Below are 144,179 nucleotides of genomic sequence, written 5' to 3' on the forward strand. Positions count from 1 at the left end.
CCTCCGAAGGGAAGGAGCGCCATTTGGATTTTAGAGGTTGGATTTGGCTAGAATGGATGATGAACGCCATGTCGCATTTACAGAGCCCTTGTGCTGCCAAAACACTGTAAACCCCCCACAAGTGACCCCATTCTGGAAACTACACCCCTCAAGGAATCTAACAAGGGGTGCAGTGAGGATATGGACCCCTGGATGACGGGCACATTTGTGCCATGAAAGTGAAAAAATGAAAATTTTCACTTTCACGTCACATTTTTCCACATTTGTGCCCGTCACCAGTGGGGTCCATATGCTCACTGCACCCCTTGTTAGATTCCTTGAGGGGTGTAGTTTCCAGAATGGGGTCACTTGTGGGGGGTTTCCAGTGTCTTGGCAGCACGAGGGCTCTGTAAATGCGACATGGCCCTTGAAATCCATTCCAGTGAAATCCAGCTTCCAAAAGCCAATTGGCGCTCCTTCCCTTTGGAGGCTCGTCCTGCGCCCGCTTGGCACTTTATGTCCACATGTGGGGTATTTCCGTACTCGGGAGAAACTGTGCTACATGTTTTGTGTTTTTTTTTTCCTTTTATCCCTTTGTGAAAATGAAAAATTGAAGGCTAGAACAACATTTTAGTGTAAAAAATACTTTAGTCTTTTTTCAAGCCATATTGTTTGGAAAATCTGTGAAGCACCTGTGGGGTCCAGATGCTCACCGCACCCCTTGTTACATTCCTTGAGGGGTGTAGTTTTCTAAATGGTGTCCCTTTAGGGGTGTTTTTTAGGTTTTGGCACCCCAGAGCCTCTGCCAACCTGAAGTGGTACAGTCAAAAATGACCAAAAATAACGGAGCCATTGAAATTCACTAGGCGCTCCCTTATATCTGAGGCTTGTGGTTGCGTCAAATAGCGCAATAGGGCCACATATGGGGTATTTCTATAAACTGCAGAAATGGGGCAATCAATATTGGGGTGCATTTCTCTGGTAATAGGTTTATAATTATGAAAAATATTGGATTACAATAAAATCTCTGCACAGAAAATTAAAATTTTCAAATTTCTTACACACTTAGCTTTTATTTCTGTGACTCCCCTAAAGGGTTAAAAAACTTTCTGGATGTGCTTTTGCAGAGTTTAGGGGGTGCAGTTTCTGAAATGGGGTGCTTCGTGAGGCTTTCTAACACACAGTCCCCTCAAATACACTTTAAACCTGAACAGTTCCCTAAAAATATCTGATTTTGAAATTTTACTGAAAATTTGGAAATTTGCTGCTAATGTTTTAAGCTTCCTATTGTCTAAAAAAAATGAAATATAGTTTAATAAATGCCGCCAACATAAAGTAGACATGTTGCTAATGCTATTTAATATATAATTTATGTGGTATAACCATTTTCTGTATAAGCAGAAAAGTTTTAAAGTTGGAAAAATGCATTTTTTCACAATTTTTCACGCTATTTTGGGTTTTTTCATAAAGATTCGTTATAAGTATCGACTCCAATTTACAAGAAATGTGAAGTACAATATGTCACGAGAAAACAATCTCAGAATCAGCCGGATAGGTAAAAGCATCCCGAAGTTATTAATGAATAAAGTGACACTGGTCAAATTCATAAAATTTGCTCCGGTCCTTAAGGCCATTTCAGGCTCTGTCCTTAAGGGGTTAAGGAGTGCTTGCCTGCATGTCTGGAAGTCTTCCTTGGAGTGGGTTTTTAGCAGCTCTGGACACTCACTTTAAGCCCCTATTACACGGGGGGACGAAAAGGAGCAGCCTAGTGCCAACCTGTCAGGTCAGCGCACATTTGCACCTCGTTCCCCGCTAGCTGCCGGCGCTATTACACGCGTCGGCACAAGCGGATAGGAGGCGGGAAGCTGCGGGGGGCTGCCCGGGTGTTCGCTAGATTGTCTGGGCTGCCCATAGAAGATAGCGGCATTCAGCTGTCGCCGCTTCTATTACGGCTATATTACACCTTTATTACGCTATATCGTGCATGTCGGCTGATTGTTGTCTTCTATTACACTAGACGATTATTGGCCATAACGGCCAATATCGGCTGAATACGGACGATAATCGATTCGTGTAATAGGGCCTTTAGTTGTTTGGTTAGGTTGGTGTGCCAGGGCTGTCTGTTGACGCGTTGTGGTCTGTTCTGCATTTGGGGGGTGAGTCAACAGCTCAGGGAATTGTGGAGTTGAAAAATGTTGTGGCTGTGTTAGTGCCATTGAGAGAAGATATGGTGAACAGTGGCAGGAGGAAGTCAGAGAGTGTTTTCATGTTAAGGTGTATATGAGGGTAGGCAAGGTTCTGGACTCAGGGGGCAGTTGAGGAAAAGAGAATGTTAGAAGGTTGTGGTCAGAGAAGTGGAGAGGTGTGCTACTGAAGTCAGATATGGGACAGAGGCGGGTAAAAAAGTCCAGTGTGTGACCCATTTTGTGAGGACCACTGTGTGAGGCCAAAAATGAGGTTAGTCATAGGAATTTGGAGGCAGCTGTTTGGGATGGGGATGTTGAAGTCACCCATGATCATGGTAAGAATATCTGTAGAGAGGAAGTGCAATAGCCAAGAGGTGAATTGGTGAAGGAAAATAGTTGCAGATCTCGGTGGTCGGTAAAGGACCGTTACTTGGAGGTTTGAGGGGGGGGGGGGGGGTGAGGATAGGGAGAGGAGGAATTGGGGTACAGGAGCAGTTGTCCATTAGCAGCAGACCAACACCGCCACTTTGTTTTTTGCCAGGGTAAGGGGTGTCCACCGTAGGACAGTGCAGCAGGGGAAACCATGTCAGTAGGGGTCAGCCAGTTAGGCCTAAGAAGAATAGGTTGTGGTAAAGAAAGAGTTGGTGGTTGAATGAAAGTTTACTGCAGACAGAGCGTGCGTTCCAGAGAATTATTAGATCCATCCAATTTATTCCTATGGGCTCTATAGAAAACGTAAACTTGCTCCTACTTGAATTCTTGTGCTGCCATGAGTAAGCATCATATATCATCACTGCATAGAAACTTTTGGGTTTTGCTCTCTTCCTCAGTAAAGGAGGAAGTATAACTTGCCTTGTGAGACTAATCATGTCACATGGCTCACCCTGTAACATCCTAAGCTTCACATATGTTTTCCACTGGTTTCTGTGCTAGGTTAACGGAGGTCAGAGGTACATGTCATATTCCTGTTTTTTTTTCATTTTTTTAAATAAAACGAAACCATTGTATAATAAAAGTTGTGCAGTGTTAAACTAGAATATCCATTACAGATCACACTTTTTTTTTTTTATTAATAAGGGGTCGGCTCTCCTTTTCAACATAAAAGATGAGTCTAAATCATGAACAACAGTAACATAATTTTTGCTAATTGCTAAATGCTAATTCCTTCACAGAAGCAAATCTACTCCCAACCTTGTGATGAAGAATGTCGCACACAGGCTCAATAATAGGTGACTGGGCTGGCAGAGTACATGCTTATCCTCATGGTCCTCAAAACAAGATTCAATGCCCCTAGCTGTGTGGATAAGAGCACTGTCATCCTAGAAGGTTGCATCACCATTTGGAAACAAAGTCTTGACCATTGGATGGCGTTGGATACTTAGAATATTTAGATACTTCCGGGCTGTTACTTTACTGTCAAGGATCACTATTGGACAGAAAAAGTGCAATGAAATCATATCCCAGAGGGTTTATAGCCGCCAACAATGTAGTCTTCATCTGGTGATCTCCAGAAAAGCATGTATCAGGAAGCGGGAAAAGCTGAAACTGCGCTCATCAGACCGTATCACATGTCTCCATGCTTCCAGTACCATGTTTGTGGTATTTGTACAATTGTTTGATCTTTAGTGGTGTCAGCGAAAGTTTGGCTATTGAAGTTCTCCCATGGATCTGCATGTCTGACGGTTTTTACTGATATGGGTGCCCAGTCTCCTATGGGACCCAGTCAGGTGCACACATCACACCCCTACAACAGATAAACTGAATATTAGTATAGCACAAGTAATAAAGTTTATAAAGTCCAATAAAATCTACGTAACTGAGAGAAAAGGCTTAATGGTGATGGCAGGTGACTTTCACAGAATCCGTATACTGCTTCCTTTGCCTTAGAACTTATCAGAAAAATAAGAGGACACAGTGCTCAGCTGAGTGCTACCGCCCCTTTGTTTCAGTGATCGGTGAGAGTCCCAGCACAAAGACCCCAACTGAATATAACTTCTTACATGCCATTATGATAAGCCAGAAATTTCATCCCAGGTGTATTCCAATCTCAACTACTTTAGTTAATCTCATAGGACTCGTCAAGTTATATATTTTTGCAAATACATTCATTTAGCAAACTTGCCTATTACTGATATGCCTGCTCCATTTCTAACATTGTTGAATGCTCGTTGTCTAGGTTACTGACCACCACTCTACTCTAAAAGCAGTGGTCTGTCTGCGGAATATATAGCTATAGTATATATTTATATATTATACAGTATAAAGTATGTAAGCCCTCTCAGAGATGCATTGAAGACACTGATTTCTGGTCTTCAAAAGCACAGGAGAATCAAGGGGGTCAGAAGAGATGTGACATCAGCCACAGTGGTATCTGTACTGTGTTGGAGCCACTGGGTGCTCATCGCTACATGCAGTAGCGATGCACAGCGATGCGTAGCCAACGGCTGGCAATTGTATAAAAAAATAATATTTAAAGTTTATACATATCTGACCTTACTCCTCAGTGCTTCTGCCCGCTCCCCGATACCTTCCTGGCACTTGGCCGCTGTCCACCAGTGGAACTGCAGAGCCGGCCTCTGAAGTGAAAGGCCGCTCAGCCAGTCACTGGCCGTGTCCATGACCATGACTAAGGGCCTGAAACGTGTAGGTCCTTGGGACCATGGAGTGTGTCTTTTTTTCTCCAATAAGGACTATATTGATTGGAAATTCATCAGGTTGCTAGATACTCCTTTCTATCACAGCATGGGGATGGTATTCAGTAGGTGATGAGTAGTTCTTGGCTTTCACCATATATGATGGTTAGAACTTTGGCCAAAAAGTTGAAAGTTGGTTTTAGGGATGGTCCGAACCCGCCGAGGTTCGAGTTCGGCAGAACTCGAACGCTCGGCATCGGAATCCCGCTGTCTGCCCGCTCCGTGCAGCGGGCGGATACAGCGGGAGGAACGCCTGGAAAACTGGGATACAGCCTATGGCTATGGCTGTATCCCAGTTTTCCAGGCGTTCCTCCCGCTGGATCCGCCCGCTGCACGGAGCGGGCAGCCAGCGGTAATCATTGTGGAGGGTTCGGGTTCGTACGAACCCCGTCCGAACCAGGTTCGGCTCATCACTAGTTGGTTTCATCAGACCATAGAATCTTGTTTTTCACAGTTTAAGGCGCGGACTCAAGGTCCGCTTAATTCATCATTTTTTTTGCTAAAAAATTATCAAGAAACCTACTCCAGCTCTGAGCTGACGTAGGTTTCCTGGCGCACACACTGGTGCGCACAGGATTTATGTAGAGGCAGTGCCCCTCTACATAAATCTCCATAGTGTCGTAGCTGCGGGGAAATTTTTAAGTCAGGCACAGAAAACGCCAGACTTAACAAGTGTCCCCCTATGTGTATACACTCCAGCCGGGATCCCATTCATTTTCAATGCAATGTATTTTTTGTATAAATGACAGCTGTTTTTGCAATGTGCAAAAACAGCCGTGATTAATACAAAAAATATGTGGTATGAACATAGCCTAAGAGTCCTTCGGGTTTTCTAGGCAGGGATTTGTTACTGATGTGAGGCATCTTTCTGGCTACTCTGTCATAAAGCTCTAATTGGTGAAGTGCTGCAGTGATAGTTGACTTTTAGGAAGTTAAAGCGGCAGTGCTGCATTTAACTTTTATTCACTAAATAACACACATTACAAAGTTATACAACTTTGTAATGTGTGCTATTTAAGTGAATGGCCCCCTTCCCCGTGTTCCGCCCACTGTGAAAGTGTTGGTGCATTATACTTACGTGTTTGCTGTAGACCCCGACAGCGAACAGGTAAGTATAATGCACCAACACTCCCGAGGTGGGGGGAACAAGGGGAAGGGGGCCATTCACCTAAATAGCACACATTACAAAATTGTATAAATTTGTAATGTGTGTTATTTAGTGAATAAAAGTTAAACGCTGCACTACCCCTTTAAATCTGTCTGCACAGAATCTTGGGAGCTCAGCCAGCATGACCATTGGGCTCTTGGTCACCCCTTTACTAAGGACCTTCCCTCTAAAGCTCTAGAAATCCAGATTTTTTTCTATTTAAGAATTATGGAGACAAATGTGCTCTTGGGAGCTTTCAGTGCAATATTATTGAACCTTTCTGCAGATCTGTCCCTCCACACACTCCGGCCTCCAAGCCCTACAGGTGGTACTTTCCTCCTCATGACGGATAGGCATGTCCTTCCAAATTATGTCCAGTCAACTGAATTTATCAGAGTTGACTCCATTCAAGGCAAAACATCTCAAAGATTATCACAAAAAATGGGAGACCCCAGAGATAAATTTCAAGTGCCATAGCAAAGGATCCAAAACTAATTTCAGACTTTTATCATTATGGGGTATTAAGTACAGACTGGTGGGGGAAATTTCAGTTTGTTTTATTTTAGCACAAGGCCTCAACATGACAAAATGTGAAAAAACAGGGGGACAAGTACGTTGAAATCGGAAAACCCATTTAATGAAAACTATTAAAAGGGTTATATAGTCAGTGGACTATGGCATTGCAGAATTAAAGAATTACAAAACTACAATGCTAGGCACATCTAATGAGAAAGGTTTCTTAAAAAAGGAAAAAGCTGACCTTTTTTGATCTCCCACCAATACTTCAATATTTTCAGTCACTGATGTGAAGCAGTTAATTAGGGGTGCTAAACAATAGTTCAAATGGCTTCAAGGAGTCAGGACTTTAAGAGAGGGAGATGTTACTATTCTTGGTTCTACGGAAGGCCTGAGAAAGATCATAGAGCATGGGGACATAAATGCTGTTCTATTTTTTTTATCCCGCTGAATGTTACTGCTATACACATTGGTTATGTGGTACACACAGAGGATGATGAATGGTGCCTTGAGGTCTAGCTAGGAGTAGTAGTGTTGTGCCACATTTCAGTGTGCTGTAAGTAAGCCAGTGGACCCCTGGGAGCCCAGGAAGTTTTTTCAATGTAGTTGCTTCAGTAATGCAAAGTGCAGAAATGAGACTTCTGTAAAACAACTTTGAAGGGATTATGCAGGATTAGTACAAAAAAAAATGTCTGCTTTGTTCCAGAAACAACATTACTCTTGTCTCCAGTTCAGGTGTGGTTGGCAATTAAAGGGGTTGTCCAGTAAAAGTCCTTTTCTTTCAAATCAACTGGTTTCAGAAAGTAATATAGATTTGTAATTTACTTCTATTTAAAAATCATGTCTTCCCATACTTATCAGCTGATGTATGCCCTGCAGGAAATGGGGTTTTCTATGGGGATTTGTTACTGCTCTGGACAGTTCCTGTCTCGGACAGAGATGTCAGCAGAGAGCACTGTGTCCGACTGAAAAGATAACATTTTCTGCAGGACATACAGCAGCTGATAAGTATGGGAATACTTGAAACTTTTAAATAGAAGTAGATTACAAATCTATATAACTTTCTGAAACCAGTTGATTGGAAAGAAAAAGATTTTCCCTGGATAACCCCTTTAAGCTCCATTCACTTCAATAGATCTACCATACCCTGATGAGAATTTCCCTTTTCTGAACCCAACACAGGTTATTGATATAGATAAATAAGGCGTTTTTCTTTAAGATGCCATTTTTAGCTCCTCTGATAAACTGGAGATGTGTTCTTCCACAATCAGCGATAATGAACTCAGGAGGAGCAGTGCTAATGTGTGCCCCCACCCCTCCTCCGCATTACAGCCATGCATGGGCAGAGCTGGCACAGTGGGCACATTTTTTTCTCCTGCTGATGAGATTGTAAAATTAATCTCTGTTGCAAACACATTATTAAAGATTTTGCCTTTTACGCTTCTTTATGGTTGTAACGTAGGGTAATGGAGTTCTTCAGTGCTGGAAAAAAATCTCATTACAGACTGCAGCCATTATCAGAGCTCCCACATCTGACTACATTCACCTTCCTCGGCGGCGGAAAATACTGAAGTTATTGTATTCAGATCAACTGTGAGCTGCTTCTCTTTCAACTAATGTTCTACAAGAATATCTGGGCTGCTCTATTGTATAATATATATGGCCAAGTAAGCCTGGGATCTGTACTTTGTATGGGGAAGGAAAATGGGGTCAACCTGAGCTGGGCCCCATATCACAGGCCAGAGTTTTAACCTTACAGAATTGTCCTTTTCCACCTATGTGGCCCTCCCATTATTACAATGTATGAAATGAGATTTGTACTGTTACCTAGGCCGTGCAGATCTGCGGCTGCTGAAACCTGGTATAAATGCACCAATTGCATGCACCTGCAATAACACTGGCTTCACGCCAAAGAGACTACATAAAACGAAAAGCAACGTGCTAAGGATAGATAATGCTCCATAACAAGTCGCATAAAACACATAGGTAATAGAAAATAGTGACCTTACCACCTGTAATGGAAATTGGTGGGGGAATGTCTCTTCTAGTCGGGTCTTGTATTGTAGAGGTAGACTGTTGCAGTAAGCATATGTGGAGCAGCGGTCCTGTTATTCCCTGGAGTAAGTGCACTAATCTATCCCTGCTCGCTCAGGGAACCAGCAAGATGTATGCCCTAAGAAGGGGCAGCCCCTGCCCCCTACCACCCCCACCACCAGTTTCCATTACAGGTGGTAAGATTGCAATGTTTCCATTATCTACGGTATGTGTTTATTTTTTTTATGGAGGATTATCTATCCTTGGACAGTTGTTTTATGTAGTCTCTTTAGCGTAATGCCAGTGTTGTTGGAGGTGCGTGCAATTGGTACAGTTCACGTCTCTATTTTTAATGCATATGTGCAGCATGGTGGCTCAGTGGTTAGCACTATTGCCTTGCAGTGCTGGAGTTCAAATCCTGGGTTCAAATCCCACCAAGTGCAACATCTGCAAAGGGTTTGTATGTTCTCTCCATGTTTGCATAGGTTTACTCCCACACCTGGAATCTGTGTCCACTATACAATTAAAAACATTATTTATTATGTGCAAATACTATACAATGTCTAACTATCAGCGCCAAACAGAGGGTGGTTCAAAAATGTAAGTGCCATGTTAGTTTAGTGGTAAGATATAGTGGTGGTGTTAGTATACTGATGGTAAGGGGAAGATTTTAGATTTTAGACCTGGTAAAGGGATGGATTGAGCCCCCCTGGTGAAATCCCCTCCGGACCATAATGCTGTTTGGTCATGTTTTATAATGGATGGTAATGATCTAGATCGGGTATATTTAGCAAATGGAGATTGCATGGGGTAGGATGTGGATAATTGAGGTTTTAACATGATTTTGTACTATGGAAAATTTATAAAGAAATTAAATAAATAAATAAAAAAAAATCTAGGTAAAAAAGGAAAAAAAAATGTAAGTACCATATGTTGTCAAAACAAACCATGCATTCAATTGTCTAAAAAGAACAAAAGTATACAGTGCTGACACCACACAGTGGCTATGTTCACACACCTCTCGAAAAAAAAACACCATTAGAAATTATCACAATCATTATTAACGGACATCATTATAAAATAACAGCTGTTATTTTAAAAGCAAAAGTTATTTTGCCTAGAAAGACATTGTGGAACCATAGCCTAGCACTGCAGGGATGGCTGATACACCCAGTGCAACTACACATGCCACAGATCCATAAGGTCAGTCCTGGATAGAGCTAACTAACTACAATATGGGCACTTCCTTATAATAGTATATAATAATCCCATACATGTCAGGATAAATACTGGTTGTCAGGTTAAAGGCCCAGCTACAGCTTTTCCATTGGGGCACTAACACTTCAATCTCCACCTTGCTCCAGTTATCCAGCAAACATCTTTTTCTTTCAAATTAACTGGTTTCAGAAAGTTATATAGATTTGTAATTTACTTCTATTTAAAAATCTCAAGTCTTCCAGTACTTATTAGCTGCTGTATGTTCTGCAGAAAGTGGTGTATTTAATCCAGTCTAAGATGCGCACGCATTTCCGCCCGTGTCATAGACTCCATTCTATTGGATTCCGTTGTCCGTCTAAAGAATGAACGGATTCCGCAAAGGATTTTCCGTCTATTTTCCGAAGTGTGCACGTACCCTTACATAGTGCTCTCTGCTGCCATCTCTGTCCGAGACAGGAACTGTCCAAAGAAACAAAAGTTTTCTATGAGGATTTGCTGCTGATCTGGACAGTTCCTGTCTCGGACAGAGATGTCAGTAGAGAGCACTGTGTCCGAATGAAAAGAAGAAAACATTTCTGAGTGACATACAGCAGCTGATAAGTATGGGAAGACTTAAGATTTCTAAAAATCAATTAATCACAAATCTATATAACCAGTGGATTTGAAAGAAGACGATTTTCACTGGATAACCCCTTTAATGACTGATAAACTTTTTCTTCTTGGAAATAAGAGGTCTGTGACTTATTATAGCTGAGCTCAGTAACATTGACATTGACCTAATTTGGATCTGCTGTATTACATACTATTCTTTAAACATTATAGCTGCCTCACTTTACACTAGAAATATGACAAAGTGAAACAAAGCAGATAATATATTCAAGTTTAAAAAAAAAAAAATTTGATTCCTGTACAGGTAATTACATCGTTAACAGTCTAAATTTTAAATAAATTTCCCCAGAGTGCCTGGGGAAACCCACTCAAACAAAGGGAGAACATACAGACTCCATGCAGATGTTGAGTTTGATTGGATTCAAAGCACTACAATGGAACAATGCTAACCATCTAGTCACCGTGCTGCTGTGAGTGGTTTATGCTAATACCAACACATAAATAGTATTTCACTCTATAGTTTTTTAGGCCCCCAATTCTTTTACCTTTCTCCCAAATACTAAGGCCCTCCTTCCTAATTATTACCTGGGATATTTACCTGAAATTATCAAGTAATATTAGACCACTCATGATTATTAGCTGGGATATGATTTAGGCCCTTCCTCCAAACTATCATGTGTGATATCATTTAGGCTCCTCCTCCTGACTATTATCAGAGATATTATTTAGGCCCCTCTTCCTGACCATTACTACAGATATGATTTGTGTTCTTCCTCTTGATTACTATGTGGGATATGATTTTGGCTCCTCCTTCTGATTATAACCAGAGACATAATTTACGACCCTTCTCCTGAGTTCTTCTTAACTTGCACATCATTTAGGCCCCTCTTCCTGACTATTAAAAGTGATGTGATATGATATAGGTTTCTTCTCCTAATTATTATCAGGAATATGATTTAGGCCCCTCCTCCTGACAATTACAAGGGATGTGATTTAGGCCCCTCCTCTTGACTATTATCAGCAACATGATTTAGGCCCCTCCTACTGACTATTACCAGGAATATGATATAGGCCTCTCCTCCTTACAATTACAAGGGATGTGATTTAGGCCCCTCCTCCTATTACCAAAAACATGTTTTAGGCCCCTCCCCCTGACTATTATCAGAGACATGATTTTGGCCCCTCCTCCTGAAAATTATAAGGGATGTTATTTTGGCCCCTCCTCCTGACTGCTACCATTGTCATGATTAAACCTCCACTTCCTGTCTTTGTTCAATGATAGAACTGCAGTTCCCAGGCACACTTGTCACACTGAACAATTTGCCCCAAATATTTTATTTGATAATACTTTTAGAATTTATTTTCCCTTTTTTGTAATATTTGTGGCGATTGTATGGTTGTGTTCTCCTATCCTAGAGATGATTAAGGTGACCTTAGCCATAACAGCATCAGCTAGAGCTAAAGGTTAGCGCTCCTGTGGAATATCTAGTAAGTTTCCATTCTTCTAATCATCACTACAGGAGCTACCTTCACTTCTTGTGTTTAAACTGAAAGGGAAAAACATATTCAGGAAAACTCAGCCGAGCATTAAAGATTTATACTGGAGCACGTCTCATTAAATAATGTATTTTTTAGTGCTGCAATGTATTTTCTTTCATTGATGTAAACTCTCAGAATTGAGCCTCTCTGTGTCTTCTTCCCAGGACAAAGGGAAAAGTTTTGTGCTTGGATTTTCTTTTCAACTTAGAATATATTGTGCTTTGTGAAGAGTACTGCTTATTTAAAAGGCTTTTCTAGTTTTCTTTATCACGTAAAGAGTCTTTTTTGACTAAGGCACAAATATGGGATCCCTACCCCCTTTTTATTATTTTTATTATTTTGCTATCTGATTCTTCTTGCGGACGCTGCAGACGAAGCGAAACATGTTGAAGGGGATATAGGCAGATTTTACATAGCAACATTACACTGTTCCACCATATTTAGTGACATAGACCTGGTTTGGTCCTACTGCATATGGTTTATACAGTAGAAGTTCGACTGTTGTGTTTTTGACACCTTCTTTCTACCACTTGATACACAGATTTTATTCATATATAAGATTAAAAGTTATAGTTTAGTTGGGTCCCATTAAAGGGGGCGTTTGTCCCCAGACATTCAGCCCCAGAGATTGGGAGTATGTTGTATTTGTAACCCCTGGTCGCAACTGGAGGGTCGAGTATATTTTCTGCTGGTTTATTTGAGTTCAGTTAAGAAATTCTAAGTAGTTTTGCAGCAGAATTACAATGTTTTTACAAGCTATTCAGTCATTTATAGGGATGGACCGAAACTGCTGAGGTTCGGGTTCGTATATACCCGAGCGCTCGGCATCAGATTCCCGCTGTCTGCCCGCTCCGTGCAGCGGGTGGATACAGCGGGAGGACCACCTGGAAAACTGGCATACAGCCTATGGCTATGGCTGTATCCCAGTTTTCCAGGTAGTCCTCCCACTGTATCCACCCTCTCCACGGAGAGGGCAGACAGCGGGAATCATTGCCGAGCGTTCGGGTTTGTACGAACCCAAACCGAACTCGGTTCGGACCATCCCTAGTCATTTAGCATCTTGTTATCTGTCGACTTTAAGTTAAGAATAAAATTGTGACACACTACTTCCAGACCATCACAGGCAAACCAAGCTTTACCAAAGCCAAAACTGGACCAGAAAAGGAATGAAAAATGCCTGGAAAATATCTTGAACGCAGAGTGCTTTCTCCTAAAAATGTGCTGATAAAGCATTAAATAATAGAATTCTGGCTGACAGCATCCACCACTAGGGGGAGCTTAAAGTGTCACTGTCGTAACTTTTAAAGTCTAAAGCAACAGTAGATGTGATATAAAGCAAGTTTGCAATTAACATTCATTTTTTTTTAGTTATCATGGAAAACACAGCACTTCCTGTTTTCAGACTTTTTTTTTTTTTTTTTTGCAAAAAACTGGAAACAGTCAGAAAACAGGAAGTGCTATGTATCCCAGGCCATCTGAGTGCTTACAAAGCGAGAAGGCAGTCATGTGAATGATGGATACATTTCATCTGTTTTTTTCAACCAGCACAAGTCAGAAAATTGGCCTTCAGGAGACTGGACCTGGATTCCTGGTAAGTACAGCTTTGTTTTACAGCATGATAACAACAACAAAAATAATGAATGTATATTGCAAACTTGCTTTATTTTACATCTACTGTTGATTTTGATTTTGAAAGCTATGTCGACAGTGACACTTTAATGTATACTGCCTTGTTATTGAGCCAAGTGTAGAACAGTATACAGAAGAATTGTTCATATTGCATCAATATAATTCAAAGAAGGCACAGTATAGATTACAATCTGATATCTAAACATCAGGGACATTCACAATCTCCACTTCATCTCATGGATTAAAGCAGTGACATCCACAAATAAGAGTGAGTGTGCCCCAATAGCATATATTAAATTGGGCCTAAACCATACCCAGACATAATGGTCTGAGGCTTTTGACCCCTTTCTATGATCCTTATCCCCTCTTTTCCCTGACAATACCAAGGTTCTAGCCACCCTGCAGCAAACAGATTGGTATGCACCTATGAGTTTACGTGTACAGGTGGTATCTATAGAATAGTGTTGGATATGCATTTTTCCATTTCTCAGCCCATAAAGACAAGTTCTGAGGCCATGGCTTCTATAAAATAGTTTATGCATAATAACTTTTTCCTCCTTTCATTTTGCTATCTGATGAGATGACGGCTTAGAGCTGTCACATGAGAGACGTCTTCTCATGCCGAGAGGTAGACCAGTCGTGTGACACCATCTCCCATTCCTCTCCCTTGTCAGGGTCTATTTATATCCCTGCCTTAGCTCTGGGAAGCTTCCATATCAGGAGTAAGAAAGAAAAAGGCAGATCCAACAGGCCCCAAAAGAAGAGATTTACCTATGGTGGCAGCCCAGGTACATGCAGAATAATGTTCTCTTGTTTGGTTGGGTTTGCAGGCCAGATTACATGGGTGGGGAGAGGGCAATTTATGTAGCAGAGCTGGGTTACAAGTCATGATGGATCACAGTGTGTTATCTGTCCACAGTGTTATGAGTGACTGCGAAACTATTGGCACAAAAACATTTGCACATGTAATTTAAGGTGAACCTCCCATAAGCAAATATTGTTCTAATACTGTGTAATATCACACTGCGAGCTTCACAAAGTGCTATAATCTTGTCATGTAGGGGATTTAACACTGCATAACCCAATGATACACTCAACCCCAGCGACCTATGTTATAAACTCTGTTACATCTGGGTATATAAATAGGTTTTATGTTTTAGGTTGCATTACTTATCATTAGTTTCAGAATTAAATAGTATAGCAGGAGCAGATAAAAGCTTTTCAACTGTAGAGCGGTAGGAGACGGGCAGCACAGACAACTTACATAAGGAGACATATCTGCAGGAGAGTCCTACATGGCAGGCCTCAGAAGGGACAGATTAAGGAAAGGATCAATAAAAGGATGGATCTGGAAAGTTTCTTAGGTGTTCCTGAGCAGATCAGGGGTAGGGCTTAAAGTGAATGTATTGCCTAGATTTTTTTTTCAAATATTTTTTCTAATTTGTTCATATTTTCTAATTGTAATTTTTTATTTATTTATTTCGGTTTGTACATTAATTTGGGGGCTGCCATTTAGAAATATGCTTTACAGCAAGCCCCACGGACATAGGCAACCATAGATGGGAGCTGTCCCATTAACATGCATGTGAAAAGTTTTGGTTATGCTCTGTGACCTTTGAAGCGGTCATTCCACAGATAGGAGGAGGCTGAGCTGCGAGCTTCACTTACTGTCTTATCTAGCTACTGTTGTCACCATTAACTATAATGCTCAAAAAATATTTTTTTTTTATTTAGTTTTGTCTTACATTATGTTAAAATGAAGGGTGTCTTTAAAAAGCATTATTAAAAACAAGCCTTCATATGGCTCTGTATATAAAAGGTGAAGAGTTACAAACATGCCAAAAATCATTGTCAGGGAAGGGGTTAGACAACTCTGCCTGCTGGTAGGAACCTTCAGTGTTTACTTTTAAGAGACAAAAGTCTGACCTGTACTGTTGGGGCTCTATCACATGGTCCAATGCTTGCTGTAAACCAGTGACGATTTCATAGATTGGCGATGGATTAAAGAGACTATTACTAGGCTGGTCCACCTGATGGGGATTGCCACAGAAATGATGGCTGGATCGTGCATGTGGCCCTTTTCTGCCATTATTCGTTGGCTGAACATCGCCTATCACACAAGATGATGTGCAGTCAGCAAGGGATTTTTGAGTTTTTTGTTGAGAAGCCAAAAGTAAGTGATCAGCAGAAAAATGAGCTGATCGCTGGCCTTACAGTAAGTGTACCAAGTGCATCCATCACAAGACAAGGAGTTATATCCCCTGGAAGTACACACGGAGGTGCCTAGAAGAATTGAGGGGGTTAGAACATTGTAACTTTTCCCGATACATATAATGGCTTTATTTACCGAAATAGCGATGGAAGGAAAATGTTCTTCCCTACGTTATGGATAAAAAATTAAGCAACTATTTGAAATCATCTTATTGTTAACTGGGGGGTGTAGATAAATAGACTCCAATATTATTCTCCTCTGTGACCACTGGACACCTCAGGAGGCTCATCTCAGGAGCTTCATCTCTATAACAATGCAGTGTCCGCAGGTGACCGAGTATAACCACTCTGGCAGATTACTGCTGACCACTGGACACCTCAGGAGCTCCATCTCTATAACAGTGCAGTGTCCGCAGGTCACCGAGTATAACCACTCTGGCAGATTACTGCTGACCACTGGACACCTCAGGAGCTCCATCTCTATAACAGTGCAGTGTCCGCAGGTCACCGAGTATAACCACTCTGGCAGATTACTGCTGACCACTGGACACCTCAGGAGCTCCATCTCGATAACAGTGCAATGTCCGCAGGTGACCGAGTATAACCACTCTGGCAGATTACTGCTGACCACTGGACACCTCAGGAGCTCCATCTCTATAACAATGCAGTGTCCGCAGGTGACCGAGTATATCCACTCTGGCAGATTACTGCTGACCACTGGACACCTCAGGAGCTCCATCTCTATAACAGTGCAATGTCCGCAGGTGACCGAGTATAACCACTCTGGCAGATTACTGCTGACCACTGGACACCTCAGGAGCTCCATCTCTATAACAATGCAGTGTCCGCAGGTGACCGAGTATAACCACTCTGGTAGATTACTGCTGACCACTGGACACCTCAGGAGCTCCATCTCTATAACAGTGCAGTGTCCGCAGGTCACCGAGTATAACCACTCTGGCAGATTACTGCTGACCACTGGACACCTCAGGAGCTCCATCTCTATAACAGTGCAATGTCCGCAGGTGACCGAGTATAACCACTCTGGCAGATTACTGCTGACCACTGGACACCTCAGGAGCTCCATCTCTATAACAGTGCAATGTCCGCAGGTGACCGAGTATAACCACTCTGGCAGATTACTGCTGACCACTGGACACCTCAGGAGCTCCATCTCTATAACAGTGCAATGTCCGCAGGTCACCGAGTATAACCACTCTGGCAGATTACTGCTGACCACTGGACACCTCAGGAGCTCCATCTCTATAACAATGCAGTGTCCGCAGGTGACCGAGTATAACCACTCTGGCAGATTACTGCTGACCACTGGACACCTCAGGAGCTCCATCTCTGTAACAGTGCAGTGTCCGCAGGTCACCGAGTATAACCACTCTGGCAGATTACTGCTGACCACTGGACACCTCAGGAGCTCCATCTCTATAACAGTGCAGTGTCCGCAGGTCACCGAGTATAACCACTCTGGCAGATTACTGCTGACCACTGGACACCTCAGGAGCTCCATCTCTATAACAGTGCAGTGTCCGCAGGTCACCGAGTATAACCACTCTGGCAGATTACTGCTGACCACTGGACACCTCAGGAGCTCCATCTCTATAACAATGCAGTGTCCGCAGGTGACCGAGTATAACCACTCTGGTAGATTACTGCTGACCACTGGACACCTCAGGAGCTCCATCTCTATAACAGTGCAGTGTCCGCAGGTCACCGAGTATAACCACTCTGGCAGATTACTGCTGACCACTGGACACCTCAGGAGCTCCATCTCTATAACAGTGCAATGTCCGCAGGTGACCGAGTATAACCACTCTGGCAGATTACTGCTGACCACTGGACACCTCAGGAGCTCCATCTCTATAACAGTGCAATGTCCGCAGGTGACCGAGTATAACCACTCTGGCAGATTACTGCTGACCACTGGACACCTCAGGAGCTCCATCTCTATAACAGTGCAATGTCCGCAGGTGACCGAGTATAACCACTCTGGCAGATTACTGCTGACCACTGGACACCTCAGGAGCTCCATCTCTATAACAGTGCAATGTCCGCAGGTCACCGAGTATAACCACTCTGGCAGATTACTGCTGACCACTGGACACCTCAGGAGCTCCATCTCTATAACAGTGCAATGTCCGCAGGTGACCGAGTATAACCACTCTGGCAGATTACTGCTGACCACTGTGTCTCTTCGTGTTGTTCTTCCTCTGCTTGGGAAAAATTTATGTCTGCAGGATCTCTGTAAATTAAGTTTATTACTTGTGTAGATTGAATACATGCAATATGAAGCCAAGAAGTGACAGCTGCAAGGCTTCTGATGCCTCCATCAACGGGTGGGAACTGACTGTTTTCTCTTTTAGGCAGTAATAGAACAATGGTTCATTGTAAGTAAAGAGCATTTCCCCCTATGATCCCAGAATCTCAAGAAATCAGCCATGTACACAATGTTATATATAACAAGTAACACTTGTGATATTGGTTGTCTGAGTAGCTAGGATGCCTTGGGTCCCAGTGCCCTCCAACTGAACCCAAATGCAGTAGCCTAGAACCTGCTCCCCTATATGAAATCTGATATTAAGATCTTGTCTACCATGTTTCTTCTGAATAACTGGTGACTTTTTATGTGGCACAGGGGCTTACGGGACCCCTAAGGCTCCAGGCCTAGGTACAACTGCTACCTCTGCATTCCCTATAGAAAGAAAATTGTTTATAGTACTTACTACAATGGCAAAGGTGTGTACATGCATCTTGAAGTCAACCAGTAAACAGGGTTGGCCCCTTTTGTTTTCTTACCTGTAAGTTGATGGACAGATAGAAGCTATTTTTAGGGTGACCCAAACATAAGGAATATCCAGCCATAGTTGTTGTGTGGACCCTAACATACCTGGCATCTGGCACCAAGACATTAGCAGCAGATATTTTCACACAAGGTTTGGCTATCCTGCTGAAACAGCCACCTGATTATTATTTTTTTCCCAAACAGATCTATTAATGTATCCATTGTTTTGCAGTGGGGCATCCATCATGGTTAAAAGAATTTGACATGTTTTTATCAGATCTAATTTTTTCTCTGATCCTGTTCTGTAAAAAAAAAAAAACATGATCATTTTTTTTGTACACACAAGTGAACATCCCACTTCATCATGTTGAACCATATTGATCCCCGAATATTGATGCACCCAGACGGAAATGTGATTCATCATACTGTTCATCTTCCATTGTTCCATGGTGCAGTTCTGATGCTCATTGTAGGTAGAGATAAGCGGATCTACAGTATGAACAAAGTGAAGCACCTTGTTCCTATCGGCATTCTGCTCATCAGGCTGCGGGCTTTGAAGTCTGTTTCACTCCATGCCGCTCCTCCCAGGGTGCTGAAAAAAGGTGGATCTGGTCCTGGAAAACTGGGAGAAGTTTCCCAGGACTAAATCCATCTTTTCCCAGCACCCGGGGAGGAGCGGCAGGGAGCCGGGCAGACTTCAAAGTCCCGCAGCCTGCTGAGCAGAATCTTGACAGGAATGAAGTGCTTTACTTTTGTTCTACTGTAGATTTGCTTATCGCTAATGGTAGATGCATCACATAGGGAGGTGCAATACAATATGTCAAAACACTGACTATTCAGTAAGATGCAGGGGTGCCACCACAAATACCGGGGGGAGGAATAGGGACAGCAGAATGGAGCAAGCATAGAGCGGCACACTGGGCAGCTACAATAGAATCAGCAAACTATTGGTCAACTAAGCAAGGAACTTACCATGCACTGCTCAATGAAGAGACAGGCCCAACTATTCATGTGGATAGAAACACATTACAGTTCACAGTGTGAACTATGGCATGCATACCTGTTGAAATCAATGGCCTATTTGGATATGTAATACGTATGTATTAAATGCTAAAAGATGCACCAAGAATGCCTTGGGTTTATGGGAATTGGTCTGTATAAGTTTTTGGCATCAAAACATACACAAGAATGCTTCCATTCACTGACAGTAAGCAGAGATATCGAAAATGACAAGGAATCAATACATAAAGTATACACCAGTATGTTAGGAAGTAATGTAACTTTTTATTATTAGGCTTTTCCCAAGATACAACTGCTGATTATCTCTTTATAAGGCTGCGTACTTACATGATAGCCTTGACACAGTATCATTTGTCATCAACATAATAGAGATCAGTTCATCTAAAATGATTCGGTTATGCCCCAGGCAAGACTCTAATTAAGATCTGCAGATGAGGTTAGGCCTATTAAATATCATTTTCACCAAGGTATCAGACAGCGAGCTCTACAATGATATGTCTGTGAAGGACATTATGATGAAAATGTCATCCATTAAAGTCAGTGGGGCCTGTTGGGGCGCCATCGGTACCTGGCACTGCTGTTATTATAGCTGTTCTTTAATGAAGCAGAACAATAGATCTGTACCTGCACTAATATATTATAACAAACTTGCTCCATCCGCTGCCCTCAATGTGCAATTTTCTGGTCCCGGATGTGTTCCCATTCTGTCAACTTCCACCACTGACAGCAGCGCGGGGGGGGGGGGGGGGTCTTTAGTGACCATGCTAATATTCATTTTTGCTCTTTATATTTTACTCCTCATCTTTTAATTTTCCATATACAAAGCCTTATGATGTTGCAGGACCCCTTGAATCTCATTAGAATCAAAGTTTTCATTTACTTCTAAAACATAAGTGCAACGTTATAGTAATTATGACATATAAAAAACAAACAAATACAAAGCAAAAGGAAAATCTCATGTACGATCCGCCCGGGTGCATTGTCGAAAGTGAAAAAATAATCATCTCTCATGAGATTTAGTTAAGTGGTGAAAACTGTGATGGGTTTATTAACCAGTTGCCATATGTTATTGCCGATTTCATAGCAATAAAAAAGATAATTGTTAGGTCGGCCAGAGATATATAGATGATTCCAGAAAAAAACCTAAAAGGCAGATTGTTGCTTTTATTAAACCTGCAGTGTACAAAGATAGATCATAGACTTTACATTTTACATGTTTGTATTATTTATATTTCCAGTTTATGGCTCCAGATCATCACATCATCTGAACTTATTACGTGATTAACCAGGTTGTCCACCATTCCTCATCATGGAAACAGACTCTATTAGATGTAGACAACAACACAGTAATACATTATTGGAACATATTAACAGGATGCGTGCATCGTCAGAGCTCATTGATATAGTCCTGGTTGCCGAGGGACAGAAGTTTCCATGTCATCGGGTAGTGCTAGCCTCATACAGTCAATATTTCAGGGCCATGTTCACATGTGGGTTGGTAGAATGTAACCAAATGGAAGTGACTCTCCATGATATCACTGCCGGAAGTGTCTCAATAATTTTGGAATACATGTACACATCACAACTCTACATCAACAACCTAACTGTCCAAGGAGTGGCCACTGCTGCTTACTTCATGCAGATGGATGATGTCTTCAAGATGTGTCAAACTTACATGATGGACCATATGGATGCATCAAACTGCATAGGGATCTTCTACTTTGCCAAGCAAATAAATGCAGATGACTTGGAAGAAACATCCAAGAAATACTTATATCAACACTTTAGTGAGGTTGGCCTACATGAGGAGATACTAGAAGTTGAGTTTCAACAGTTGATGGCGATGATTATGTCCGATGACCTCAATGTTTCTCGAGAAGAGAGCATCCTAGACCTAGTTCTACGATGGGTAAACTATGACAAGAATCAGAGGTCCCAATACCTTATTGATCTTTTGAAACAAGTCAGATTACTACTTGTCAGCCCATCATTTCTTCGAGAAGCAAGGAAGAGGAACACAATTCTCTTGTGTAATGCCCAGTGCTATGACATGGTTGAAGAGGCCCTAGAAACCATCGAGAAATCTACCCAAGTCTCTTTAAGTCTCCGCTACGGAATGGAGATGACAAGTCTTCTTCTCTGTCTTGGCAATAATGCCACGGGCATCAGGTCGAAATATGGAAATTATGGAGATGCTAGCTTTTGTTTTGCGCCTATCACAGGAAAAATATGTTACATGCCATCTCCAAAACAAGGAGAGGTGTTGGGCTCGGTGCTGACAGGCGTGGTGACTGAAAACAATGATATAATATTGGCTGGTGAAGCAACGGCTGTGAGGTTGTCCAGGCAAAAGAACAGCCGTATTGAGATCTGCAGGTCAGTAACGGTGGCACATTAAGTACCACACGCCCTGGGCTGTTTACAATAACCATGGTCACACTATAGTGGCACTTACAGTATGGGATAACTTAAGTTATATTTAAAGGGTACCAGTAAAGGGTTATGAAGAATGACTATCATGCAGTTTTATGCACATTGGTAATTTTTTAAAATTATTTCCATTTTCAATTAATTTCAATTAGGTGCCACTCCATACTTATCACCCTGCCCTATCACAAACTGGTCACACCTTTCCTTACCCTACCTCAGACTCCTCACCCTCCCCTCCTGTCAACCCAAACTGGTCATCCTGCCAGCCCCCCCCCCCCCCCCCCCACACTGATGGGTCTCCCTGTCCCCTTCCCTACATACCTACAACTCCTTATCTCCTCCATAGTACTCTGAAGACTCTGTAGAACTGTATGATTCCATAGCCACATGTCTACAGTCCTGAAGCATCTGCAATACTGAATGGCCTCCCTGCTGCAGTTCGGCCCTGATTTGTGCAAAATTGTGGTAAAACTCTGCAGTTTTAATTTTGTATGAATCACGGTAGACCTGTAGCAGGGAGGCCATTCAGCACAGAAAGTCGATTTGCATTTTGGGCTGCTATGGGTCCACAAGAGTCCAAGGCCCCGGGTGGCAACAAAAATTAGGCATATTATGATTTACCACCAGTCAGTAGAATCAAACTGATTATGCAATGTGATGGTCAATATTAACATTCTACCTAGATGAGAGTTATTTTCAAATGGCCCATGGAGTCTTTATTGGATCTCTATGGAATGGAACACCCCAGCTTTGGTTGGCCCTATACCCCTTTATAATAGGTCCTTTTCTTCAAATGCTCCAGAAACAAGAGAGGCTAGCAATAGAAATCAAGGGTCACTTGGCTATTCTTTATTACAACAAATTCAAAGGGAGCTGGTCAAGATGTGAGCATGCAAACTCCATGTAGATGATCCTTTGGCTGGATTCCAGTGGGAACATCTTTTCTGCTATCCTGTTATTTAAGGTTCATTATCATTAGATATATGTATATTAAGGGAGAAAATAACTAATTTAAGAATGTCTGAGAACTGAAAGGGAACTATCCTAACAGGTCACATGGGAGCACTAAGGAAGCAAAACAGCAAGATTAGGCGAACAATTTAAAAGAACACTCTCACAACAAAAAATTAAGAGCATCATAAATAATATTCAGTTATGGCAGCAAACCCTAAAGGAATAGGCTGTATTCTTATTAGTTTTTTTTCTTCACTCAAAATAAGCTGAAAGCAATCATTTCTCCCATGTTTTCTTTTGAGACTGATGGCTCTCTAGACTACAGAACCAGGCTTTACCTATTACCTATAGTAGTCATGTTTACAAGGCCCTGTCAATGGCTCCCAGTACTCAAATACCCCAAGGACTTATGATAGGACAGAATAGTGGAATCAATCAGCAACAAGATAATATACAAGCTTGTATCAATTGTCGGAGACAAAAGCAAAAAGCCACTCACCATCAGATGTCAGTGGCCAATGGGATTAGTAGTCTTGCAAGATTGCTCAGATAAAGTGTGACACATAACGGAACAACACAGACCGATGGACATATCTGACAACTGACAACTAGAGGGCCAGAAAAGTCACTTTAAGATACACATACACAGACTAGAAGACTAAAACAAGTAGGTTCAGCAAATCAGTGCTAGAACAGAGCAGGCGATTGGGAGCCTAGAGCCCTGCAATTTCTGAAACAAATGTAGATGGCAGCAGAGGGGGCTGTGTCACCCCTTACTGCTGGCACTATAGGAAGCACTATACATTTTTTTTAAGATAACGTAATATACAAAGCAATGTAACTAAGTCTCTGGAGTACACCTTTAATATAAATAAGGGTGATCATTTGTTAGTTATCTCTAACAGCCAATATGGGTGGCAGCCTATATGATCCTCATTGTTGCTTCCTATATGGTTACACCATTTGTTCCAATAAAGTCAGCATGACTGCTTCCAATAAGGTCACCATCATTGCTTTCACTATGATTGCTTCCGAGATAGTCAACATAATCTCTGCTACTACAGTCACAGTCATTGCTTCCAATATGATCCTCATAATTGCTTCCATTATGATTGGCGTCACTACTTCCATTATAACCACCATCTTTGCTTGCAATATTGTAGGCAATGCTGCTCTCAGTCCTGTCAGTATCACTGGTCCCATAATTATCATCATCATTCCCTCCACTACTCCAATATAGTCATCATCACTGTTTCCAGTAGGGCACTCTTTCAATATGGTCTTACTCTTTCAAAATGGTCACCATCATTGCTTGCTATTTAGTAACCATTATTGCTTCTAAAATGGCCACTTACATGGCACCCATAAGAGGTGTCATCAAGCTTTCCCAGACTGAGTAGTAGATCATCATTTAAAAAAAACACACATTTATCCAGAATCCTGTGAAAGCTGGCTGAAAAAACTATTATTGTCATTAGGTATTTGATGAATGCTCTTGTCTGAACATTATGAAATTACTTACAAGCTTTTTTTTGACCAGGTACCACAACCGAGGTAACTGCTGTTGGGAAAAGCTCTGCACAGCTGAGTACCGGGAGCTGTATGCTTTGGGCACTGTTACCAATGACCTCTATCTGATTGGAGGTCAAATGAAGCTGAAAAACCAATATATCATTACCAACTGTGTGGACAAATACTTGGCAGATAAGGACACCTGGAGGAGTGTGGCGCCACTGCCCATTCCTTTGGCCTCCCACGCTGTGGTCACACTCAACAATAAATTATATGTAATGGGTGGCTGGACTCTGCAGGTTAGTGATGACTAACGAAACTACAGTATATATAAGATATTCGAATGTCATGCCACTTCTTCTTATAGGTGCGCTGCATGAATTACCATTTTGGCTTTGTGATCATGACTAGTGGAATGAAAGACTTGGGGCTGTTGTCTGGGGTGGTCGTCTGTTACTGTTACTCTCATCTCACATTTACATAGAAATTGACATTCCCCTGGTGTTATGGTGCTAATCTGAGACAATGTACAGAGACGTTAAGAATATGCAAGTCTTGGGCACAATATTTTTTAAGATGTCAGAACCCATAAATCATATCATGTGAGCTTCTAGTCCAGACCTACATGTAAACAGAAACTTCCAGCATAGCACAAAATGTATAAAAATCCTCACGGTAAAAGAGAACAGATCTGAAGGAAACTCCATTCTTCATGCCTGACAGCTGAGACTTAGCAGTAAAAAACAGATCGTGCTTAATTTAATATCAACTAGTGTAAGAAAGTTATATGGATTTGTAAGTTACTTCTATTTAAAAATCTCATGTCTTCCAGTACTTATGCCTTCTTGTATGCCCTGGATGAAGTTTTATTTTCTGCCCACACTGCCGGAATATATGCTACGAATCCCTGTAGCAGGGCACAGGGTGGTAAGGTTTGTGGTGTATATATCATGTACCACTGGCTCTGGCCAGAGGCCCACAAGGTGTCCAGTAGATGCAGGAGGACAATTGTTTCTTTACTTTCTTTACTTCTTTGGGAAACCATATGGGAAGGTCATGTGACCTACCTCTCATATACGAACACAGTGGCAGCACAGAAAATTATACCATTGTACAATCACATTGTACAATCAACCACAATGTGTATGCACATAGAGTATTACAAACTAAATAACAATGCAATAGATTTTAGACTTGTTCGGACTCACGCTATCCATACTGGATTATACAGACTGACGTAAATCTACTAACACACTACAACCTATTTAACCCAGTAGTGAATAGATCGGATACTGATATATTGCACATAAATTTTAGTTACTGATGGCCTCCATTAAAGCACCTACTGGCACTTTTCTAGAGTACTTGTCCTATGTGAATCTAATATTGAGAGGGGGTGTATTACTACATAATATGGCAGATATGACACTGGCAGAGAGTTGGGTGACAACTTCTGTAAAAAGACTTGTGGAGCCTAGTAGTTTGTGTGACACTTCAAGTTCCTAGAACTCTGATGAAATCTTTTCCACACAGTTTACAAACACATTGTGGGAGGTAGAAGACAGAATCACTTGTAGGAGTCTCTGACATATTCCCCTGAATGTCTCACACATACTACATCATAAGTGTTCTGGTAGATGCACTGACAGGGTTAATGTATTATGATAAAGTGACAGCTTGTCAAGAACATGGAGTTATTTATACATAGAAAATATACAAGAAGGCAGCAAACTCTGCCCACTCTTTACATGCCAGAGGCAACTCAGATCAGGGCAGTATGAGGAGAAGCCTGCGGGCTGTGGACCATCTGCACCCTCCAGGGAACATGCAGCTAAGCCTACAGCCATACAGACAGCTCAGAATAATGAGCCGGGCACTGTCATTGTATTTTATACTGTTAACGCTTTCATATTATCAGCTGATAACAGGGACATGGTTATATGGTGTACAATAAAGAATATAGGGATAGCCTGAGTGTCCCAAAGGCCCCTTTTTTTTACAAAACAACAGTATTATAATTTTGCATTGGGATCCAGGTTTTAAGTTACACCACTGGCTGTCAATCACTATTGAGACCCAAAGTAAAACAGCCAGAAGCATTATTTTAGGCTGCTTGGCATAATGCAAAATCCATATGAGGGCCTCCACCCTCAGGGCCTCCACCCATCATGTGCTATTTAAAATACTAGAGTCTTCCTATGCAGTGACAGGGCCTTCGGACCCCTCCGGCCTTAGTGCAACTACTCTCTCTCATTCTTTATAACTAAACAGCAATGAGCAACAGAGAACACATCTGCCTTTCACCATTGCTCAGTTACTCCATGCCCAAACCGTAAGAGGCAGAGAGGCCAGAACACAAAGGGTTTCCATCACATACATTGCAAGTGGGCGTTTATTTATGAACCAAGACTGGCATTAATATTAGACATTCTGCTTTTGTCAGTCGGTACTCAAAACAGATGGCAGGAAGGAAGGCATAGCTTACCAGCTCTATTGAGCGGCTCCATCCGCATGGTGCTCGGTGCCTGTTACTCTTCAAATTAGTAGAACATGTTTTGCTTAAAATACGATAATGATTTGCATTGTTTAGAAATGATTATTCTCTGCCTTTACTTCTGAAATGTAAATGACAAAGCTAAAGTAAGAGAATAATGGCAGACGTGTGGGCTGAGAGGGGGATCCGTATAGTTATTTTAGGATACTATACACGACCATAAAAAAGTTAGACCGTGTAGGTTCATCTTCAAGCAGTTTACATATCGAATGGATATATCTAAACAGAAGAGTCACTTTGCAAATATATCTGATACTGATCTTAATCTACTCCAGAGCTGCACTCACTAAGGGGGGGGGGGGTGTTAATCAACACCGGCATACTCGTACACTGGTCTTAAATTAGGCCCCGCCCCTTTCCCCGCCTGAATTCACAAAGAGGCTTCTAGCAGGTATAGATTTAGATCATGATTTACGCATGCAAGTGGGTGTAAATCCTGATCAATGAGGCGTGTGAGGAGGCCACACCTCCTCCCCTGCTTGCCGCGTCCCCCCCCCCATCAGGCAAGTAGGGGATAGAGCAGGCGTACACCAGGGAGAAGGAACGAATCTATGCCTTTTCCCTGGCGTACATCGCTGCCGTAACAATTATAAATGCCCCCTACTATTCTGGTGGTGGTCACAATGTACATACAGTACATTACTTATCTTGTACTGATCATGAGTTAGTTTCTGTAATATATTCCATAGCTGTACTCATTATTTTGCTAACTGAGTCACACTACAATAGTTATCTTGTCTTGGTCCTGATGTATAGCCTGTTTTGTTTTTCGGAGCTGTATTCATAATTCTGCAGCTTTTATAACTGAAATTTCCACCATACACTGCATGTTCTGTGTCTGCGCAGCAATCAGATGTAGAAAGACCAAACTGCCCCCTCCCCTGCTGTATAGGAGCCTAGCTAAGTTGTTAGGGTTATGTCTATCCATAAGCTTGTTGACTGTTTCCAAGAACAAATAGAAGAATTGTAAATGCATCTTTGAAGTATAATATGGGCTGTAATTCAGGGTAATTACAGGATTACTTATGTATTGTATTTACATAACCTGACCTAGATGCTAAGTACAAGTCTTAAGGTTCTCACTGCGGTGATAAATTTCAGTAATGCTATGACATTACCAGTGTCATTGCTGCACAATAGCATTTGCGTCTGCCAACTGCTAGACGGCCACGTACCAGAAATACTGGTTGGGGAACAATGATGACAGATTGAAGGAATTTTGAATTCTAGACTTCAAATGCTTGCAGTATTGTATTGCTTTATATAATTACTGTTTATAATCATATATACTATTTATGTATATACAGATGGATCACCCTGATGATGAACCTGATCGTCTGAGTAATCGCATGTTGCAGTATGACCCCAACACTGATAAATGGAAAACAATGGCTCCGATGAAGTATTCCAAGTACCGATTCAGTGTTGCTGTGGTTAATAGTGAAATATACGTCTTGGGTAAGTGCATGGGGAGCAAGAGCAGAAGAATCATTTAGACATTGCCCGAGGGCCATGACCAGTGGGAGTCCACAGCCAGGGTCTAAATGCTCAGTTTTCAGCAAAGTGAAAAACAGAACAAGACATGAAATACAACGCAAAATGGATTTGTTAGTAACAGTTCCGGAGGCCCAGGCAACCCTCAGTCCACCACAGGTTCTCTAGGGGCATGGCCGCTCTTCACACTGCTTCAATGCTGTGACTAATGAAGAGGAGGCCCATATGGAAGCCCCCCCTACTATTGCCTCCATGTGACCTAGTTGGGCATATAGAATAGTTTATGCCTAACCCAATTTTCTTATTCTGTACCAATATTTGGAAATATTGAAAAATAGTTATTTTAAGGCCCCACTAGGTTTGGTCACTAGTGCAATACATTGCAATGCATATCTGTATTGCAGTGTGTTGCACTGTGACCATGATCTTCTGTGATGGGTGGGGGCACATGAGTAGAAATACATGGCTGCTTCCTTCTAAAAACAGGTTGTGTGAGGTATGGCAGTTCAGCCTCCTTCACTGTTAGGCCATCTTCACACAACGTATGTTTAGCATAAATCATGGCCATTGTTGCAATTTGTAACAACGGCCTTGATTTATGCTAAACATACGTTGTATTTGAATGAATGGAATCCTGGCCGGAGCATATACACATAGTATACACTCCGGCCAGGATTTCATTCGTCCACATGAAAAACTGACACGTCAGTTTTCTGTGTCCGCTATTCATTGAATAGCGGCCACACAGACATGTCAGTTCACACAATCGGGTGCGTCTGCATCTGAATTCACCAGAAATGAATTAAGTAACACCGGCCATTCTGTGACCCCGCCGGGTCACAGAATGGCCGGTGTTATACTATGTGTGAACATGGCCTAATGGAGCTGAGCTGAAATACCAGACACAAACTAAGGACAGGCGTGGCACAGTTTTCTGATCAAAATCGTTTTGTTTTATAATCCTGTACAAGCCCTTTAAGTTCACATGAAGGTGCTGTATTCTTCTCACCCCTCCCATCCTGAGATGCCTTGGGCAGAAGATTTATGTCTGTAAGAAAAGTTCCACTTCTTCATGGCAGCCAATAACATGTAAATTATTTACAAAAAAATGTTTCCTTTAAGCGATGGCTCCGCTAATTATGCACCCGCGTCCGATACATCCTTCCTCGCTGTTGTATCATAATCTGTGTATAAATAGCTGCTAAGTCACATTTACTGCTCTGAAACCATTAACACTATATAGACACAGCGCTGTTTGTGTCATGCATCAGTGAGCCTCCGAGTCAAGTGCAGAGTGAAGGACGTTCTGCCAGGCGAGCCCTAATGGAGCTGAATTTAACATGAGGTTCTACTAGTAAGAGGGATACATATGGGAGATTTGTTTTATCAGCCTGCTGGGGGGAAGGATGAAGAATTCACAAGATAAAGTAAGGGTCCTATTACACTAATTTGTTCAAATTAAAGCAATAATCTTTTCGTGTGTATGCAGGCAACAATCAAACGAAAACAAAAATTTATTCGTATGTTGTTGATCGCATCTTTTGAGCTGACTATAAAATCATTGTTTTTTTTTGTTTTTTTTTTCCTGGATACCGCCGCTATTTTTCCACATCTTAAACCAAATATCTTCTTAGGCATTTCACCCCCTAACAATTCAAAAAAGGTTAACATAACATTTCTCATTCCGGAGGCGCGTGTCCATGGACGCCATCAATTCATTACCTCTCTATTAACTACCTTACACCTTCGTATCCCAGCCGGTCTCCTCCATCGTGCAGGGGACCGCAGGAGAGAGAACCCGCCCCCACACACTCGGGTAACCCCCTCGCCCCCCAGGCTCCTGCCTCTGCCGGAGCGAGAGGGAGAACCATCACCAGCATCATAACTGTGCTCGGCCAATCGCGGCTCAGCGGCTGATGACGCGGCCGCGTCATCAGCCGCTGAGCCGCGATTGGCCGAGCACAGTTATGCTCAGTCGCTCAATTATGCTCAGTTATGCTCAATCGCGGCTGAGCAGCTGATGGCGCGGCCGGCACTCGGGAAGATCGAAGGTGTTCGGGCCGGCCGGCCGAAGATGACGTTTGGCACAAGATGGCGGACGCGTGTCGGCACGGATCAGGTATGTATAATGCACTACACTTCCGGGTACACGGGTGGGGGTGGTGGGACACGGGGAAGGGGGCCATTCACAGACATAACATACATTACAAAGTTGTATAACTTTGTAATGTGTGTTATTCTGTGAATAATTTTTTACCGCCGCACTACCCCTTTAATTGTTCGCTAATCGCAAGATGTGTACACATCGGTTGTTCAGGATTGCGAATGCTCCTAGACTAAAGTATATAAATTATCGTAATTGTGATCGCAATTAACGACTATAAGAAAATAAATATGTATGCAGTAAGCTTTTAGGCTCCACCTAAGGGGGGCTACAAGATGGCAGAATGTAGTTTTTTAAAGGAGCCCCGTGTAAGTAAAAAAAAAAGGCAGAATGGAAGGGGGGTGCAGGAACATAATAAACAATGTATACTTCCCATGCCTCCGTAGTTCCACTCCTGCTTTCCCTGATGGCCACCGGCTGTCATTTTGGGCTGGAAACTGGGTAAGTCACATACTCGGCTCTTCCAGCTGCAATGTTCCAGTCACTGATTGGATGAGCAGGCAATCTTTCAGTCAGATATGTGATGTTACAGCTGGAAGAGCCACAGGCAGGTGGCAGCTGTCAATGGGACTCAGGAGCAGCTCTACAGGGCATGAGGATAGGTAAGTATACTTTGTTTATTATGTTCAAGCACTCCTGTCAATTCTGCTTTTTTTTTTTACTTTCATGCGACTTCACCTTTAAATCTATTCCTGTGCAGTGAATGTAGAGTTCTGTTTTAGAAAAACTGAGTAATAACTGCCATAAATATATATTAAGGAATTATTCAGCAGACATTTAAAATTGTTTAGGTTAATACAAAATGGTGATCAATGGTGGACACTGATCTGAAAGATCTACAGGCATGGGCAGATAGCAGATAAGGAGAAAATAAAATAAATTTTACCTGTCTGTTAGCTGATGGCTTCCAAGTTATAAAGTGAAGTCAGGAATCGTAGAGGCATAGATAAGCTGCAGCATGCCTCCTTCCTCTATCTCTCCCTGAACTGCACGATTGATGTACAGGGCTCAGCACTGAAAACCAGAACCTGCACATGAATAATATTCAGAACAAGAAGGGGTAGGGAAGGTGTGCATGCTGCAACTCAGCATTGCCTCTTTGACTTTTGAACTTAGAACAGGGATGTCAAACTCAGGTCCTCCAGCTGTTGCAAAACTACATGTCCCATCATGCCTGGACAGCCAAAGCTTTAGCTTTGGCTGTCCAGGCATTATGGGAGTTGTAGTTTTAAAACAGCTGGAGGGCCAGAGTTTGACACGTCTGGCTTAGAAGGAAAACATGATTTTAAAACTTTGCAAATATCCTTTGGATAAAAGACAGATATTTTTCTTTATTTATCTGCCTATGTCTGCAGCTCTATACATTATTAGACACAATTGTTCCATCGGACAGATAAAAATCATAACCTATAAAGTACCAATCCGCATATCTAAGCTATAAGTATGCTGTGAACATATTCCCACAATCACCCAATGGGAAAATCATAAATATATGATTTCCCAAAAGAATCACATGAGCATAGCTTTACTATAAAAATATAATTTTCTTATTATTACAATTAAAAAGTTACAACCACATTATAATCCAGAGTGTACGATTCAACCCAATATTATAAGAAAAGCACCAACAAGACAACTAAGTATAACTTACTGTTAGAATATGGTACTCTAAATACATGCTTAAATAGACAAAAACATAAAATATTATCCATCATTCCCTATGAGCTGCTCCTATCATATCTTAAAGGAGAAGTCCAGAGAAAATTTTTATTTAAGTATTGTATTACCCCCCTAAAAGTTATACAAATCACCAATTCACACTTATTACCGGAAATGCACATAAAGTTATTTTATCCCTGCACTTACTACTGCATCAAGGCTTCACTTCCTGGATAACATGGTGATGTCAGGACCAGACTCCCAGAGCTGTGCGGGCTGTGGCTGCTGGAGAGGATGATGGCAGGGGGACACTGAGGGACACAGGGCACTGGAGGGACACTGATCATCCCTCTGCCATCATCCTCTCCAGCAGCCACAGCCCGCACAGCTCTGGGAGTCGGGTCGTGACATCACCATTTTATCCAGGAGGTGACATCACCATGTTATCCAGGAAGGGAAGCCTTGATGCAGTAGTAGGTGCAGGGAAAAAAGCACTTTATAAGCATTTCCTGTAATAAGTGTATATTGATGATTTGTATAACTTTTGGGGGGCAATACAATACTTTAATAAAAATTTTCACCAGACTTCTCCTTTAATGAATGGTGACAATAGTACATATCTAGAGATCTTATAGTAGCCTCCTTGCATGGTCCCAATCTTTCCCAATTAGTTTGACATATGAATCACTCCAATGTAACCCATGGTGTACTGCCATAGAATCTGACCACATTCCTACATAGATAGTAGTAGAAAGTAACTAAGTACTCTCCCCAATGCGTGTTCCATGTGCTAATAGCTATTTTTGGAAGTATATCAGTTCTATGCATGATATATAGCTGAAAGATTCAGAAAACATTAAAGGGGTTGTCCAGTGAAAATCTTTTTCTTTCAAATCAACTGGTGTCAGAAAGTCATAAAGATTTGTAATTTACTTCTATTAAAAAAATCTTAAGTCTTCCCATACTCATCAGCTGCTGTATGTCCTGCAGGAAATGTTTTATTTTCAGTCTGACACAGTGCTCTCTGCTGACATCTCTGTCCTAGACAGGAACTCTCCAGAGAAAGAGAGGTTTCCTATGGGAATCCCAATAGAAAACCTCTCCTGCTCTGGACAGTTCCTGTCTCGGCCAGAGATGTCAGCAGAGAGCACTGTGTCAGACTGAAAATAAAACATTTCCTGCATGACATACAGCAGCCGATAAGTATAGGAAGACTTGAGATTTTTAAATAGAAATAAAGTACAAATCTATATAACTTTCTGACACCAGAGCAATGTGAGTTGGATGGGTATTTAATGGGGAAAGCACGTAGTCAATTAGAGTTTAGGAGGATAAAAGCATATTCAGGATCTGGTACACCAAATAGGCGTTTAATGGCTATTGTTAAGAATCAGAGGGAAAGTAAAGGAATTGTGGCTATGAAAAAGCCATGTGGCGGTATCTGTAATAAGAGCTCAGAAATTATAGATCAATTTAAGCACTTTTATGAGAAAGTATATACATCTGAGTCCAGTGGGAGTGCGTCGGGGTTAGAGGATTTGCTGAGAAGAGCAGAGCTTCCTAGAGTGGAGCAAGCTAGTAGAGAGGCCTTGGAGGCACCAATAACAGTAGCGGAGTTGAACAAAGCCTTAGACATGATGAAAAACAATACTACCCCTGGCAGAGATGGTATTCCGGCAGAGGTCTATAAAGAACATAGAGATATTTTGGTTCTTGCTTTCCATAAGGTTCTTCAGTATGCGGTAGAGGTGGGAGCTCTACCGGCATCGTTGGGAGAGGCAGAAATTATTGTAACTGCAAAGCCAGGAAAAGACCCGCTAGAATTGGAGTCTTATAGACCCATTTCTCTGATAAATGTCGATGCAAAACTGTTTGCTAGAGTGCTTGCGAACAGATTGGTAGGGGTAATTGGTTCCATAGTGCATGATGATCAAAATGGATTTATACCAGGGCGTACGCCAAGAGAGAATCTGAGGAGACTTTTTGAAAATATCCAGTTACAAGAGGGTAAGGGGTCCCATTCCATCCTATCCCTGGATGCAGGGCCGTCTTACCCATTGGGCAGGGTAGGCGGCTGCCCGTGGGCCCTTGCGTCCTAGGGGGCCCCTGCCCTCTGGGACACACCTGTATTTTTTGCTTTATAAGACGCACTTATAAAACTAAGTGCGTCCTATAAAGCGAAGACGGCTTCCAAGCAGTGCTGAGCACCGCAAGGAAGCCGTCCCGCCCACCCCCTGTATTGCCGCTCACTAAGCATATGCATAGTGAGCGGCCCTGAGCGACCCCCTCCGCCCGCCCCTTCTATCGCTTCTCAGCTGAGCCGATCAGAAGCCCAGGAAAGTGCAATGAGCAGCACTTTCCTGTGCTTCTGATCGGCTCAGCTAAGTGGCGATAGAAGGGGCCGGCAGTCCAGGAACTCACCCGTCCGCCGGCCCCAGCAGCTCCTCTCCCGTCAGTGCGCACTCCCATCATCCTCCGGCACAGGCAGCGGGGTACATAGACGCTGCCTGTGTCCTGGATGTGTCGTGCAGCCGGACACTTCCGGCACAGGCAGTCTCTCTGTACCCCGCTGCCTGTACCGGAGGATGACGGGAGTGCGCACTGACGGGAGACATCAGCTGCTGGGGCCGGCAGACAGGTGAGTAACTCGTTTGTTGTTTTGGGGGTCACTGGCTACTATGGGGGCACTGGCTACTATGGGGGGCACTGGCTACTATGGGGAGCACTGGCTACTATGGGGGGCACTGGCTACTATGGGGGCACTGGCTACTATGGGGGGCACTGGCTACTATGGGGGGCACTGGCTACTATGGGGAGCACTGGCTACTATGGGGCACTGGCTACTATGGGGGGCACTGGCTACTATAGGGGTACTGGCTACTATGGGGAGCACTGGCTACTATGGGGAGCACTGGCTACTATTGGGGTACTGGCTACTATGGGGGGCACTGGCTACTATGGGGGCACTGGCTACTATGGGGGCACTGGCTACTATAGGGGTGCTGGCTACTATAGGGGTGCTGGCTACTATAGGGGTGCTGGCTACTATGGGGGGCACTGGCTACTATAGGGGTACTGGCTACTATGGGGGCACTGGCTACTATGGGGGGCACTGGCTACTATGGGGGGCACTGGCTACTATGGGGGGCACTGGCTACTATAGGGGTACTGGCTACTATGGGGGGCACTGGCTACTATAGGGGCACTGGGTACTATAGGGGTACTGGCTACTATGGGGGGCACTGGCTACTTTCGGGGTACTGGCTACTATAGGGGGCACTGGCTACTATGGGGGGCACTGGCTACTATGGGGGGCACTATATGGGGGAATTGGCTACTATGGGGCGCACTATATGCAAAGATGTGGGGGATTTGATGGCGGCGATTGGGGGGGGGGGCCCAATTCGCACCTCTGCCCAGGGGCCCATAATGCTGTTAAGACGGCCCTGCCTGGATGCCTCTAAGGCGTTTGATAGGGTGGAATGGGACTACCTGTGGAGGGTAATGGTGGAATTTGGATTAGGAAGCAATTTCATCAGCATGGTTAAACTTTTGTATAAAAGTGCAGGGGCTGTCATTTCTATTAATGGGGACAGATCGGAGACTTTTCAGCTATCCCATGGAACGAGGCAGGGGTGTCCTCTCTCCCCCTTGCTCTTCGCCCTTAGCATAGAACCGCTGGCCAACTTAATTAGAGGGGTGGAAGGCTTCGAGGGTTTTGGGGCGGGGGGCGAGGGGGATAGAATTTCCCTTTATGCTGATGATCTCCTGATGTATGTAAAAGATCCAGTAGTGGCAGTACCGAGGATAATGGAGCTCATTCAGGAGGTCGGTGGATATTCCGGCCTCAAAATAAATTGGGGGAAGTCAACGCTTATGCCGTTGGGAAATCGGCAGAACTTTGACTTTCCTCCTTTAAAAATACTAAAAGATGGGGAGTGTTTTAGTTATCTGGGAATTAAAATATCGCAGAATGTCAAAGATTTTAATGAACTTAATGTTAAACCAATATTAGAGTCCCTAGAAAAGAAGGCTGACACATGGCTGAGACTTCCCCTATCTAGAACAGACCGTATTACGTTAATAAAATCATGTGTGTGCCCCCAAATTGTTATATGTGTTTGGAGCAGCACCTTGCTGGATAGAAAAGAAGTACTTTAAAAAAATAACTATACTATGGAATGCTGTAATATGGGGCAGGAAGAGAGTGCGATTGAAGTTGGATACATTGATGGTGTCGCGGGATAGAGGAGGTCTGGGTGTCCCAAATATGGAACTTTATTTTGTAGCATCACAGTTATATTGGTTATCTAAGTGGAAACAACGTAAATTTTTTATGCTGGTGGGGCAGGACCAGGATGATTTGCAGTGGGACATTTTTGAGAAACTCGAGTCAGGGTGCCTTGAGACGGGTAGCTGGTGTAGTTGGCCTATGATTGGTAATTTAGTAAAAGTGTGGAAAAAATTAAGAAAGCTATTAAGGATTGAAGGTTTTCTGGACTGGACCCCCTTATGGAAAAACAAAATACTGGTGGGTGGCATCGGAATGGGTGTTCTAGAAATGCTAAATAAGAAAGGGGTAAGAACCATTAAGGATGTTTTAGTAGAAGGGAAAGTAAAAGAGTGGGCCTTGCTGAGGACGGAGTACAATCTAGCGGAAACAGATTGGTTTGAGTATGCTAGAGTCAGAAATATGATTATGGCCACCTTAAAGATAAGAAAGCTGGTAGAGTCAGCAGACCCCCTATTAATTAAACTGAGAAATGAAGAGATTAGAAAGTCCAGTACAGCGTTCCTGTATAAGTACTTACAGTCGGTAGGGAATGTAATATTTAAGAGTCAAAAGGGATGGGTGAAAGAGATAGAAGGGATAATTGAATGGTCAAATGTTTACGGTAATATAAAGAGAGTATCTATATCAGGGAACCACCAGATGATACAATTTAATATAGTACAAAGAATATATTATACCCCAAGCTTTATGTGGAAAATTAAGAGAAGAGAGAATAATTTATGCCCGAGATGTGAATTGGAGGAGGGGTGTTTCATTCACATGCTTTGGAGTTGCAATAAGTTACAGGAGTTTTGGGAGATAATTATTGATAAGATTACACGGCTACTAGGGGTTGTGATAGAGAAGAATCCGGCACTGACCATATTGGGGGACTCATCAAAAATAAATGCTACCAGAAGAATAGCTAAACAGGCCCTTAGATTGTTGTTCTATGCAAGACTAGTGATAGTAAGGAATTGGATAGTTAGTGTTCCACCGAATTGGAAAGAATGGGCGAATTGTGTGCGCATATATGAGAAACATTATGGCTGGATTTTGATGATTTATAGGGGAAATAATAGGGAAATGTGGGTTCTTTTTTTTTTTTTTTTTTTCCCTTCTCTCTTTCGCTCTTCCTTTGGTTAGAATAGATTTTTTGGGGGGGCAGGGGGCGAAAATTCTAGATGGAAGCTAATTTCCCAAACAGGTGAAGGGAGAAGTTTTTTTTTTTTTACGTTACACATACTAAAATATACACGTTAAAATCGTAGTGGTGATTGGAGACGTGTGTGGGGTCGTGGTGTGTCCGCTCGCCTGCTGGGTGGGGGTTGGGGGGTGGGGGCGGGGCGGGGTTGGTCGATCCTACCCGCCAATGGAAATCTGGAAATTGATGGTGCCGTGAAGTCAGGCTGTGAGAGAGTTGAGGCTCCAGATATGATGCCATGCGGTTGCCATAAGGTTGAATAGTATTTTGTAAAGAAATTCAAGTATGGATTGGATTTTGGTTACCTGTCTATCTAGAGGGGACTGTAGTCCATTATATATGGGCTGTAGGAGCCTTTGGTTTAGACAGGACTGTTGTTCAGCGGAACTGGTGACTCGGGTCGGTAGATAACAGGAATGATTGTGAATAGTTCCGTCCTAGGCTAGTGTGGCCCTTGAAAAGGGCTGGGCTGGCAGGGAGTGGAGCCTAAAGATGCTGGTGGAAGTGTGTTCAAGTTTATTTATTTATTTTTATTTTTTTGAGTATTGATGGCATTCATGTATTTGTAGGGTTTGTGTTGGGGGGTGGGGCGGTGCTGGCTCCGCCTGGCCGGGCCTCCCCCGCCCCCAGCGCGTCGGGCGTGCGGACATGCTGGGACCCGGGGGTGTGCGTGGAGTAACTTATTGGTAAGAACAGATAGAGTGGAGGAGAAGGAACGTTAGGGTAATCACAATGTCAGGTGCCTTGCAGGTTTAACCACACAGAGAGAGTGAGTAATATGTTAAAAATTAGGGAAAAGTGGTCGTGTGTTAGTACTTTTCAATATACTTTATCTCTGTTTGGGGAAAGTGGATAGTGCTGTTATCTAGTTTTAATAATGTGGGTTGGGAGGGTAATTTAGAAGTATTTGGTTTGTGATGGGGTTTTTGTATATGGTTTGGGGTTTGTGTTATATAATAAAAAGAAAATTTTCATAAAAAAAAACAACAAAAAAAAAACTTTCTGACACCAGTTGATTTGAAAGAAAATTTTTTTTTTGCTGGACAACTCCTTTAACTACCCCTTGTATATGGATTAGAAGGCTCCAACACAACATGAACAATTTATCCTATGGATAGACCCGTGGGCTCCACCATGTGGCTCTCCAGCTGCTAATGGACTACAAATCCCAACCAGTGACTAAGGCAAGCTGGGAGTTGTAGTGTCACAACTTAAAAGCCACAGAATGGAGGCTATCATTCTGCATAAGCGAAGGGGAAATGTACAATCATCGCTCCATCTGACTTTGAAATGTACCGTTCTCATAGACACTTACTGACAATCATCTTCCTTTCATATCCAACAAGCCCTACTGCTTACCCCTCCCGCTTTATGGGGCCATTGACCTCTCTGACAACTCTTACGACTCTACAGTATGTCACACTGTTTTAATCAAATTTTGCTTCTCATTTTCTATTTATAAAAACCCATCCGGCTCACTTTACCAGAAAAACTTGGAGCGCACTCCGCTAAGCAAAGATCAATTCCGTTTCCCAGAAGGATTCTAAAAAAAAACACCCTGAACAAGAACATGAAGTTGATTTTTGCATAATTAAGACAATTGTCTTTTAATTGAGTCTATTTGAGGACCAGAAGTTTGTTTTACAAAAATAAAGAAATAAAATCTCGGCTGTTTGCACAGACTAGAAGAAGGATATGAGCTGAGAACAAGGAGGCTTTGATCCGTGCGGCTTCAAGTAATAGGATTTCTTCATCAATAGACGTCTTTCACTTTTTTTTATTGAGCGGCAACATGGATTACAGCACTGGAGACAATGGGGGTCTTATGTAGATTTAAAAAAAATGTCATGAGAATTTGCAGATTTTTTTCTTTTTTTTGCTTCTGTTTTTCTGTGGCCTTTAGAAAACTCACTGCGTTTTGTTCAACAGCAAGTAAATAAAGTAAAGGGGCCCGGGTTGAGGACTTGGATTGTGAGACGTCTTTATTGTGAGCATTCCATCAAGATGCTTACTGCCTCCGATTCTGGGGCCCATCCAGAAGCCTCTGAATGGCCCTCTCATTATGTGGACAATGGTATTATTTTTAGTGCATCCTGCGAATAACAATTCGAGTGCCTCAAAGTAGCCTCAAAGCTCAGTAACATTTCTTTACTAGTTTGCAGAATATGATTGTCTAATTTAAGGGGGGTATCCAGCCTTATAAAACTGATGGCATATACTTAGGACAGACGCTTAATATTAGATCTGAGGGGTCCTGGCTGATCAACTGTTTAAACAGGTATTGGAGCACCACAGCCTTTTTAAAGGGGTTATCCAGTGAAAATCTTTTTTTCAAATCATCTGGTTTTAGAAAGTTATATAGATTTGTAATTTGCTTCTATTTTAAATCTTCCCATAGTTATCAGCTGCTGTATGTCCTGCAGAAAATGTTGTTTTATTTTCAGTCTGACACAGTGCTTTCTGCTGCCACCTTTGTCCAAGACAGGAACTGCCCAGAGCAGTAGCAAATTCCCATACAAAACCTCTCCTGCTCTGGACAGTTCCTGTCTGGGACAGAGGTGGCAGTAGAGAGCACTGTGTCAGACTGAAAAGCAATTAGTTGATAAATTTAATTATATAAGTGAATATGTTGGATTAGAGAATTTATCCATTCAAGCTGGGCCTGCAAGGTCCAATATGTTATTTTTAATATATTCTGTATTGCTTGTGGTTGTATGTGTTAAAACTGCCACCATTTTTACCTGCTCTTTTGCTTTTTTTATCACAGTTTTTATGTCATTTTCTCATTTTAGTGTAAGTTAATATAGGTTTTATCCCTGGTGTTGTATCCCCTGCTTTTTTTTCAGCATAAGTCATGTGATTCTTTATCATGTGCTTCAAGAACAATCTGAATATTTGCTATGGGAAATAAGGAACGTCCTCCATTATCTTAGGTAATACATTGTGTCTCTTGCAGGTGGCATTGGTTGCATTGGTCCAGACAAAGGACAAGTCAGAAAATGCCTTGATGCTGTGGAGATATATAATGTGGATGGAGATTTCTGGAGAGAAGGTCCAGCTATGCCTTACCCACTCCTCGCTCTAAGAAGCAACTCAAGTAGTGCTGGTGCCGTGGATGGGAAGCTGTATATTTGCGGAGGGTATCGTGGAGCAGGTATCACACTTCTATCATTTGTGGTGCAAGAGGTTTCTAAGCATCTCTGAGTTTGAAGGGATTCTAAATTGGCACAAAATTCTATATATAGCCTTTAAAACTTTTTTTTTTATATGGAACTCCAAATCCTATACATTGACGTAAACAATAATTGTCAGGCTGCTTGCAGCCACCACTAGGGGGAGCCTGGGTGCTTACTGTGTACTGTTTTATTATTGACATGAATGTATGACTAGTTTACTGTAAGAATAAAAAAATAAAAAAAGCCCCAACAGCACCTTGGAGATACTCCAAAAAAGTTGATCAAAGTGTAGAGGATGGATGCACGCAGGACGGCTCACAATCCTTGGTGTGAGCACTAAGCTGTAGAAAAAACGGAGGGATCCCACAGCATCCGATGCAAAATAAAGTGTGTTTATTCACACATCAGGGTACAGAAGTGCAACGTTTCGGCCTATCAGGCCTTTGTCAAGCATAAACATGGTGTATATACAGGAGATATATATATGTGCAAAGCATAAAAGGAACAGCCCACGGGGAGGTACACGAGAGGGAGGGGGGAAGAGGGAGTGAAGGCAAAACAAGAGGGTAAGCAGAAAAACCAGGGATGGCACAGCTCATATAGATCATAGATAAACATCACAATAGAGATGATCAACACTTGAAAAATGTCCAGATAGAAGTGTGATCATGTGTGGTAGAGATTGCGACTTTAGCAGACTAAAAATAAGTGCATTGCATGTATGCGCATAATCCAAACATTACCTGGTCTTGGATGAAGCCGACATGACAGGAGACTGAGCACGGAGAAGCGCTGACAGCTTCCGGACGCCAAGATCAGCTGGTCCGTGCCGCCGCGCGCGTGCATGGTCACGTGACCGGCAGAGTGACGTGAACCAATTGCAGTGGGAGGGGGAGGTCCCGGTTGTCATGGTGCTAAGAAACATAAACACCAGGCTGTCAAAGCAGCCCGGTGATGATGTCGGAGGCAGCGGGGGCACCGTGTGTCAGGCTGGAAAACTCCAAATAGGTGGGAAATAAGTAGAAGAGCATGTAATGAGAAAATGCAAAAGAGTCCGAACCCTGAACCACAGGAGATGGCCCAATATTAAGAGGTTCAAAACAAGGGGGACAATGGGCAGATGTCCAAGTAAAACCAGGGATCCTGACCCGACATTGCAGGTCTGCACTGTAGATGTCAGCGCGGTGGGGCAATATAAGGGATCACATAGGTGATACTAAACAACGCCGTAGGTGGCAACATAGTAGACTAGGCAGTGGTTAGGTGACCGCGGGAAAAAGTGACCTGACATCGCAGGTCTGCGCCAAATATAATAGCGCTTTGGATCTACATCAATAGGGTGTGACCACACCGGGTAGGGCCAGTGATGGCCGATATGGATGGTGGTTAATGGGGACTTGAAACAACGTAGTTATCCCATGGGCTCTGGAGACCTAAGTCCACACTGAATGGATAAGTGGTGGGAGAACATGATGAGGGCCGTGGTTACATATTGAGTCCATGCACAGTGCCACAAAGTATAAAAACTGTGAGAGTAAGCACTAGCTTGGAATGGACTCTTAGGCTCAATGTCTCCACACCCTACGATAGAAGTCAGTGTGTAGCAGCTGTGGGGTACCAGGGCCTATGTGGGTACACGGCGGTCTGTGTGGTTAACACACAGAGCCACGCGTATGACCCCAAATAAGGACCAAAGGTCCCCCCAGCATAATGGCAGGTCTCAACCCAGGATTGTGTAGGTGTGTGGGGTAAGGGGATGATGATGGTCACACACACTCAGGTACTAGGTCACCATAGCTCACTGCGAGGATACTACGGTAATTACATAATGGACTCGAATTATAATGCTCAATAGTTTATTTAGAAAAAGCAGATAGCAATAAATGCATAGAGAGGAAAAAGAAAAAAAGAGGGAGTCACAGCCATCAACTCCGGATATCCCATGTATGTGGTACAACAACCGAAGTCTCTCTCATGTCCGGCAAGATACAAGACCAGTCTCAACGCCTGAAAAAAAGGGGAGAGGGACAATGGAATTAGTACACAATTCAGGAGATCAGAAGATCATGGTAAAGTCACACTATCACTAAGAACCGCTGTGCGAATCCCCACCCATATAGTATACTTTAGAACAGAAAACAATCAACAAACACCCGTGCATTGGATGCATATATAAAAAAAAAATCAAACTATACAGAGAAGTTGTAACCGAAGGTCACAGATGTACAATGCTGTAAATCCAAGAACTGAGCAAATATCGTATACTTGTACAATGGTCAGGTCTAAGAGCTGATGGATAGAGAGGCATGTTCAATATGAAGTAAAGAGGGAAGAAGGAAAGAAGGGGAAGGGGGGGGGGGGGGGGGGGGGGGGGGGGGGGGGGGGGGGGGGGGGGGGGGGGGGGGGGGGGGGGGGGGGGGGGGGGGGGGGGGGGGGGGGGGGGGGGGGGGGGGGGGGGGGGGGGGGGGGGGGGGGGGGGGGGGGGGGAAAAGGGGTAGGGAGCTAGAGAAAGAGGAGGGGGGGGGGGGGGGGGGGGAAGAGGAGGGGAAAAGAAAGGGACGAAGGAAAAGTGGGAAGGGGGAAGTGGGGAGAACGGAAAAGAGAAAAAAGAGGAGGAGAGCTGTACTGGGTGAGAGGGAGGGGGGGGGGGGGGGGAGAAGGGAAAAGGAAAAAGCAAACATTAAAGCCGTATACGATAGCATGAATGGTATTTGCATATATAAAGGTACCGGAAAAGCATAATGAATGGTATGACGAATAAAATAATGTTCACTGCTGTAACTTGTGTATCTGGAATTATACACAACTGACAAGTGGCTGTCCAGTAGGGCCATGGTCAGATATTCAAAGGTTCCATCTGATCTCCATATTCAGGCCTTTCGGGTGTAAAGTGTCCAAATCAAAAATCCATTTTGTCTCTCTTAGTCTCAGGAGTCTTTGTCTGTCTCCACCTCTCCTGAGGGGGGGAACATGATCGATGATCCTATATCGCAACTGGCTGATGCTGTGATTTGCCTCTTTAAAATGTTTAGGAATGGGGAGATCAGTCATGTTTGTTCGGATCGTACTTTTATGCTTGCTGATACGTGTTTTAGCACTCATGGTTGTCTCCCCCACGTATGCAAGTCCACATGGGCATGTGATAAGATATATGACATAATCAGAATTGCATGTGTATCTATGTTTGATGGGTATGACTTTGCCTGTGTGTGGGTGGGTAAAATGGTCACCCTTGATCAAATTGTTACAAGCCGCACACCCCAAACAGGGGAAATTACCCATTCTAGGGGGGGCTAGATACGTTTGTGTGTTAGTGGGTGTCACGGGAACCTCTGTTTTGACAAGTATGTCTCTGAAATTTCTGTTTCTTTTATAGGAAAGAAGAGGTGGTTGTATGAACTCATTAATGCGAGGGCATCCTTTCTGGAGAACACCCCAATGTCTTTTCAGCACTCTACCTATCCTATTGCTGTGGAAGCCGTAGGTAGACACAAAAGGTATCCGTTTGTTAGGCTCCCTATTACGGGCTCTGAATGTTTCTGTACGGGGTATGTCAGCAATATGTGATCTGTGTTGGTTGATTACAGAGGGCGGATATCCCCTCTGTAAAATTTGTCACACATTCTGTCCAGTCTGTCATCCACTACCTCCGGGTCACTAACAATTCTTTTTACCCGTAGAAGCTGGCTCCAGGGCAGGGATTTAACCATATTCCTCGGGTGATTGCTGTCAAAGGTAAGTAAATTGTTCCTGTCCGTCTGTTTAGTGTAGAGATCCGAGCCCAGTCTATCGCCAATTTTGTATATGAGGGTGTCCAAAAATTGGATTCGTTCCGTGGAGTGTGTGACAGTAAATCTGAGTTCTGGATGTGTACTGTTGAGTGTATCCTGGAAAAGAAGTAATTCTGTCAGTGTGCCGTCCCAGAGTAAAAACACATCATCAATGTAACGGAGCCAACTGCGTACCTTCGTCATGTGTGCGGATGTATATATGTTGGTTTCCTCAAAAATCGTCATGTAGATATTGGCGTAAGTGGGCGCCATATTGGAACCCATGGCTGTTCCCCTCTTTTGTCTGTAAAATTCACCCCTAAACTCGAAGTAGCTGTGCTGTAAGATGAATGAAAGCAGTTCAATGATAAACTTAGAACAGCTGGGAGAAAAAGTGGAGTTGTTAAGGCATGTCTGTATGGCTTCTAATCCCAACGTGTGTTCAATTGATGTGTACAAAGAGCACACATCAAAGGACACAAGGAAAGTGTCCCCACTGACTCTCAGATCTGAAATTTTGGTCAAGAAGTCCGTAGTGTCCCTAATGTAGGACCTTGCTGTGGTGGCAAACTCTCTGAGTATACGATCTAGGAAGATGGCTGCATGGTTAAAAATGGATTCCCTTCCCGAGACTATTGGTCTGCCTGGGGGGTTCATAAGGTCTTTATGAATTTTCGGTAAAGTGTATAGCACAGGGGTAACTGGATGTGTTGGGGTAAGGTAATCAGATAATTTCTCATCGATGATGTCCACTTCCCTTGCCTGCTCAACTAATGTTTTAAGTAGAGTGTTATAACGTGAGGTTGGATTGTAAGGCAGTTTTTCATATACATTGGTGTCTGCTAGTTGATGTTTAATCTCTTCTACGTATTGGCTGGTGTCCATCACTACTAGGGCTCCCCCTTTATCGGCGGGTTTAATTGTGATTTGTTTGTTCCGTGTAAGGTCATCTAGGACCTGTCTTTCTATCCTGGAAAGATTGTTATGTGTGTGTCCCATGTTATTTAATTTCCTTAATGACTCTATCTCTGTAGAGACTATTTTGATGTATGCCTCAATGCAGTTGTCTGTTGGGGGCGGAGAAAAAGTGCTACGGGATCGTAAGCCTAGGTCTTTAGCAGTGAGTTCGGTGGAATGTGTGGTAGGGGAGGATGTAACTGGAGATTGTGAGAAAAAGCCCTTCAATCTAAGCCCTTCAATCTAAGGACTTTCATTTTGTCCTACACACACTACTGATTGGTTCATTGTTGAGCAAGAGTTACAAGCATTCTACCGACAGCTTAGATTGAAGGGCTTTTTCTCACAATCTCCAGTTACATCCTCCCCTACCACACATTCCACCGAACTCACTGCTAAAGACCTAGGCTTACGATCCCGTAGCACTTTTTCTCCGCCCCCAACAGACAACTGCATTGAGGCATACATCAAAATAGTCTCTACAGAGATAGAGTCATTAAGGAAATTAAATAACATGGGACACACACATAACAATCTTTCCAGGATAGAAAGACAGGTCCTAGATGACCTTACACGGAACAAACAAATCACAATTAAACCCGCCGATAAAGGGGGAGCCCTAGTAGTGATGGACACCAGCCAATACGTAGAAAGAGATTAAACATCAACTAGCAGACACCAATGTATATGAAAAACTGCCTTACAATCCAACCTCACGTTATAACACTCTACTTAAAACAATAGTTGAGCAGGCAAGGGAGGTGGACATCATCGATGAGAAATTATCTGATTACCTTACCCCAACACATCCAGTTACCCCTGTGCTATACACTTTACCGAAAATTCATAAAGACCTCATGAACCCCCCAGGCAGACCAATAGTCTCGGGAAGGGATTCCATTTTTAACCATGCAGCCATCTTCCTAGATCGTATACTCAGGGAGTTTGCCACCACAGCAAGGTCCTACATTAGGGACACTACGGACTTCTTGACCAAAATTTCAGATCTGAGGGTCAGTGGGGACACTTTCCTTGTGTCCTTTGATGTGTGCTCTTTGTACACATCAATTGAACACACGTTGGGATTAGAAGCCATACAGACATGCCTTAACAACTCCACTTTTTCTCCCAGCTGTTCTAAGTTTATCATTGAACTGCTTTCATTCATCTTACAGCACAGCTACTTCGAGTTTAGGGGTGAATTTTACAGACAAAAGAGGGGAACAGCCATGGGTTCCAATATGGCGCCCACTTACGCCAATATCTACATGACGATTTTTGAGGAAACCAACATATATACATCCGCACATATGACGAAGGTACGCAGTTGGCTCCGTTACATTGATGATGTGTTTTTACTCTGGGACGGCACACTGACAGAATTACTTCTTTTCCAGGATACACTCAACAGTACACATCCAGAACTCAGATTTACTGTCACACACTCCACGGAACGAATCCAATTTTTGGACACCCTCATATACAAAATTGGCGATAGACTGGGCTCGGATCTCTACACTAAACAGACGGACAGGAACAATTTACTTACCTTTGACAGCAATCACCCGAGGAATATGGTTAAATCCCTGCCCTGGAGCCAGCTTCTACGGGTAAAAAGAATTGTTAGTGACCCGGAGGTAGTGGATGACAGACTGGACAGAATGTGTGACAAATTTTTACAGAGGGGATATCCGCCCTCTGTAATCAACCAACACAGATCACATATTGCTGACATACCCCGTACAGAAACATTCAGAGCCCGTAATAGGGAGCCTAACAAACGGATACCTTTTGTGTCTACCTACGGCTTCCACAGCAATAGGATAGGTAGAGTGCTGAAAAGACATTGGGGTGTTCTCCAGAAAGGATGCCCTCGCATTAATGAGTTCATACAACCACCTCTTCTTTCCTATAAAAGAAACAGAAATTTCAGAGACATACTTGTCAAAACAGAGGTTCCCGTGACACCCACTAACACACAAACGTATCTAGCCCCCCCTAGAATGGGTAATTTCCCCTGTTTGGGGTGTGCGGCTTGTAACAATTTGATCAAGGGTGACCATTTTACCCACCCACACACAGGCAAAGTCATACCCATCAAACATAGATACACATGCAATTCTGATTATGTCATATATCTTATCACATGCCCATGTGGACTTGCATACGTGGGGGAGACAACCATGAGTGCCTAAAACACGTATCAGCAAGCATAAAAGTACGATCCGAACAAACATGACTGATCTCCCCATTCCTAAACATTTTAAAGAGGCAAATCACAGCATCAGCCAGTTGCGATATAGGATCATCGATCATGTTCCCCCCCTCAGGAGAGGTGGAGACAGACAAAGACTCCTGAGACTAAGAGAGACAAAATGGATTTTTGATTTGGACACTTTACACCCGAAAGGCCTGAATATGGAGATCAGATGGAACCTTTGAATATCTGACCATGGCCCTACTGGACAGCCACTTGTCAGTTGTGTATAATTCCAGATACACAAGTTACAGCAGTGAACATTATTTTATTCGTCATACCATTCATTATGCTTTTCCGGTACCTTTATATATGCAAATACCATTCATGCTATCGTATACGGCTTTAATGTTTGCTTTTTCCTTTTCCCTTCTCCCCCCCCCCCCCCCCTCCCTCTCACCCAGTACAGCTCTCCTCCTCTTTTTTCTCTTTTCCGTTCTCCCCACTTCCCCTTCCCACTTTTCCTTCGTCCCTTTCTTTTCCCCCTTCCTCTTCCCCCCCCCCCCCTCCTCTTTCTCTAGCCTCCCCTACCCCTTTTCCCCCCCCCCCCCCCCCCCCCCCCCCCCCCCCCCCCCCCCCCCCCCCCCCCCCCCCCCCCCCCCCCCCCCCCCCCCCCCCCCCCCCCCCCCCCCCCCCCCCCCTTCCCCTTCTTTCCTTCTTCCCTCTTTACTTCATATTGAACATGCCTCTCTATCCATCAGCTCTTAGACCTGACCATTGTACAAGTATACGATATTTGCTCAGTTCTTGGATTTACAGCATTGTACATCTGTGACCTTCGGTTACAACTTCTCTGTATAGTTTGATTTTTTTTTATATATGCATCCAATGCACGGGTGTTTGTTGATTGTTTTCTGTTCTAAAGTATACTATATGGGTGGGGATTCGCACAGCGGTTCTTAGTGATAGTGTGACTTTACCATGATCTTCTGATCTCCTGAATTGTGTACTAATTCCATTGTCCCTCTCCCCTTTTTTTCAGGCGTTGAGACTGGTCTTGTATCTTGCCGGACATGAGAGAGACTTCGGTTGTTGTACCACATACATGGGATATCCGGAGTTGATGGCTGTGACTCCCTCTTTTTTTCTTTTTCCTCTCTATGCATTTATTGCTATCTGCTTTTTCTAAATAAACTATTGAGCATTATAATTCGAGTCCATTATGTAATTACCGTAGTATCCTCGCAGTGAGCTATGGTGACCTAGTACCTGAGTGTGTGTGACCATCATCATCCCCTTACCCCACACACCTACACAATCCTGGGTTGAGACCTGCCATTATGCTGGGGGGACCTTTGGTCCTTATTTGGGGTCATACGCGTGGCTCTGTGTGTTAACCACACAGACCGCCGTGTACCCACATAGGCCCTGGTACCCCACAGCTGCTACACACTGACTTCTATTGTAGGGTGTGGAGACATTGAGCCTAAGAGTCCATTCCAAGCTAGTGCTTACTCTCACAGTTTTTATACTTTGTGGCACTGTGCATGGACTCAATATGTAACCACGGCCCTCATCATGTTCTCCCACCACTTATCCATTCAGTGTGGACTTAGGTCTCCAGAGCCCATGGGATAACTACGTTGTTTCAAGTCCCCATTAACCACCATCCATATCGGCCATCACTGGCCCTACCCGGTGTGGTCACACCCTATTGATGTAGATCCAAAGCGCTATTATATTTGGCGCAGACCTGCGATGTCAGGTCACTTTTTCCCGCGGTCACCTAACCACTGCCTAGTCTACTATGTTGCCACCTACGGCGTTGTTTAGTATCACCTATGTGATCCCTTATATTGCCCCACCGCGCTGACATCTACAGTGCAGACCTGCAATGTCGGGTCAGGATCCCTGGTTTTTACTTGGACATCTGCCCATTGTCCCCCTTGTTTTGAACCTCTTAATATTGGGCCATCTCCTGTGGTTCAGGGTTCGGACTCTTTTGCATTTTCTCATTACATGCTCTTCTACTTATTTCCCACCTATTTGGAGTTTTCCAGCCTGACACACGGTGCCCCCGCTGCCTCCGACATCATCACCGGGCTGCTTTGACAGCCTGGTGTTTATGTTTCTTAGCACCATGACAACCGGGACCTCCCCCTCCCACTGCAATTGGTTCACGTCACTCTGCCGGTCACGTGACCATGCACGCGCGCGGCGGCACGGACCAGCTGATCTTGGCGTCCGGAAGCTGTCAGCGCTTCTCCGTGCTCAGTCTCCTGTCATGTCGGCTTCATCCAAGACCAGGTAATGTTTGGATTATGCGCATACATGCAATGCACTTATTTTTAGTCTGCTAAAGTCGCAATCTCTACCACACATGATCACACTTCTATCTGGACATTTTTCAAGTGTTGATCATCTCTATTGTGATGTTTATCTATGATCTATATGAGCTGTGCCATCCCTGGTTTTTCTGCTTACCCTCTTGTTTTGCCTTCACTCCCTCTTCCCCCCTCCCTCTCGTGTACCTCCCCGTGGGCTGTTCCTTTTATGCTTTGCACATATATATATCTCCTGTATATACACCATGTTTATGCTTGACAAAGGCCTGATAGGCCGAAACGTTGCACTTCTGTACCCTGATGTGTGAATAAACACACTTTATTTTGCATCGGATGCTGTGGGATCCCTCCGTTTTTTCTATAGTTTACTGTAAGCTCCTAAGCTCTTCCTAGTTGAACAATAACCCTAATCATTGTACTGTACCATAGAGATATTTTAACATTGATTTTGCCTTTAAAGGGAATCTGTCACTTTAAAAATGTAGTCCAATATGCAGGCATCACAAGTTGCTGAGTAGATTAATATCCAATTTTGTTGGAAAAGTTGTAGGATAATTTTAGCTGTTAAGCATGATGGGAATTGTAGTTTTGCAACAGCTGGTATATCAATTTCCTTGACACTGCCTTCTCTGTAACATGATGCCTGCAGATTGGAGTGAATTCTCAATGTGACAGGTTCCCTTTAAGAAGGGCTATTTGTAAAATGAGGCTTCTATTGCGTAGATCTTGAGGATCTCTTTGAAATCTCCAGAAATGTGCACTGAGACTCAGACAACAGGAAAGTTATCTTCTGAAAACGTCTTTGAATAATAATTCCGGAGCTTTTCTTCTGCAAAACCAAAGAACCTGTTGTGAGTGGCAGATCCATTATTCTGTTGTGAATAGGTGAACTTTTGTTAGGGGTTCATCTGCTTTTACCATAGTATGGTAATTTTGATCTTTTTTCGGCAATTTATGTAATGCTAACACGTTCTACTGATTTCCACTATTCCGTCCAGCAATGAAAAGCAAATCACAGAAACTTTATGTTTATTATCACAGTGCTAGTGCTGTCCACTGTGCAAAAACCAAGGTGGCAACCTATATGGCTATCTTTAAAGGGGTTATCCAGCGCTACAAAAACATGGCCACTTTCCCCCCTACTGTTGTCTCCAGTTCAGGTACAGTTTGCAATTAAGCTCCATTTACTTCAATGGAGTTTCAAAACGCCACCCAAACTGGAGACAACAGTAGGGGGAAAGTGGCCATGTTTTTGTAGCACTGAATAACCCCTTTAAAGCTATGGGGCAACTCTGCTTAGTCATTCAGCTATGAGGGAGTGTTGCACAGGTTTTTTTTTATACGGACTAAAAAATTTCACTTTGTATACTGCTCCAATGCAGCCATAGTTTGACCCTTTAGTCATATATTCATTCAGCCATATTTCCTAAGTCCCCCCACTTCCTCCAAGACAATAGAAAAAGAGTCAGAAAAGAGTGCAACTGCTGAGACTAAACAAAGTTTGTTTGTAGTCTGTAACCATGGAATTACTGCTAAGCACAGTCCTCTCAGGGCTCTGTGTCATGTGATCAGTTGAGCTTTTTATGTAAGTCTATAAAGTGCGACTGATTATGTTGACACAGATCAGGGATCGGACGCGCTGGAGCATGGTCCTTTTCACAGTCATTCTGACGATCGGTACAGGTCTGAACACTCAGACCTGGACCAATCAAAACTTTTGACATGTCTCTATGACAAGTCAAAAGTTTTCTATGATGACAGTGACACTTTAAGAGTATGTTCACACTGAGTAAAATAGGCGTAATTTCACGGTGGAGAATTCCGCCTGCCTTAGTGTGTCTAAGTTAATGTGGACTAAGTAAATTTTTCTTGGAATACCCCTTAAGGGTATGTTCACACTGAGTAAAATAGGTGTAATTCCACGGCACAGAATTCCACCTGCCTCAGTGTGTCATAGCCGTCTATGGGAGAGCGCGCACTTCTCCGCTTCCTCGGCTCTCCGCTCAAAGATGTGACATGTCACTCTTTTGAGCGGAGGCAGCGGAGGAGTGCGCGCTCTCCCATAGACGGCTATGACACACTGAGGCAGATGGAATTCTGTGCCGTGGAATTACACCTATTTTACTCAGTGTGAACATACCCTTAAGGGGTATTCCATGAAAAATTAACTTGTCCCCTATGCACAGGATAAGGGACAAGTAAGAGGTCACCGGGGGGGGGGGGGGGTGTCCAACCTCTGAACCCCCCAGCAATCTCTTTATGGGCCCATGGTTTCTGCGTTATGAATAGAGCTGCGGGTACGGCACGAGATCAGCGGCTCTATTTATTCCTATGGGGGTGCCGGAGAGAGCTAACTCGCCTCTCTCCGGCACTTCTATAGGAACGAATAGAGACGTAGGTCATATGCCATACCCGCTGCTCTATTCATAACACCGAAACCAGAGGCCGATATGGAGATTGCCGGGGGGGGGGGGGGGGTCAGATAGGGGATAGACAAGTTAATTTTTCTTGGAATACCCCGTTAAGCATACCAGAACTAATTATCAGACTGGAATGAATCCTGTCAATTTCAGTATATCATCCCTTGTTGTATTATAGTATTAAGAATGCATAATAACTACTACACTCACTCTGCTACGAAACTTCATTTATATTCAATCAATAATCATTGTAATGGTCATGTCTCTTAAAGAATCATCCTGTTATTCCTTTTTATTTTGTTGTGTTTGTCCCCCACCTTCCCTTAAAATTCTGTTATATAGCTTTGCCTCTTTCTAAGGGATTAAACCTTTACTTTTCATCCTGCACAAGATGATAAAATTAGACTGTAATCCCTCACTCTGTACATCTCTGCTATGATCATATCAGGGGGACTGTCCTATGAGAGACAGAGAGATAGTATTGTCAGCTGAGTTGTGCAGGTGGTTCTGCCGTTGGGTGTTAAAGTGTAACTCAATGCAAAATACATCATTATTTTTTTTTTTTTTTTATCCCTCCTTGGTCTGGGCAGCCATTGTATGTTTTAGTCAATCCATTGGCTTAAATACTTGTTGAATCTAGTTAATCTATTGAAGTAAAGTGGGAGATTTATCAAATATGGCGTAATGTAGAATTGTCTTAGTTGCCCCTAGGAACCAATCAGATTCCACCTTTCATTTTTCAAAGCATCTGTGAAGAATGAAATGTGGAATCTGATTGGTTGCTAGGGGTAAGTAAGACAATTCTACTTTACACCAGTTTGATAAATCTTCCCCAAAGTATATATTATTTTATCTTGAAGGATGGACCAGTGTGGCCCATCTGATGTCTGTACATTAAGCATCTGAATTGTACTCATCTATGTGTAACACCATTAGCTTATCCCAGTCAGCATTCAGTACCTCACAGCAGACACAGCCATGAGACTACCTCTCTACTTCGTGGTCTGGCCTGGGTCTCCACCTGTTTCTGCACCTGCTGTTTCTCTGTCTGCCTGTAGGGGGGTGCGCGCACTTTCTCTCTGTTTTTGAGTTCATGCAACAAAACTTGTAAACTTGTCTTTGGGTAACTACCTTTCTGCACCACCGGATTCAACTTCTCCTGAGCACCAGGTCCCTATTGTACAGGTGTTTCTGCTTAGGCCTAGTTTACATATATAAGATGCATCCGTTTCCGGTTTTTGTAAAAAAAACTGACTGCAACTGATATCACAACTGATGGCAAAAAGGTCGTCAGTTGTTATCAGGTTTTATATCATTTTTTAATGAAAAGCCATCAGTTGCCATCAGTTAATATCAGTTGCAATCAGTTTAATCCTTTAGTTGTCATCAGTTTTTTCAAATACAGTATATAGGGGCCATCTATATAGGGGGCAGCACCAGAACAGGAGATAAAATATCGTGGACAACTTTTACATGGGAGTCCTCTAGAGCAGGGGTAGGGAACCTTGTTTCTCCAGCTCTTGCAAAACTACAACTCCCATCATGCCTGGATATCCCAGACATGGTGAGAGTTGTAGTTGTGCAACAGCTGGAGAGGCAAAGTTCCTACCCCTGTCCTAAATGGTGCTGCACTGTATAGAGGAGCTGGGGGAGCCAGGGGTCACAAGAGTTTAATGTCGGGGCAGGGACAGGGACTTCTCTATGGCGCGCCGGAGGATGCACACGGCATGCCTCTGGCGCCCCATAGACTTTAGTGGATACGGTGCCGGATAGCTGACCTGGCCGTACATCAGAATGCTGCATGCTGTGTTCTGCCGTACGGCCAGTCCGGCGGGCCGGCGGCATCAGTTGTAGAACGGATCATCCGAACTGTCCCATTGAAAACAATAGGATCAGTTCAGAGATGCGTTTCCTTCCGGTGCTTCTCTACTGCAACGGAGAGAAACACTGCCGGATCGCCGGATTTATGTAAACTAGGCCTTAGTTCCCCTGAATTCTATGTTTGACCTATGCTTGCTTTCCCGACTCTATCTATTGCCTAAACCCACATTGCCTCACTAGTGTGTGATCTAAACTGTTGACTATGAACCTGTGCTGCTCACCATGAGCTATCTGACTGTTCCCGGATTTTGCTAGAGTCTAACAGCCTGTATGTGGACCTGTCTCTGCCAGACCCCTCATTGCTATGCACCAGTGTCTTGGCCAGCTGCCACTACACTGGTACCATAGTCTGAGGTAATGACTGATGTCATCTGCCAGATCCCTATAAAGGGGTTATAGGGTGAAATTCAGTTAGGCTACTTAGACAATGCCCTCAAGAGTGGCCCAAAGCCACTATGACTGACTGACTCCACTTCATAAGAAACCATATCTATTTCTCAAATGCACACTGTGCATACGTTGGCAAAGTCCACAAGAAATGTAAAAAATTTAAAATTCCCTAACATTTTGTGCATAGAGCTTTTAAACCGATCTATGTGTCTTCATGTTTACAAACCTGTGAAGTCTGGACCTGTAGTCAACTACGTCCACCTCTCTTTTACTGTCTATAGGACAGACAATAAAAAGGGACAAAGACAGAAGAGCAACATATGACTTCAGGATTAACTAGACCAGTGCTTCTCAAACTTTTTCTTCTGGAGCCTCGCCCAACAGACTAAGGCAATGCCTTGGCCTCACCAGACTGACCAAGAGGAAGCCTGGGCCTCACCATCTGTGGTGGGAGTCCATTTAACCCCTTCAGGACCAGGCTAATTTTCATTTTTGTGTTTTAGTTTTTTCCTCCTTGTGCTTAAAAGGCCATAGCACTTGCATTTTTACACCTACAGACCCACATGAGCCCTTAGTTTTTGCAATGAATTTTGCATAAAATATGCTGCAAAATCAGAAAAAAAATATATGCGCGGTGAAATTGAAAAAAAACCCACAATTCTTTTTCTTTGGGGGGGCTTTGTTTTTACGCCATGTGTCCTATGGAAAAACTGACATGTTACGTGTGTTCCTCAAGTCGTTACGATTACAACGATATGTAACATGTATAACTTTTATTGTATCTGATGGCCTGTAAAAAATTCCAACCATTGTTAAAAAATATATGTTCCTTAAAATTACTTCATTTCCAGGCTTATAGCGCTTTTATCCTTTGGTCTATGGGGCTGTGTGAGGTGACATTTTTTGCGCCATGATGTGTTCTTTCTATCGGTACCTTGACTGCGCATATGCGACTTTTTGATCGTTTTTTATTACAATTTTTCTGGTTTGATGCGACCAAAAATGTGCAATTTTGCACTTTGGGATTTTTTTGCGCTTGCGCCATTTAAAGTGCGAGATCAGGAATGTGATAAATTAATATTTTGGGCGATTACGCACGCGGCGATACCAAACATGTTTATTTATTTATTTTTATTTATAAAATGGGAAAAGGGGGGTGATTCTGACTTTTATTAGGGGAGGGGGCTTTTTATTATTAATGACACTTTATTTTTAACTTTTACTCTTATACTAGCCGGAAGCAACCGAATGCCGAGCCGGGATCAGCGCCATTAACGGCGCAGACCCTGGCCGGCATCAGTCACGAAGATTGCTCCTCCGTGACAACGGAGATTTTTTGCAAACAGCAAAAGGACTGTGCAGATCATAGTTACTTTGTGAAAACTGGGCCTCACCAACAACTAGGGAGCGCCTAACAGTTTGAGAAGCACTGAACTAGACTATAAGATTCACTGAACTCCTCTCGGTCAGTGATTAGCTACACCGAACTCTTGTCTTGGAAACAGGAAAAAGGCAGGAGATCAGATGACAGGAAGCAGACAAACAGATGGGGACCAGAGTGAGGTAAGTATAGCTTTTTCATATTCCGCCCCAGCAACATATTTTTTTCAAATGCTGGGATACCCCTTTAAATACAACTCTGTACAAATCCTGTCAGTGCCATGGAAAATTTTCACAAATTCTGAAATGTTAGCAAAGCAGGGAAGGGATAGGGCCCAATGGTCTAGGAAAGGTTCTCCCTATGGGCTGTGGTGTCATGACACTACAATAAGGAGGGCCCCTCACTTCTATGTGTGCTCTAAGTCCTGTTTATAACACTAAAAAAGAATGTCTATAGGGCTACCAGGGGTTAATCTCCCTCTCTTCATATTAGAGAAGCCATTATGTGAATTAAACAAAGGAACGTTATTGAGATCTCTCCAGTTACCAGATGTAATGGTATGATGGCTGATGAAATACAAATTTGCCGTATAAGAATAAAACATTTGGGTACTTTAATTCCCATGGTAATTTATATTTTGTGCTTCCTACAACAAAAGCAAAATAAAACTGCACATGTTTTATAGCTTACTAACTTAAAATTAGATTTCTAAGGGACTAACTGTAACAAAGATAACATCCGAATCCAATTTTTTTGTACTTATTTTCATCATTTTATCAATCATTCACATTAAAGAGTTATTACTTTATACTCCAGTATACTCCAGTCTCCCCCAGAGCAGCAGTCAAAACTCTTAACTACAATGTGACATCTAGACAGTGGAATAAGCATAAATAATATGTACGAATATACCCTATCTTAATATACTGCATTTACTGCACACTGAGTATAACTGATGGTTATAGTATAATATGAGATAGAAAGTATTAGTATTAGTATTATATTTTATTATAAACTTTATACTAAGACAGTATATAAATGCTTAGTGAAGTGTTTCTTTAAGCCTGTTCTCCCTTTAATAGATAATTGCCAGGAGGCACAGAGGTCTATAATGCTGACAGTCAGCAAGTCATCTATCTAATGGACTTTCTCCAATGTAAATAAACTTAGCTGATACAGTAATTCTTCTTAATTGAGATGTTCCTCATCTCTTAATAATTTATCTGCCCTGTCTGTGCTCAATCCTCTTTCACCACTTCCTTCTAGATGTAATCATTATTCCAAGTCCTTTCTACTACATTACTTAAATGTTATACAGTAACTGTTTCTAATCTACAAGAATATACCTACTATAATACTGCCCCCTATGTACAAGAATATAACTACTATAATACTTCCCCCATGCACAACAATATAACTGCTATAATACTGCTCCCTATGTACAAGAATATAACTAATATAATACTGCCCCTATGTACAGGAATATAACTACAATAATACAGCCTCCTATGTACAAGAATATAACTACTATAATACTGCCCCATGCACAACAATATAACTGCGCTAATACTGCTCCTATGTACAAGAATATAACTACTATAATACTGCCCCATGCACAACAATATAACTGCTATAATACAGCCTCCTATGTACAAGAATATAACTACTATAATAATGATGGGTGAGAGAGGTTCAGCCGGCACCAGCTGATGTCAGCACTTGAATGGAACCGGGGGCAAATAAATGCAGTAAACAGTCAGTGTAGGATAACCTAGTAAACCGGGGTGCTGGAGACTGAGGAGATGAATATGACTGTGCAATGGAGAAAGAGGAATCCGCACTCACCGGTAAGCAGAAAGAGTAGGTTTATTGATCCAAACACCAGAGGCAGTGGCTGGGAGGGGGAAGGTCTTACGCAGGTGAGCTCCTAACAGCAACAATTGTTTCTCGCCTGCTCGGCGCTTCGTCTGGCTGTGAGCTCACAGCCAGACGAAGCGCCGAGCAGGCGAGAAACAATTGTTGCTGTAAGGAGCTCACCTGCGTAAGACCTTCCCCCTCCCAGCCACTGCCTCTGGTGTTTGGATCAATAAACCTACTCTTTCTGCTTACCGGTGAGTGCGGATTCCTCTTTCTCCATTGCACAATAACTACTATAATACTGCCCCTATGTACAAGAATATAACTACTATAATACTGCCCCCTATGTACAAGAATATAACTACTATAATACTGCCCCCTTTGTACAAGAATATAACTACTATAATACGGACAAAAAGAGAAAATAGCACCGCACCTCACACCTATGGCTGATACTAATGCTTCTCAGCTACATTTAAAAACCAACTCCAGGATGTTGGTATATAATTTGATCAAACCATATTGCCCCATGTACCAGCGTGCAGGTCTCCTGGCTCACATGGGTCCCTACACTAACTCACCACCGTGTCAGTCATCGACCGCCATCCCCACAAGGCGTGCACAAACAGGGAAGGGGGGCCATAGAACGGCCCTGCAAACCTACTGTCACAGGACCAGTACCCAGAGACCCCCTTTAATCCCAGCAGGCACCGCCGGAGGAGAAGGCTGTCACCAAACAACACAAGTGTGAACAAGGTCTAAAACACTTTGGGTTTGGTCCTGTGACATTGGGGTTGCAGGGCCATTCCATGGCCTCCCTTCCCTGCACGTGCACGCTTTGCGGGGGTGGCTGTCGCTGACCGACACAGCGGTGAATTAGCGTAGGGACCCGTGTGAACCAGGGGACCTGCACGTAGTCCACGGGGCTATTATGGTTTGATCAAATTATATACCGACACCCTGACGGTTTTTAAAATAGGCCTAGCGGCACTAGTGTTAGCCATATGTGGGATGTGCGGCCGCTCCTCTCTCTCCATGTTGTGGATAACTACTATAATACTGCCCCTATGTACAAGAATATAACTACTATAATACAGCCTCCTATGTACAAGAATATAACTACTATAATGCAATACAGGAGAGAAAAGAGCCCTGCACCTCACACCTATGGCTGACACTAGTGCCTCTCGGCTGCATAAAAAACATCAGAATTTTGTGTATGAACTGATGTTTTTTATGCAGCCGAGAGGCACTAGTGTCAGCTGTAGGTGTGAGGTGCAGCGCTCTTTTCTCTCCTGTATTGCATTTTGCTTTCTTTCTTTCTTAGTGTTTTGCACTCCTCCTGGTAAGACCCACATGACTGCAATCAGCAGGAGACACCTGAGTGCACATGCTTTTAATCCCTCCTGTTTGTCCCATTCTATCTGCAGTAGCTATGGTGAGCGCAATACCTCATCCAGACTCGTGCTGTTTGGGGGCGACCTTCTCCGCCGGCGGTGCTGGCCGGGTTCTGGCGTGGCATTTTTGGGTCTGATCCTGTGATATGGGGGTCGCAGGGCCGTTCCATGGCCTCCCTTCCCTGACTGAGCACGCCTGCAGGGGTGGTGGTCACTGACCGGCACAGTGTGGACTTAGTGTAGGGACCTATGTGTATCAGATACCTGCACGAGGTACATGGGGCAGTGTGGCTTGATCAATTCATACACAAAATTCTGATGTTTTTTATGCAGCCGAGAGGCACTAGTGTCAGCCATAGGTGTGAGGTGCAGCGCTCTTTTCTCTCCTGTATTGCATTTTGATAACTACTATAATACTGCCCCTATGTACAAGAATATAACTACTATAATACAGCCTCCTATGTACAAGAATATATCTACTATAATACTGCCTCCTATGTACAAGAATATAACTACTATAATACAGCCTCCTATGTACAAGAATATAAGTACTATAATACTGCCCCTATGTACAAGAATATAACTACTATAATACAGCCTCCTATGTATAGGAATATAACAACTACAGTACTGCTCCCTATGTATAAGAATATAAGTACTATAATACTGCCCCTATGTACAAGAATATAACTAATATAATACTGCCTCCTATGTAAAAGAATATAACTACTACAGTACTGCTCCTTATGTACAAGAATATAACTACAGTGGTACCACATTTCTCAAACTTAATTCGTACCAGAAGGCAGTTTGAGAACCGAACAGTGTCTTCCCATAGGAAATAATGTAAATGTGTTTAATTGGTTCCAGCACCCACCAATAATTACCTACAGTACCCACATATTACATTGAAAAGTGCTCAGTTTAATCCCTACAGTACAGAACAGAGCAGCACTATACTGTACAGGACATTACAGAACAGCACTATACTGTACAATACATTCTTCAGAAGAAACATTCAACAAAACCAGTAATTATAGGACAGTAGTCACTAACTCCTCACTCACCCTTCACTGTATAGTGCCCACCCCCCACCCCACCCCAGCACTGTAATGGATGGTAGATGGTGGTGCACTGATTATAATTTTACTGTACTGCATATGCACTCCAGCAATATTATACAGCACTGTACTATATGTGAAGCCCCACCAGTGCTAAACTCACCAGGTACAACCCACCATCCACACTCGCAAAAATGTTCAGATACCGAGTACTTCAAGACTGGGGGCCCAAAAAGTGTTTGAGAATCAAGCAAGAGTTTGAGAACCAAAGCAAACTTTCCTTAAAAATACAGTTTGAGTTCTAAGCAAGTTGAGAGCCCAGCAGTTTAAGAACTGAATTACCACTGTACTATAATGATCTTTTTATTTAAAACTTACACCAAATTATTACAATATATTTACAATAAAATCATAAAAAATAAAGAAATTGACATTACTTTACATTACTTGATAACATTTCAGATATTACAAAAGACATGACACATGTATGTTCCTCCAATATACATTGTGTGGGTCACATTTCAGGTCTCTCTTATATACACTCTTTAGACTCTCTGTAATGTTAGATGTCACAGTATGGTAGGAGATACTTTAATTATTGATGACCAGGCAGCAGTGAGCTCACCACATTTTGTAGATGGCCACCATATTTATCACATATAGAGTACTCCTGTTATACATACTAAGCCCTGGAGGAAATTGTCCATACAGCAACTGAGAGTACAGCTGTCCCACCAGGTGATGGAGTTTCACTGTACTATAATACTGCCCCTGATGTATAAGAAAACTACTACAGCTACATTTACGGGAATTGTGGTCTCTGACCGGCACAGTGATGTTTTTTGGTTAGGGACTCATGTGTATCAGAAGACCTGCACGTGGTACATGAGGCAATATAGTTTGGCCAAATTATATACTAACTTCTGATGTTGGTTTTAAATGTAGCTGAATAAGCTTTCGTGTCAGCCATGGGTGCGATGTGCAGCCATTTCTGTCTTTTTTGCTTGTGCATATTTTATGTATTCTGTCCCTTTTTTCATTGTGGCTAGCACTCGTGCTTTGTAAGAACCATGTGATCCAAATTAGCAGGAAGCACCTGTGTACATAAGGGGAGGATCTCCCAGTATTATCCCATTCTACCTGCAGAGGAATGGAGAGAGAGGTAAGAGCTTGTTCACACTTGTGTTGCTTGGCATCCACTTTTTCCGCCGGTGGCGCCTGCGGGGTCCGGGGGGGCCCTTTAGGGTCTGGTCCTTTGACAATGGGGTTGCAGGGCAAATCCGTGGCCCCCCTTCTCTGCTTGCACACGTTTTGCGGGGATTGTGGTCGCTGACCGGCACAGTGATGTTTTTTGGTTAGGGACTCATGTGTATCAGAAGACCTGCACGTGGTACATGAGGCAATATAGTTTGGCCAAATTATATACTAACTTCTGATGTTGGTTTTAAATGTAGCTGAATAAGCTTTCGTGTCAGCCATGGGTGCGATGTGCAGCCATTTCTGTCTTTTTGGCTTGCGCATATAACTACTATAATACTGCCCCCTATGTACAAGAATATAACTACTATAATACTGCCCTCTATGTACAAGGATATAACTACTATAATACTGCCCCCTTGGGTATTTAACCCCTTAACGACCCATGACAATATCTGATACGTCATGGTGCCGCTCGGGGTGTTCAGAGCGGGGTCCCGCCGGGACCCCGCTCTGAACGGCGCTGATCCCGGCTGACATGTGCAGCCGGGCAGTGCCTCTATTAGCCGGCGCGAGTCCCGTTGCCGCGCCGGCTAATTAAGCCTCTAAGTGCAGCTGTCAAACCTGACAGCTGCACTTAGAGGCTTCAGACCTCGCGTCCCTGGTGTCTAGTGGGACGGATCTCCCCCCCGCGATGCGATCGCGGGGGGGGGGGGGGGAGATCCGTTCTTCTGCCCGTGCCGGGCCTCAGCGTCGGAATGACGCTGATCCCGGCTCGGCAATAGATTGCTATGGCCTGCAGCAGGCCATAGTAATCTATGACCGATCTAATCGATCTTTGCTGTGTATATACACAGCCAGGGCCGCTTTAACCAGAGGGCACATGGTGCACGTGCATCGGGCCCACTGGTTAAAGGGCCCCCCCGAGCAGGCCGGCCGTTGCTATGTGCGACCAATGCGGTCGCACAGGGCTCCGGCCACCAGCCTGTCAGGGGGGAGCACCATGGATGGGTAATCTACTTACCCCTCCATGGCGCCCCCTGCAGGGCCCCCCCGGCGTTTGCCGCTGCCCCCGCCCGCTGCTGCTGCGGCGCTTCAGCGCTGCAGCAGCAGCGACACTGACAGAGAGAGAGCCATTGGCTCCCTCCCTGTCAGTCACTCTTGTGGCCGCACTTCCTGCGGTCACAAGAGGCCGCACTCTCCCTCTAGCGCCCGACGTCACTGGAGCGTCGGCGCGAGGGTAAGGGGAGTGCAGCCTCTTGTGACCGCAGGAAGTGCGGCCACAAGAGGGAAGAGAAGAGGAACGCGTGGACCTAGGTGAGTAACAGTGTTTGTTTTTTTCAATGTTATATGGGAGGGGGAGCTATATACTATGGGGGAGGACAGGGGGCTATATACTATGAGGGGACACAGGGGGCTATATACTATGGGGGGGGGGACACAGGGGGCTATATACTATGGGGGAGGACAGGGGGCTATATACTATAGGGGAGGGCAGGGGGCTATATACTATGGGGGAGCACAGGGGAGCTATATACTATGGGGGAGCACAGGGGAGCTATATACTATGGGGGAGCACAAGGGGCTATATACTATGGGGGAGCACAGGGGGCTATATACTACTGGGGAGCACAGGGGGCTATATACTACTGGGGAGCACAGGGGAGCTATATACTATGGGGGAGCACAGGGGGCTATATACTATGGGGGGACACAGGGGGCTATATACTACTGGGGAGCACAGGGGGCTATATACTACTGGGGAGCACAGGGGAGCTATATACTATGGGGGAGCACAGGGGGCTATATACTATGGGGGAGCACAAGGGGCTATATACTACTGGGAAGCACAGGGGAGTTATATACTATGGGGGAGCACAGGGGGCTATATACTATGGGGAGCACAGGGAGCTATATACAATGGGGGAGCTTAGGGGGCTATATACTATGGGGGAGCACAGGGAAGCTATATACTATGGGGAAGCACAGGGGAGCTATATACTATGGGGGAGCACAGGGGAGCTATATCCTATGGGGGAGCTATATACTATGGGGGAGCACAGGGGAGCTATATACTATGGGGGAGCACAGGGGGCTATATACTATTGGGGAGCACAGGGGGCTATATACTATGGGGGAGCACAGAGGAGCTATATACTATGGGGGAGCACAGGGAGCTATATACTATGGGGGAGCACAGGGGAGTTATATACTATGGGGGAGCACAGGGGGCTATATACTATGGGGTAGCACAGGGGAGCTATATACTATGGGGGAGCACAGGGGACTATATACTACTGGGGAGCACAGGGGTCTATATACTATGGGGAGCACAGGGGAGCTATATACTATGGGGGAGCACAGGGGAGCTATATACTATGGGGAGCACAGGGAGCTATATACTATGGGGGAGAGCACAGGGGGCTATATACTATGGGGAGCACAGGGGAGCTATATACTATGTGGGAGCACAGGGGAGCTATATACTACTGGGGAGCACAGGGGAGCTATATACTATGGGGGAGCACAGGGGACTATATACTACTGGGGAGCACAGGGGTCTATATACTATGGGGAGCACAGGGGTCTATATACTATGGGGAGCACAGGGGAGCTATATACTATGGGGGAGCACAGGGGAGCTATATACTACTGGGGAGCACAGGGGAGCTATATACTACTGGGGAGCACAGGGGGCTATATACTACTGGGGAGCACAGGGGGCTATATACTATGGGGGAGCACAGGGGGCTATATACCATGGGGGAGCACAGGGGGCTATATACTATGGGGGAGCACTGGGGAGCTATATACTATTGGGGAGCACAGGGGGCTATATACTATTGGGGAGCACAGGGGAGCTATATACTATTGGGGAGCACAGGGGGCTATATACTATTGGGGAGCACAGGGGAGCTATATACTATTGGGGAGCACAGGGAGCTATATACTATTGAGGAGCACAGGGGTCTATATACTATGGGGGAGAGCACAGGGGGGCTATATATTATGGAGAGCACAGGGGGGCTATATACTATTGGGGAGAGCACAGGGGGCTATATACTATTGGGGGGAGCACAGGGGGGCTATATACTATTGGGGGAGAGCACAGGGGGCTATATACTATTGTGGGAGAGCATAGGGGTCTATATACTATTGGAGAGAACAGGGGGGCTATATACTATTGGGGGAGAGCACAGGGGGGCTATATACTATTGTGGGAGAGCACAGGGGGGCTATATACTATTGTGGGAGAGCACAGGGGTCTATATACTATGGGGGAGAGCACAGGGGGGCTATATATTATGGAGAGCACAGGGGGGCTATATACTATTGGGGAGAGCACAGGGGGCTATATACTATTGGGGGGAGCACAGGGGGGCTATATACTATTGGGGGAGAGCACAGGGGGGCTATATACTGTTGTGGGAGAGCATAGGGGTCTATATACTGTGGGAGAGCACATGGGGGCTATATACTATTGGGGGAGAGCACAGGGGGGCTATATACTATTGTGGGAGAGCACAGGGGGGCTATATACTATTGTGGGAGAGCACAGGGGGGCTATATACTATTGTGGGAGAGCACAGGGGGGCTATATACTATTGTGGGAGAGCACAGGGGGGGCTATATACTACTGGGGAGAGTGCACAGGGGGGCTATATACTAATGGGGGAGTGCACAGGAGGGCTGTATATAACTGGAGGAGCACATGAGGGTCTATATACTACAGGGACACCTTAAAACTATGGAGGCACAGAGGGGTGTAACTATGTAGGGGTACAGAGGGGTGTAACTACTGTATAGGGGTACAAGGGACCTAACTACTGTATGTGTTGGAGCCTAAAATATTTGTCTGGCAGATTCTGGAGAGAAGATTCACAGCCAGGAGAAGACTTCAAGGTGGCCCAGGCTGGATGGAGAGAAAAAGAAAAGGTGACAGACTCTGATCGGAGAAGACGCCCCCGGTGAGTCACTGGATGTAACTGCACTCTGTTATAGGGTTGTAGTGTTAGGGGTCATGATGTGGCGGTATTATGTAATGGTATCATTGGTGATATCTTTCTGTTTTGTTTAGTGCAGTTTTTATGTAATATGCAATCACTGTATGGTGGAATTAGTGTTATAAGGTAACTACTGTATGTATTGGGGCTCTTGATACAGTGTGGGGGCAAATTCAGTACATTATACAATGTGCCAAAAGGGAAGGGGGGGGCCCACTCTTGAGGGCTGTGCACTGGGCCCACCAATGTATTAAAACGGCTCTGTACACAGCATTGATCTCTAAGAGAGATCAGTGCTATGTATATACAAGCCCCCCAGGGGGGCTTCTAGTTACAGTAAAAAAAAAAAGTAAAAAAGTGTTTTTATTAATAAAAAATCCCCTCCCCTAATAAAAGTCCAAATCACCCCCCTTTTCCCATTTTATAAATATAAATTAATAAATAAATAAATAAACATATTTAGTATCGCCGCGCGCGTTATCGCCCGAACTATTAATTAATCACATTCCTGATCTCACACGGTAAACGGCGTCAGCGCAAAAAAATTCCAAAGTGCAAAATTGCGCATTTTTGGTCGCATCAAATCCAGAAAAAATGTAATAAAAAACGATCAAAAAGTCGTATATGCGCAATCAAGGTACCGATAGAAAGAACACATCATGGCGCAAAAACTGACACCTCACACAGCCCCATAAACCAAAGGATAAAAGCGCTATAAGCCTGGGAATGGAGCGATTTTAAGGAACGTATATTTGTTAACAATGGTTTGAATTTTTTACAGGCCATCCGATACAATATAAGTTATACATGTTATATATCATAGTAATCGTAACGACTTGAGGAACATGTATAACAAGCCAGTTTTACCATAGGACGGACGGCGTAAATGCAAAACTCCCCAAAATCAAAACAAATTCATTTTTCTTTCAATTTGACAGCGCAAATGATTTTTTTCCGATTTCGCAGCATATGTTATGGAAAAATAATGCCTGTCATTGCAAAGTACAATTGGTTTCGCAAAAAATAAGCGCTTATATACGTCTCTAGGTGAAAAAATGCAAGCGCCATGGACTTTTAAACTTAAAATGGAATAAGCAAAAGCGCAAAAACGAAAATAGGCTTTGACCTTAAGGGGTTAATATACCTCTTGATCCCCATCTTAGAATATTACACATATAACACAGACACATTATAGAATATTTGGTCAGGTTTTACAATTAAAACTTTTAATTTTATGCAGTGAAAAAAGAAATACCGGGACACCACTTTCATTTTTTTAGAGGCACTTTGCATACATTATACAGGTACAGATACCTGCTGACCAGAGACATGTAGATTTAAATTTTGGGACAGTTTGCTTGAACTGGCAGATTTGATTCAGATTTAAAGGTCAGTTATGATTTAGACAAAAGCAGGAACACCTGTCAATAGGAAGGACTCCCTTCTCCTTTTTAGACTTAATGCCTTGCCACTCACTTAAAATTTGCTGGTTACAGGGCTTACTTCTGCTTTTAACCACTTACTTCTAGGCCATGTTCACACAACGTTGCAAATCGGCAGCAACAGCCGTGATTATTAGGAAACTTATATTGTGCTGCCGTCTATGCAATCACGGCTAGAGTGTATACACATAATATACACTCCGTCCGGGATCCCTAGCGGCCGCACAAAAAACTGCCATGTCAGTTTTTTGAATTCATTGAATATTGGCTGCACAAGCCTGACAGGTCACACAATGGAGAGTGCGGCCCTGGCCGCATTCTCAGTTGTGGCTATGTTGAATTGGGATGTAGGTGCACACACCGCTGCGCCCGCATCCCAATTCAACAGAAATGAAGATTATCCATCTGGTACTGCAGTATCGGCTGGGATGATCTTCACTGACACCGGCTGTTCTGTGACACACCCGGGTCACAGAACGGCGGGTGTCATATGTAGTGTGAACCCGGCCCTAGGCTGTAAAGGAGAGGGGCCAGGAATACAAAGCTCAGTGTCATATTACAGGAGGCCTAGCTCCTAATCTTATTTTTTGTGGTGCCCTATGCTGTTAGCATCATATAGCCCTAGACTTACTGTACAGGACAAATCCCTGCTCAATTCTTAGTTCGCACAAAATGAATCACAATTCTAATGTTGCACGTTTAGGGCAACAGTGCCCTGCGATCCGTAGAAAAAACATTAACAATGCTGGCACAGCTCTTCACAGTGTAAGAGATCACCAGTCAACTTGTGATTTTAGTAAGTTTATATTAGTAAGTTGCATGTATTGCTATTTCAAACACATTAAGGAGGTTATATCTGAAGCAGCTAGTCCCTTTAGCTGATGAGCTGAGGCACCGCCGATGCACAGAGAACAGGGCCAACTACTACCTGGCTCAGTTTGGGCGCCAAACAACTGACCGGATAGGCTATCAATTGCTTTATCCCTTTATTCTTGCTTTAAGTATGGTGTACCAAATACTCATGTATTTATAGGAGTGTCTAGGAATACAGAATATATTGGAGTACGTCTGCACATATATTTGTATTCTGCAAATAACATGATTTTCACTCTAACTCCAGAATGGACCTTATTTAATATACTGCCAGATTCCGATTTACTATTCGCCAGGAGGGTAAAATCTGTCTTATAGGTTTGGGTAGTAGTTGCAAGGAAAAGTATTTTCCAGCACCATTCCTTTTTTATTGATTCAATCTATGATAACATACTGGAGGAAAAGTAAAGTCAAATTTTTTTTTAACTGATATTTTTTTACTGATATTATCAAATTATTTTATTTCCAGTTTTGAACATAAAGGGGGATTTATGGCTGGTCCCTCTCCAGCACACAGCCATGCCCCCCTTCCTGCCCCCTCGGCAAACACAGAGCAGATCCCTTTAATAATCCGCCCCATATCTTTATATTGATGTTGTTTATAAACATGATGCACACAGGGACTGGGAGGGGTGGGGGTGGAAGACATTCTGTTTCTGTGTTGTAGAATTCATGTATGGAATCAGTCAATTATTCTATACATTGTTGAATAATGATTTTGTTATTCTGACAAAAGTCAATAAAAAGATCTATACAGTAGTATAGCCCCTGTGTACACGAATATAACATTTTACAGCTCCTATGAACATAATTCAGCATAACTACTATAATACTGCCTCCAAAGTTTAAGAATATTGCCACTATAATACTGTCTCCTAGGTATAAGAATATAACTACTATAATACTGCCCCTATGTACAAGAATATAACTACTATAATACTGCCCCCTATGTACAAGAATATAACTACTATAATACTGCCCCCTATGTACAAGCATATATATCTAATATAATGCTGTCCCCCTTCCTTGCTCAAGTTTGCAGTGTGGATACAATAAAGACTTCATCGGCTTACCTGTGGTGAGTGACCGCCTCTGTTTACTCCGTACTCTGATTTGGTTTCTCTGTTTGCTGGCAAGGAGTACCTCCACTAGCCTAGTCCTACACACTGTTAGCGGATTGTCTCTGCTAGTCTTGATTGCACCACTCATTTTTATTTCATTGCAGTGCCGGCCATCTGTCTTTTTGCCCATAACTACTATAATACTGTCCCTTATGTACAAGAATATATCTAATATAATACTGTCCTCTATGCAATAGAATATAACTACTATAATACTGCTCCTATGTACAAGACTTATAACTATTATAATACTGCTCCCTATGTACAAGAATATAACTACTATAATACTGCTCCTATGTACAAGACTATAACTGGTATAATACTGCCCCCTATGTACAAGAATATAGCTACTATAATACTGCCCCCTATGTACAAGAATATAACTACTATAATACTGCGCCCTATGTACAAGAATATAACTACTATAATACTGCCCCTATGTACAAGAATATAACTACTCAAATACAAAACTAGAGAAAAAGAAGCTGTTGCACATCACACCTATGGCTGACACCAATGCCTCTCAGCTACATTTAAAACCCAACACCAGAATGTTGGTATATAATTTGATCGAAACCATATTGCCTTATGTACCACGTGCAGGTCCCCTGGCCCACGTGTCCCTACACTAAACCAACACTGTGTCGGTCAGCGACTGCTAACCCACACATCTTTTTAGGCAGCCTTCATCAAAGGCAAATAAATACATTGCTATACACAGCTGACTGTACCCCCACTCTATCTCCTGCTGCTATATCTCATACTAAGGTCTATGAGACACTTGGAAACAAATCCAAATCCAATAAAAACTGTGAATTTATTAAATTTCTACTGTATTTTAGGCATACATGGATTCTAAATGCATCTATAGGCTATGTTCACACTACGTAAATCTACGGCCGTAGTTCTCGCCGCAGAACTACAGCCGTAGATTTGCGGGGTGGAATATAGCATTATTTGCTATGGGATCCCGGCTGGAGCGTACACACATCGTATACACTCCGGCCGGTTCCCATACGGCGCCGCAAACAACTGACAGGGCCATTATTTGCGGACAGAATTCAATGAATTCCGCCCGCAGAAGGACCTGTCAGTTCACACAGTGAACGAGCCGCTCCGGCCGCTTGCTTCACTCTGTGCTATGGGAAGCTCTAAAGCGGGCGCGCGCTGAAAGATCATCCAGCCGGTACTTAGGAACCGGCCGTGATGATCCGGGATGAGACCGGCCGTTCCGTGACCTGACCGGAGTCACGAAACGGCCGGTCAAATACGTGTAGTGTGAACATAGCCCCCTACTGTATAAATACTGTGCCAGTTGTATAAATGTTCAGAATCCAGGACAGAGCTTTAAAGGGCACTAGAGGTGGGTATGATGTTATAGCCTGCTAGAATAACTGTGGGGTAGAGACGGAGCTATATGACTACAATCTAGGACATACTACTCATATCTGCCCTCATTCTCCCTGCTGACATTTGGTTCATCTCTCATATGACTCCTTATGATAATATTACAGACACATTGTCCCAGAAAATAGCATCCCAGAATGCTGTGCAGGGTGGAACTTCCTCATTTTAAAGTCTCTATTTGTCACTGTCGGTGTAGGATACGGTTGCTGGTTTCCCTAACGTCAATTCTGTCTCTAAATGGCAGGTTTGTTATAAATCATAGGAATCTCCTCATGTATCATCAATGCAGCAGCAGTGTCTGCTAGGTTTATACCTCACAGGGCCAGGTTCCCAGGATAGCGAGGAAGGTCAGGGAGATTGAATCCAGCTTTCATTACTTATTTTATATTATACCTCAAGCTTGTTCTGGAGCTTGTTCTGGTAAACAGTCGCTTTTATCACCTGTGGATTGGTATATGTGGGCGGGGCCTCACGGCCTATGTGCCACATCGCTCTGCCCACATATACCAATCCACAGGTGATAAAAACGACTTTTTACCAGAACAAGCACCATGAGGTTTGATATAAAATAAGTGATGAAAGCTGTAACATTTACCCTTTACACCTGTGGAGAGCAGTCATAATGCAAATAGGGGGTGACAGTGTCACTTTAAGGCTAGGTTCACACTATGTAATAACAATGGCCACTGTGCATACAACGGCCGTTATTGTGCATACAATGGCTGCAATTTCTAAAATAACTGCTATTGTTATGAAATAAGGCCATTGTTTTTCCATAGTGTGAACCTAGCCTAACCATTAGGAGGACACATAAGAGTACACTATCAGGCTCGGACTGGCCCACAGGGGAGCAGGGGAATCCCCTGGTGGGCCCTACCCCTTGGTGGGCCCCTGGCAGGAGGTGGGCCTCCCTGTCTGACTCTTTTTACTAGGGAATCAAAACATATTCTATGCTATACAAGCACATACAAATATATTTAAGGTACCATGTGTCTTCTTGACCTAACAGCATCTAACAGTGTCAGCAGTTTGGAACACCCATTACAGCTGACAGAAGTCTCATAACAAATAACAGGTAGGCAGGGGAGTGCGGGAAGATAATAAAGAAACTATACTTACCAGTCCCTGTGCCCCTGCACTGCTCTCTCTCCCACAGCCGCTGAAGGTCATTTTCAGTAATTTTCAACCAGATTCAGTTAGTGATTGGCTGAGCGAGCGATCCATCAGCCCAGTATGTGATGTTGCAGCGGGAGGAACTGCAGGAGGCCGGTGGCTATTGGATATCATTAAGGGAGATCTTCGGGGGCATAGGGACAGGTAACTATATTTTCTTTATTATGTTCCTGCACCCCCCTACCTACCTACCTGAGATATGTTAGTTTCATGGGACTTCTCCTTTCAAGAAACCTAAGTGGAACATTATGCTGTTTGCATAGAGTGACTGACAAGTTACTAGTAGTGAGCTGGCATCGCTGGTCGCATACACAGCTCTGTGCAAAGTTGCTATAGTAATGTGAAAGGTTTGGTGCTTGGTATATATGGTGTAAGTAAGGTGGGCCCAAAAATCTAATTCCCAGGTGGGCCCAAGGTACCTCAGTCTAGCTGGGCCGGTGCTCCCGCTAAAATCCATAGGATAGGAGATAACAAGCTAAAAAAATTTATTTAAAATCAACTGGTGTCCGAAAGTTGTACAGATTTGTAATTTACTACTATTAAAAACCCTCAAGCCTTCCAGTACTTATCAGCAGCTGTATGTCTTGCAGAAAGTGGTGTATTCTTTCCAGTGTGACACATTGCTCTATGCTGCTACCTCTGTCCATGTCAGGAACTTACTTTGAACAGTTCCTGACATGGACAGAGGTGGCAGCAGAGTCCCCTGTGTCAGTGGAAAGAATACACCACTTGAAATTACAAATTTCTGGCACCAGGTTTTTTTAATAATTTTTTTTTTGTGGAGTACCCCATTAATACTGTGGACTATTTTACTTTTAAACAACTTGACAACCCCTTTAGTGCAGTCAGTTCCGTTTTCCAGTGATCAACTAATCGGGTGATCACTGATTTCCTATGAAAGCCTGGGAAATGTTTTACATGGCACCCATACTGCTTGTCTTTACTCTGGAGGATTTCCGGGTAGGGATCCCCTTTCTTCTCTATTCATTTCAGCAGCTTGATGTATAATACTCTTTGGCTGCCCCTTCCACATACAATTACATCAGATCTGTATACCAGTGGATTCTAAACTGAGTGACCGGAAATGCTGGGAATTGTAGTGTATAGACATTTCTGTGAACCACAAGTGTCCCTCCAAAAAGATGGGAGATATGGAGGAAGGGCTGACTGCAAAGCATTATGGGGAAGCTTGTTGCATGTGTTTTTAGTCATCATCATCATCATAAACTTTACAGCAATGGAGCAGCTTTATCATACTGCCACAGACAAAACCTGGTCTGATTCGCCCATAGCAACCAATCACTGTTCACCTTTCATATCTTAACAAGCTCTTATAAAATTAATACTGAGCTGTGATTGGTTGCTATGGGCCACATCAAACCATATTATTTAGTGTTCTTAATGTGGCATAACCATAAGCTGTTTGCTTGGTCACAAGTGAGTTTAATGACCTCTGCAGTAAAGTGCATTGCCAGTCATTAATGGGTTAATGCTTTAGATGTGTTTACCTGCAGTAACCATGGCAACCGTGATGACAAGCGCTTATGTCATAACGAAGGTTCCATAAAGCAATGCACCGCACCCTGATCAGTGCCATCTTGGATGCGCCAGAGGACCTTAAGCTTGACTACTTTACTGCCCCCTACCTTTGATGTAATTTGGAGGTTCTAGCAGAGGAAAAGGGGTGGTCTGCTTTAGACTACGCCTTCATGGAGTCTACACCTAGAAGAGATACATCCGCCTGTCTAGCCATCAATAAGGTGACATATTTCAGCCAGATCTCTCTCAGATCCACTATATTATATTTATAGTATGGTATTACCCTCTAAGCCCAGAGGAGGGGCAACTCCCTCCCTCGAGGTTTCCCCCACCGGGGGTTTTTCCTCGCCTGAGTGCTGGAGAGTGATTCTTCGTGAGTCGGGGGTCTGCCATTTTCAGTGTTATGTAATTTTAAATTAAATTGGCACCCTTTGACACCTGATTGCAATGTGTTGCGTCTTTATTTTGTGTACTTATTACTTAGTACTTATTCTTGGGAATTGGGGATCCGTCACATATTGCAAAGTGATAGAGCTGGACATCTGCCTGCTACACAGATCTATCACCTGCACAATAAGCGCAAGTAGGATGGAGCATGTATGTGCGTATCCCTGGATTAAAGGGGCACTCTCATGGCTTATACCTATATCTGCAAGGCTGCAAGGTCAAAAGGTAGCACATTATTACAACATGGACACCACCATAAATATACATCATAGTGTATATACACAACTCAGTGGCTCTTGTGTGTGTGGGCAGCATCAGGGGCAAGGTAAAGTATTGCACCCCCACACACATACATCCAGGTATGGCCTAGGTAGCTCCCCCCCTGCAAAATCCACAGGATACCCAATGGAAAGTGCAGCTCCGGCCAAACTCTGCATTGTGTGCTATGGTGAATTGGGATGCGGGCGCACACGGATTTCACAGCATATTTTATGTAAAAAATAGGTGAAAAAATGTAGGTGACAAAATGCAAGAGCTATGGCCTTTTAAACATGAGGAGGGCTTGGTCCTTAAGGGGTTAAGGAAGTGCTACGAGGGCACCAGGACGGGTATATATACTTTAATTATTATATTCCCACACCCTCCTGCCTGCCTGAGATTTGTTAGTTTCATGGGACTTCTCCTTTCAAGATACTTATGTGGCACATTATGCTGTTTGCATAGAGTGAGTGACAAGTTACTAGCAGTGAGCTAGCATTGCTGGTCACATACAGTGTCGGACTGGCCCACTAGAGGACCAGAGGATTCTCCGGTCGGCCCCCAGCTCAGAACTTGCAGTAACACTGACTGACATGTCATTTCTCACTGGTTCTTTATTGGTGGGCCCCAGGATAATTTCCTCTGGCAGGCCCCAGGTGTCTTAGTCCAACACTTGACACATACACAAGTCGCTATAGTAATGTGAAAGGGTTGACGCTGGTTATATCTGGTGTAAGTAGTGTGGGCCCCAAGAATTAAATTCCCTGGTGGGCCCAAGGTACCCCAGTCCGACACTGCACACTATATAGACAAAAGTACAGGGACAACTACACGTTACAATCTACTGGAGATTTTAGGACATCCACTTCTAAAGGCGTGGAGGATGGAGTTTCTCACCCCTTAGCAGGTATAACAGTTTCCACTCCTCTTGGAAGACTTACTACAAGAATTTGAAGGTGTCTGTGGGAATTATCAGCCGTTCATTCAAAATAGCATTTGTGAGGTCAGACACTGACCTCCATTCTAGTTAATCTGAAAAGTGGTAAATGGGGTTGAGGTCAGGGGTCTGTGCAGGGCAGTCAAGTTCTTCCGCATCAAATTCAACCAACCTTGTTGTCTGTATTGGGGCACAGTCACAGAACACGTTTCCACTGCTCCAGAGTGCAGCTCATACAACACTTGGCATTGGGCTTGGTTCTCGGGCTGTGGAAACCAATGCCATGAAGCGCCTGGTGGGGCACAGGTTTTGTGTTGGTTGCAATGCCAAACGTGGTTTGCACAGGGTAAGCAGATAATGAGTCAATGAGCTTGATGACCCTACTATGCCATATTATGTGATCTCCACTTTGTGGCTGGGTTGTTGTGGTGGCTCTGGTACTCACAGTTCATCATAGAACATCTAGGATAGAATAAATTGCTGTGGTGGCGTCCTATTACAGTACCACGCTGAGCTCTCTACAACGACCCATTCTTTCATAAATGTTTGTTAAGGCAGACTGCATTGGAGAAATTTAGATTTCATAGACCTGTGGCAATGGGACTAAATAAAAAAAGCTGAATTTATTGATTTAGAGGTGTGTCTCTGAATATCTTGTTACATGTATTTACATTATTTCTATCATCATAGCGACAAAATCTTTTTGCAGTATTCATGCAGGGTCTTGAACAACAGATCTACCTAGGCAGTGGCATAGCAGACAACATCTCACTGAATTATGAAGGAAGACTGTCAGGAGCCGGCGACAGCTGCAGCGCACGTCCTGAGCCATTTATCACCTTGCACTTCATTCATGATGGACAGGTTTTTCCTGCCAGTCAGATTTGGTTCTGGAGAAGGGGCTGGAGTCCCTGCTTCAATCTCGTTCAGGGGATGGGACTTCAGCCCCTATGTAAGTGCTACCCCCTCCATGTTGTAGTTGCCTGCTATAGCCTTCATTTGGAGTGACTATGCTAGCTATGTCTTGCTAGTTACTTTTCCTGATACCTTGTTACTAGACCTTGGCTCTTGTACTCCTGACTATCCCTCTGACCACTGACTTTGTACTTTATCACCCGATAGTTGTTGACCTTGGTTGCTGACCTATTATTGTGTATTTCATTTGTCTTGTCTGTGTCTTGTGTTTGCACTGTATTCAGAGCAGTTGCGGTCTTTAGGTTGGGGATGACCTTTCTTTCAAATCAACTGGTGTCAGAAAGTTATATAGATTTGTAATTTACTTCTATTAAAAAATCTCAAGTCTGCCCAATCTTATCAGCTGCTGTATGTTCTGCAGGAAATGTTGTTTTATTTTCAGTCTGACGCAGTGCTTTCTGCTGATATATCTGGCCGAGACAGGAACTCTCCAAAGCAGGAAAGGTTTTCAATGGGGATTTATAGAAAGTTCCTGTCTCGGCCAGAGATGTCAGCAGAGAGCACTGTGTCAGACTGAAAATAAAACATTTCCTGCAGGACATACAACAGCTTATAAGTATGGGAAGACCTGAGATTTTTTAATAGAAGTAAATTACAAATCTATATAACCTTCTGATATCAGTTGATTTGATAAAAAAAGATTTTTGCTGGATAACCCCTTTAAGGAGTCGGGTTCCCCAAAAGGCAGGGACAGTCTGGTGGGAGCAGCATCAGGGCTTCACCTACTTCAGTGATAGCTAACCTTGACACTCCAGCTGTTGCAAATCTACAAAATTATGAGAAAGCTGGGTGATAACTCACCATATTGGGTCCTAGTGATTGCTACCCAACATTCCCAGGGACAGATATTACTATGCAATAGCTGAAATGAACTTGTAGCAATGTAACATATGGGGAGGAATCATCTATGTAGATCTGTAGGGGATGTTTCTGACTTTAAGGGCTCTTTGATGTATGTTGGAAGTTTTGTAAATTCCCACAATGCATTTAGTCAGTGGTGTTTATTTAACCCTGGATTAACAAGGAAAGCAGGGTGCCTTTAGATGTATATGACAATGAGATGATGTATTGTGGCCTTGTGTAAGCCTTGGTGGAGAGTCGGATCAGCTGCTCACATACCACAGGCCTATTTTGCTAGTATAACCTTTTACCTACTTTCTTAGGCTCCATCATCTTCTCAGTGGTGGCACGCACACTTAGGTGGCAATGAAGCAATCACAATGACCTTGAAAGGTTGTTATAGATTACAGCACTACAAAGCTGATCTTTTACTCGAGCAGTAAGAGGAACAGGGAAGGTTGTCAGCCCCAAGCCATCATCTTGGAGACACTGCAGTTTATTGCAGGAATTATATGGGAACGCCTCAGCTCATCCGTCCATTGCTACAAACAGGAAAGGCTGAAATTATAACAGCTGGAAATCATAGGAACAGTCACATCAGCATTTCCAGCTGTCATTTAGTGGCAGGTAGCCTGGTGTGCATACACAAGAACTACAACAAGGACAATGAACCCTGGGAGGCTGCAGGCGTAGGACAGGGGAAATTGGACAAATCCGTTCTCAGATTATATTAAAACCAGCAATATTCCTAAATTACACAATAAGGAGATTGTAAAACTGATTTTGCTAACTACTCTGTTTTCTATTTTAAATGGATCGCCCATCAGAAGGAAGCACAAATTACGTATTCACTTCCCACTGGGAGAAACTTGGCTAAGAATATAACTATTATAATACTGTCTTCTATATGAAAGACTACAATAACTAAAATACTGCCTTCTATGTACAAGAATATAACTACTATAATACTGCCTCCTGTGTACAAGAATATAACTACTATATACTGCCTTCTATGTACAAGAATATAACTACTATAATACTGCTCCTATATGCAAGAATATAACTACTATACTACTGCCTCCTGTGTACAAGAATATAACTACTATAATACTGCCTCCTATGTACAAGACTATAACTACAGTGGTGGCTTGGATTACAAGCATAATTTGTTCTGGGACCGCGCTTGTAATCCAAATCACTCTTAAACCAAAGCAAATTTTACCATAATAAATAATTGAATTGCAGACAATTGGTTCCACACCCCAAAATTAATGATTTTTTTAAAATTCTGAATAACATGTAAAACAAATGAAACAAGCAATGTGAAACAGCTGAATATGTCACATTTTAAGTTGCTGTATAGTAATGGAGAGGATGGGAGACACAAGGGCGGACAGAGACTCCAGGGGGCATGAAGGAATGAGCAGGGCAGATGTGGGCACATAATCCAGTGCTCTCTGTCCTGGGAGAGAAGGGTTATAGCTATGAAGAGATTACCTTCACAGTCCTGTCCCCTGATGTAAGCCCCAGCCTGAAGTGGATCTGCCATGATTAAGAAGGTGAGGGAGACTTCCTGGGTCAGAGTACAGTGCTGTAGACCCCGCTATGCAGACCATGCTGCTGCCCCACTCCTCCTGCCGACCAGTACTGGGAGCTCTTAAACCAAAGCAATGCTCCTAAACCAAGTTACAATTTTGAAAAACTGTGAGCTCTTCTTGCAAAACACTCTCAATTCAAGTTACTCTTAAACCAAGGTATTACTGTAATATAATACTTTCCCCTATGTACATGAATATAACTACTATAATACTGCTCCCTATATACAAGAATATAACCACTATAAGGTCATGTTCACACAAAGTAAGTTCCGTTGTTGCAACGGCCGTGATTTGTATGGAACTTAAGTTGTGCTGCAGGCCGGGGGAATCCCGTCCGGAGTGTATAAACATGGTATACACTCTGGCCGGGATCCCTAGCGGCGCCGTGAGAAGCTGACATGTCAGTTTTCTGGGGCTGCTATTCATTGAACACAGTGCACACAGTGGAGTGAATGGCCGCACGCTCCACAGTGTGCAGTGGGGAGTTCTGATGCGGGATGCCCCCGTTCCGTGACCCGGACGGTCTGATACTAAGTGTGCACTTAGCCTAATACTGCTCCTATGTAGAAGAATATAACTACTATAATCAGCACAAGCCATTGGGGAAGTAAAGACCAGCGGCACTCACCGGGTTGATGCAGTGATGATGATTTATTGGTAAGATGTCATCTTGCAGATAAGCTCAGGGCAGGGGGAGACAGGTCCGGAGGTGCTGTGCACCGTGGCACAGCACCTCCGGACCTGTCTCCCCCTGCCCTGAGCTTATCTGCAAGATGACATCTTACCAATAAATCATCATCACTGCATCAACCCGGTGAGTGCCGCTGGTCTTTACTTCCTCAATGGCTTGTGCTGATTAAATGAATTGCTTTCTCATTTACGCTGAGCACCACTGTGATGCATGAATGTCACTGAGACTACTCAGTCAACAAAGACTACAACGCTCCTCATCTCACAAGGTCACTTAACCTGAATACACAAAAAGCTCCATACAAATCACGGGTTACTGATAGTGCCAACACATCTATTTGCTTGTGCTTATATAACTACTATAATACTGCCCCTATGTACAAGAATATAACTACTATAACACTGCCCCCCTATATACAAGAATATAACTACTATAACACTGCCCCCTATATACAAGAATATAACTACTATAATACTGCTCCCTATGTACAAGAATATAACTACTATAATACGGCATGCACAACCAGGGAAGGGAGGCCATAGAACGGCCCTGCAACCCCATTGTCACAGGACCAATACCCAGAGGCCCCTGTAAATCCCAGCAGGCACCACCGGCGGAGAAAGCTGTCACCAAACAACACAAGTGTGAACAAGGTCTAAAGCACTCACCACACTCCAGCAGGTAGAATGGGAAGAATAGGAGGTACAAGTCATGTGTGCACAGGTGTCTCCTGCTAATTGTAATCATGTGGGTATTACCAGGAGGGGTGCAAACACTGAGAAAAGGGAGAAATGTAAAATACGGACAAGAAGAGAAAATAGCGCTGCACCTCACACCTATAGCTGATACTAATGCCTCTCAGCTACATTTAAAAACCAACTCCAGGATGTTGGTATAAATTTGATCAAACCATATTGCTCCATGTACCAGCATGCAGGTCTCCTGGCTCACATGGGTCCCTACACTAACTCACCACCGTGTCAGTCAGCGACCGCTATCCCCGCAAGGCATGCACAACCAGGGAAGGGAGGCCATAGAACGGCCCTGCAACCCCATTGTCACAGGACCAATACCCAGAGGGCCCTGTAAATCCCAGCAGGCACCACCGGCAGAGAAAGCTGTCACCAAACAACACAAGTGTGAACAAGGTCTAAAGCACTCACCACACTCCAGCAGGTAGAATGGGAAGGATAGGAGGTACAAGTCATGTGTGCACAGGTGTCTCCTGCTAATTGTAATCATGTGGGTATTACCAGGAGGGGTGCAAACACTGAGAAAAGGGAGAAATGTAAAATACAGACAAGAAGAGAAAATAGCGCTGCACCTCACACCTATAGCTGATACTAATGCCTCTCAGCTACATTTAAAAACCAATTCCAGGATGTTGGTATAAATTTGATCAAACCATATTGCTCCATGTACCAGCATGCAGGTCTCCTGGCTCACATGGGTCCCTACACTAACTCACCACCGTGTCAGTCAGCGACCGCCATCCCCGCAAGGCATGCACAACCAGGGAAGGGAGGCCATAGAACGGCCCTGCAACCCCACTGTCACAGGACCAATACCCAGAGGCCCCCGTAAATCCCAGCAGGCACCGCCAGCGGAGAAAGCTGTCAACAAACAACACAAGTGTGAACAAGGGCTAAAACACTCACCACACTCCAGCAGGTAGAATGGGAAGGATAGGAGGTACGCGTTGTTTTACAGTTCTCCCTTTTCTGAGCAGCTGGCACTCCCCCTTAAGACCCACATGACCCAGATTGGCAGGATATACCTGTGCTCACATGTCAGTACCTTATGTCTTTCCCATTCTGTTTGCAGCAGCATTGGTGAGTGCAATACCACATTCATACTTGTTTTGTTTGGGGGCAGCCTTCCCCCCCAGTGGTGCCGGGTTTGGTCCTGTGACATTGGGGTTGCAGGGCCATTCCATAGCCTCCCTTCCCTGCACGTGCACGCTTTGTGGGGGTGGCGGTCGCTGACCGACACAGCGGTGAGTTGGCGTAGGGATCCGTGTGAACCAGGGGACCTGCACGTGGTACACAAGGCTATTATGGTTTGATCAAATTATATACCGACACCCTGACGGTTTTTAAAATAGGCCTAGCGGCACTAGTGTCAGCCATATGTGGGATGTGCGGCTGCTCCTCTTTCTCCATGTCGTGTTTTACATAACTACTATAATACTGCTCCCATGTACAAGAATATAACTATTATAATACTGTCTCCTATGTGCAAGACTATAATAATAATAATACCCTTTAAAGTTTGAGCAAAGAGGTTTTCTTTTCCAGACCTGCACAAAACCTGCAACAGTTGGGTTTTCTGCAGATATTCCTCAGTGAGTCCCAAAGTAAAATGAGCAACAAACAGAAATAGTTATACTGCAGATAAAAAAAATCCACTTCCTGTGTAATACATTTTCACAGCACGGTCACTGTCATTTCAAACCTTCCATGTAATAGCCTGATTTGTAAATCTCTTCATTTTCTAAAAATGAGACCTTAAAGGGGTACTCCGGGCAAAATGTATTTTTAAATATGTCATTACATATGGAAAGTTAGGCAAATCCCTAATATACACAAATTATGGGAAATGCACACATAGTGCTATTTCCCTCAATTGAGAAGATCAGGCAGGCTCAATTCCTCTAAATAAATGTGACGTCATGCCTCAAAGTATATTTTCCGGCGGGGTCCAGCAGGGGGCGCGTGCATGCATCTATGTGTAGATGAATCAGTGCCTGCTGCCTGCCTGTGCTGCCCAGTGATCTAATGTACCCCCTCCCTCCCTCCATCCCATCCCGCTGCCTGTTTCCGTCCTATTACACCTGCTGCCCAGTACCAGGCAGTGGGGTGAGGGCTCCCCCAACTAACTCTGAGTTCACCCAGCCGCTCCGTCCTGGCGGGGTGAGCGCTCCTGCACCTCCCCCTCTAACCGCCCTTCGTCTGAGCCGCCCGATCCCTTGCAATAGCTCTCACCCGCCGCTCGCTCTGGGGGGGTGAGCGCTCCTGCTCCTCCCCATCTAGCCACCTGTCCTCCGAGCCGCCCCGGTCCCTTGTAGGAGCGGCGAGTGCTCACTCGCCGCCCAGTCGCAGTGCAGTGAGCTCTCCTGCACCTTCTCCCTATGCATCTGCCCGTCCTCCCTCAGATACCTGTAGCTGATACACAGCGCAGGAGAAGGAACGGGCAGCGGGGTGAGCGCTGAGGCACAGTGGGGCACGGAGGCTGTCCTTGCTGCACCTCAGCGCTCACCCCGCCGCCCGGTCCTTCTCCTGCGCTGTGTATCAGCTACAGGTATCTGAGGGAGGACGGGCAGATGCATAGGGAGAAGGTGCAGGAGCGCTGACGCGGGCTCGAGATGTGAAACAGATCCCACCTCTGTCACTGACTGGCTGAGCAGACTTGAGATGTCACGTCACGAGCCCGCATCAGACACCAGGAAGCAGCCGGGAACCGGGGACCGAAGCGCCGCGATACGGGACCCACCGCTAGAACCGGGGAGGTGAGTGGACGTCTTTTCTCTCAGCCATCTCCTCCCCGGCCAGATCAAAAAATAGCCCCCACGCTGGAGTACCCCTTTAAAGAGGTATTTCAAATCTTTTCAGGGTGCTCACTCTCTAGAAAAACAGTAATATTTCCAAGAGACAGTGTGTGTAGAGAATGAGAGGGCTCTTACTGATTATAGTGACCAAAAAACTACTTTTATTCTTGGCTTACTTCCATATCACATGAGCCCAGAATAAAGTTTTTTAGGTCACTATAACCGGTGAGTGCTCCTCATTTTCTACACACATTATCCAGCATTACATTGCAGCAGAGTAGAGAGGAGATGCTGTCCTGTGATTGGCCAGAGAAGGAAAAGTAGGTCCACGTATGGGTACTGCTGGCAAAAAGTGGATGCAACTATATTAGCCAAGGTGCAGTGACAATCTGCCTGCTCCGGAGCCCAATATACAGTAGGGTTTGCTGAACTGTTGTTCATCTATCTGGTAGCCTCCTGGTTATTTTGGCGCTAAGCAGCTCCATTGTAACGCGTCGGTCATCTTCATAGGCGACATGCCCATGACAGAAACGATTGCCGTAGGCAAAAAAAACAAAGCCCTTTATACCGTGTTGTTATAGCTGTAGAAAATAAAGCAAATGTTTTCTATAACTATTGCAGCAAGGTAGAAAGGGCTTTGTCTTTTGCTTATGGCAGTTTGTAAATAAAGAAATGCAATACTAGTCATAGTCTATTATAGATAAGAGTGACGCTGTTTCTGGTCATTAAAAAAAATGTATTCCATGACAACCCCTTTAATGAACTAAAAAGCCCAGATTATATGAAGTATGTCCCAGCCAAAAATGTTTGGGGGTGAGACAACTTCACGTTTCCCTTATGAGCTTATCCTCCACTTTGGGACCTAGGTTTTCTGGTCGTGTGGCTATGGAAGGGTTACTTGGCCAGCACTGGGCTTGGTTGTTTTGCACACAATTCAGGCATAGTAATAGCTTTGCAGGTAATTATATACGCGCTTCAGCACACAATTAAATTCCCTGGAGACCTTCCATGCATTATACATTCTGTCTCTGGGGAGAAATCAATGCCAATGCCGGTCCGAAACAAGAGATCGATGATGCAACTTGCAGACCATGAGCTTTACTGGAGTAACTTCCCATGTGTAATCCGTGCCACCAGTGAAGAGTGCCATATGGTACAATTAATAAGACAGATGAAAAATAGCTGCCTTTTCTGGAAGAATGTTTCAGTAGATATGTATAGAGGCTTTATATTCCATATTATATAGATAGTCCAACGGAAACAACTGGATGATTGGAGCCATAGGTTAATGGCTAATGAGTTTCCAATCAAAGAGCAGTCTGCGGTGGGAGTGACTAGGTTCATGTCGTCCAAATTAATCTTCCATTATAGACTATTATACTCTTAAGGCTTCAGAGCTGAAATCTCCTTGCACCAGGCTCAACATCTACACTAGGTGTTCCCAGGAGATTTATAATACAGACTGTAACACAGGATCATCAACACTGATTACACTGACCATGCACAGCAATATGTTCCCTCAATGGGGAGGGCTTAGGAGCTGCACCCAAACAGCTTTGGCAGCGACTTATATCTCCCAGAACAATAGGGTCATACAGTAAAAGATGGTCATCTGAACTCAGCATAGTTGGTGGGTACGTTGATTTTAATCTAAGGTGTAGGGGCACCTTTAGAATCAGTAATGTAAGCACATTGTACAGTGAATCCACCAGCAGAAAAGTGAGTGCAGCTCTGGAGTATAGCTCAGGCTGTAAATCAGGATCAGCAGAATATAAGCCTTGGAGTGCAATCAGGGCCGCTTTAACCAGAGGGCACATGGTGCACGTGCACCGGGCCCACTGGTTAAAGGGGCCCCCCCGAGCAGGCCGGCCGTTGCTATGTGCGACCAATGCGGTCGCACAGGGCTCCGGCCACCAGCCTGTCAGGGGGGAGCGCCATGGATGGGTAATCTACTTACCCCTCCATGGCGCCCCCTGCAGGGCCCCCCCGTCCGCCGCTGCCCCCGTCCGCTGCTGCTGCGGCGCTTCAGCGCTGCAGCAGCAGCGACACTGACAGAGAGAGAGCCATTGGCTCCCTCCCTGTCAGTCACTCTTGTGGCCGCACTTCCTGCAGTCACAAGAGGCCGCACTCTCCCTCTAGCGCCCGACGTCACTGGAGCGCCAGCGCGAGTGTAAGGAGAGTGCAGCCTCTTGTGACCGCAGGAAGTGCGGCCACAAGAGGGAAGAGAAGAGGAACGCGTGGACCTAGGTGAGTGACAGTGTTTTTTTTTTTCAATTTTATATGGGAGGGGTAAGCACATATACTATTGGGGAGCACAGGGGGCTATATACTATGGGGGGCACAGGGAGCTATATACTATGGGGGAGCACAGGGGGCTATATAATATTGGGGAGCACAGGGGGCTATATACTATTGGGGAGCACAGGGGGCTATATACTATGGGGAGCACAGGGGAGCTATATACTATTGGGGAGCACAGGGGGCTATATACTATGGGGGGCACAGGGGGCTATATACACTATGGGGGAGCACAGGGGGCTATATACACTATGGGGGAGCACAGGGGGCTATATACTACTGGGGAGCACAGGGGAGCTATATACTATGGGGGAGCACAGGGGAGCTATATACTACTGGGGAGCACAGGGGGCTATATACTATGGGGGAGCACAGGGGGCTATATACTATGGGGGAGCACAGGGGGCTATATACTACGGGGGAGCACAGGGGGCTATATACTACTGAGGAGCACAGGGGGCTATATACTATGGGGGAGCACAGGGGAGCTATATACTATGGGGGAGCACAGGGGGCTATATACTATGGGGGAGCACAGGGGAGCTATATACTACTGGGGAGCACAGGGGAGCTATATACTACTGGGGAGCACAGGGGAGCTATATACTACTGGGGAGCACAGGGGAGCTATATACTATGGGGGAGCACAGGGGAGCTATATACTATGGGGGAGCACAGGGGGCTATATACTACTGGGGAGCACAGGGGAGCTATATACTATGGGGGAGCACAGGGGGCTATATACTACTGGGGAGCACAGGGGAGATATATACTATGGGGGAGCACAGGGGAGCTATATACTATGGGGGAGCACAGGGGGCTATATACTATGGGGGGGCACAGGGGGCTATATACACTATGGGGGAGCACAGGGGGCTATATACACTATGGGGGAGCACAGGGGGCTATATACTACTGGGGAGCACAGGGGAGCTATATACTATGGGGGAGCACAGGGGGCTATATACACTATTGGGGAGCACAGGGGGCTATATACTACTGGGGAGCACAGGGGAGCTATATACTACTGGGGAGCACAGGGGGCTATATACTATGGGGGAGCACAGGGGGCTATATACTACTGGGGAGCACAGGGGGCTATATACTATGGGGGAGCACAAGGGAGCTATATACTATGGGGGAGCACAGGGGGCTATATACTACTGGGGAGCACAGGGGAGCTATATACTATGGGGGAGCACAGGGGCTATATACACTATGGGGGAGCACAGGGGGCTATATACTATGGGGGAGCACAGGGGAGCTATATACTATGGGGGAGCACAGGGGGCTATATACTATGGGGGAGCACAGGGGAGCTATATACTACTGGGGAGCACAGGGGAGCTATATACTACTGGGGAGCACAGGGGAGCTATATACTATGGGGGAGCACAGGGGGCTATATACTACTGGGGAGCACAGGGGAGCTATATACTATGGGGGAGCACAGGGGGCTATATACTACTGGGGAGCACAGGGGAGCTATATACTATGGGGGAGCACAGGGGAGCTATATACTATGGGGGAGCACAGGGGAGCTATATACTATGGGGGAGCACAGGGGAGCTATATACTATGGGGGAGCACAGGGGAGCGATATACTATGGGGGAGCAAAGGGGAGCTATATACTATCGGGGAGCAAAGGGGAGCTATATACTATGGGGGAGCTATATACTATGGGGGAGCACAGGGGAGCTATATATTATGGGGAGCACAGTGGGGCTATATACTATGGGGGAGCACAGGGGGCTATATACTATTGGGGAGCACAGGGGGCTATATACTATGGGGGAGCACAGAGGAGCTATATACTATGGGGGAGCACAGGGAGCTATATACTATGGGGGAGCACAGGGAAGTTATATACTATGGGGGAGCACAGGGGGCTATATACTATGGGGGAGCACAGGGGAGCTATATACTATGGGGAAGCACAGGGGACTATATACTACTGGGGAGCACAGGGGTCTATATACTATGGGGGAGCACAGGGGAGCTATATACTATGGGGGAGAACAGGGGGGCTATATACTACTCGGGAGCACAGGGGAGCTATATACTACTGGGGAGCACAGGGGGCTATATACTACTGGGCAGCACAGGGGAGCTATATACTACTGGGGAGCACAGGGGGCTATATACTACTGGGCAGCACAGGGGGCTATATACTATGGGGGAGCACAGGGGGCTATATACTATGGGGGAGCACAGGGGAGCTATATACTATTGGGGAGCACAGGGGGCTATATACTATTGGGGAGCACAGGGAGCTATATACTATTGGGGAGCACAGGGGTGTATATACTATGGGGGAGAGCACAGGGGGGCTATATATTATGGAGAGCACAGGGGGGCTATATACTATTGGGGAGAGCACAGGGGGCTATATACTATTGGGGGAGCACAGGGGGGCTATATACTATTGGGGGAGAGCACAGGGGGGCTATATACTATTGTGGGAGAGCATAGGGGTCTATATACTATTGGAGAGCACAGGGGGGCTATATACTATTGGGGGAGAGCACAGGGGGGCTATACACTATTGTGGGAGAGCACAGGGGGGGCTATATACTACTGGGGAGAGTGCACAGGGGGGCTATATACTAATGGGGGAGCGCACAGGAGGGCTGTATATAACTGGAGGAGCACATGAGGGGCTATATACTACAGGGACACCTTAAAACTATGGAGGCACAGAGGGGTGTAACTATGTAGGGGTACAGAGGGGTGTAACTACTGTATAGGGGTACAAGGGACCTAACTACTGGATGTGTTGGAGCCTAAAATATTTGTCTGGCAGATTCTGGAGAGAAGATTCACAGCCAAGAGAAGACTTCAAGGTGGCCCAGAGAAAAAGAAAAGGTGACAGTCTCTGATCGGAGAAGACGCCCCCGGTGAGTCACTGGATGTAACTGCACTCTGTTATAGGGTTGTAGTGTTAGGGGTCATGATGTGGCGGTATTATGTAATGGTATCATTGGTGATATCTTTCTGTTTTGTTTAGTGCAGTTTTTATGTAATATGTAATCACTGTATGGTGGAAATAGTGTTATAAGGTAACTACTGTATGTATTGGGGCTCTTGATACAGTGTGGGGGCAAATTCAGCACATTATACAATGTGCCGAAAGGGAAGGGGGGGCCCACTCTTGAGGGCTGTGCACTGGGCCCACCAATGTATTAAAACGGCCCTGAGTGCAATATAGGCCTAAACTCAGAATCAGTACAGGATAAGTAATGTTTGTACACAGTATTAAACTCGTTATATATAACATTACTATATATAAGTTCTAAAATTGTATTTAAAGGTGAGAACAGAAGTGTTAACAGGACCTAAAAATATCATGTGACACCTCTTGTTGCAGCTTGAGCTGGTGAGAGCAGAATTGTGTAGGTTGAAGCTATTGAAGTGATGCGTTGAGGTGACATTAATGCCGCCATATAGTACATGATTAGCCATACCCGTTTTCAGCTTGTAGAAAATGTTGGCACTGTGAAGGGCCGCAATATGTTGATAAATACAGTCCATTTTTCAATGGCTGTATTTACTGTCCCCGTGGTGTCCTATTCACGCTACAGACAGGTGATCGCGCCTATTTTTACGTCCCTGCCTGCCGTTATTGTGTCCTCTTTTATTGGAGACATTTATTAGATGGTGATTTTCCTTTGAGTGTTATTCATAGCTGAATAGAAGTCATTTTACCATTGACATTTCTCCTGAAATGAGTTTCCTTCTGAAAAGAACATTAGCAGATGAGCCACAAATGAGGAATCCGTTCTGATAAGGAAACAAAAGACATAATAGGGAGCCCGGGTCTTCCCAGCAGGTCCTGCTTCTCCAGTCCTCCACAATTCATGGTAAGATAAAGAAGCTTGCAGGATACCTGCTGACAGCCGGCTGAATATGAGGACGGATTATGAAAGGTCCTATACGGAGATGAAACATAGGGAATTTACAAAGCACAATCCTGTTCCCATTGACACAGAAAAGTCGGCGTCTTGATACTTTGTATCTTATTATATAATTCCTATAGTCATGGGATCACAGTCTAGAAGTCTCCAAGTCTCCATGCACCTTTCACAGAAACCTTCTGACTTAATGGGGAATTTCACTCAAACATAAGGGCTCGTTCCCACTGAGCAAAAGCAGCTGAATTTCTGTGCTGAATCAGCGCTGAAATTTCAGCCGTTAAAATAGGTGCAGAGCTAATTTCCATTGTGTTGAATGGAAATTCTGCTCTGCAGTTCACACAGTGGAATTTCCGCACTGAACTAATCCGCTTTCCGCCAGAAGAATGAACATGTTCATTCTTCCGCTAGCGGAAGCCTATACAAATCAATGGGGCTCTAATTTTCTGTTTCAGCGCGGAATACGCGCGTATTCAGTGCGGAATACAAGCGTAATACAAGCGTAAATTACTCGCTGAATCAGCGCGGAAATGGGGAAAAGGGGGGGGGAGGAGGATTCTAGTATATGTTCTGGTATAGTCTAGTTTACTCACCAAATACTCGCTGAATTTCAGCGCTGAATGCATGCGGTTTCAGCGCGGATTCCTCGAGTATTCCGCGCTGAATTTGTCATGAGCTGATTACGAGCTGAACACTTTCCTAGCTGAATACGCAGGGATTCTGCTTACATTCTGCTTATATTCTGCTCGGAATTCAGTGTCAGTTGATTTCAGGCGGAAATATTTCCTTGCGTAATCCGCTCCTTTTGCTCTGTGTGAACGTAGCCTAACTTTTTATATTTTGCTGCCCATGGTAAGACTAACAATTCATTCCATACTTGTTATTAGTTCCTTATAGTGAATAAAGGAGTATTCAATAAAGAGATTACTCAGTTTTCATAATGTGTAACAGAGATTTATTTATCACTGAATTGTGAAAAGGTAAGATTATCATTTTTTTTTATTTATTCCCCTTACTGTAGTCACTTGGGGTTATGGACATAGTGTGTTGGTGCTGTGTTCTTTCCCAACTGCCATTAATGTCTATGGGAGTTACGGACACAAAGTAGTTTGCAGTGCTATACTGATGTCTATGGGAGTTATGAAAATAACCTGTACAACATCCTGCACAGTCTTCAAAATCCTGACCAACAACAGCTACACAGTTCTAGACATAGGTGAGGCTCCCAGAGCTGCAATCCACATAAGTCAGTAATTTACGGGATAACCTGAGGATACGCTATAAATGCTCGAATACTAATGTTCTGCAGTTTACTGTCATGTTACTATCCTCCCATTACACCGTGCCTGTGGCAATGTGTAAAAGGCGTATAATCATGGCGGCCGCTAATGCCTTTAGAAATTATTGAAGGCCTAAGAGGGTTGACACCCTGTATCTGTCTAGATGGTTGCTATTGAGCATGGCATATATCGGTTAAACAACCAGTATTGGAGTAATATCCGATGCCTGCCACTGGCAATGGGTCCCAACTGCAGAGGATAGCCAGCACCCACTGGGTATGGAATGGGCTCAGAGATGGCAAATTTTAGTACATTCCCAACAATCTCTATGTGACCACAACCTTTAGTATCCAATGAGCATAGTAAATGTTCATTATAGTCCTGGCAATATTCAGACACAGCAGATCACCACCTCTGCCATCTTCCTGCAGAATAAGGGGTTACAAGTAGAGGTAGTGCTGGCCACATGCGACTTACCAGCTGCAGACTGTGCACCCCTGCTCTAAACATTATAAAGTATACAGAAAGATCAAGTATACAAATGTTTAATTCTTTCGAGTATTAAGTTGCTGAGCTCAATGTTTGACATTTCCTTTCCATGTGTTTACTTAACACTGAATTAGTGATGTAAAAAATAGAAAGAATTCGTGTTCCGCCCGAAGACTTTTGCATCACTAGTCTTAATGTTTATCTATGCCTTTTCTCACAATGTCGCTTTTCGGTCAAACATTTTGTTCAGTTTCCTTTTTTTTCTTTAAAGCAGCCAGAACACCATTTCTTTTTATACAGAGCACCAAATGCTCATGATGGTCGCCTGCAGTCACCACTAGAGGGCTCACTGGATGGAGCTATGTCATTAGGGCATTTTACCAATGTGATAAATGTAAGGCGGCTGGGCCATGTAACCTTACATTTAAGAAGCTAGTAGATTATTACTAAGGAACATCAGGAAATAATAGTCATAATATGTTTAGTTTTTTTAAAGGGTTACTCCGGTGAAAATCTTTTTCTTTTAAATCAACTGATTTCAGAGTTATATAGGTTATATAGATTGCTAATTGGCTTATATGTAAAAATATCAAGTCTTTCAGCACTTTCAGGAAGTGGTGTTTTCTTTCAAGTTTGACACTCTGCTCTCTGCTGCCACCTTTGTCCATTTCAGGAACTGTCCATAGCAGTAGAAAATCCCCACAGAAAACCTCTCCTGCTTTGGACAGTTCCCGTCTTGGACAGAGGAGGCAGCAGAGAGCACTATGTCAGACTGAAAAGAAAACACCATTTCCTGCAGGATATACAGCAGCTGATAAGTACTGGAAGACTTGAGATTTTCAAATATGACTAAATTACAAATTTGTATAAGTTTCTGAAGCCAGTTGATTTAAAAGAAAAATATTTTCACTGGAGTACCCTTTAAAGTTATGAAACTCATCTAAGGCACATAAGCTTCTATTGCAATATGATAGTTGCAGAAAAAGACCACTGGATCCATCTAATCTGAGGATATATATATATATATATATATATATATATATATATATATATATATATATATATTTATATATTAATCCCAGGCATGTTTAACTTCTGTTTTTTACCAACCACATCTGCTGGAAGTTTGTTCCAAGCATCTACTACTCTGTCAGTAAAGTAATATTTTCCCATATTGCTTCTGATCTTTTCCCCCAACTAACCTAGCACTGTGTCCTCTTGTTCTTGAGTTCAGTTTTTTACTAAAAACACTTCCCTCCTGAATCTTATTTAGTCCTTTAACATGCAGATTCAAAGAAGGGCAAACATTTCCATATGGGCTAGGTGGCAAAATAAAATGGTGCCCATAGTGGATGTCTCTATTTTAGAGGGACTATCAAGGATAGCTCATCAGTTTTGTCTGTAACCCCTTTAACTGATAGGATGAATAGTAAAGTATTATATCTGTACTGTTCATTCATTGTGTCACATTGCCATTGGTATCTACAGTACATATATACAGTATATATCTATATCTAGCATATATACCCGTTTCCCCCTAGAGATCTGCTGTAAGATTTTTTACGTTTACATGTTTGTTGGAAATCAGGGCCAGATTGTTGAATCCCATAGGATTGACTCTTTGTGTATAGTTACACTGTTTCTACTGTAGTTCTCAAAAGATCTGGAACATGTGGGAATTTCAAGGCATCTTCCTTGGGGTTTTATATCTAGGAACAGAGATTAATTACTCTCCAGTCTCGCTCTGATGACATCCCATGAAACATCCAGCCCAGCTGATGTCCAGGGCTGTTGATGTTACACGGTTTGTAGCCTCTTTAACACTTTTGTACTGAAAAATAAAAGCATTTTTGTACATTACAGAGGCACAGACAGATATATGAAAGGAACCTTGTGTTTCCTTGACTGTACAGCTATCTAAGGGTGATATTACACCGGACGATATTTTGGCAATTAACGATAAACTATCTCAAACAAAATCTTAAATCGTTCACTCTATTACTTCCTTACGGTTGTTCTTGCGCTCGTCCTTTCCTGGCTGATAGACTAGGGACTGACCGAACAACGTGTTATTACACCAAACGATGTTCGAACAATTTGTAAACAATCAGCGATGAAAATAGGTCCAGATTCTATCAACGATTTAAACAATTATCGTTTAAATCTGAACGATCTAACGATTTTTCGAACGACAATCGTCCTGTGTAATACGGCCCTAAGTGTCAGCAGTTTGGAGCCTGAATTGCAGCTGACAGACAGGTAATCACTGAGCCTTTTAATTACTGATCGGTTCCCATTGGAGAGCCAGAGCTTCAGTGCTCCATGACTCTTCCTACGAATCCACACAATGCACACTTGACTGTACAGATAAATAATAATAATAATAATAATAATAATAAAGAGGTTCAGCATTCAGCTGAGTGCTTCTACTCTTCATCGGTGGAGATCTCAGCACCCGGACCCCCCACCATGTTTTGACATATCATAATGACACACTAGAAGATTGTAAAAGTGCTAGATACCTATTGCGGCCAAAGCTGGCTACGGCAGTAAGGGTTAACGCTGTGAAATAAACATGTAATTTGGAGAGGAAAGTTGATATAAATGGAGGATTGAACATTCTAATCTTAGCGCAATTAAAATTTATTTTTCCCTTTTATATTTAACAAGCTTAATAAGCACACCTGTCTGGATGTCTGTGCACATCTGCCTACACATTACCGAAAAAAGAATCTCTGCTCCCTGCCAAGTAAATCTATGGTTAAGAGAAGGAATTATTACTACCGCAGTCATGTATATGATGTAAACAATGTAACTGGTTAAGGGCCGGAAGGTATTAAGTGAGATATTGGCATCAAATACAATATAACTATTATATGTATTATTGAGAAGCTTTTGCAGCATTGGCATGCATGTTGTTAAGCACATACTGCTGTTTTTATCAACTAAATGGGTCATCAACTTTAAGTAATAGGCCCTATATCCATATACCCCCTCACCCAACTGTTTGACTAAGGGTCCTATTAGGCAGGTGATGGCGGCCCGATCAATAATGTAAACGAGCGCCGATCTCCTAGATCGTCGCTCTTTTGCTGAGCCTATTAAACAGCTCAATTATCCTTTAGTAAGGGCTGCACGGACATCGTTAGTGATGTCCGTGCAGCCCTTTCCCTAAAATGTTATATGCGGGACTTCCGGAATTCTCGCGCGAGCCTCCCATAGACTACCAGCATGACAAGGAGGCTGGCGGGATTCCTCTTCCAATTTATCCTTTTGTCCAAATGTCTTTTGTTCAGAAGAAAAAAACATTGATTGTCGTTCACTAAAAAAGCGTTTAAGCAGTTTATCTGTACATGTAAAAGGACCCTTAAATATTAGTATAAGCTGGGGTCCAAGCAGTCAACCCATTCAGTAAACAGGGATAGTATATTCTAGCAACATGACATCACTTCCTATACTAAGAAAGCCCACAAAAGGGATGTACACATTTTGTTTTTGTTAAAAATATCTTGAATATTATTAAGTTTGGGCAACTAGCATTTACGGGCTCCTTTGGGTCTCGTACCCTTAGCTATCTGCAGAAGTAGCTTGTAGCAGATTTCCTTGTAATAAAGTACTTAACAGAACAATTGTAATTCAACAGGCTGTGATGTAACCACAAACATTCCATGTCCTCAAAAGAAAGGGTCAATCTTTTTTATCTTAGTATTCTATAATATGGCACACTAATTGGTGCTAGAGTAACTTCCCCTAGCTGCAACATCATCCATGATCTACTAAAGTTGCCCATACACTTGGTCTGGTCGACTCTCTTATGGTATATGGCGGCCTCTTTACTCCAACGGGGTGGAGAGAAGGGTAGGGCGTGTGGGACTTTCACTTCCCAACCCTTTTGTTCATGAAGGAATAAGCCACAGAGCTGTTCCACTGCAGATTACTCCTCCTTACCTGGAGGATACCTGAATGTTAGGCTGTGCCAAATGTTCTTGTGTCACACTCTATAGGACCAAAGAGTAAAGTGAACAAGAAGTAAAATTTGAAGATAGTTAATATGAGATCTTTCCAGAGAAACTGGGAGGAGGCAGAGTTACATTGTGTAAAACTAATTTAGGAATTGTATAATTGTGACCCAGTTGCCCTTATAATAAACAACTTATAATAAAGAACTTCCTAAAAAAGTAAACACATAAAAAATTTCAAGATGCTCACTACCTAAATCTTTATGCGAAGCATCTATTCATGTTTCCTTTTTATATTACAGATCGACATGAAGTCATCACTAAAGAAATTCTGGAGCTTGATCCATGGGAGAACCAGTGGAACATAGTGTGTACCCGGGCCCCTATGCATGATTCCTATGATGTCTGCCTAGTTGCAAGACTAAACCCGCGAGACTTACTCCCACCCCCACGGGACCTACTGGAGAGGTGACATTTCATGTAAAGTTTCTGACCTCAAGGTTATTGTTTTTTTGGTTTTTGGTGAAGTAGCTAGATCTTCAGGGGTCAATGAGCAGTGAACTCAGTAAAGGCAATTTCTATTGAGTATGAATTATTGCTGTGAAGACATGACATTTCTGGGCCTAATGCAAACTCTGTTATATAGTCCTCAGTTAACCTTGTCATTTATTGAATTAGTATCTATTTATGTCACAAAGGGTCTTAAGGTGTCAGGGCCCAGGTGCAACTGCTGCCTCTGCACCATCTATAGCTATGCACTTGACTGTCACAGACACAGTGCAGAGACATCAGACTGACCACACAGCCATAATTTACAGTATTGCTTGTGAAACCCATATAACGTAGTATATTAAAAATGTATGTTCCTTAAACACTCATTTATATTTTCATATAATTTTTATATAATGTGCTAATAATTCACTTGACCTGAGCTGCAGCTTATATCCAAAAACTCTGCTGGCTGCTATTGTTTCCCGTCAACCACATATCTGTGGCGACTCGCCCCTAGGAGGCGGTACAACCGGTCAATTGCCAGATGGTTAGGTATGACACCACTCCTGTGGTGGCTGATCGAGGTATAGCCCTGCCCGGTGTTATGTTGTCATGACGCCAGTGGCGGATGGGCACACAGGTATGCTGGCACACCTGCTTTTATTTGAGTGGGATGACTATACCTTTTTCCCCTGTGGACAGTAACCTGCCAGGGCTGTTCGGGGGTCCCTTGGGCAATCATCATGGTGGTCCGGAGTGGAGTTGTGACCCACCCGGACTATTGGTACTGCCACCCACAGAGAGGGCAGATAATTCAAGGATGGTATGCTTACTGTGTAGGTGTTTAGTGAAGAACCACATTATAGTCCCATTATAATAAATAGAATCTGTTTACTTGATATAGAAAGCAGGTTATACAGCTATGCCTTAATATGGTATGTTAAACTTGAAGAGGCAGATCTATACTGAGAGATGTAACAGTGCTGAAAAGTAGAAAGTTTAGAGGAGTAGAGAGGAGGATGTCGAGAGAGTCTAAACCCAAGTAGTACTTGAAAGAATAGAGAATACTTTTGCCTGTGTTTTGACTCTTTGGTCTTCGTACCACCGATTGCCCACCAGGTTCGAGCGACCCGTCCTAGAGGGTGACACAAGCCCCAGACGTTGTTACCTGGGATGAGCGGTATGCTGAGGGTTCCCTGTTTACACCTGCGCTGCGAGAGTGCTTAGGCTTCTAGCAACTTTGCTTTATCCGGATCAGTTCCTTTTTATGGATACTGTCCTGCACTGTGTTCCTTCTGGTTCTCGGCAGGGGTTGAGTTGATCCCTGACTTGTCCTCTCTAGTAACAACTTAACACTGCATAGTGTTTAGAGGTGTTGCGTGAGGGAAAACTGCGTCTAGGTCTCGCAGGTGCATGCTCAATGTCGAGACCACCACTAACTGGATATTGGCTGCTGTAGGGAGCGTATTAGCTTGTGTCCTTCCTCTACAGAATACAGAGTAAAAAGACCATATACTTCCCCTACCCATGTGAATTAATGAGAATTAATCACCGTAAGCTCATTAGCAACTTGACCTCAGTTTAACCCTCCCAGCATTACAAGCTACAAGCTACATACGAAGCTACTTGCAGATACAGCCTGCCAGGGACTTGTTTACATCAGCTGTCTGTGAAGAGAGGGGGGAGGAGGGGGAGATAGAGAGAAAAGCTCACACACAGTTTTTTTGTGTCTTCAGCAGAAAGCAGCAGCTCAGAACTAGGAGAAGGAGACTAAATAGAAAATAACAAGTAAGGAATGAATTATTAGTCTCACCATGGGCAACAACTTATCAAAAGTAATGTTTAGTGGAATACCCCTTTAATGCTTTCTATAATGTATAGCAATAGGGCAAGCTTCAGATATAGTCATTCATATGAAATCTTCTTTCTCTACCCCAAGGCCATCAATATCTAATCTATGGGAGTCCAAAATATTGGTATACTAAGCTGATCAGCTTCTTTCCAGATCCAAGACAGCCGCATATACAGAATAACGAGTCATATAGAGACAACCCAGCTGATCCAGAAGTGAATAAGAGCTGAGCAGCATGGTCACTACACAATGTAAGGCGCCATCTGCTTCCAGCTCTTTTTACTGTGTATATTGGCGTTGTGGCAAACAGCAGATGAGTGGGTTGCCTGGCATCAGACCCCCACTGATCAGATATCGATTACCTATTTTTTCAAGAAGGACGTCCTGGAAATACCTTCAAGCGAAGTAATTCTTCAATTTGAAATACATTATTACAGGTCAGAATACGGTGTGGGTTTTCAAACCAGCAAATTCAATTAAAATAAAAAAATAAAACAAGGGAAGAAGAAAATAATGGCACCACCTCCGTAGTTCTAAATTAAACTGCTACAGCAACCACTGTACTACGCAAATAGAATTTCCTTCTAAGGGGTTAAGTAGTCATGTGAAGACGACGGTCATTCATCTTCCATTCATTCATGGTTTCTCGCAGATGTGACGCTTGAGCGCAGGCTGCATCCATCATGTGGTCACTGTGATTACAGCATTGTGCTCGGTCATTTTATGGAAAATGGAAACATCTGCTGGAATATTCTAAGTATGGATTGAAGGACAATTCAGTAAGATAGATACGTCTCTATGACAGGTTTTCTCATTGTCTGTTTATCATCATCCAGATGTCAGGCTCAACCTATTAAAATGTATTTATGGATAATGGACAATATAACTGCTACTGTGTTTGTAATGTAATGTATAACCTTTTTCTTTTACCTTCATATCCCAGGTTGCCAGCAATGCTGATTTCTAGTGTAATTTAATCGCGGGAGAAGCTACTTATCACCTCCCTCACAGATGAGAAGATGGCTAATTCTTCTCTCAGCTATGTCCCTAATTAAAATACAGAGGTGTGATGGAAAATCACTGACCCCTTTGTTCTGGGAGAGATAAGCTATAGTGAGAGTGCTCTAGGAGAGATAACTGATTGGCGAACGGTTCAAACGTCCGTTATTGAAGGTGTGTGGCCACATTTAGCTTCATGATTGAAAAAGTTTCTACTTTGACACATTAGGCTAGGTTTACACTGCGTTTTTGCAATACGTTTTTTTCAAAAAACAGATTTAAAAAAACAGATGCATTTTGTGTGCATCTGTTTTGACCAGTTTTTCCATTAACTTCCATTATGAAAAAAAAAAGAAGGATCGATACGGATCTGTTTTTTAACAGGCACCAAAATGAGATTGACTGGGGGGGTTTTTTTGTACGTTAAAAAAAAACAGATTATTTTTTTTTTATAATGGAAGTTAATGAAAAAACAGATCAAAACGGATGCACACAAATGCATCCATTTAAAAAAAAAAAAAAAAAACAGATTGCAAAAACGCAGTGTGAACCCAGCCTTACTGACAAACAGACATTTGATCACTAATACCAAAATCTGATTGATAAATTATAAGGCCATGTTCATATGGTGTATAGGACCGGCCGTTCCGTGACTTTGAAGGGTCACGGAGCGGCCGGTCTGTGAAAAGATCATCAGAACTCCTCACAGCGCACAACGAAGCAAGTGGCCGAAGCCGCTCCCTTCACTGTGTGAACTGACAGGTGTTTCTGCGGCCGCAATTTAGTAAAACATGTCAGTTGTTTGCGGCGTCGTATGGGATCCCGGCCAGAGCGTATACTATGTGTATACGCTCCGGCCAGGATCCTATAGAAGAGCATGCAGCGTTCTTAGGCGTACAAAGTACGGCCGTTGTTGGCGATTGCAACAACGGCTGTACTTTTACGCTGTGTGAACATAGCCTAAAGATGCATCAACAGCACAAATGTCTGCTCAGCCAATGGGTTGCCGCTAGGGATGGTCCGAACCTGCCGAGGGATACAGCCTATGGCTATGGCTGTATCCCAGTTTTCCAGGTGTTCCTCCGGCTGTTATCCACCCTCTTCACGGAGGTGGAAGACAGCGGGAATCATTGCCGAGAGTTCAGGTTTGTACGAACCCGAACCTCGGCACGTTCGGACGTGCAGACTCCAACCCCACAAGTGCTAAGCAGTGGTACCAGGTCCATGAGATTGATGGTGACAAAGTAATACATAAATGATTGATGGTGGCATAGTAATACATAAAACTTACTCCTGGAATACCCCTTTAAAAGCAACACCTTCACAATGTTCTTACATGTATATGTGTTTGGAATAAATGTATTTCCTTATTGAACCCGTTAAATGGCGTTGACTTCTTCTGGCCTGTATGGCTTACAATGATAATTGTCATGTTTTCAGGATTTCATGAATCAACGTGTCTACATCAGTAATAATACCCTTCTTTATGCACCCAAGCCTGGTTATAGGTGGCCATGTTACAGCTGCAAGACCCATAGAGCATGATTAGCTAAAGGTTGGGGTCTTAGTATAATGGAGGGCTATTGACTTTAAAGGGCATCTCTCCAATGATAAATGTAGTACTGCGAAAAATCAAACAGGATAGGATATCCCAGCATCACAATTCTCTGCGATCACCTTTAGGAACAGGAGACATCAGTTTAATAAGCAGTTCTGGGATGAGAAGAGTGAAATTGATGGCTAACTTCTCATATCCTTGAATAGAAAACACAGATGATTAGAAGATGGTTGTCTGTGCAGTATACAAATGGAGCAAAATTTGTGCAAATATATGACAACCTTACAAGATGAGAGAACATGTGTCAAAAAACTGCTCCGTCTGTAGGTTTTTTTTTTCAGCTATTTCTTAGAATCCTGATCCATGTTTCTCACATTTAAGGATTCTTTTCCCTTTAAATGGCTTGTGAAATAATGACAGCTCGCAGATCTTCTTGGCGGGGTGTGCGGTATAAGAAGCGTCTTGCCAGTTGATTCTTGAAAACTCTCCATACGCTGCTGCTGTGTAATTAGGAGAGGAGAATATAGGTTCTGTTGCTTCACATAAACAGTGAGACAGATGCAGCCTAGTGGGATACTGCAGCCATGATGGCGGATGTTCTGCCATAACCCTGTTATAACGGGACGCTGGTAAATATAAATATGAGAGATGGGGCAGTGCTCTGTAGTGCTGAACTTTTTCTGGGAATGTTAAAATTTAGCAAGAATTTTAATATATATTTTTGTATATATATTTAAGTATAGGCAAAGCCCAAAGCAATGAACCAAATGGGGCTGGTACTACTATGGCAAAATGGAAAGTTGGATCTGATTGGTTGTGAGGCAGTACATTTAAAGGGGTCATCTATGAGGTTACATTCTTCCATAACAGTGCCAATGTCTGGGCTGCCTCTGGAATTCTAGCTCAAACCATAAGCATGTGCAAAGCCGTTTTTAAGTTCAGTGGTACCTTGGTTTAAGAGTAACTTGGATTAAGAGCGTTTTGCTAGAAGAGCTCACAGTTTTTCAAAATTGTAACTTGGTTTAAGAGCATTGCTTTGGTGTAAGAGCTCCCTGTACTGGGTGGCAGGAGGAGTGGGGGAGGGGCATGGCCTGCATAGCGGGGTCTATAGCACTGTACTCTGACCCAGGAAGTCTCTCTCACCTTCCAAATAATGGCAGATCCACTTCAGGCTGGGGCTTGCATCAGGGGACAGGACTGTGGAGGTAATTCTAGCCTGTTGTACTACACCACTGCATTATGGGGATCTGCAGTTCCATCCTGTACCTACAAACTTCTGCTGTGTTATCAGGGTTATGCACTTACTATACATTATACTCCACATGCTGATTGCTATACTGTACAGTAACTTATAATATAACATATTCAGCTGTTTCTAAATGTATATTGTCTGCATTTACATGATTTCTTATGTGAAAATTTGCTTTGGTTTAAGAGTGGATTTGGATTACAAGCGTGGTCCCAGAACGAATTATACTTGTAATCCAAGGCACCACTGTACTGTATTTGATAATGCAACTCAGCTCCATTTAAGTCAATAGGGATGCAATACCAAACATAGCCTAAACACAGGTGTGGCACTATTTTATGGAATAAACTGCTCACATTTTACTAATCATGTAGAGTCTTGAGAGGTGTAGGGCCCGTTCACACTGAGCAAAAGTGGCCGAATCTCAAGCGGAGCCTGCACTGTGGACGCCGCTTCAAATTCCGCCTGTCCCATTGATCCAATAGGATTTCTGGCGCCATGGAAACAAAGTGGTGTCCGCTTGAAATTCCGCCACTTTTGTGCAGTGTGAACAGGCCCTTAAAGAGGTTTTCCTTGCCTCATAAGCAATGAGAGAACGCATGGGCTGCTGCCATGACCCCATCAGGCATGATTGCTGGTACTGCAATAGAGCCCCAGTCAATTCAGGGGGATCTCACTGTGTAGGAGAAGAGCTGAGGGGGCTGATCAAGCACTGCAGCCTCTTCATACTAGGCATATAAAGACACTATGAAGGGTGTGAAGTGAAGAAGACGTGCAGACTGATGCTCCAGCTGCACATTCATTAGATGAAAGTTCTAGTGACAGACATCAAGTCTGATATATTCGGAAGGAACCTTTATATTGCTTCTGGCATTGAGATAAATGGAGGTGTCTCAGTAGCGTGATGCACAGAGAGCCTGGATCAGCACTTTTCTGCATAGTTAAGCAGTATACTACTCACAGTCATATAACCCAAAGATGTATGTATATATGATGAAAGAAAGAGAGAACTGGGAGACCCTTAATTGTGTGTGGGTTTTCTCAGGGAATATGGGCTGACGGTCATATCTAAGGGTTCATTTCCCAGTATGCCTCCCTCCCCGCACCATCCTCTATGAGTGCTAGGAGAGAATTCAATAAATGTGCTGGAGTCAGATGCTACTAATTTATTAGTAGGCTAAAGGTCCATTTACACAGAAAGATTATCTGACAGATTATATGCCAAAGATTTGAAGCCAAAGCCAGAAACAGACTATAAACAGAGATCAGGTCATAAAGGAAAGCCTGAGATTTCTCCTCTTTTCAAATCCATTTCTGGTTTTGGCTTCAAATCTTTGGCAGATAATCTGTCAGATAATCTTTCTGTGTAAATGGACCCTAATGCTACGTTTACACAGAACGATTATCGGGCGAATTTTCGCAATAACGATCGCATTGAGCGATAATTGTTCCGTGTAAACGCAGCGAACGATCAAGAGATTAGCTAAAAATCGTTCCTTTTGATATTTGAATATGTTAAGTAATCGTCGTTCGCAAAAAATTCGCAGATCCTTCCGTGTAAACAGTCGTTCACTGATTTTACCTATGTGAGAGATAGGCTTAAGCGATCGCAAAACGAATTTTCTGTACGGTATATCGTTACATCTAAACGCTGATCGTTATAAAAAAAAATATCGCTACTTCAAAATTGTAAATCGTACGATCAGGCGAATTATCGCTCCGTGTAAACATAGCATTAGGCCTATTCATAAGCTTGTCCCATGTGCACCACCAAGTGAAATCTAAGCGTGCAATGAGCTGGAGGAGGCTTCAGATATACAGTAATTCAATTACTACTATCAATTATATTCTATCCAGCAGTCTGCAGGAGGCCATGCTCCACCTGTCTTGTCCACTTCATATTTCTGAAAATCACAAGTGAGAAAAGTAGCACATTTTGGAATGGCGGCTCGTGCACAAATTAGGAAATTTTGTTTGTCTGCTGCAGAAAGTTGCATATTCTTTCCCGTCAGACAAGGTGCACCCTATTGTCATCTCTGATAGAAAACCTCTCCTGCTCTTGACAGTTCCTGACATGGAAATAGGTGGCAGCAGAGAGCACTGTGTCAGGCTGGAAAGAATACACCACTTCCTACAGGACATACAGCAGTTAATAAGTACTGGAAAACTGGAGATTTTATTTTTAAATAAAATTCATTCACAATTTTCCCCCCAGAAGTAGAAAAATGCATCCTATCTCTTACTAAGAAGAGAGTCAAACATACAGTAGAGATTATAGAGCAAGTATTAACTTTAATGGAAACTGTATGAATCCATATACAGAGAGCTCCTTTACAAGCAGAAATGATGTTAACATTTTAAGGGGCTAACCCAAGATTTCATGTTATCACCTATCCACAAGATAGGTGGTAAGTTGCCGAATGGAATAGCAAAACACATGCATGGCATCCACTCCATTCACACTTTATGAGACTTCCAAAGATAGCCTAACACAGAATACAGAAGTCCCATAGAGAGTAAATGGAGCAGTGGTTCAGCATGCACGGTGCTGAAACATAGAAGAAGTCAGCAGTAAAAGACCACTGGGTCCATCTAGTCTGCCCTTCTTATCTCCCTTCTTATTATCTCAGGATAGATATATGTTAATCCCAGGCAGGCTTACATTCTGTTATTGTAGATTTACCAACCACATCTGCTGTTCCAAGCATCTACTACTTTTTCAGTAAAGTAATATTTTCTCACGTTGCTTCTGATCTTTCCCACAACTAACCTCTCACTGAGTCCTCTTGTTCTTGAATTCAGTTTTTCTTTCTAAAAACACTTCCCTCCTGAACCTTATATAGACCTTTTACATACTAAAAGGTTTTGATCATGTCCCCCCTTGCTACTCCTCTGTTCTCACAATTGGTGGGTGTCCCAGCAGTCAGCCCCCTATAAACCTATTACCTATCAATTTTATGGGCAGTAGATTTTGGTGATACGTTGATCCAGGTATTATCGCCATTGGATTCAGGAAGAATATTTTCTGCCTCCTAGGGGATTTGCCTTCCTCTGGGTCAGCACAGTAGGGTTTCTCTAGGTTGAATCTGATGGACTCTTGTCTTCTTTCAACCTTATTAACTAGTTACTATGTTAATGGGGGTCAGTTTCTAACATTTGTATCACTTACTGTCAGCCCTATTAAGATTAGGTAAAATTAAATGAATAAAAATATGTAAACAATAACCTTTAACCCTTAGACGACCCAGGGCGTGGTTCTCCCGCTATGAAGCGTGCTCCGGAGCGCGCTTCATAGCAGGTGGGGGCCGGCTGCAATCAGCAGCCGGGACCTCACCGGTAATGACACGCTGCAGCAATCGCGCTGCCGCGTGTCATTAACTCCTTAAACGCCGCGCGACCGCGGCGTTTAAGTGTAAGTGGGAGTCCCCTGTAACTTACCGATCGGGACCCCCGCAGTGTGACTGCGGGGGTCCCAATCGTTAAAACAGACCGCCGGAGGTCTCTCACCTGCCTCCGTGCGGTCCGATCAGTGATCTGCTGCACTGAGCCTGCACAGGCAGGCTCAATGAGCAGATCGCCGATAACACTGATCAATGCTATGCCTATGGCATAGCAATTAACAGTGTCTGCAATCAAACTAGTGTATGTAAAAGTCCCCTAAAGGGACTTTAAATGTGTAAAAAAAAAAAAAGTTAAATTCACTAACACACTACCCCAAAACCCCTCCCCCAATAAAAGTCTAAATCACCCCACTTTCCCATTATATAAATAAAACATATAAAAATAAATAAATAAATAAACATATAATATACCATAGCGTGCGTAATTGTCCAATCTATTAAAATATAACAAGCGTCATTGCGAACGGTGAACGGCATACACGAAAAGAGGGGAAAAAGTGCGCGGATTACCGATTTAATGTTACATTATATATAAAAAAAAATTAATAAAAAGTGATCAAAACGTCCGATCTTCACAAATATGGTATTAATAAAAACTAGAGATCATGGTGGAAAAAATGACACCCCATACAGCCCCGTAGGTGGAAAAATAAAACTGTTATAAGCGTCACAATAGGGTTATTTTATTTATAATTAATTGCCAAAAAAAAGGATTTCATTTAAAAAAAAATATATAACATTAGAGAATCTGTGTAACCTGCATATGGTTGTGTTCAGACTGACCTATAGAATAATTGTATCATGTCGCTGTTACCATATAGTGCATTACGTAGACACAGGAACCCTCCAAACGTTACCATATTGCATTCTTTTTTACCATTTCACCTATTTATATCTTCATAAATAATATATTTGGAATTCCATCATACATGTTATGGTAAAATGAAAGACGCCATTACAAAGTACAACTATTCCTGTAACAAACCAGCACTTACATGGCCCTGTAGATAGAAAACTAAAAGTGTTGGAGCTCTTAGAAGGGGAGGAGGGAAAAACGAAAGCGCAAAGATCAAAATTTGCGCGGTCCACTGGGTCATTTTGGGCCTGGTCCTCAAAGGGTTAAAGGGGTCATCCAGCGAAAATCTTTTTTCTTTTAAATCAACTGATTTCAGAAGGTTATATAGATATGTAATTTACTTCTATTTAAAAATCTAAAGTCTTCCCATACTTATCAGCTGCTGTATGTCCTGCAGGAAATATGTTTTCCTTCCAGTCTGACACGTTGCTCTCTGCTGACATCTCTGTCCGAGACAGGAACTGTCCAGAGCAGTAGCAAATCCCCATAGAAAACCTTTACTGCTCTGGACAGTTCTTGTCTCGGACAGAGATGTCAGTAGAGAGCACTGTGTCAGATGGGAAAGAAAACATTTCCTGCAGGACATACAGTGGCTGATAAGTAAGGGAAGACTTGAGATTATTAAATAGAAGTAAACTAAGCTGGATAACCCCTTTAATTTTTCTAGATTCCTATAACACCCTCATAACATAACAGTAATGTGAAGTGTTAATGTCAAACTAAAGCGAATGTACCAGTAGGCAGATACACTGTCCCCTCTGTGACGCACCTCCATAAGAATCAAGTCTGGCTGCATCACAAAGGGGAGGGCATATCTGTACACTGGGGGTGCTGGGCCTGCCTCCACTGCATAGAGCAGCCCCATTTGCATATCAGAAACCAAGCCTCCGGGATGTACGCGCTAGCACTGACAAAGTAGTATGTTACATTTTTTTTAAGACAACCTGGATATTAGCTATCAAAGGGGTTTTACCATTTACAAATGTGGGTCCAACTGCATTTGTGCTTCATAGGATATATTAAAAATTGCTTCTAACACACTAAATGTTGGTGTTCCACACGCCCCATACAATCCTTGCTTTTCTACAATTTCTTCCTGAAATGTTGGTAGGCTGTGTGGGGCCTGATCTGTATAACTATCTCCATGCACTATGCTTTTTGGGGGTCTTAGGGTGGTATTACACGGAACAATTATCGTTCGAAAAATCGTTAAATCGTTCGGATTTGAACGATAATCATTTCGTGTAATAGCAGGCAACGATTAAATGACCAACGAGAAATCGTTGATCGTTTAATAGGATCCGGACCTATTTTTATTGTTTGATCGTTCGCACATCGTTCAGTGGAATAAGAATTCACAGCTGAAACGTACACAATAGCGACGACTAAACAACCGCAAGAACCATCATAAATAACGATCATCGTTTTGTGTACTTGGGCGAACGATTTCGGGTCGTTTGCCTTAGCGGTCGTTTAAGATCGTTTATCGTTAGTCGTCGGAAAATTGCTTGGTGTAATAGTACCCTTACTGTAGGGACAGGTGGGCTTTTGTATGTCCACAAACCCTATTACAATGCCAACAGTTCCAGACAGGATTATACTCCAAGTGTGTGTGAGATAGCTTTAATGTAAATCCAAGTGTGAATGATGCCAAGGGAGAATATAAAAGGGACATGGGGGGAGAAGTAAGCAGACAACACTTGAATACAAGAAACAAAAATATCATCACTAACCAGAACTACTCTATGTAAAACCATGGATAGAGTAAATGTAGTAAGTTGTGAGTATTGTGGGTGGACATTCTGCAACCTCCATGGTGGCCACTTACTATATTGCGAGCCCCTGATTAGTACTTGAAGGTACAATCTAATGTTTATCAAATGCAAATTTTAACAAAGTTTTTTACATTCTGAAGTTCCCTATCAATACAATATAAGGACGTGTCGCCATCTAGTGGCTGTAAGGTTTCTTTACAGTATAACATGATTTTCTTTTCATAATTGAGCATATGAGAGTACAGTCAGTTTGGGACAGTGACATCAAGTCAGAAGGATGAAAATATAGATGAGTGAGATGAAGGCCTTATGTGCATGTGGAATAAGCCTGCAATAGCCTTGTAGTAGTAGTATACAGTGGTGACTATAATAACATACCTACAGACTCCTAGCCACTATATTAGTCAACTGCAGTTTGGCATTACAATATGTTGCATATTGATGGTATTAATTTTTTTAAGCACTGACATCCCTATGCTATGCCTGCCATATAACAATACAATTTATTGACTTAACCCTTAGAGGACAGAGCCAATTAAAATTTTTGCGTTTTTGTTTTTCCCTCCTTGTGCTTAAAAGGCCATAGCAGTTGCATTTTTCCACCTAGAAACCCAAATGAGCCCTTATTTTTTGCGCCACTAATTGTACTTTGCAATCACAGGCTGAATTTTTTCATAAAATACACTGCGAAACCAGAAAAAAATTCTAAGTGTGGTGAAATTGAAAAAAAAAAACGCATTTCTTATATTTGGGTTTTTTTCGTTTTACGCCGCTCGCCCTGGGGTAAAACTGACTTCTTATATATGTTCCTCAAGTCGTTACGATTATAACGATATGTAACATGTATAACTTTCATTGTATGTGATGGCCTGTAAAAAATTCAAACCATTGTTAACAAATATATGTTCCTAAAAATCGCTCCATTCCCAGGCTTATAGCGCCTTTATCCTTTGGTCTATGGGGCTGTATGAGGTGTCAGTTTTTGCGCCATGAAGTGTTCTTTCTATCGGTACCTTGATTGCGCATATGCGACATTCTGATCGCTTTTTATTACAATTTTTCTGGATTTGATGCGACCAAAAATGCACAATTTTGCACTTTGGGATTTTTTTGCGCTTACGCCGTTTACCGTGCGAGATCAGGAATGTGATTAATAGTTTGGGCGATTAAGCACACGGGGAGACTTCTAGTATAAGTGCACTGATCTCTCATACAGATCTATGCTGCAAAGATATGCAGCATAGATCGATGAGATAGGCACATAGATTGCTTCCGGCTGTTGCAGCCGGAAGCAATCGAGTGCCGAGCCGGGATCAGCGCCATTACGGCTCTGACCCCGGACGGGGTAAGATGTGTGGATCGCTCCTCTGGGACATCCCGGAAGAACGATCCTCCCCACTAGACACCAGGCAACGGACTACATCAAGTAATCGGATGCAGCTGTCAACTTTGACAGCTGCATCCGATTACTGTATTAGCGGGTATGGCGATCGGACCGTGCCCGCTAATAGCCACGGTCCCGGGCTACGAGTGGCACCCAGGACCGTGGCGGTTCAGAGGGCGGCCACCGCACGGCCCTGCTCTGATCACATGGATGCGGCCCTGGACGTACGGGTACGTCCAGGGTCGCCTAAGGGTTAAAGGGTTTTTTCAGCACTACAAAAACATGCCCACTTTCGAACCGCTCTTGTCTCCAGTTCAGGTGTGGTTTGCAATTAAAGCGGTTATCCAGCGCTACAAAAACATGGCCACTTTTCCCTCACTCTTGTCTCCAGTTCAAGTGTGGTTTGCAATTAAGCTCCATTTACTTCATTGGGACTGAGTTCCAAACCCTACCCAATCTGGAGACAAGAGAGGGGGGGAAAGTGGCCAAGTTTTGGTAGCGCCGGATAACCCCTTTAAGGAGCACCCCTATAAGATACCCAAATATAGGGATGCATCCAGAAATTACTGCAGTTTCCTTGTCAAATATCGTGTTAATGGCCACATTGCAAATCATACTTCACTTTGAAATGTAATTCTATCTGTTTTAATGGGATAGATGTGATTAATACAGACACAGCCTCATTCACCAGCATCCACGACGTCCAACTCAACTCAGGAGAATTCCTCTAAATAGCTCTCAGTTATAATTAGTCTGGAGTTTCCACCGATTCCCCACAGGCCCTCGCTTCTATCTTCTTCCATTATTAACCACTGTCGAGGCATTTAATTATATAAACTGAGAGATGCTGTCATTCACTACAACACACCACTATATTTCAGCAGATCTGATATCCAGCAAGCTCCATAGATGTGATTCTTTCATGATGATTTAAGACATATAGGTAACGCAAGAGGTCAAATAACTACAAAATCGCTATTTGCAACACATTCAGATTTGGTTGGAAAAAAAAAGAATTGCAGACATGACTGCAGCACTGCAGATTGCTGGGCACACCGAACTACTAACAACCAGCCTCCCTACAGTACTCTATATTAGAATGCATAGGAATATACAGTACATGATATCAACATCAGTAGTATTGTGTTGGGGGCAGCAGGGGAACTGGGACAAGTGCTTGGGCAGCCCTGCTTTTCCTAATATGAACATTGGGGGCAGCAGAGAAGCAGTTTTTTTTTAAACTCTCCCCTTTGTGGCTGCTGTCGGAATATTGACAGGAAACAAATTACTCTCCCCTAAAATAGAGATTTTTCAGACTTCCACAATGTCTGCTGTTATCTTGCTGTATAGGCTGTAAATAGGAGCTGTGGTCATCTGTATGCAGTGAGCGCCTCCTAGTGGCAGTTACAATCTTTTATTTCCAACTACTGGTAGAAAAATTATTTCGAATCCTGATAAGTGGGCGACGCAGATGGGTGATGAGTGTCCCCTTTAAAGTGCAATGCCTCTTCGTTCTCCCAGAAAATGATTCTTAACAGGCAACATTCAGGCATATGATGATTTTACTGAATCTAAATAGAATCTCTAAGAGCAAGTCAAGAATCAAGGTTCAAGGTTATGCAGTGAGAAAAGCAGTTGGCTGTGCGCTTATGTTATCTTGTTTCTATATACTCTTGTATAGTTTTGATTATAATGCCACTGAAGAGCAATATAGTGCACATAATATGACAGATGGGAAGAAAGGAAGTTACATCCTTTTCTGGGAAATCTGGGTTGGTGGGAAAAGTGTCTACCAGTGACAGCAGTGCCTGAAGGTCTGACAAGCTGTAAGTGATTTGTATATCAAAAGTCCATTAGGGCCTTAGGGCCTTATTCCACGGGACGATTATAGTTTGCATAATCGTTAACGATAAACGATTTCAAACGACCGCTATTGCAAACGGCCTAAAATCGTTCACCCATTTACATGGAACGGTAATCGTTACTTATGATCATTCTTCCGGTCGTATTGTCGTCGCTATTGCGTTCGTTGCTACTGCGAACGACCAAACGACGTCTTATTCAATGCGAACGATTTGCGAAAGAGCAACGATAAAAATAGGTCCAGGTCCTATTAAACGATCAACGATTTCTCATTCGTCGTTTGATCGGTAACTGCCACTCAACCGAACAATTATCGTTTAAATCCGAATGATGTAACGATAATCATCCCGTGGAATAGGGCCCTTACTTAGAGGTGGACTACTTAGAGCTTAGTTAGACCTGGACTTACTGGACTATTTTCAGCCCCACTTGCCCACTTACCAACAGTTTAGGGTGATAATCATTTCCTGTAATAGCACACGTTGAAATGCCACGATCAGTCAACATGCTAAAAGACTACAATTTTTTCAATGGGTTGATCTAAGGATCGCTCTGGCGGCCCCTATGGCTGCTCCGCACTCCCTGTCTGTACATGCAATAGCACAGGCAACGAGCAGAGAATAAGAGGGAAAACATTGGGCCATGTAATACTCTCAGTAAATCTGGTGGATCTGAGGTCGCCATACTGACTTACTGCACCCCAAGTTAAGAGTAGAGACCGTTGCATTTGATTGATATGAAAGAATGAGGTGCTTCCTTTGTCATGCATCAGGACCATGTGAAAGTAGACCGCCAGGCCATGCTTGTGTATCCTTTATATCCTCTGTGACAGCATTACAGGTGAAGTACCCATTGTATCCAATTAGGGACAGTAAAAAAAAAACAAGAGGACAAAAGGTTACCAACTACAAGAAACAGAAATCAGCATGTGTCATAATGAGGAAGGAATTTAGATGACACTGCCAAGGAGAAGATAAAGAAACCATAACTAATTGTAGTTCTCTCTCCCTGCCTCCATGAGAGCACCACAGGAGAATACTGAATAAGAATTTCTTAGAAAGGAAAAACGGCTTGAATTGCATTTGTGGTGACTTTTAATATTGGATAGTGATGTCACTAAACACTGTTTCTTAGATTTTTTGGCTAAAAACCACCAGGTCAGAGAAGCCAGGAAATCATTCATATCTTATCCTGAAGAATTTTGGTTCCAGTGGGCAAAAATTTTTCTTTGTGATGTTCTTGAGTTACATTAGCTCAAAGGGACTGCTGAAATGTAGGATGTCACAAGGCCCAATATTAACAGTTGCTCTCTTAGAGCACAGTTCTTGTCTGAAATTTTTGAATACTGACTTAAAGTCAGAGTCCCCCCTTGTTCAGGAGAACAGACATTTGCACTGGAGCACCAATAGAAAACATGAACAACCGAGAGCCCATCTGAAGATTTCTTATAACCCTGCCACTGCAGTCATGGCCGCCACCGCTGAGCTGAACAGTACCTAAAGGACCTTTCCTGCCATCACAGCAAGCAAGGGAATGTAGCCACCAGTCAGTCACTAAAGGCTGGGGGCACCTCTTAGTTTGGGGCGCACACACACAGGAGGAATATCATCATGCGTACGGGTATCCCAAAGTTAGAGATGTTCCTTGACCTCTACTGACTGGAGGAAGAAGCATCCTGCGGCCTAGAAGAGGGAGAAGTTGACAATAGGTATGTTAGTTTGTTTTAAAATCAGATACTTTATTAGATTTTTTGTATAAACAAAAAGAACAATGAATAAACATACAACATACCATCTCACAGGGGTGTGAATAATTATTTGTACAATTTTCTTCAAAACAGTAAAACAGTACACGTAGTCCGTCGTGTCAACATGAGGTGTTAGTTGTAAAAGGCACTTAGAATAAAGCATGATGGAAAAGCATAAAGGGAAAAAAGGGCCAAACATAGCCCAGGAATGAACCATCACTAATCCGACTAATTCTTCCATACTGGGGAGCCCACCATGGAAACTAATAGTTTACTGCATATGAATTAGCCATCCATTATATCTATGTGGCACACTCCAGAGTCACATTTATTCCTAATAGTATGTAGAAGAGGCATGTGACCTCCCGTCAGTGTTGTGAGAGAAATTAGTCCATCTATCCCCAGTAATACTGTGCATTAGAGTTCTGTACATTTTGTGTTCCTGCCCACCGTCCCCATCTCAAAGGGGATGGCAACTGGGTAAGCCTGGTTTATTGATCCACCTCCCCCAAATCTGTTAATATTTAAAGTGAATGTACCACTAGTACATTGCTTTTTTGCTTTTTACATAAACACACCAGCACCGGTGTGGGGATGAACTGCTGCCCAGTGCCTGGCTCTGGTCTATTACCGAGCACTGGCTAAGCATGAAACACTAAAGGGGGCCCGCCAGCCCCCAGTGTTACGAAACCCCCTCCCCTCTGTGACACCGCTCCATTAGAATCAATGGAGCTGCATCACAGAGGAGAGAGGAGATGCCCTGCATGAACCTGCCTCTCTCCACATCTGATCTAAATAGGTAGATGAGTGTAACAGATAAACTTTAAATAGAAAACCCCAAGACCTGTCCTGCAGTCCTTTCGGCAGGTGATGCAGTTATTGTCATAAAAAAACAACTTTTAAACTGGCAGCCCTGTGCCCGGTGGCTGTGGCCTAGATTGTATATGCATCACCCTAAAGATGAAGAGGGTGGGGAGGAGGGACGGAGGGGTGGTGCAAAGTTAGGGCACAGATATTCTAAGTCCCGGCCGTAGGGCACGGGGCTTCAAGTTTAAAAGTTGTTTTTTTAGGGCAATAACTGCATCACCTGCCAAACGGACCCCAGGACAGATCTTGGAATAAAAGCAGCTATCTTAGGGTACAAGTGGTTGGGGGGGGGGGGGGGGGGGGGGGGGGCAGGCAGATTGTGGGTACAGAGTAGCTTTAAAGGGGACCAATCAACAGGTTAGACTAATCTAATCTGCTGACATGTCCCTACTGCACAGGAGACACAAAAAAGGAAGGTATGTCTCTTAACGTCCTCCTCAGTGCAGTCGTGTTCCCAGCGTATTGGTGTGACCCTTAGAAGTATTGCCCGCCCCATGGCGCCAATGTGGTCCGCTCTATCCATTATCATTAGAAAGGGGCGGATCGGCGCTTAGGGGCGGGCAGTGCTCCTAATGGGTGCCCCAGTGCTCCTAATGCACCGAAATGGCTCCAAGAGGGAGGTTAGAGACATACCTTCCTCCTCGGTGTCTCCTTTGCAGTAGGCACACATCAGCAGGTTAGGTCACTGACATTGGCTTGTTTGGCTTTTATCTTCTACACAGCCTGCTCGAGGTTGGCGCCATTGTCGGTGGCGCTTGTTCTATGCAGGGTAATCATGGGTCTAGGGGTCATATGTCCCTATAAGAACATTTGGTCTGGCATGCAATACAAGTACTGGGGATAACATTAGCTGTGCAGCTAATAAAATGACACTACTGCACATGCACACACCTTGTTATAGAATGTGCTGCATTGACTCCCCTGGTTTTCTGGGCAGAAAATCTTTCTATTTTCCAAACTTACAGGATATAGTTCTATCATCATGTCTACCACTGACGTCATCCTCCTCCCCTATAGCCCTATCCCCAGGGATTTCCCAGCACAGCCTACAGACCTCATCAGCTAAACAAAAGAGACGTGTTCTTATAGCAGTGCCCAAACCCAAAATGGCTCCCCCAGTGCACACGATGACGACTCTCTACCAGCCAATCACAGAAGCGCTAGTCAGCGCTTTCGTACGCCACCCCTGACCCTGGAACGGAAATGACGTCATGACCGCAGGCTGCTCCCGCATGCCATTTTGGAAATGGGCCAGTGAACGTCGAGACTACACTTTACAACAATAGAGGCCGACTCGGTACACTCCTCAGAGCTGACATTCATTTTTATTTACCACTCACACTGAATTATTACGTTGGCCACTATGGGTGTGCAAATTCTTTCGTTTATTATGTACGCGTGCCAGCACTTAAGATGGCCGCCCGAGCTTTCCGAGCGCGTCCTAGGTGTGGAATGTCGCTAAGCGTGGCAGGAAGCGGAAGTCGCCGGGCTCCCTTTCTTCCGGTTACTGACGTGTGGGTGAGCGGTGTTCGGTGACGTGTCTAGGGAGCTTCTTCAGTGCTGAGAGCGGCGGCGGCCAGTCAGTCCGAAGAGAGAGCGCCGAGCATCCAGACCGCGCTCCCGAGCCCGACACCAGCACCCGGCCCCCACAGCCCCCAACAGCAGCGGCCATGGGCAGTAAGTATCCACAGCGCCTCTGAGTGACGGCATCTCCGGGGGGATGGAGACTGGCCTCTCCTGAGGATGGAGCGCTCCCCTCGGCGGCCATGGCCATCACTAAGCTTATATGTGTAATGTGTGTGTATATATATATATATATATATATATGTGTGTGTGTATGAAGGAGGGCTATTGATGCTGATCTCCCTTCCTAATGGAGATCTGCTCCCAGGTCACTCACTCACTTCCTATGGGCATGTAATCAGCTTGGGGATACCTGTATTCATCTGTTTAGTGTGAATTGCCACAAATGCAGCGTTTACTATGAAGGAGAGAATAACCCATGCAGCAGATCTCCCTTCTCTACAATAGACATTACAGTTGTAGATCAGGTGGAAGGTTTTCCTACCTTGTGTGGTGGTCCAGGTGGCGAGTATAACACACAGCACCTCTGCTCCTTTTGTGTCGCTTATGATGGCCTCTTCTAGTAGACAGGAGTGTGCTGCTTCCCTAAACCTCTCCAGCCATGCACCCACTGAAGGATCAGCTGAGCCCTGTCCCTGCTTTATAGAGAATGTGAGAGTGGCTCCATACACTGTATGCTTAGCCAGGGATGTAGGGGGACAGTGCTCACCTACCTGGTCCCGTCTGCCGCTCCTTTCTCAGCACTAGATCCAATAGTGTCACTTCTGTGTATAGGGAAAAGTTTTCGAAACATAGAAGATTGTCGGCAGAAAAAGACCACTGGGTCCATCTAGTCTGCCCCTAGTATTTTCTTTCTTATTATCTTAGGATAGATATATGTTTATCCCAGGCGTGTTTAAATTCTGTTATTGTAGATTTACCAACCACCTCTGCTGGAAGTTTGTTCCAGGTATCTACTACTCTTTCAGTAAAATAATATTTTCTCATGTTGCTTCTGATCTTTCCCCCAACTAATCTCTCACTGTGTCCTCTTGTTCTTGAGCAATAAGATTTTAAACCTTCTAGGTATTGTTATAGATATAGTCTATTCCTATACAACCTGGGTGGATATCGTTATGCCCCAATGTTATAATGGACACCATGCAAATAAATATTCTTTTTAGGACCTAATCTTCATCTGGGAAATCCATTGACCTTAATGTGTACCATGGACAGCTTGATTGTTAATGCCTAGTGTCCACTCTCCAGTGCTCGGCGTGCAGCAACCATCTTTTCCCTGCCAGTAGTGCCTAGAAGCATTAGAAGCTTTGTAAGGTTACCATGGGGGCTGTCTGTGTCAGTAACATGTGTGGCCTGTGCAACTCAATCCACCAGCAACACATTGCAGTCAGCTGTTGCAAGTTCTGACACTGCGAGCAATATGTGCATCTGGGATCAATGAAGATTACAGCAGGATAGATGGACTGCATCCTTACAGTGGATAGGCTTCTCTACATTGAGCTGTCAGACCTTTCCTCCTACATGTAAGGGCAACGTAGAAATATGTGCAACCACCCCCAGGCTGTGCAACATCATCCAGAGATCCTTTATAAGTATAGTAATAGTCTGTAAGCTGATGCATGCAAGCAGGGCCCTCACTCCTCATGTATGGATAATTATATGTATATCTCTGTAATGTCTATTTTTTGTCTATGTATGTCCCCCCAGAATTGTAAAGTGCTGCGGAATCTGTTGGCGCTATATAAATAACAATTATTAAAAAATATTATTATAAGTAAATGGTTGTTGTAATATACGCTACTAATGAACATAACAGCTATGTCTCTAACCCCCAGCATGCTTTGACAGCTATAGGCGTGCAATATGCCCCAAACAATATCAGTCATCAGAGCAGGTCTGGACACCCCCCTTACTCCTTAGATGGTTGGCAGGTTTGACCGACATTTCTCTAAAGTTTATAGGCTCCTTTATTGCAAGGATGTTCACACTTTGTGGAGCCAATTAAATTTGTACTTTTAGCATACACAGTGTGTTGACTAATCTGCCTTTAAGATTAATGGATACGTTTATCCACCAGTTTAACATAATGTTGCCAGGAACACGTCAGTCCACAGGCTGCACTTCTGCAAATATTTGACCATTGTAGACCAGTAATCTACCTTTGTTGATATGTCAGCTTATCAGACACTTGTATAACCTTCCCCTGTTGCTCTTATTATAAGAGCAGTACTCCACGGACGGATCCATCCTATGTAGTGAACCGTAGTCTTAAAGCAAGGCTGTGCTTTGGAAAGTCCATAATTGCTAAGAGAGTCCCATGACAATAAACTGATCGCAAAGTGTCCCTTAATCAGCTGTAATCTGTGCCAAAACCTGGCAGTAAGTGTTCAGTATCCATGCAGTGCCACCACATGGACGTTTAGAGGGTCTTGTAGATGTGCCATAAATGTCTGAGATAGGAATACCCATCACATCATTGGGTTGTGTGGTATAGGACAGGTCCTCCAGAATGAGACTGTCTACCACCAAGAGATGAAAATCCTGAGCAGAGAATTCCTTAGAAAAGTATAAAGAAATGGAATTTGTAAGCAAGAAAATCCCTTTAATCTGAAATGATGATGATGATTTTAATGTGACCTGACTTTTTTTCTTTTTCAACAGTCAAATTTCTTGAAGTTATTAAGCCGTTCTGTGCAATATTGCCAGAGATCCAAAAACCAGAAAGAAAGGTAAGTAATGTTGTTTGGTGACAAAGGTTAATGTGGGTCAGCGGGAATTCTCAGCTTTACAGATGCTATTTATACTGTAGGAGTCACTAGCAGTGCCCACTGTCTCTGCTATTATACTGTAGTAGTCCCACCATTGCTAGTGCTGCTATAGCGAGACGCCCATCTGCAGTAACTCAGTAATTCCTACCAATGGGGATTATTTAGAATGCCATGTAAAAGCTTAGTGTTTTCCCATGAGTTATTTAATGTTTGTACTTAACCAGTGTCTTTTTTTTTTCCCCTTCCAGATCCAGTTTAAAGAAAAAGTATTATGGACGGCGATCACCCTATTTATCTTTTTAGTATGCTGCCAGGTAAGCACAGAACCTAATTTCTCTAACTTTTTTCTTTGTTCCACCAATTCACTGAATTTAAGCAGTGTGGATTGGTTCAGTACTATTCTTGTGCTACAGCCCCCACAGCACCAATGAACACGTGGCTTGCACAGTATTGCGGCTCAGTCACATTCACTGGCTGCAGTTCTAGACATCAACATGTCATGTGGATAAATGTGGCGCTATAATAAGGGGCTGTGCTCCAAGACTGTACATGCAGATTCCTTGTGTTTAAGATTTTTTTTTTTTTTGTTCCAGATTCCCCTCTTTGGTATAATGTCATCAGATTCTGCAGATCCCTTCTACTGGATGAGAGTTATCCTGGCTTCCAACAGAGGTAAGATAAGTCTTTGGATTGTATACAGGATTTAGTGCATTAATAAGGGTAGAGCTATATCTGTGCTGATGGTATTTAGTGCCTCCCCAGGTTTCTAGGTAGTGAGTATTAAGTAAATAGACAGTGTTACAGGAGATCTTACTAGAGATTCTCTAACATCATGCACTGATTAATTTGTTAACTTCCCTTACAGGTACCTTGATGGAGTTGGGTATTTCTCCCATTGTCACCTCTGGTCTCATCATGCAGCTCCTGGCTGGTGCCAAGATCATTGAGGTTGGAGACACACCAAAAGATAGAGCCCTTTTCAATGGAGCACAGAAATGTAAGTCAGCCTTATTGGTGTTTACTGGGATTCTGAGGATGATATATTACTAAAACTATTAGATTGTACTGCCTAGATTTTCTTTTAGTTATTAGAGCCGGATAATGTGTCCCCCCCCCCCCCCCCACCTGCTTTTTTTTGTTCATTGTTATGGGGGCTGCCATTTTGCTTGAGCTGTTTTTAACAGCATTTAGTCACATGCTTTACCACAAGACCCATGGACTTTGTGACCTTTAAAGAGGTCATTCCACAGGAAGATGCTGATGGCTTATTCCCAAATCCTGTATTCCACTGATGCTGCGGACTGGGAAGCCCTGGAGATGACTGCCGTGTGCCTGCATCATTGCCGTGAAGACTCGGACACTTTCCCTGCTCCTGGCATCATATTAATACATGATGCAGGGCAGGGAGAGAGTCCACTACAGTGCTTCCCTGTCCAAAGCGTCTGTGAAATATGGAACGTGGGAATAAGAGGTCTCAGGAAGTCTTATTTCCACGTCTCAGGAAGTCTAAGCTTATTTTGAAACCTAGTGGTTGAAATGAAAACTGCTAAATTTCAGGATTATTTTACAGTTTTGACTTTAGACAAGTCATTTGTACCATGACTTCAGTTTAAAACTTAAATCACACAGGGAACATGATTTGTATTGTGCGTTTTCTGTTCAGCAGTGACACATACAGAATACTTAATCTGTATAAAACCTTGCTCATTTTTTCTTTTGGACACTAGAAACAATGCAGAAAAGTAACTAACTTCATACTTATTATAGTAAAACCCCTGTAATATTAAGCCTATTCATACATAGCACTGTTTTCCTAGACTCTCCTTAAAGGTTCAGATCAGTATTGAAGTACAGTACATTTTCCATCATTGATGTTTGGTTTCAAATGTGTAATATTCCTCCTTCCAGTGTTCGGTATGATCATCACTATTGGTCAGGCTATTGTGTACGTCATGACTGGCATGTACGGGGATCCCTCTGAGATGGGTGCTGGCATCTGTCTGCTCATCACTATCCAGGTAAACCTTCATAGTCGTGCTCCACCTAATACACTGACTTTAGTAGATGTTCCATTTTCTTGGGGATAACTAAATCATATTTATTTTTTGCTTTCAGCTGTTTGTTGCCGGTCTTATTGTCTTACTTTTGGATGAGCTGCTGCAAAAGGGCTACGGTCTGGGATCTGGTATCTCTCTCTTCATTGCTACTAATATTTGTGAGACCATTGTGTGGAAAGCCTTCAGCCCAACCACAGTGAACACAGGCAGAGGTAAGACAGTGGAGATTGTGTTATCCATAAATGTTTGTGTCTGAAAACATACATCAGTAGAATTAAGGTTCTTCTGCAAAGTTACGTATTCCCTTGTTCTGACTTGTGGATTGTGTTGCTGTTCTTCAGGCACTGAGTTTGAGGGAGCTATCATTGCCCTGTTTCACCTGCTCGCCACTCGTACTGATAAAGTCCGTGCTCTCCGGGAAGCCTTCTATCGCCAGAACTTGCCCAACCTCATGAATCTGATTGCCACCATCTTTGTCTTCGCTGTGGTAATATACTTCCAGGTACGTTCTGCCCCACACGGTATATCCTACAAACTGATGTACAGTGCATTAATAGTATGGGAGTGTTACACAATGCTGAGTTCCATATGTTGCTGTTCTGCTATATTTATTAAACATTATAATCTGTGTATTGCAGGGCTTTAGAGTGGACCTCCCCATCAAGTCTGCACGCTACCGTGGACAGTACAACACTTACCCTATTAAGCTGTTCTATACCTCCAACATCCCAATCATCTTGCAGTCTGCCTTGGTCTCCAACCTGTACGTCATATCTCAGATGCTGTCTGCTCGTTTTAGTGGAAACCTGCTTGTCAACCTTCTGGGGACATGGTCTGTAAGTATCTGTTGACCTGACCAGACCTTTCTTTAGCATTCTTGGTTACTAACATCACTGTTTTTAGGGTGGTATTACACGGGCCCGATAATACCTGTAAACGAGTGCCGATCTGCTAGATCGCGCTTGTTTACTGGGCCTATTACACGGCCCGATAATCGTTTAACAAGGGCTGCAAGGACATCGTTACCGATGTCCTTGCAGGCCTTGCTTAAACTATATACTTTACCTATCCACGCTCTAGGGCTGCTGCTGCGGTCCGCTTCTCCCCGGGTCCTGCACGCTCTAGCTTAAGAGTGGCCTGTCAGCTGACAGGCCACTCTGAAGTTAGCACGCGCGGGACCCGGGGAGAAACAGAGCGCAGCAGCAGCCCTGGAGCGTGGACAGGTAATGTAGATCGCCAGTCGTCAGTTGCACATAGCTGTGCATGGTTGGCGCCCGACAAATAAAGGTTCTAACCTATATCAACGATCAGCCGATGACAACGATTATCAGCTGATCGTTGTCTTTATTACACGGAGCGATAATGGGCCGATTAATGTTCCATGTAATAGTACCCTTACACTGTATGTTGGATCAGTGTACTAACCAAAATGATGCAGATTCTGTCAGGAAAATAGGGCAAAAAAAACTATACAAACCTAATGCTGTTTAAACAAAGTCTTAGCTTTAAAAAAAAAAAAAAAAATCTAAAAAATAAGAATAAATGTATTCGAACCTCCTCTCTCAATTTTTAGGACACTTCCACTGGTGGACCAGCGCGAGCCTATCCAGTGGGTGGACTGTGTTATTACCTCTCTCCGCCGGAATCGTTTGGTTCGGTGTTGGATGATCCGGTTCATGCTGTAGTATATATTGTGTTTATGCTAGGCTCCTGCGCTTTCTTCTCCAAAACCTGGATTGAAGTATCTGGCTCTTCAGCAAAAGATGTGAGTGTCGGCCCCTTGGCTTAACATGTTGCTGCTCTGGTATATTTCATGCACAGTTAATTGACAATTGTATTGTCTACAGGTTGCAAAGCAGCTTAAAGAGCAGCAGATGGTAATGAGAGGACACAGAGAGACATCCATGGTGCACGAGCTGAACAGGTGAGTGGTCGATTCACTTCTGTGTAGGGGAGATAACACCATTCTAGATCTACTGCAAATGCAAGTAATTTCTGTTAACTTGGCCAAAGCAATAGTGTTATACTTGCCATGTGACCAATAGCAGCCTATCACTGGGTGCAGCAGTGGTTATAGTCGGAATAACAGTGACCAAAGCCTAAATTTCTCCTAGTTTATTATGATATCTTATTAACCACTTTATAGTATTTCAATGCTACTGTTTTGAGCCCATCTGTCATGTTTCTCACTGGAGTTTACTGTGGCACAGTTGATGCCTATTCCATCTGTAGACACATAGGGATGTAGTACTTATAATAGGAAGATAGCCATAACTTTACATTAAAACCTAATGATAACAGGGGGTGGGCAGTATAGATTTTCTCTTCCACTGGCCCCTGATATTGCAAAGTGCAAATTAATAAGGAATACTAATCTGCATTTTTTTTCCCCCTGCACTTTAGGTATATTCCAACAGCCGCTGCCTTTGGTGGTCTTTGTATTGGTGCACTCTCTGTCCTTGCTGACTTCTTGGGTGCCATAGGTTCTGGAACTGGTATCCTATTGGCTGTCACCATTATCTACCAGTACTTCGAGATCTTTGTCAAGGAGCAGAGTGAAGTCGGAAGCATGGGCGCTCTACTCTTCTAAAACCATAATTTTTTTTTTTAAGCAGTCATTCTGCAGGCCCAAGATGTGAGCTGATTATGTGACTTGGAAAACTCCGTTCTAAGTGTGTATTCCAGGGACTTCAGAAAGGGTCAGACACATCACTGAGTTGGTGTCCGTTCACCAGTGACGTCCTGAAACAAAAACCCTGTTTGTTTTTTGTTTTTCTTATTATTTTTGGCCCATTTTTATAAAATTGTGGACAATGTGCAAGAACTTTTTTTTTCTTTCCCAGGAAAACTATTTTAATTTTCACTTATGAGCATGGATTCAAACAGGGCATCTATTTAAGTCTCTTCTCATAGACTTAAGTCATCCAGTTGGTTAATGCGTCTGTACAGAGTTGGAGCAGAGCTTATGGGTATTATCATTTTTTTTTTTCAATAAAACCTTTGAAAACAAGTGGTTTTACGTTGTTTCACCAAAGTTTTCTTTTGAAGAAAAGGGTTACAAACGACTAAAAGATGGCAGATGTTCTCCATGTGAGTCAGACGTAGTTATTACAAGTGATGTAAGTTTTACAAGTGATGTATCTATTACACTGAAAGATCCACATCCATATATCCCAAGAATAATAGGGGATAAGCTGATTGCTGGGGGTTCTCATGATTGTTAGATTGGTGTCAGTAACCCCTGCAATGAATGGAGCCCTCCCCACCACCCATACACTTTTTTTGGAGACACTGAGCAGTTGTGGCAAATGGAATAGTCTCTCAAACTAATATGCAATTCATATGTTGTGGATGTGTCTGTATCATACAGCCAAAACATTCAATCAATTCCTGGGATTGGAATTCTGATCCCTCTGTTTGGTTGTTATGGTTTCTTTTTCTGCCATATACAGCCGGACACAGATTTATAGGACACATGATATCATAAAAAATGAAAAGTTAACATCTAAGCAGCTAAACTACACATTGTATCACAAGTAATGAGCACCCACACTGCTCCATAGTAAGAAAAAGTTATAGGGGGCTAACTTTTTTTTTTTTTAACCCCTAGACGACCCTGGACGTACAGTTACGCCCAGGGAGTCTGTCACCAGACGACCCTGGGCGTAACTACGTCCAGGGTGTTTATCGCGCTATGAAGCACGCTTCACTGGAGCCTGCCATTAAACCCTTTAAACGCCGCGATCGATGCATATAAGTGTAAGTGACGGGCGGCCCCTGTCACCTACTGATCGGGACTGTGGGGGTCCCGATTGTTTTCACAGACTGCCGGAGGTCTTTTACCTGCCTCCATGCGGGTCTGATCGGCGCTCTGTTGCTTGAGTCTGCCACAGGCAGGCTTAATCAGCAGAATCCATATTACACCGATCAATGCTATGCTAATGGCATAGCATTGTACAGTGCATGCAATCTATTGATTGCATGTAAAAGCCCCCCAGGGGGACTTAAAATGTGTAAAAAAAAAAAAAAAATTTTATTTTTTTTTTTTTTTACAATATCCCAATAAAAGTTAAAATTACCCCCCTTTTCTGTTATATAAATAAAACATAAAATAAGCATATTATATATCGTAGCGTGCGTAATTGTTGATCTATTAAAATATATTTTACATTATATATAAAAAGTGATCAAAACGTCCGAGCTACAAAAATGTGGTATTAATAAAAAGAGATCATGGTGCAAAAAATGACGCCCCATGGATGAAAAACTAAAACCGTTATAAGCGTCACAATAGGACCATTTTATTAATAAATAATTGGAAAAAAAGTACTATCCCTAGCCAGCTATTGAAATACAGTAGGGTATTTTCCATTGCACAGCTATGTGTATTCATGCTGCTATGTATATGGTCTGGGTTAGATTGATTTTTGAGTTTGGGTGGTTTATCTCCTAAAAGGAAAACTCTGGAGGTCTAAGTGTGCAGAGAATTGTCTTGGGCTGCCTTCACACGTTCCGTGTTCTGTCTGTGAAACACGGACATTGAATGCAAGTCCTGGAGAGTTTCCCTGGACGCAATGATGTATCAACATCGTACTTGCAGCGGTGAAACTCTTTGAACGGCCGCAGCGAATTCAAAGTGTTTCCCTGCTGCCTACATGATATTGATACATCATGCCGTCCTGGGAAACTCTCCAGGGCTTGCATTCAACGTCCGTCTTTTTAATGGACAGAACACAGGATGTGTGAATGCAGCCTTACAATGGGGTATGTCCACTATCTATGGAGAAGGGAGCCTATAGATTCGGCATTCTTTACAGCAAAAAGGATGTGATGTAGGAAAAAATGCATTTCAAAGGGCAGAGACTAGATAGTGTTTTGTGTTTTTTTTTTTTTTTTTAATCTTTGTCTCTCCTTTTTAATATGAAGACACCATACAGACAGTAGCGGTCTTTGGCACCAAGCACCCCAAGCGATCGCTTGGGGCCCCCAACATCCAGGGGGGCCCCCACGTCCTGCTCTTGTGCTCAAGACCACTGGACAGGGCCGCTGCCCTGCTCGCTGCTGCGATCTGAACTGAAACTGTGAGCACTCGTAATGAGCGCTCAAAGTTAAATACAGCAGCACTGACAGGGCGGAAGCCATTGGCTCCCTTCCTGTCAGTCACTCTTGTGGCCACAGAAAGTGTTTTCCCTGCGGTCACAAGTGGCCACTTTGTCCTTGTGGTGCCGGCGCTCCAGTGACATCACTGGAGCATCAGCGCCAGAACAAGGGGAGTGCAGCCTCTTGTTATCGCAGGGGAAACCCTTCCTGCGGCCACAAGAGTGAAGAGAAGAGGAGACGCCCGGACCCAGGTGAGTATAAGTGTTTGTTTTATTGTGTTATATACTATATGGAAGGGGGAGCACACAGGGATCTGTTTAACTGGGGGAGAGCACAGCGGGGGAATATATAAATGGGGGGAACAAACAGGGGGGTCTATATAAATAGGGGGAACACACAGGGGGGCTATATATAACTGGGGGAGCACACAGGGGGGCTATAGACTACTGTGGCTTCACAGAGGGGTCTATATACTACAGGGGGCAGCATACAGGGGGTCTATATACAGTACTACTTGGGGCAGCAGAATGGGGTCTATATACAACTGGGAGAGTACACAGGAGATCTATATTCAAGTGGGGGAGCACACAGGGGGTCTATATACTACTGGGGGAGCACACAGGGGTCTATATACTACTGGTGGGGCACACAGAGGGTCTATATACAGCTGGGGGAATATACAGGGGGTATATATACTACTGGTGAGGCACACGGGGTCTATATACTGCTGGGGGCAGCACACAGGAAGTCTATATATAACTGGGGGAGCACACAGGGGTCTATACTACTGGGGGCTGCACACAAGGGGTCTATATACTGCTGGAGGAGCACAGAGGAGTCTATATACTACTGGGAGAGCACATAGAAGTCTATATAATACTGGTGGGGCACACAGGGGGTCTATATACTACTGGGGGAACCACACAGGGGGTTTATATACTACTGAAGTAGCACACAGGGGTCTATATCCAAGTGGGGGAGCACACAGGAGGTCTATATACAAGTGGGGGAGCACACAGGGGGGCTAAATACCACTGAGGGAGCACACAGGGGGTATATACAACGGGGCACCACACAGTGGGTATGTACGACTGGGGGCAGCACACAGCGGGTCTATATACAACTGGGGCAGCACACAGGAGGTCTATATACTTCTGGGGGAGCACATGGGGGGCTATATATAACTGGGGGAACACACAGGGGTCTATATACTACTGGGGGCAGGACACAAGGAGTATATAATACTGGGGGCAGGACACAAGGGGTATATACTATTGGGGGCAGCACACAAGGGGTATATACTACTGGGGGCAGCACACAGCGGTCTATTGTTGTGGAGTGCATGTCGAGGGGGGGGGGGGCAGACATAACTTCGCTTGGGGCCCCAGAAATGCCAAGACCGCCCCTGCATACAGAGGAGGATGGGGGATGGTTATCTCTGCTGTCCTGTAATTGACCAGGACTCTTTCTAGAAGTATTGGCACAGGAAGTGTTGTGTATGTACAGCTGGCAAGCTGCCGAGGTCTCGACAAATTCCCTGAAGCAAAGAGGAATGCAAAAAGTTATACATTAGGAACAGAGTGCTGTGACACAGGATGACACGGTTAGGAGTGAAAAGCACACAATTCTAGGAAGAAAGGATATGCAAAGGCAGAATTCCCTTCCAGTTAGGCTGCATTCACACGTTCCGTGTTCCGCATAGAACACAGACGCGGAATACCTGTAACGGACTCTCCCCCGTCCGGTCATCATCTGTGATGAGATGCTGGGAGCGGTGGGAACTGTACAGATATGCGCACGGCTGCTTCATTACAGCATATCTGTACAGTTCCCCTGCTCCCAGAATCTCATCACAGATGCTGTCCGGGCGCGGAAGAGTCCATTACAGGCATTCCACGTCCATGTTCCTTGCGAAACACTGAACGTGTGAATGCACTCTCAGTGTTTCACTCCAACTAGAAGGCGTAAAACATAGTTGCAAATATATGCCAAGCCAAAAATCTATGCAAGAGAAAAGAATATACACAATTATCACTACTAGTCATCTAGGCAATATCATAGTCACAGACCTCTGCCTGTCAGCATGCTCTGCGGGAGTGATGGACAGGCAAAGTGGCCTGTTACAATTACAATAGGCAATTTATATAACATTTATTTTACTATAAAAAAATGTAAACTGTTTAGAAATTACCAAACATGTTATTTTTTTATTTAAAAAAAGGGGAGAGATTTCAACTTTTGGGATGGGATTTTTTTTATATGTTAAAAGTTTGATTTTTTTTTTTTTTTTACACACTTCCATTATCCTAAGGGACTTCTATGAGCAATACGATGATTGCTCATAAAGATCAAGGCAGTACACATTATTCAGCAGGCTGATCTGACAGTGGATTGGCTCCCTGTGATCTTGCAGTGAGGAGCTGATCCAGACACTGGACCATTAATGAAGATTAGTGAAAACCATTTAATGCTGCTGTCCGTTTTGACAGCGCCAGTTAAATAGCCTGCATGGACGATTGGTCCATGCCAGCTATCAGACCTCTCTGTACACTCTTATACCCTTAGGGTACTATTACACAGAACGATAATCGTCCCGATTCAGAAGATTATCGCTCCGTGTAGTAAATACAACAATCATCGGCTTATTGTTGATATAGGTTTGAACCTATAATTGTTGGGTGCTGACCGTGTATGGCTTCGTATAATAGCGGTGCGTGGCCGGCGACTGACCATTTACATTACCTATCCAGGCTGCAGTGTTCCTCTTGCGGTCTTCTCACCGGGTCCCGCGCACTCCAGTTTCAGAGCTGAGATGCCGCTCAGCCAATCACTGGCCGTGTAATATAGGAGAAATTCTGCAGCAGAGCTCTAAGCGTGCCTCAGTGTTTCACACTGTCTCTATGGGAGAGCTTGTGCGCCTCTGCTCAAAGAATTGATATGTCAATTTTCTTTAAGCGGAGGTGCAAGAGCTCTACCATAAAGACCAGTGTGTGACACTGAGGCAGGCGGGATTCCTCAGTAGGGAGCTCTGCCGCGCAATTCCGCCTATATTGCTCAGTGTGAACATACCCTTATACCTGTCATCTATTGTTAAGAGGTTACCTATTGATTTAAACAATAGGTAATTTTCTGAAGACCTGTTCCCTTTAGGGTCTATCACTGCCATTCCATTGACTTCACATTGGCACCATTTACATCTGGTTGTGGGAACAGTAACAAAAACCACATGATTCCTTTTTCTGAATCACCCATGGTTTTTCCATATTTCTCTGGGTGTCTGGATACAAGGGTTGCATGTGGATGCAGGTAAGTGGCTCAGTTGGACTATTTTATTGACCCATATCTGGCACCATGTGGCATCTGTTACGTGCTTAGTCTATCCGTTTACAGCTGCTGTGTCATTACCAGCCTTGGTAAGATAGCCACGAACATTATAGTTGTCAATGACATGGGAAGATGTTCAAAGAAAAGATCTATATAATAAAGGTATTCATAAAGGATTTATTGTGATTGTACAAAACCATGCAGAACACTAAATAATGGTGATGGAGCAAGACCCAATATAGCTTATATTTTAGGAGGAGGAGGGTTGTAGGAAATTTTTATAGAACTTATTTCATGGCTCCCATATACACTCACCGGCCACTTTATTAGGTACACCTGTCCAACTGCACGATACCACTTAATTTCTAATCAGCCAATCACATGGCGGCAACTACATGCATTTAGGCATGTAGACATGGTCAAGACAATCTCCTGCAGTTCAAACCGAGCATCAGTATGGGGAAGAAAGTTGATTTGAGTGCCTTTGAACGTGGCATGGTTGTTGGTGCCAGAAGGGCTGGTCTGAGTATTTCAGAAACTGCTGATCTACTGGGATTTTCACGCACAACCATCTCTAGGGTTTACAGAGAATGGTCCGAAAAAGAAAAAACATCCAGTAAGCGGCAGTTCTGTGGGCGGAAATGCCTTGTTGATGCCAGAGGTCAGAGGAGAATGGGCAGACTGGTTCGAGCTGATAGAAAGGCAACAGTGACTCAAATATCCAACCGTTACAACCAAGGTAGGCAGAAGAGCATCTCTGAATGCACAGTACATCGACCTTTGAGGCAGATGGGCTACAGCAGCAGAAGACCACACCGGGTGCCACTCCTTTCAGCTAAGAACAGGAAACTGAGGCTACAATTTGCACAAGCTCATCGAAATTGGACAGTAGAAGATTGGAAAAACATTGCCTGGTCTGATGAGTCTCGATTTCTGCTGCGACATTCGGATGGTAGGGTCAGAATCTGGCGTCAACAACATGAAAGCATGGATCCATCCTGCCTTGTATCAACGGTTCAGGCTGGTGGTGTCATGGTGTGGGGAATATTTTCTTGGCACTCTTTGGGCCCCTTGGTACCAATTGAGCATCGTTGCAACGCCACAGCCTACCTGAGTATTGTTGCTGACCATGTCCATCCCTTTATGACCACAATGTACCCAACATCTGATGGCTACTTTCAGCAGGATAATGCGCCATGTCATAAAGCTAGAATAATCTCAGACTGGTTTCTTGAACATGACAATGAGTTCACTGTACTCAAATGGCCTCCACAGTCACCAGATCTCAATCCAATAGATCATCTTTGGGATGTGGTGGAACGGGAGAATCGCATCATGGATGTGCAGCCGACACAATCTGCGGCAACTGTGTGATGCCATCATGTCAATATGGACCAAAATCTCTGAGGAATGCTTCCAGCACCTTGTTGTATCTATGCCACCAAGAATTGCGGCAGTTCTGAAGGCAAAAGGGGGTCCAACCCGTTACTAGCATGGTGTACCTAATAAAGTGGCCGGTGAGTGTAGTTCAAGGTGTATTCTGCTCAGGTAACATACATGTTGAATTGTTCCCCTCCTGGAGACTAACAATTTATTCCATACTTATTATCTTCTTATTGTGATTGTCGGTTGAAAAACACCACCTGGTCCATCTGTCTGTCTTTCAAATCACCTGGTTTCAGAAGGTTCTATAGATTTGTATTTCAATTTAAAAAGCTCCAGTCTTCCAGTAGTTATCAGCTGCCGTATGTCCTGTAGGAAGCCTTGTATTCTTTCCAGTCTGACACAGTGCTCCCTGCTGCCACTCTGCCATGTCAGAAACTCTCCAGAGCAGTAGCAACTCCCCATTGAAAACCTCTCCTGCTCTGGACAGTTCCTGACATGGACAGAGAAGGCAGCAGAGAGAACTGTGTCAGAGTAGACAGAATACACCACTTCCTGCAAGACATACAGCAGCGGATAAGTACTGGAAGAAAAAAAAATTGGGTGGAGTTCCCATTTAAGTTGTCTGCAAAAAAAAAAAAAAAGCAATAAGAAAAGAAGCTTTTTTTTTTTTTAGAGAAACAAGGGAGAGCCACCTTGTTAGATGTACTGCTCTATAATATGGGCGTAGATCTGATAGGCCGCAGCCGCCTTGGTAGTTGTGCTGAATTAGTCTATAGAATAGTCTATCCATGTGCGCGTGTTTTGCCAAATAAATTTGCAGTGTCCCAGTACAGGAAAGGTTCTATATATTATAGTAGTGGAAAGTGTTAATGGCCACTGCAAAGAGCTCAGTTTATGTTGCGCCCCCCAGTGTTCAAGTTTCGTATTATTCTCTGTGTTCCTCATATTCTCTTATGTACATTGATTTGCATATGTGTCCATGTCACATGGTGTGGTGATGCAAACGGACTAGTGTCACGTGACTTTCCCCGGCTGCCATAGTAACCCCAATAGCCGTCAAGCTTTTGGCTGGGGTCAGTTAGTCACTTCCTTTCCTGTTTCAGTTTCCTCTCTGCTCTCAAGAGAGAAGGTTGTGTCAGGTTCAGGGGCGTAACTAGAAATGGCTGGGCCCCACAACAAACTTTTGATTGGGGCCCCCCCCTCCTCGACCAACCACTATGCCATCAACACAACCAGCTCTACACAGGTTCTATACACCATATAAATTACACTGCAGTTATATTAAGTGACTCACAGGGGACGCCTTCTCTCATTAGAGTTGTTTCCTTTTCATTTTCTTCTCCATCTGTCCTGGGCCATTATAAGAACTCCGAGCCACGAATCCACAGAATCTGCCAGACAGACAAATTAGGCTCTGTGTAGACAGCTTATAGATTGCCCCTTGTTCAGTCCTCCATATAGATGGCCCCATGTGCATCTACTATAGTAGAGATCCCCCTCTGTGTAATCCATTTATAGTAGATGACACCCTCTGTGCATCACCTATATCAGAGGTAGGGAATCTCTGCTCTCCAGCTTCTGCAAAACTACAACTCCCATCATGTGTGGACAGTCAAAAATAAAGCTGTAGTTTTGCAATAGCTGGAGAGCCAAGGTTCCCTATCCCTGCCCTACAGTATATGGTCCCCTCTGTGTAGTCCTCTTAGATGACCCCTCTGTGTCAACCCCCCCAGTGTAGTTCCCCTTATAGATGCCCCCTAGTCCCCTTCATAAATGGCCCCTCTGTGTAGTTCCCCTTTTAGATGGCCCACATTCCCCATAAAAGTAGCCCCCCAGTGTTGTCCATCCCCGTCCCGCATATAGGTAGCCCCCAGTGTTGTCCATCCCCGTCCCGCATATAGGTAGCCCCCAGTGTTGTCCATCCCCCATATAGGTAGCCCCCAGTGTTGTGCATTCCCATCCCCCATATAGCCCCCAGTATTGTGCATCCCCCCATATAGCCCCCAGTATTGTGCATCCCCCATATAGCCCCCAGTATTGTGCATCCCCCATGTAGCCCCCAGTGTTGTCCATCCTTAGCCCCCAGTGTTGTCTATCCTTAGCCCCCAGTATTGTGCATCCCCTTCCCCACATAGCCCCCAGTATTGTGCATCCCCTTCCCCACATAGCCCCCAGTATTGTGCATCCCCTTCCCCACATAGCCCCCAGTATTGTGCATCCCCTCCCCCACATAGCCCCCAGTATTGTGCATCCCCTTCCCCACATAGCCCCCAGTATTGTGCATCCCCTTCCCCACATAGCCCCCAGTATTGTGCATCCCCTTCCCCACATAGCCCCCAGTATTGTGCATCCCCTTCCCCACATAGCCCCCAGTATTGTGCATCCCCTTCCCCACATAGCCCGCAGTGTTGTGCATCCCCTTCCCCACATAGCTCGCAGTGTTGCCCCTCTGATTAAAAAAACAAACACATAACTCACCTAACCCCACGCTCCCCCGTCGGTCGCCGGTCTCCTCTTCTCTCTGCCTCCGCCCGATGAGCAGCCCTCTGGTGAAGTCCCGGCAGCGTCATCGCTGAGCGCTCAGTGTGCGCCGCGGCGGCTGGGACTTCCGGTTTGTGTTCTTAGTACCGTAAGTCCCAGCCGCGGCGGCGCACACTGAGTGCTCAGCGATGACGCTGCCAGGACTTCACCAAAGAGCTGCTCATTGGGTGGGACACTCTTGTGATCGCAAGCAGAATGCTTGCTTGCGGTCACAAGAATGATTGACAGGGCGGGAAGCCTATGGCTTCTCGCGCTGTCAGTCAGAACACTGAACACCCGGGAGGCCCGCTCGGCCGCCGGGTGTTGCAAGCGGTCATCTTCGGGGGGCCAAGGCCACGGGCCCCCTGATGTTAGGGGCCCCGTAGCAGCCGCTACGGCTGCTACGGCGGTAGTTCCGCCCCTGGTCAGGTTGGTCTAGTTATTGGTGCCTTGACTAAGGGCAACAAAGAATTGTCCTGGGGTCCCGCTTGCTCAAGTTCCTGTGGTCTAGCCCTGCACCCTCGTGCCAATACTGTGACCATAATACATGACAGTGGCAGCCCGGGTACCGCTAACATCTACCTCCCCAGCGGGTTACTCCAAATTTAGTGTATAGAGATCTTTACTGCGAAAAGATCTTAGACACAAGCTTAAAGTGACTCTGTACCCACAATCTGACCCCCCCAAACCACTTCGGATAGCTGCTTTTAATCCAAGATCTGTCCTGGGGTCCATTCGGCAGGTGATGCAGTTATTGTCCTAAAAAACTACTTTTAAACTTGCAGCCCCGTGCCCAACGGCCGGGGCTTAAAATGTCTATGCATTAGGCTGGCACCACCCCTCCGTCCCTCCTCCCCACCCTCTTTATCATTAGGAATGCCACTGGAACATTTTCTCCTGTCTGAACATTGCACAGGTGCCCTAACGATCCAGCCCATGTTCAGTATTCACAGAGCTCACAGGTGATCAATAGGAGACGATCTGCCTGGGGCATTCCTAATGATGAGGAGGGCGGGGAGGAGGGACAGAGAGGTTGTGCCAGCCTAATGCATAGACATTCTAAGCCCCGACCAATGGGCACAGCGCTGCCAGTTTAAAAGTTGTTTTTTTAGTACAATAACTGCATCACCTGCCGAACGGACCCCAGGACAGATTTTGGATTAAAAGCAGCTATCGAAGGTACAAGCAGTTTGGGGGGGGGGGGCAGATTGTGGGTACAGAGTTGCTTTAATAGGGATAGTTTGCAGTAGATATAGCACTCTTGGGTAGGTTATTTCTGCTTAGCCAAGAGATATAGGGAATTTTAAGAGATGTCAGCTCTGCAGTTTATCATTCAAATCATATAATTTGGTAAGATCTGCTGGAATGTTCCCAGATATTTATTATCCATAGTGGGCCAAGTGAGGGAGAACATATTTTGTAGCTCTGGTTACCATTTACATTATTTATCGTTTAGAAAGGCTTACAAAGTGACTAAATATTTGCATCAGGACTGCAAAAGCTTGATGTGGGTTAGTGATAATAAACCATCCTTTGGTATGTGCCAGTGGTGTGTTCTGGTGGTGGGCTTTACTTTCAAGCCTTATTTTGGGGAGCATTGTTTGATTTTCCGGAACAACGTCTCAATTGTGAGAATGCATACAGAGGGGAGAGAGGAGGGGGCAGGGCTGGTGCCATTCTTGATATTGAAGGGGTCTGATAGGGTGCAATTAACTTGAATCCTGGCATAGGGGTTAGTAAAAAGCAGGGATGGGGAAAATTCAGACCTCCAGTTGTTGCAAAACTAAAATTTCCATCATGCCTGGCTAGCCAAACCTAAAACTTTGGCTGTCCAGGTTTGATGGGAATTGTAGCTTTGCAATGGCTAAAGGGCAGAAGATTCCCTGTTAATATTACAGAGATATGTTATTGCCTTTATAAACACAGGGGAAGAGTAATGTTACTGTTGGACCACTAGAGGGTGCAATTACATAAGTAAAGACCGCAAAGCCTCTGCTTGTGAAGATCCAGGAACATGAAGTAGGCCACTACTCTTACAGGAATGCACAAAGCTACATAGAACTACCCAGTGCACTAAAACTGGAACTGGTGTTAGGGCCCTATTAGATTGAGCAATCATTGTGCAAAAACCCACTAAAACTGATCAATCGCTAGTGATATAGTGTATTAGCGAACAATTGATGTACATTCACCAATTGCTGCTAAGAACAGTCATTTTTGTAGTCATTATAAAGTTGCTAATTGTTCACCCGAGAGAAAAAGGTGTTTTTTTTTCCTAAGCAACTGAAATTTTTATTATACTAAAGCATTGGCAAATTATCAGTGAGAGACCAACACTGATTTTTTGACATGCTGAAAGATCACGATCATTGACAGTCTAATGATTTCATGTTTGTTGTGTGCTCGCTCAACCCCAGTAACACTTCCCCTATGTACAAGAATACAACTAGTATAATACTGCCTCCTATGTACAAGAATATAACTACTATAATAATGCCCCCAATGTACAAAAATATAACTACTATAATACTGCCTCCTATGTACAAGAATACAACTAGTATACTACTGACTCTTATGTACAAGAATATAACTGCTATAATACTGCCCCCTATGTACAAGAATATAACTACTATAATGTAGGAAGGTAGGCTGGGTGGGGGAGCACTACGGCACAGTCTCTCATGCACCTGGGCTCTAATAGGTAGACAATCGTATCTTTAGCATCATATCATGAGCTCAAAGGTGGTGCTCCAATATAGCAATACAATGTGACAAATGAAGAGAAAAGATCGGACACTTACCATACAGTAGCCAAGTCCGGTTTATATTCAATGCATATTCATGAGATGCAGGGAGGGAAGGTGAAGGAGCAGGCACGTTCTCACTAGATGACTACGCACGTTTCACGATTAGCAGCGCATATTCCGGTCGTAAACCTAACTTGGCTACTGTATGGTGAGTGCCCGATCTTTTCTCTTCATTTGTCACATAACTACTATAATACTGCCTCCTATTGACAATAATATAACTACCATAATATTGCCTCCTATGTACAAGAATATAACTACTATAATACGGCCTCTTATGTACAATAATATAACTACTATATTACTGCCCCCTATATACAGGAATATAACTACTATAATGCACAAGCCAGGTAGGAAAGCAACAAAAAGGTAACCAGTAGCACTCACCAGTCTTCAGGCAGTACGTATCTTTATTCAGGGTGACATCAAACAGGTTGGTGTGGGGCAGGGGGAGACAGATCCAGCAGATGCCGTGCCCTCAGGCTACAGCTGTTTCGCGGGTAAACTTACCGCTTTCTCAAGCCCTTGAGAAAGCGGGAAGTTTACCCACGAAACGGCTGTAGCCTGAGGGCACCGCATCTGCTGGATCTGTCTCCCCCTGCCCCACACCAACCTGTTTGATGTCACCCTGAATAAAGATACGTACTGCCTGAAGACTGGTGAGTTCTACTGGTTACCTTTCTGTTGCTTTCCAACCTGGCTTGTGCATTATGTTGGATGGACTTATATCTGCAAACGTGTCTGAGCACTTTCTAAACTTAAAACACATTTTGAACGTATCCCTTACCACTGAATGCGATAGTGCCGACATCTCTTTGAAGCTTGTGTGATATAACTACAATAATACTGCCTCCTATGTACAAGAATACAACTAATATAATACTGCCTCCTATGTACAAGAATATATCTACTATAATAGTGGGTTAATGGCACAGCTGACCCGCACCACATTCCGTAACTCCAATGTCAGGGGATCTACGGTATGAGCATGCAAACAAGTCTCTCCGTGGATGTTCGGCTGTAGGGCAGGCGTACGATGTGTAGAATATAGATGAAATCAGCACTCACCTGGTAAATGTTGAACAGCTCTGTTTATTCCACTAACCGCGGGGAGGGAGGAACTGCAGGTGCTAGACATGCACTGGGATGGCCGTTTCTGGCGAATCACGCCCTTAGTAGACCAGGTGATACCCTAGCTTGAGGAAGTGCCAATTAGGCGAGAAACAGCTGTCCTGGGGTAGCTTACGCCCGCACTTCCACCTGACCTACCATCCCCGCTGTGAACTGTGCCTGAATAAAGATTCCAGTTTGTTGGTGAGTGCCTGTATCTTTTTCTTCGTTTTCATAACTACTATAATACTGCCTTCTATTTACAAGAATATACTATAAAACTGCCCCCATGTACAACAATATAACTTCTATAATACTACTCCCATGTACAACAATATAACTACTATAATACTGCCCCCTATGTACACGAATATAACTTCTATGATACTCCCCACTTAGCATGCTAATTGTGAATAATCTTTCTCACTGTAGAATGATAGACACATATTGATGGGCAGTAAAAATGCATCTCTAAGAATATTGCTGATGTTTTTGTTACTTGCCATTGTGTTAATACCCCAAACAAAAAAACTGCCAAAAAGTATACTTTTAAAGAGATGGTCACACTTGATCAATTTAAAGAAGAAGTCCGGCCAAAATTTATTTTTTATATGTTATTACTTATGGAAAGTTATACAATTTTCTAATGTACATTAATTATGGGAAATGCTCATATACTGCTATTTCCCTTAATTTAGTGTATCAGGAAGTGTTAGAATTCTCTCAGAAGCAGTGACGTCACGACCAACGGTGTAATTCCTATGGAGTGTCCAGCAGGGGGCGCTCTCTATATAGAAGTCAATGAGTACCACTGACTTCTATATATAGTGCGTCCCTGCTGGACACTCCATTGGAATTACAATGGATGTGTGTATATAATGTAATGTACTGTACTTTGCGATTGAATACATTTATGGAATACTTTGGGGAGCAAGTGTCCTTGCTCCCTAAAGTATCCCATAAATGTAATCAATAAATACATTTGCTGGGCACCGAGCAGGGAGGGAGAGAGGTGCCATCTACCTCCCCCTCCATGCTCGGTGCTGGGAACATATACAAAGTACTACTCCCCATTATCTGCAGATAATGGGGGAGTAGTACCTGTGCTATCTATCGCCGCCGCTCAAACAAGTGCCGCCCGCTCCGCCGCCGTTCACAGTAGTGCCCCCTCCTCCTCCGCTCCCCCTCCTCCTCGAAACACTATGGACCTCTGACCCCCCGCCGCCCGTGCTGCTCCTCACACTATCCGGCCGGCCACCGCTCTCTGCTCCTGCAGGCCGGCCGCGTCAGCCCTCACCCACACCGGCCTGGGACACCAGGAAGCACCAGGAGCGCCGTGCTGCCGGCTGGTGTGGGTGAGGGCTGACGCGGCAGGCCTGCAGGAGCAGAGAGCGGTGGCCGGCCGGATAGTGTGAGGAGCGTCACGGGCAGGCGGCGGGGAGTCAGCGGGGCCATAGTGTTTCGAGGAGGAGAGGGAGCGGAGGAGGAGGGGGCACTTCTGTGAGCGGCGGCGGAGCGGGCGGCACTTATGTGAGCGGCGGCGGAGCGGGCGGCACTTGTGTGAGCGACGGCGCGGGCGGCGATAAGATAGCACAGGTACTACTCCCCCATTATCTGCAGATAATGGGGGAGTAGTACTTTGTATATGTTCCCAGCACCGAGCAAGGAAGGGGGAGGTAGATGGCACCTCTCTCCCTCCCTGCTCGGTGCCCAGCAAATGTATTTATTGATTACATTTATGGGATACTTTAGGGAGCAAGGACACTTGCTCCCCAAAGTATTCCATAAATGTATTCAATCGCAAAGTACAGTACATTACATTACATACACACATCCATTGTAATTCCAATGGAGTGTCCAGCAGGGGCGCACTATATATAGAAGTCAATGGTACTCATTGACTTCTATATAGAGAGTGCCCCCTGCTGGACACTCCATAGGAATTACACCGTTGGTCGTGACGTCACTGCTTCTGAGAGAATTCTAACACTTCCTGATACACTAAATTAAGGGAAATAGCAGTATATGAGCATTTCCCATAATTAATGTACATTAGAAAATTGTATAACTTTCCATAAGTAATAACATAAATAATAAATAACATAAATAATAAATAAATTTTGGCCGGACTTCTCCTTTAATCATCTCCATTTGGTTAGCAGTACATGGCAGCTACTTACCATCTTGATTCTTATGGAATCAGTTAGGTGTACCTAATTGTTCACACACTGCCTTTGCACAATGTACATTTTCCATAGTTTTTGTCCGTCCACTGTTCTATTTACCAAATAATACTGCCCCCTATGTACAAGAAAATAATTACAATATATGTCATAAGACTTATATGTTCACACATTGTATAGCTGTATTTTCAATATAGTAATGCGCTCTATTGAAGTCAATGGGAAGTTGGACGGCAGTGCAGACACCATATAGAATTATGTCTGTAATTGATTACGACTGTCCAAATAATGAACATGTTGACCACTTGCTTTTGCCAAAATACACCTTTTTTTTCATCTGTTTACACATTGTTTTTTTTTTACTCAAAATTATGGTCATATTTAGCTTTTATTTTATTATGTGTGAACTTAGTCCTATACTACTGCGTCTTCTTATGGACAAAAATATATCTGTTATAATACAAGAATATAACAACTATATCATAAACACCTATCCGCTGGCTTCATAGCGCCACACGCCTCCTTGTTTTTTTTTCTGTCCTGTGTAATTCTGCCTTTCCCGCCAGAGTTGGGCGACCACATGGTTCGCAGTCAGGTAATTTCAGAGCAAAAACCTTTCTCCAAGCCTCTTCCTGGCTTTGGACCCTATTACCCGATTATTGTGTGAAAAATTGTTAAATCATTCGAATTTAAACGATAATCGTTCTGTGTAATTGCAGGCAACGATCGTTCGTATATCATTGATTTAGATCTTAACCTAAAATTATTGTTAATCGTTCGCTGTAATTCCACATTCGTTCACTCAAGTTCCACGTTTTTTTTCACTAATTGTTCAGTGTAATAGCACATTCTTCAATTCTTTTCTTGGAATCAGAAGGAACAAACGATCATAGTAACAATCGCAATAACGATCATAGTAACAATCGCAATAACGATCATAGTAACAATCGTAACTAATGATTATCGTTTTGTGTAATATGGTGAATGATTTCAGGTTAACGATAAACAATCTCGTTTGCGATCGTTTATCGTTAGTCGTTAATCGTTAAAAATCGCTCAGTGTATTAGGACCCTTTCCCTCTAGGCCCTCAAGGACCTCTCAGACTCCTGTCCCCTGAGCTTCTGGAGAGCTCTTCAACTTTATCACTTTCTTCTACCCTCCCCCCTCCCCTCCTTATTCGCTTTCTCTCTCACTGCATTTGAGATTGAGATTTGAGATTTAGAATATGACTACTATAATACTGCTCCCTATGTTAAAGAATATAACTACTATAATCCAACAAGGGAGACAAAGAAGCTTGCACTCACCAGAAAACCGCTGCGGTATATGTCCGTTTATTTCATCTAGATAGACGGGAATGGGGAGGGGGAGTGAAGGCAGGGGCGTCCAGTGGCTACAGCCGTTTCACGTGACTGATCACGCCTCTTCTGGCCTGGGGACGCCCCCAGGCCAGAAGAGGCGTGATCAGTCACGTGAAACGGCTGTAGCCACTGGACGCCCCTGCCTTCACTCCCCCTCCCCATTCCCGTCTATCTAGATGAAATAAACGGACATATACCGCAGCGGTTTTCTGGTGAGTGCAAGCTTCTTTGTCTCCCTTGTTGGATTATCTACATACTCTGTTCAAGCGTTGCACCCCTATGCTGCATACCGTTAGCCTTACATCCTCCATATATAAGTCCTAGCTCGTGGGTACACATGATATGATATTGGACTTTGGTGCTAACTCAGACCTTCTCCTCCAGTTTGATATAACTACTATAATACTGCTTCCTACTTACAAGGATATAACTACTATAATACTGCTCCTATGTACAAGAATATAACTACTATAACACTGTCCCTATGTACAAGAATATAACTACTATAATACTGCTCCCTATGTACAAGGATATAACTACTATAATACTGTCCCCTATGTACAAGAATATAACTACTATAATACTGTCCCTATGTACAAGAATATAACTACTATAATACTGCTCCCTATGTACAAGGATATAACTACTATAATACTGTCCCCTATGTACAAGAATATAACTACTATAATACTGTCCCTATGTACAAGAATATAACTACTATAATACTGCTCCCTATGTACAAGGATATAACTACTATAATACTGTCCCCTATGTACAAGAATATAACTACTATAATACTGCCCCCTATGTACAAGAATATAACCACTATAATACTGCCCCTATGTACAAGAATATACATACTATAATACTGCTTCCTACTTACAAGAATATAACTACTATAATACTGCCCCTATGTACAAGAATATACATACTATAATACTGCTTCCTACTTACAAGGATATAACTACTACAATACTGCCCATATGTACAAGAATATAACTACTATAATGGAGCCCCCTATGTACAAGAATATAACTACTATAATACTGCCTCTATGTACAAAAATTTAACTACTATAATACTGCTCCCTTTGTACAAGAATATAACTACTATAACACTGCCTCCTATGTACAAGGACAGAACTACTATAATATTTATTAGAATAAAACTACTTTTGGAAAACAAAAAATGTAGAAACATTTCCCATCCCTGCAGACCACATCCATCACCGCACAGGATGCATCTTCTGACACTTTAGTGAAAGAAACAAATTGGCAAAAGAAAAAGAAAGAATACAATTAATGTCTTTTTAAGATAACTGAAAAAAGAACAAAGTGATAGACAAGATCAGTAAATTTCTATGCCCCCCCTCCCCCAATTGTTTGCAGAACACTGTCCCTACAAGTAATTACATTTTACATTATATCTAATTGTGCATTTCTTTTTAAGGGGAATTGGATGAGGTAGAGAGTGATGCATAGAGACCTCTAGAATCCTCCTGTGGCCTCATAATTTATATAGCAGGCTCATTGGGAAAATTAGGAAAGCTAGAGAAGGTTAAACCTGTAAGTGTCCCTTTAAGAGCTTTAAGGTCTGTGGTTCTCACCAGCCAATATCGAAACAGTCCTGGTGCCTGGTACAAGGGCAGTCAATGCTGAATTGAAATCTCTCATAAAGAATATGTAGTGATATAAAGTGTCTGCCGCTCCGGCTGCCAGTGACCTCCACAGTTTGTGCTGAAGTTTTCTATTACAGAATATATTTACAGCCTGGAATGAATACACAGCCGGTGACAGGCGGCCTCCTCCCGGCGGCTCCTAAATCATCTTTAATGTTATCGTCCAGTTAAAGGTTGTTCTGTTGGACGTTATAGGCCACCTGCGGGTGATGAATGGAGGTCATAGAAGACAACTTTTTACAGAATTGCTCAAAATCTGTAAGCACAGAGGACACCGACTGTCCTGACTGTGTAACGCAAAGCTAAATCACTATACTATGCAAACTTTTTAATTAACTGTATAATTCGTTACCATTACTGTCAATGAACAGGAATATTATTGTTTAAAGTCTACAAGGTAATAATAAAGTTCGTATTAGATGGTCTGAGCCGTTTAGTAGTCAAGTGCTGATCTAGATTGGCATTACGTGGCTTGGTAATCGTGTGGCCAGGGCTGCATGAATGATTGCTAGATTGTTGGTGGTAAAGACCTTTGCTTTAATCAGCCATCAGCTGCACATCACCTATTACACAGGGAAATGTGCAGCCAACAACTAATGATGTTATAGGGCCCAAAGGGGATGTCCGGAGTTTGTACTTTTTTAATATATAGCTGCTGGTGCATATAAAACAAGAAACGTTATCCTTACCCGTCCCCACTCCTTCGGTGTCCTCCTGTGGTGTTCCCTGTGTCCTCCACTGACTGCAGAGCCTGCACTGATCTCAGGAGTGATATGTTCCAACGTCTCCCTTACGCTAGACATGTGCATGCATACCGTTTTTCGGCATAAAGATGACGTCACAGGGATGCTTTGAATCATGCCCAGAGGGTGCTGACAAGCCCCGGTAGGAAAATGCCCAGATGACATAAAGTGCTGGACTTTATAAATGTAAGCGTGCTCTTTCTAAAGGACAGGTAGCCGAGCTACAGGAATATGTTTCGGAAGTGTGCTGGCTCATGTAGCAGCACTTTTCATTAGCGTTATAGACATTTTTTTTAGTGGCTCCCTTTAAAAAACTCCTGACAACCTCTTTAAGAGTAGGCTTGATTGAACAACGGAAAAAGCTAGGTTCAATCGAAATTGAACCTAGCCGGACCTTTCACATTTGATTGCTAAAGCCTTCACGGTCCGTGTGGAAGGCGGAGACATCCCGGGGACCGCCTGGAATTCCGAGATTTAGCCTAGGTAATAGGCTGTATCCCGGAATACCAGGCGGTCCCCGGGATGTCTCCGCCTTTTGCACGGACCGCGAAGGCTTCAGCAATTAGATGCGGAAGGTCCGGTGTTTTTCCGATGTTCGATCAAGCCTATTTAAGAGTTTGCTTACATTGTATTCTGTACACAATCCACTGACACAGCCCCAGTTGCTGACTGGCTGAGCGGGCGATTGCTCAGCTGGGCCGTGACGCTTCAGCTTGGGAAGATGACAGACGGCTGTGGTGAGCGGGAACCAGGAACGGTGCATCGGAGGCAGGGGATGGGAGAGTTCAGTTCCTTATAATTTTCTTGCCCCTACCAGCCTGGCTGCAGTTTTTGTACTTACATGGGACTTCTCTTTTGAAGCAGATAACTAATATGGGTATAGCAAGCCCTTAAATACAACAGTCATAAAGATCTACTGGAGACTATAAATGACTTTCTCTGTAGAGCAGTGATTTTCAACCTTTTTTGAGCCGCGGCACACTTTTTATACTTAGAAAATCCTGGGGCACACCACCAACCAAAATGGCACAAAATGACACTAAAACAGTACATATTATACATATATATAGAATATAGATTCTAAATGTATTTATACTCACTCAGTGTGAAACCTGTGCCTGTTTTCTTCTCCCCCCTGTGCTTCTCTCCTGTGCTTCTATCCACCATACTTCTCTCCCCCATGCTTCTCTCCTGTGCTTCTCTCCACCATACTTCTCCCCTCTGCTTCTCTCCACCATACTTCTCCCCACTGCTTCTCTCCTGTGCTTCTCTCCACCAAACTTCTCTCCCCCCTGCTTCTCTCCGCTGTTTCTCTCCCCCATCCCCAGGTTTCTCTCCCCCCCTTCCTCCTCACCTTCTCCGAGATGGTCGCCGCTGCTGTCCGCCTCACCTACTGGCCGCCCGTAGGGCACGGACGTGCTCCTCCAATCAGCGGAGACTGGGAGCATGGTGCACTGCGGTGGGCCGTAGTGCACATGTTGATTGGATGCGTGCATCACGGCCCGCCGCAGCGCACCACGCAACCGCCCGCATTATAATCCGCCACTGATCGCTGAGCATTGCCAGGGAACAAAACACAGGGGCACCATAGTTTGGGGATCTTTCCTCGCGGCACACCCAACCATGTGTCGCGGCACACTGGTTGAAAATCCCTGACATATAACACCAGCAGATGCTGCAAAGCACAGTGTAAAGAGGAACTTACCTGTAGAGATGAGCGAACCTTTCAGACTTTTGGTCCGAAAGCAGTTCGCTCGATCGTGATGCCTGTGATCCCGGGTGCATAGTTGTGTTCCCCGGAATATGCGGCCAGGATATTTCAGGGAATCGATCTGAAATTCCCTGGAATATCCTGGCCGCATATTCCCGGGATCGCAACTATGCACCTGGGATCACAGGCATCACGATCGAGCACAGATGCCGTCGGACCAAAAGTCGGACGGTCCGCGCATCTTTACTCACCTGTAAAGTAGAACTGGCTCTGTTGCCCCTAACAACCACTTTTCTTTCTACACACATTCTTTGGAAAATGAAAAGTGAATCCGACTGGTTGCTAGGGGCCACTAAGACCATTCTACTTTACACCAGTTTAATAAATCTCCCCTATGTGTGAACCCAGCTTAATACGTACTTACACAGATAGCGCTAGTCTTGCAATATTTCTTGTTCCTGCACATTTCTCCATTGTTTGTATCCTGAAGCAGCACACTGTAAAGCACTCTGTTTACTTTCTTCCTCTTGCCTGAGTGAGAGTTTTAAAATACTGCAGGAGCAGTCTATTGTACAGCAAACGGATAGTCTTGTTATTACTTTTGTACACCAGGCTGTATTTGTATGTTCCCAAATTGTGGCCACTCAGGCAGAAAGTCACATGATTGTCTGGAGCAATAAGATTTAGAGCCAGTGTGACTCTCTCCCTCACTCTCTCTCTCTATATATAGGTACAGAGCTTCGATTTACTGAAACATTGCTCCAAATCCCTGACATTGGTTATACATGTGAATGGTAACATCTATGCCGCCTGCAGCTACCACTAGAGGGAGACAACTGTGTAATAAAAAAAAAAAAGAATAAAATCAATAATAAATAAATAATAGTTTCAAAGCTCTTCTTGTGGTGGATACTAGCAGGCACATTTTTATTATTTAATTCTATGAATGTGTGAAGGGAGGCAGGGGCCAGCTTCTAGGAGTCTAGAGGCTCCTAAAAGCTGTCACGATATACTTAAATTATAGGTATAACAAGTAATGAATGTTAACTTAAAATGATCAGTTAAAAAAAAAATATTTTAGTAGCCTATATGATTTCTAAAATATTTGTAAATCACTTTACCAAAATTGACTCCTTACCTGAGAAAAATAGTTCTGAACTGTTGG

General features: G+C 43.7%; 2 protein-coding genes and 2 long non-coding RNA genes across 4 annotated transcripts; 3 read left to right on the forward strand and 1 right to left on the reverse strand.

Annotated features, from left to right (window-relative positions):
* The first annotated feature begins 14,248 nt into the window (after positions 1 to 14,248).
* Positions 14,249 to 98,408, forward strand: KBTBD12 (kelch repeat and BTB domain containing 12). Its single transcript, XM_069966740.1, has 7 exons — positions 14,249 to 14,338; positions 20,814 to 21,951; positions 24,500 to 24,770; positions 28,333 to 28,483; positions 40,776 to 40,973; positions 94,941 to 95,106; positions 97,070 to 98,408. The coding sequence occupies exons 2-7, from the start codon at positions 20,885 to 20,887 to the stop codon at positions 97,113 to 97,115; spliced, it is 1,899 nt and encodes a 632-aa protein (XP_069822841.1). The 5' UTR covers positions 14,249 to 14,338; positions 20,814 to 20,884; the 3' UTR covers positions 97,116 to 98,408.
* LOC138789876 (uncharacterized) lies at positions 41,947 to 44,731 on the forward strand. The gene is made up of 3 exons (XR_011362803.1): positions 41,947 to 42,003; positions 44,372 to 44,492; positions 44,676 to 44,731. It is a non-coding gene; the product is annotated as an uncharacterized lncRNA (long non-coding RNA).
* LOC138789878 (uncharacterized) lies at positions 47,271 to 50,018 on the reverse strand. The gene is made up of 3 exons (XR_011362804.1): positions 49,962 to 50,018; positions 47,511 to 47,631; positions 47,271 to 47,326 (listed from the first exon to the last, which is right to left on the reverse strand). It is a non-coding gene; the product is annotated as an uncharacterized lncRNA (long non-coding RNA).
* A 15,755-nt stretch (positions 98,409 to 114,163) lies between the features above and the next one.
* SEC61A1 (SEC61 translocon subunit alpha 1) lies at positions 114,164 to 122,100 on the forward strand. The gene is made up of 12 exons (XM_069966741.1): positions 114,164 to 114,358; positions 116,927 to 116,994; positions 117,282 to 117,347; positions 117,627 to 117,705; positions 117,899 to 118,030; positions 118,942 to 119,051; positions 119,149 to 119,302; positions 119,432 to 119,592; positions 119,729 to 119,926; positions 120,664 to 120,855; positions 120,938 to 121,014; positions 121,494 to 122,100. Exons 1-12 carry the CDS (start codon positions 114,352 to 114,354, stop codon positions 121,678 to 121,680), a joined length of 1,431 nt encoding a protein of 476 aa, XP_069822842.1. The 5' UTR covers positions 114,164 to 114,351; the 3' UTR covers positions 121,681 to 122,100.
* The last annotated feature ends 22,079 nt before the right edge of the window (positions 122,101 to 144,179 follow it).

This window comes from Dendropsophus ebraccatus, chromosome 4, assembly GCF_027789765.1.
Source record: "Dendropsophus ebraccatus isolate aDenEbr1 chromosome 4, aDenEbr1.pat, whole genome shotgun sequence".
NCBI classification, from domain to species: Eukaryota; Metazoa; Chordata; class Amphibia; order Anura; family Hylidae; genus Dendropsophus; species Dendropsophus ebraccatus.

What these genes read in the sequence shown, in the direction of transcription:
- KBTBD12 (XM_069966740.1), top strand. Translation starts at nt 20,885, where the DNA reads ATGGAAACAGACTCTATTAGATGTAGACAACAACACAGTAATACATTA. An exon ending in AGCCGTATTGAGATCTGCAG is followed by an intron (nt 21,952 to 24,499) that starts GTCAGTAACGGT and finishes TTTTTTGACCAG; the next exon opens with GTACCACAACCGAGGTAACT. An exon ending in TGGGTGGCTGGACTCTGCAG is followed by an intron (nt 24,771 to 28,332) that starts GTTAGTGATGAC and finishes ATGTATATACAG; the next exon opens with ATGGATCACCCTGATGATGA.
- SEC61A1 (XM_069966741.1), top strand. An exon ending in TATCCTGGCTTCCAACAGAG is followed by an intron (nt 117,706 to 117,898) that starts GTAAGATAAGTC and finishes CTTCCCTTACAG; the next exon opens with GTACCTTGATGGAGTTGGGT. An exon ending in CTGTGGTAATATACTTCCAG is followed by an intron (nt 119,593 to 119,728) that starts GTACGTTCTGCC and finishes TGTGTATTGCAG; the next exon opens with GGCTTTAGAGTGGACCTCCC.